Here is a 121,896-nt window from a genome sequence, read left to right as displayed (position 1 = left end):
GTGAGATAACAATTGTAAAGCACTCAGCACAGAGCCTGGCACATAGTAAACGCTATAAATGTTAGCTATCATTTTTATTATTATTCTATTTAAGTGAGAAATGAAATTCCTTGAGAGTCCTTTTAAGAGAAGAGTTGCACAATGACTAACACATCTGATACTCAGCTACCATTCAGCCCAAAGCAGGTGACTGGAGAACAATAAGCCAGCCAGTGTTTAGACTCTCCCTTAGATACAAGGGAGAGATTTTGTTTTATTTCTTACTTAGTAGCAGGACCAGAAGAGGAAAAAAAGAGATAAGTGGGACATGCTTTGGGAAATAGAGTTGGAATCAGCTTCTCACTAATATGCTGGCCCCTGGGATCAGCAGTGAGCTAAGAAACATGCAGGAAACAGTCTGTCTCCTTGTCCTGCTGGGGATGGTATCTGGTAAGAACTCAGTGTTATTGTTCATTTTACATTGGATGCACTGTACGATCTATTCCAGGTTGTTGAAAGAGTTGTTTGGTCTCATAATGTCTTCAGGGATTAAATTGCATGGAGTTGAAAGTCAACAGCTTAAAAGAACATCATGAGTTGCTCTGTTAAGCTAGAAATGGCTTTGACATTGAATTAGCTGGTTTGGAGCTTGAGACTGTTTCAGGAACTAGGAACAGGGACAAAGAGAATAATTTTTTAAAAATTTTCTTCTGAACTTAGCAAACCTCAAATAAAACAGGCATTTCCAAATACACTGAAACTGTAAATCTCTATTATGCATAGTTTGCTTTTCTTTTTAAATTGATCCCAAATTCAATATGTAACTTTCAAAGTTGTACTGATTGTCTGTGATTCTTTCTGACTCCCATTCTGTCCTCTTTTGTGCATTTAACAATGCTTCAATGATCATTTTTCCTTCCTTCCTTCCTTCCTTCCTTCCTTCCTTCCTTCTTTCCTTCCTTCCTTCTTTCCTTCCTTCCTTCTTTCCTTCCTTGCTTCTTTCCTTCCTTCCTTCCTTCCTTCTTTCCTTCCTTCCTTCCTTCTTTCCTTCCTTCCTTCCTTCTTTCCTTCCTTCCTTCTTTTCTTCCTTCCTTCTTTCCTTCCTTCCTTCTTTCCTTCTCTTTCTTTCTTTTTTCCCTTGGGCTACACTTTCCATATTCCTCATCCCTCCCACTCACTTCTCCCAAACTGAAAGAAAAAAGTCTAGGTCTTCTCCAAGAAGCTACACTAATTTGTTGAGTTTGCTTCAGCTTTGCTTATATTTCTCCTACCATTTTCACTGGGCTGCAGGTGAAAGTCTTAAAAGGACTTTAGGGGAAAAACCCCATTTTGGGGGTTTTCGCTTGGGCATGTTGTCAAACAGGTTGAGAGCTCAGTTAGGGGTTGAACTAGATGACCTCTAAGGTCCTTTCTGTTTCTAAGTCTCTAAATCTACATTTCTTCACGGTTATGTAAGTCCGTTATTTCAGAAGATTCTGAAATTCTTCAACCCATTCAATTCAACAGATTCGGGAGAATCTGAGCTCCTCAGTAGGGGACTGTTCTTTTCTTTTATCTTTATATCCCCAGTGCTCAGTATGATGCCCTGTACAAAGTAAGTGTTTATTAACTATTTTCCGGATTGGAGTAGAGTATGTGAGAGGATTATGGTGTAGGGAATAGCATCTGGAATTTAGAAGTAGGAAGATCTTGGTCAAATAATAATGGCTAGCATTTATATAGGGCATCTAGGTGGCAAAGTAGATACAGTGCCAGCCTTGGAGTCAGGGGAACCTGAGTTCACGTTCTATCTCATATACTTACTAGCTGGACCAGTCACTTCACCCTGTTTGCCTCAGTTTCTTCATCTGTAAAATGAGCAGGAGAAGGAAATGGCAATCCACTCCAGTATCTTTGCCAAAAAAATCACAAATGGGGTCAGGAAGAGTCAGATACAATTAATCAGCTAAACAACAACAACAAAGCATTTATATAGTGTGTTAATGTTTGCAAAACCCTTTACAATAATATCTCGTTTTATTATTACAACCTGGGAGGTAAGTGCTTCTATCTCCCAACTTTACAGATAGGGAAACTGAGGTTAAGTGACTTGCCCAGGGTCACATAGCCATTAGATACCTGAGGCCATATTTGAATTCTATGACCTTGAGTGAAGCACATAACTATAAGCAGCTCTCTAAGAATATGTCTGCAATGGTGGATGGTGTTTCCTTATCTGGGTTCCCTATATTAGTGAAACCAGAAGTTCCGGCCCTAAACTTTAAAATTATGCCAGAAAAAGAAATTTTAAAAGGATGAGATAAAGGTAAAATATTTGATCCTACAGTCAATAAGGGATCTCTGGAGTTCCCAATGAAAGGAGTGACAATATCAGACAAGTGCTTAAGAAAAATCTCTTTGACAGCTGTGTGGAGGATGATTTGGAGAGAGAAGAGACTTGAGGCTGGGAGCCCCATTAAGAGGTTATTGCAAATAGTCCAGGGGAATTGTGGTTAAGGCTGGAGCTAGAGTGGTGTCTCTATGAATGGAAAGAAGGGTATGGATGTAAGAGGTGTAATGAAAGTAGAAATGAGAAGAGGCTATATGGGATAAGAGAGAGCAAGGAGTACAGGTTAAAACTAAGGTTGCAAATTCCTAGCCTGGAAGACTGGAAGGCTGATGGTACTCTCTACAATTATAAGAAAGTTTGGAAGAGGGATGGGTTTGGGGAGGGAGCAATTAATGAGGTCTGTTTTGGATATTTGAGTTTGAGATGTCTTTGGGACCCAAGGAGTGGATTTGGGAGAAAAGATAATGTAATGAGTTCTGCAATACAGATCCATGCCTTTTCATCCTGTGTGACTCCCTGTGCCCCACCCTGTAAAACAAAAAGGAGGAAACTGGTCAATGTGCTGAAGTCTGATCTCCAAGGAGTAGGTAGCTATGATAGCTACCAGGTGATCTGGGAGATAAGAAGTGGTTATTCTGGAAAGTGTGTGTGGGGAGGACTTTTCCCGTAACACTGGCACCGATGCTGTTGCAGGTGTCCTGGTAGTGCTTAGGTTTTTAACTGCCCTGGGGAGCTGATGTTGGCTCAGACCAAAGGAGGCTGGGATCTTGCAGGCGGGAAGCAGAAGGTGACTTGTGGTAGATGAGGATAAACAAGACAATGTTTGAGACAAGATATTTTGAGGAAGGCGTGACCCATCTTCCCACTCTCCCAAATGATTGATCATGAACCCTTTAGGATCAATTTACAGCCCTCTTAAGGTTAGGCCATGGCTTTCCAGAAGGCCTACTCCCCACTTTGAAGACCACTGATCTAGTCCATCCCTCTGTTGTGTTACTCTTTTGTTTCAAAGAGGATCAATGACGTAGCTGGTGATGTCTTGACTTGTATGTGAATTGGATTTAAGTGAGGCAGAGTTTTGCGCAAAGTCAACAGACTCACTTTTTCTTTCTATGTCACTGAAGTCCAGTGGCGGAACAAAAGTCAAGACGACTGTTGATGGCCCAGGATGCAGCAGATTACCTTGGTGTCTTCAATGTCTGACCAAGCTCTAAGCACTCCACAGTGCCTGCTTCAGCAGCCTTAATGGCCATTGGAACAAATTGTTCTCATCCATCCATTCTGTTGGGGAAAGTCTTCACATATTTGGGGTAGTGATCCCCCAACTCACTGACAGGTTTGAGGTCTCAACCTGGTTTAAACCATCTGCTGAGATGGTTTATTGGCGCATGGCCACTGCACATACTACAGCTTCTTAGAGCTGGTAAGACATAGTCCATCTCTCTATTTCCAGTAAAGAATAAGTTTTGACCCTCCATAAGTGTTTAATTGAATTTAAACACCTGCATTATGGGAGTCATGTAGATTAAACATTAGGTAGATGATATATGGACATATCCTTTCTCTGTGTTAGTTATTCTGCACCATGGCAACAAGAGTTTTAGGTAGAAGTTGTATATATAGGATACTGTAGTTCCTTAATTGTATTTTCCCCTGGAAAGTGTCTTTGAAAACATATGTTTAGTTTATTACTATGTTACCAGAGAAAGCTAATAAATACTTGGTGAGCTCCTCCTCTGAGCAGTACCGTATTAGTACTTGCGGTCAGAGCTAAAGGTTTTATCTTCTAAACCTACCAGTCAGAGAGGGGGAAAAAGATGTCATCATATATCTATGAAATCGTATCCCATGTCTGTAGTATATGGATGATAAGCATCCTAGTAAGAAAATTTGAAGAGAAACTTAAGGATGATTCCACAGCTGTGGCTATTAAGGCCTAATTTATTTCACAATGCTAGCTTTAAGTGAGATGTCCCTATTTGTAAATTACTGGAATAGCCCTGATAAAAGGGAAACAAGATAGACACATCATCCATCCAGATCTTAATCACAATTGAGGAGATGTTTCAGTGAGTCCAGTGACTGATAATAAATCTTTTGCATATTATTTCTTTTTTTTAGGGTATGCTTCAAGTAATTCTAATTTGAATCTTAATTAAGATGCATTTGTAAGTCAAATTCCATTAAAGTCTCCCTCTCTCTCTTGCTCTCTGTCTCACAGACCACCAAAGTTTGGGAGAACACTCTGTTAGGAAAGATGGTGGTATAGTGGAGACACATTGAGCTGAGAGTCAAGAGACCTCTGTTCCAGCCCATGTTCTGTTGCTAACTAGCTGTGTGTCCTTGGGGAACTCACTTCCCCACTGGGCTTCAGATTCACCATCTGTAAAAGGAGGGGGGGTTCACTAAATGATCTCTTGTAACAACAGTGCTGCTCGCAGCTGCTGTGGAGGTCTAAGACCAGTAACACCGGCAAACAGGGCTGCTAGCACAAGTCCTTTGATCTGCTTTTCTAAGGAAAACAACTTTAAGGGGTTTACAATCTCACTTTAATGAAACATACATGTATCATTCACTTAGTTCAGGGGAAAAAGTCAGCATCCTGAACTTCAGAGCAAATAAAAACAGAAATTACAGGCAGAAATTATATAAACAGAGCAAATAAACACAAATCAGCAGACAGGACTTCTATCTATCTGACGAAGACATTACATACATAGTTACCAGAGAGAGGGGCACCAACATCTGGGTTTTCAAAGCTGGGGGTGGGGCTCCTTAATGGCTACCCAGTGTCTCCACACCCACACTCTTCCAATGAGTGAGCCCCAAACAAAATGCTAAACTCAGAGTATATATACACTTCTTCAGGGTCAGAGTGCTTCACACCTCTCGAGGGTTTCATACCTCCTGAGGGTTTCACACTTCTTGTGGCCTAACTAGCAAATGAGTGTGAGCCTTCCTACAAAAAATGGCAAGGCTCAATCAAAGGCACTTGATTGCCCCAGTGCTGAGAAGCACTCCAAAACAAAAGACAACAAAAAGTCCCACTCTGCTTGCCCTTATGTCTCTAAGGTCACTTCCATTTTTAACATTCCACAATCAAGAAATTGGAGATCCCAAGACATGAGTATGAATATGGTGTATATGTGAACTAATCCTTTCATATATTCCATCCTGTCAAATCCATGCTCTCTATGGTGGAAGATGTTCACATATGTTGGTGGTTAGAGGCAATCAATAGGGCTCCAGGGGAGCAAGGGAATAAGCATTTATTTAGTGCCTATTACATGCCAGGCATTTTGCTACGCACTTTACAAATATTATCTCATTTGATTCTTAAAACAACACTACAAAGTAAGTGCTGTTAATATTTTCATTTTACAGTTGAGGAAACTGAGGCAAACAAGGTTAAGTGACTTGTGCAGTGTCACACAGCTAGTAAGTGTCTGATTTGAACTTTCCTGACTGCAGGCCAGCACTCTATCCACTGCACCACACAGCTCCCTCAAGGGAAATAACCCTGGTAAATGAAAGAGTGGTCCGAGTACTGAAGAAATAGAAAACAGAAGGCCTCATAGATCAAACCATAATGGGATAATTAAATCCAAAGGGCTTGCTACAAAGAAGGAAAGGGAGTTTAATAGCAGTATCCTAATACCGATGAAATCAGCATCAAGTCAGGAAGAAAATATGAGGAAGGATGACAATGGATTTCACTGAAATGATGGTTTGACTCATGGCTCCCTCTGCCTGTATTTTTTTATGATGGTGACATGCTAGCCATATCATATTTCCTTATGATGCTGTAGCTCTGAACCTGGACTACAAAACTCCCATTGTCGTCACTACATTTCCTCATTTCAAGCAAATGGAGAGTCTCAGAAGACAAAACTCGAATTTGTAAGACTGTAAGTCTGGAGGCCAGCTGTTGGTCTTTCAGTTTGGCTGACAACTTTGCACAATCCCGGATCACTTAAATCCAATTCACAGCCAAGTCAAGACATCCCCCATGATGTCCATGGTCCTCTTGGAAAATGAAGGAGGAACAACAACAGCTACTGAACATTTACATAGGTGACAAGGGAATTAATTGTCATCACACTTAATGATACTGCTTTGAGAGGAGGATTAGGATTTCTCTTGGCCCTTTGGGGGGTTGTGGCTAAGAGGGCCCCCTTTTCTCTTTCCTATTCAATGTCATTTTCTACCCCAAATGTTCACATGAACTGCATGTGCCGGATTTGCGGTAGAGCATTCTGAGCTTGTATTAGTCTGATCCGCCACAGTCAGACACACAGTACTTGCCTCCAACATAGTGATGCCATTTTGGTCCTCTTTTACAATGAAGGACAACAACCAACTAACCAACCAACCAACCAACCAACTCAATGTCATCCAGGGGTAGCTTTATGCACTGAATACTTTGACTTCGGAGAGAGGAAGAAGCATAGAAATAGTACTATTTGTGGGGAGAAATGAGGAGATAAGATGAGAGTTGAGGGCTCCTACCTATAAGACCTGCACCAAAGGACAGGGAGGGAGGAACTGCCTCCAAAATCTACCTTCCCTTCCTTTTCTTCCTTTCTACGTATCAGTTTGCCACTGCAGATCTCACCCTGGACCTCTTAAGGAGGTGAAAGGTGAGATCCAGGTTTGGGCAAGGTGGACTCCAGGCAAAAATGGAGTCAGCTATGGAAAAGGAGAAGGGGAATCATTAAGGCATAGAATCTTAGAAGCCACCATACAGATCAGTAGAAGTAGAGAGTAATCCTGAGAGGCGCATGCATCATGAAAGAAAGGAACTTCCTACAACCAACCACCTGGCTGTGCCAGCTGTTCTCAATGTAAGAAACATATGTGAATCAAGCATGAATAAGTCAAAGACTAGCTATAATTACAGTCTAATCCTCAAATAATCCCAAGGATTAAAGCATTTTCTTTGTGACAGAAGTGCTCATAAGCAGGACGGAAATCGACTCCTTTAAGCAACAGAAATACCAGGTAATTTGGAAGTTGTAATATGATAGGATCCAAGGATTTAAAGCTGGAAAGGACATTATTGATCATCTAGTTCAACCCCGATTTTATTTTAAAGTTTTATTGATAGCTTTTGTTCTTACGTTAAAGCCATTTCTGGAGATAACACCTACTCCCAGAGAGCATTCCATTTAAGCAAGAAAAACACTCGAGCATAACCAATGCAAGGATTGTATCTGACATTGCATGTGAAACTCTGTACCCATAGTCTCCCACTTCTACAAGGAAAAGAGGAAAGTTCACTTCTAAATCTCTTTTCCAGCCCTTTATCTTACAAATGAAGAAAGTTCGGCCCAGGAAAAGTGAAATGACTAGCCCCAAATTTATTTTTAAGTAGGTTTTTTTTTTGCCATTAAATGCCAAACAATTTTTACTATTCATTTTTACAAGATTTTGAGTTCCAGATTTTTCTCCTTCCCTTCCCCTCATCCTAAAATGGTAGGCAATTTGATATAGGTTGGACATGTGCTATCATGTAGAACATTTTCCATATTAGTCACAGTTGTGAAATAAGAAAAGTTCAAAAGGAAAAAAAACCGGACAAAGAATAAAGTCACTGAAAAAGTATGCTTCAATCTGCATTCAGAATCCATCAGTTCTTTAACTGGATGGGGATAGCATTTTCCTTCATGAGTCTTTTGTACTAGTCTTGGATTGTTGTGTTGTTAAAAAGAGTGAGTCATTCATAGTTGATCATCACACAATGTTAATGATACCGTGTACAATGTTTTCTTGGTTCTGCTCATTTCACTTTGCATCAGTTCATATAAGTCCTTCCAGGTTTTTCTGAAATCTGCCTGTTCATAATTTCTCATTGCACAATGGTATTTCACAATATTCATATATCACAGCTTGTTCAGCCATTCCCTAATTGATGGGCATCCCCTCCATTTCCAACATTTTGCCACCACAAAAAGGATAGCTATAAATATATTTGCACATGTAGGTCTTTTCTCTTTTCTTTATTATATCTTTGGGATACAGACCTAGTAGTGGTATTATTGGATCAAAGGGTATGTATGGACAGTTTGGCTGCCCTTTGGGCATAGTTCCAAACTGCTTTCCAGAACGGGTGGATCAGTTCACAAATCCACCAACAATGTATTAGTGGCCATCTTTTCAGAAACTATATTACTGCTTTTGACTTATTGTAGGAGGAATGAAAAGAAGGGAAAAAGAGCTGGAAGGGGTTTCAGCAGTCATGTAGCTAGTTCAACATCTTCATTTTATAGGTAAGGAAAACAAGGTCCAGAGAGATTTAATTACTTGTCCAAAGTCACACAGCCAGAAAGTGTCCTAAGTCAGAATTATGAAGAAGCAGTTCCTACCATAAAAACAATTTTGGGGGCACCAGAAAGTCTTAGCTTTTACTTCTCAGGACAGGGAAGATGACAAAATTTTAATCTGATCACAGCCCCAAGCCACTAGACTCTTAACAGAATGCTTAGTATTCTGAAGCAATATAACATAGTAACTAAAGTATTAAGGAGAGTAGTAGACTCAGGACAGGAAGTCCTATGTTCAAATGTGATTCTAGTGTATGATGTTACCATGGGCAAGTCACTTATTCCATAGTCACAACTTCCTTAGCTGGAAAATGAAGGGGTTGCACTAAATGGCCTCTAAGGCTCCTTCCAGCTCTGAATCTATGATACCATGATCCAAATCTTATCCCTGACACTAGCTATGTTACGCTGGGCAAGTCACTGGAGCCCTCAATTTCTTCATCTGTTAAACAGGGATGAAAATAACATTTCTAAGTACCTAATGGTTGTAAGTCTAAAATGAAGTCCTTTGCACACCACTTTAAAGCACTATATAAATGCTATTTATTATTTTTATATTTGTTCCCAATTTGTAGGGGGAGATTGTCTACAACTAAACCAGTTTCCAGCGAACTGCATTGTCCGAGAGAATGTTCCACCTGGCACTAGAGTCTACAGCTTTAACGTGACCTTATCACCATCAGCATCTCCTGTGAGCTTTGGGTTTCCTTTTATTGTAAATTCAAATCCTCTGTCTCAAGCATTCCGCATTAATGGATTATCAGAGAAAAGCTTTGAAGTAAGTGTCCTCAACTCCTCCAGCTCATCAAAGTGCAGGTGATTTGGTTTGGATTTCCTGTTGCACAGGAAAATTTGTTACCAATGACAGGAGTTGGAATGAATTCTCGATAAAGGAAAGTCTCTTCCTTTCATAACCCTTCTTATTACCCTTTCAGGCAGTATTTTTCTTCAGGTGGTCTAAGGAATTTTGTTTGAGGTCATAAGAATCTCTGGTGGAGATGCCACATTACATGTGCATCTAGAGCACTGTCCACCAGAGACTCTTATGACCACACATCTGATAGGGCTCTCTTTTTCCTAAATTCCACCCCTCTGAAGACCAACAACCAACCTGTTTGTCAGATATGACTTATTACTAATAGCATCTGACAAGGTGGAGTGGAAAGAATTTGGGTGTAGAGTCACAGGAACCAGAGCTGGAAGGAACTTCGAAAGATGTTGAGTTCACCTCCCTCATTTTAGAGTTGAAGAAACTGAGACCAAGGGAAGTTAAGTGATTTGCCCATGGTCACATGTGTCAAGATGTAGGATTTGAACCCAAATCCTCTTCAGAGCTGATGCTCATTCCATTGTAGCACACTGAATCTGGAGCCCTTGGTTAGATTCCTGAATCAATCACTTACTATGTGACCCTTGGCAAGACACAATATCTTTGAATCTCATTTTCCTTTTCTATATAACAGAGGTGATAATACTTTCACTATATAGCTTACATTGTAACTGGAAGAAAGTGCTCTGTAAACCATAAAGTGCTATAGAAGAGTTATTGTGATTATCCCTTGGGAGGTGTTAGGATAGGTAAGATGGTGGAATTACTTGCTATAGATAGTTTAGACCTTCCCGTAGCTCAGGTGATCACTCAAGGTCTCTGCCAGCTCTTATTCTGATTATGTGGTTCTTTTTTTCAATGTGACTTCATAAAGTGACAAAGACTTTTCTGTATTTTTGGAATTTTTATATTTTTAATTAACACCTATTTTTTCTTCGTCTTAGAATCTCAACCCTTCAATTAAAAAAAAAGCAAAAAGATCCTTATATATGTGTGTGTACATATACGTATATATGTATGTATATATGCATCTCCTTTATTTAGGCATGCATGTATACCTAGTCAAGCAAAACAAATTCCCTCATTGACCATGTCAAAAACTGTATATGTCATTCTATCTCTTGAGTCCTTCACTTCTCTATCAGGAGGTTGGTAGCTTGTTTCATCACCTGTTCTCTGGAATTATGGTCTGTCATTGCATTGATCAGAATTCTTTTGTCTTTTAAAGCTCTTTGTCTATATAATGTTGGTATTATTACATAAATTTTTCTCCTGGCACTGCTTGATTCTCTTGATATCAGTTCATACCAGGAAGACCTGTTTTCTATCAAAAGCACATGTCACTAATAACAAAATGCCACATCAAAGAACTCTAAACATATAGGCCCCTAGGTTCTTCTGACTGCATAAATATTTTCCCTTTAGAATAGATAAACCAAGTATAATAAACATTCGTTTTTAAGAGGAATGGTCACATCTTCTTAGAGTTATTTAGCTTTCCACTTCTTGAGTGATTCCCAAAGTTGCCATTTCCCTTTAAGCCAGGGTACTAGTCTGCTTTTTAAATTTCCAGCTGAAATAGAAAATGTGGTTCTACAGCAACTAATGTTTCTCATGGAGACAGATGTCAAAAATCTATAATGATAGGTTTGCTCTTTCTAGCTACAGCTCATTCTTATTCAGCAGTTTACAGTGTTTCCATCACAATAGCTCTGTGAGGTCAGTATTGAAAATAAAATCATCTGGATTTTCCAGATGAGGAAACTGAAGTTCCAAGACAGTCAGTGATGTCTCCAAGGTCACATGGTTAGCACATGTCAGGTCTAGGACTAGTGCCCGGGTCATCTGGTTCCAAATCTAGCATTTTAGCATTGTCTATCACCTAGTTCCTTGCCTGAGTCCCCAGGGTCTACCCTGCCATGGTATATGGAGTTTCTGGATATTTAGCATGGTGCAGGGCAAGCTCAAACCCAACATGCCTAAATCCAAACCAGGTACCTTCCTTCTGAAATCATCTCCCTTTCTCAACTTCTGCCTTTCTGCCATTTGCACCCCCTTCATTCCTCAGTTCTTCCAGGTGATAATCCTTGAGATCATCTTTGATTTCTCCTTTCACCGTTCTATATTCAGTCCTGTTGATGCCTTTGTGGGTAATATCTGTCAGAGCTGTTTCCTCTTACTTCCCAGTGCCATCATCCCTCATCACCTCCTCTTTGGACTGCTGCTGACCTTCTTGCCTCTAGCCTCATCTTCTCCAGATACCATGCAGACCATTTCTCGGTTGTTTACTATGTCATTTTTCTGTTTTTGTTGTTCAGTCTTTTTAGTCATTTCTGACTTTTTGTGATCCCTTTTCTGGGATTTTCTTGGCAAAGATACTGGAGTGGTTTGCCACTTCCTTCTCCTGCACAAATGAGGAAACTGAGGTAAACAAGGTTAAGTGACTTGCCCAAGGTCACACAGTTCATAAGTGCCTGAGGCAGTATTTTAACTTAGGTCTTCCTGATTCCAGGCCCAGTACTCTATCCACTGCACCACCCTGCTGCCCCAGAGTTCTCACTGGAGCTACATTACTGAACTTCTAACTGCTCTCAGATCGCCATCTAATTGCCCATTTGGAACATCAAACACCACATGCAGACCTGAACCCATCACCTCCACAAAACTTGTCCATCCCCTATCTTCCCTATTTCTTCCTTTTTCCCTCCTTCCCTCCCTCCTTCCCCACCTCTTTCTTTTTTCTTCCTTCTTTCCTTTCTCTCTATCTCCCTCTCTCCTTTCCTTACTCCTTTCTTTCTTTCTTTTTCTTCCTTCATTTCTTTCTTCCTCCTTTCCTACCTTCCTTTCATCTTCCCTTCCATCTTCCTACCTTCCCTTTTTTTTTAATTAAGACTGGGTCTCCCTATCTTTTCCAGGTGCTACTCATGAGCCTGATCCTACTCTGGTCAGCATGGGAGCTTTGATCTACTTTGTTTCTGACCTGAGGTGGTTTGCCCCTCCCTAACCAACCTAGTCACTCCCAGTTCCCGGAGGACTCAGCATACTAATACTGAACTTCACAGACTCCTGATCATTTTAGCCCACTGTAGCTCTGAATTCCTGAGCTCAGGAGAACTGCCAGTCTCAGTGTCGCTGATAGCTGGGATGACAGGCCTGCACCCCTGTGTCTAGCTATTTCTATTGAAATAGAGATCCTGATAGAATCACAAAGTTAGAACCATGGACCAAATCTGCTTAGATGAAATTTAATAGACAGCTGGGTAGCATAGATCAAATGCTAGACTTGGATTTAGGAAAGTCTATATTCAAATCTTGCCTCAGACACTCACTTAGCTGTATGGCCTTGGGCAAGTCACTTAATATTTCTGTGCTCTAGTCTCCTAAAATTAGGCCATTGAACTTGATCATCTCTAAGGTCCATTCAATATCTAAATCTATGATCCTATGAAATGTGAAGTCTTATATATGTCTAAAAACATATCAACCACATAAATTCAACTTAGGGGAGATATAGCTAGTTGATAGTTCACATGGGTAGGGGGAGCCCCTTGATTAGTGGATTCAAAGCTCAAAGTGAACACACAGTATCAAGTAACAGATAATAATTAATGTGATGCTGGACTGCCGTCATTGAAGCTCAGTGTACAGAAGGACAAACAACAACAACCAGAACAAGAGAGGTAAAAGCCTCTGCCCTGTCTGGTTGTCATCTGGGGTAGTGTGTTCAGTTCTGTGGGGGAGGGAACACAATTTAGGAACATTGACAAAGTGAGTGAGACTAGGAAATATGTCATACGGGCATTGGATGGAAGAAAGGGAGATGTTTGGCCTGGCCTAAATAGGAGTATAATACTGGCTTTCTCCCAATGGAAGTAGTCTCCACCCTTGGGCCCCTTCCTCTGATTTGCTGGTTCTTCCTGCAACCTCCATCTTAAGGAAAATGCCCAAGCCGGCCATGTCTTCATCCTTTTCAGGCTCCACTTCTGACTCTAGACTTTCTCTACCATGCCCCTGTACCGGTCCTCCCCCTCATCATCTTTCCAGCTCCGTTTTATGAGTTTTCTTCCTCCATTAGAAAGTAAGCTTCTTGAGGGCAGGAACTAGCTTTCTTTCTGCTTATATCTGCACTCCCAGTACTTAGCAGAGTGCCTGGCACATAGTAAGCACTTAACTTAAGCTCATTGACTTGACCAGACTTAAAAAAAAGAACGCTTAGGAGAGCCACAATACCTGTCTTGAAAGACTGCCATGTGGAAGACAGCTTAGGCTTGTTTTGCTCAGCCAGCATGTAGAACTAGGAATAGTGGGTGGATCGTTATTTGGCCTAATATGAGAAAAAACTTCCTAACAATCCGAGCTCTCAAAGAGGGGAATGAGCTGCTTCCCACTGGAGAGCTTCAAGCTGGATAACTACTTGTTAAGAATGCTGTAGAGGAAATTCTTAATTAGATAGGGTTTGGACTACATGACCTCAGAGGTTGTTTTGAATCCTAAGAACCTATTGGCTTCTTTCCACCCTCTCTCCATTCCAATCCGTCTTTCATCCCAATGCTAGAGTATTTTTCCTAATGCACTATCCTGATCACATCACCCTCTTGTTCTTCAATGTTTCTTTATTATCTTCTGAATAAAGTATATATTCATTAACCTAGTATTCAATGCCTTCTACAGTCTGCTTTGTGCCATCCTGTTTCCCCTTCTGATGAAATCAATGTGCTATCTAAATTGGACTATTTATGGGTTCCTTGTTCTCTTCTGCCCTCTCCTATTATTGTGGTTTTGCTCAGGCCAGTCTACCTCTGTGACAATTGAAAGCTTTTTCTTCCTTCAAGGAACAAATCGGATCCTGTTTTTTTCAGTTCAATATTTCAGTCCAATTAGTCCTTCCTCCCTAGCAATCCATGCTCATTTGTACCTCTGTACCTTAGCTCTTGCCTTCCCCTTCCTTCTCTCCTCTCATAGTGTTTCACTCATTTTAACCAAATCTTAAAGATGTTACACTTCTTTCAAAGCCAAGGTCAAGGTTCCCCTCCCCTATGAAGCCTTGACTGGCTAACCCCAGCTTACAGTGGACTTTTTTCTCTCTGAATTTTTATAGTCTTCTAGCCTATATCACTAGCAACTGGGGGCAGCTAGGGGATGAAATGGTTAGATCACTGCTCCTGGAGATGGGAAGACCTGGATTTAAATCCAGCCACAGACACTTCCTAGCTGTGTAACCCTGGGCAAGTCACTCAACCCATTTGTCTAGGAACAAAAAAAGCCCTTCCTGGATCATTGCCTTGTTGTGGTGGAGGGACGTGCATAGCTCAGTGAAACTATGAGCTAGCCACACAAGGTTACCCAAGATGGGTCATAATGGACAGCTCTGACCAAAAAAAAGGGCGATCCACATAAGAAGGAAAAGGCAAACTACTCCAGTATCTTTGCCAAGAAAACCTCATGGCAAAAATAGCGCAGAGGGCCTTGAAAAGTCTGACACGACTGTATAGCTGAACTATACCAACGACAAGTCTACGCGACACTCCTGGTTATGTGGTTCTTTATTTATTTCATGTAGGTATATTTTTCCTTCCCAAATAGAGTATAAGCTTCTCAAAGAGATGGGCCCTAGATCTGTTTCTTTTGTATTTCTGTATCATTTCTTGCAAATAGTCAATAATAATAATAATATGACATTTGTTTAGCTCTATGCTTTAAAAAAATGTTCTTCCCCATAGCCCCACCCTGAGACCACATACAGAGAAGCCAAGACTCACTGGATGTTTGGTGCATATCCTAGGTGTTAAGGCAAACTTCCCTTTGTTAACCATTCAATAACTTGTGAATGCCTCATATTTCTCCCAATATTAAACCTGACATTAGTGTCACCTATGAAGGAGCATCTTTAGATGGTTGAAAGTACTGTACTATTTTCCAGACATAATCCAGCCCTCTTTCCCCCTCTTCCTATTCAATTTTGTACCCATTTTAGTCTTATAGACAAGAAAATTGAGGTAATTTCAGGGAAGATAAATGACTTTTCCACAGTGTTTGAACTTACAACCTTTAGCTGTCTAGTGTGTTGCTTACTCTATGATGATATTTTTGGGGAGACAAAGAGGAATCATACCTGTGATTTCATTGGTATAGGAAAATCCCAGGGAGGAAGCTCCCTCTCCCAATGCACGTTAGCCCCTGCTCTGCAATTTTTAGTCTTAAAGAATTATCTAGGGTAAAGGGGATGGGAGAGAAACAAGCATTTATTAAGCTCTTGTTGTATACCAGGCACTATGCTAAGCGCTTTACAAATATTATCTCATTTGGTTCTCAAAACAACCCTGGGAGGCAGGTCCTATTGTTACCCCAATTTTACAGTTGAGGAAATTGAAACAGATAGAAGTTAAGTGATTTGTTCAGGCTAGAAGGTGTCGGAGGTCACATTTCAACTCAGATCTTCTAGACTGCAGGCCCGGTGTGCTATCCACTGAACCACTTAACTGCTTCTAAAGAGAGGTTGAACGATTTGCCTAGTGTTACACCTCTGTGTGGGACATGAGCCTCAGTCTTAACAGCAAGGCTGACTCTCTATCCACTCATCTTCTAGTCTGTAAGAGTCCCCCAAAGTTTACTTCACTATGTGCCTTTGTGGTCAGTCTATTCAAGTACTAATGTTCTTTGACTTAGGGCTCTTTGAAATGGATGATGCTAATTAAGTCTGGACCCTTTGACAGCCAAGGAAAAGATCATTCACAAGCCATTCATTATTGACTCCTTAAAAAGATCCCATGTCAAATCTATATCTAAATCTCCCTTCTTTTCTCAGTCCCACTAAGAACCTTTATTTTGTTTTTTTTTTTTTTCAGGTAGTCACCACTGGGAAGCCTCCACTTGATTTTGAAACAATGACAATGCCAAAGAGGTTTGAATTGCAGGTTTATGTTAAAGATGAAGCTGGTGCAATGGACGTGGGACTCTTGACTGTCCAATTAGAAGATGTTAATGAGCCTCCTCTGTTTCTAGACAACATGGCAAAAGGAAGTAAGATATGGTCTATCTGTGAGGTAGAACAAAGAACAGTGTTTGGGGTTCAGGGAGACAGATAAAAATGATTAAACAGGCAAGTGTTTTCAATGGAGAAGGCAGCTGCTGCACAGACAGAAAAAGGAACAACCACCTCTTTCCACTCATCAGTCCCTCCCTCCTTTCTTTACACTTGGGTGGTAAAAAAAAAAAACCCAAACAAAAAACAAATAACTGATCCACCCAAAGAAACAGTGGACAGAGTGTAGTAGTCAGGTCCAATTATGAAGTATTCCTTGAGCATCTTCCCCCTCAAAACTAACCATTTTTCCTATTTCCCAGGGCCCTTTTCCCACTGCAGACATGAGTTCAGACTCTTCCAGTCAACTGGCTCTTAGCTAATTCTTCTTACAAAGTTAAAAAAAAAAACCACAACTCATAAATTACCTGGAAAAAACCATTAAAGGTGTGAGAATTCCCAAGGGTATTTTTACATTTTAAAATAGGATTTTTGGAGATAGGAAAACCTCATACCAAATTGTTCCTAAGGGTGACTTTCTAGTGACTTTTACCTTCCCTCAGTCCTTGCTGGTAGACAGAATGAGAATTTAGTACACCAGCTCTGAAAGGCCTTCTGAGCCAGCACTGTATGATTCCCTATAATTTGTTTGAATGCACCCTGTAAATAGGCTGTTTCTTCATATGTCAACATTTTGTTGGTTTGGGAACTTGATCAACCGATGGATTTAGATCATTAATCCTTCTTCAATTTAGTAGAGTTGTCTGAGCACAGAAATTAAGGGAGATGCTCAAAGTCACACGGCAAAGGGAATTTAAATCCAGCTCCTCCTGACTCAAGATCCAGCCCACTAAGTCTGTCTGCCAATCTCCTTCTTTCTAATTGCATACTGATTCCTTAAGTTTGATAAATAGGCCAAACTTAAGAAACTTTGGTTTCTTACTTGTTTTTCTTACATGCACCAGAATTACATATTTACTTTATGTCTTTAAATATTATTATACTTTGAACTCCTATGTAGCTGTAGAGCTCTATGTTTTGGAAGGAACAAGCCCTGGAACCATTTACCAGATGGAGGCAGTCGATCCTGAGAATAAGCCCCTCAAGGTAAGTCTTATTAAAATGTAAATATTATTGGCCTGTTCTGGCTCTGATGTGTTATTGTGGGCCAGGATTTTCCCCTACACACACACACACACACACACACACACACACACACACACACACACACACACCCACCCCTCAGGTGGATTGATCTATGACCTATCTGTTGGTTCTTTGGGCAAGAAGAATATAAAAACAATTTTTAAGCCTTCAGTGGAAAGCTCTGGAGACCCCATGGGACCTACTTTGCCTTATATATTTTTATCTTTTACCTGAAGACATTGGAATATGTTTTTAGTATTAAAAAAAAGACTTTGAATTCTAGGGCTTTGAGTGATCCATTTTAGCACTTGGGAACCTGGACTGATACGCATATGAAGCTGACATTCAGCGTTTGTATAGGATGACTTTGGCCTTTGGAACTGGAGAAAATATACTTTATGTTTCAAAGTTGGGAGTTTAAAAAAAGAGATTAGAATCTGATCTCCTTCATTTTCAATACTGGGCTGAGCGAGGATGACCCCTGGTGAGATTTTGTAGCAAACCAAATGTGTCTTGGGACCCAGCTGTCTCTTTCTGCGCCCCTCTCTTATTTCCTGACATCATCTCCCCTGCTTATAAACTCATGGGTCTAGCTCTGGCAAGGATATTAGAGGTCGCCTGTGCTGAGTTCTTTGTGAGGAGACTGAGGCTTTGAGAGGTTAAACCACTTACCTGAGGTCACACAGGTAGAGTGCGACAGAACCCAATTCGAATTCATGTTTTCTGACTTTAAGGTCAGCTTTCTATTCAATGAGTTTTCCAGCTGTGTAGGGCTTCCAAATCCCTTCATTGTGTCTCACTCAGATTTCCTTTCTCTCCATGGTTTCCAAAACTGCCTTTTCTCTTTAGCACTACCAATCAAAACTCCTATTCCTTCAGTGAATCTAATCTCAGGTCCCCATTAGTAAAAAACGAAAGTCTGATCAAACTAATTCCTACTAATATGTAAGTGGTAGATACTTTCCTTAACTCTACCAGGAATATTAAAATGTCAAAACAAATCAATGTCTAATTGTTGAAATTTCAAGTCTTGGGATAGAAAGAGAGGGAGAGATAATATTAAATAAAATCTTTATGCTGTTGTTTTTGTTTAGTTGTTTTCAATATTGTCCAACTCTTCTTGACCCCATTTGGGGTTTTCTTGGCAAAGATACTGGAGTGGTTTGTCACTTCTTTCTTCATCTCATTTTACAGATGAGGAACTGAGGCAGACAGAGTTAAGTGACTTGCTAGTTACACAGCTAGTTAAGTATCTGAGTTCAGATCTTTATAGTATGCCTTGAATCATAAAGCAACAGATTGCTCTACCCACATGTAAGGATGGCTCTGAGATCAAGGCAATTTTTCCTTTCCTCTTCTCTCTGTGAAATGGGGCCTGGACCTCTGTTTTCATTGGTATAAGGAATTCCCAATGAGGGCAGTCCCTCTATCAATGCAGGCCAGCACTTTGTCTGCAATGTATGGTCTTAAAGAGTTGCCTAGAACAGTAAAAGATTGAGTGATGTTCCCAGGGCCATGAGACTACTGTATACATCAGAGGTTTCCCTGACCTGTAGGCCAATTCGGTATCCACTACTCCATACTGCCTCCTCCTCACATAAAAGGTACCAAATTGGAAACCAAAAAACTCCACATCCTTCTTTTGTTTTTCATTTTAATAAATTTTTATTGATATTCTTTATTTGTCTTAGCCTACATTTCCCCCTGTATCTCTTTCCCCGTGACCCCTCCCAGAGATACATAATGTACAACAAAGATTTTTTTTTCTTAAAGAGAAAGAAGAGGGGAAAACAATCTATAAAAACAATCGACACATCAAAGAAACCTGATGATGTTCCACACGCACAGATCCCTACCTCTGGTAAGGAGCAGGGAGGGTCCTCTCATATCTCTTCTTTAGGACCAAGCTTATCCTTTATAATTTCACAATATAAGTTTTGATTGTTTTGCAGTTGTTCTTCCCATTATATTGTTGTAGTCATTGTGTCCGTTTGCCTGGTTCTGCTTACTTCATTTTGGATCAGCTCATATAAGTCTTTCCATGCTTCTCCATATATACTGCGATCATCTTTTCTCATAGCACAGTAATTGCTGCATTACATTCATGTACCCCATTTTGTTTAGCTATTCCCCCAATCAATGGGCATCTACTTTGTTTTCAGTTTTTTGCTACTACAGAAAGTGCTATTTTAGTACACATGGAACTTTTCTTCTTGTCACTGGTCTTGAGGTATACGATAGTGGACTCTCTGGGTCAATTCCAAATTGTATTCCAGAACGGTCGTACCAATTTAGAGCTTCACTAACAAATGCATTAGTTTGACTGTCTTTCTACAAATCTCTTCAACATTTACTATTCTCATCTTTTTTCGTCTTTGCCAATTTGCTGGACATACAGTGAAACTTTTGGGTTTCTTCCATTTGTGGCTTTCTAATTATTGATGATTTGTTCTTTCATCTGATTGTTAATACTTTATTTACCATTCTACTTTAGAGAATTGGTTGTTCATATCCTTTGATCACACATCCAAAGTTGTATCCCTTGCCAAAACCATTTATGCAGATAACCAAGCTTGGACCCCCAAAGAGTTGAAAAAAAAATACACCTCTCTCCTTCTTTGCAGAGTGGGGGGGACTATGGGTGCAAATATTCTCTCAATACTTAGCTGATGTGTTGGTTTTGTTGAACCTTTTTTCAGCTAGAGTGTCCAGCCTGGAGTCAGGAAGCCCTCAATCCCAAACTGACCTCAGACACTCACTAGCTGTATGACCCTGGGGACAAGTCACATTAACCTCTCTTTGCCTCAGTTTTCTTATCTGTAATATGAGGATAATAACAGCTCCTACATCTCAGGTTGTTGCTAGGATCAAATAAGAAATATTTATAAAATGCTTAGCATAGTGCTTGGCACATAGGTGCTATTGTTATTATTTTCCTTTTTTCTTTGTCTTTTTTGATGTCTTTTTTATGCTTCATTTAGTATTTTATTTTTTCTCAGTTACATATAAAAACAACTAAACTTGGAGTTCCAAATTCACTCCTTTCCTCCCTCCCCACACACTCTCATTGAGAAGGCAAGCAATTTAATATAGGTTAGATGTGTGTAGTCATGCAAAACATAGACCAAAAAGAAAAAAACCTCAAGAAAAATAAAGAAAGAAAAAAAAAAGTATACTTCCATCTGTATTCAGACACCATCAGTTGTTTCTCTGGGGATGGATAGCGTTTTTCATCATAAGTCCTTCAGAGTTGTCTTGGATCATCGTACTGCTGAGAATAGCTACGTCATTCACAGCTGATCATCTTACAATATCACTGTTACTTTGTACACAGTACATTTCACTTTGCATCAGCCCATGTAATTCTTTCCAGGTTTTTCTGAGAGCATCCTGCTCATCCTTTCCTATAGTACAATAGTATTCCATACTCACATACCACAACTTGTTCAGCCATTCCCCAACTGATGGGCAACCCTCAATTTCTGATTATTTTCATTTTTTCAATCAGTTAATTGGTAAACATTTATTGTCTACTGTGTTTCAAGCACTGTGCTATGTATTTCAGACCCAAAAAGAAGAGGGCTTGTTGGGCGTGGGAGGGGGAGGACATTTTTAGAAATAAATGTGATGTAAAAACAAGACAAATAAATAAAGATAAGATTAAAAAAACTCATATATACATACAACAACCTTTGAACCCTACTACCATTGTCAAGGCAAAATGAGGTTTCTGCCTTTTCCCTCTTTCTACATATGTCCCTCAGGCTGCATGTTGCCTTTTTTGTGACTTTCCTCCATTCCCTTTCCAGGCAGGCTGATAGCAATTTCTCACTTTGTTTGCCACTATAAAATGGAGGGAGAAAGGAGGGAGAAGGAAGCACACCAGGTAGCTTGCCCTCAAATCCAATACCTAACTTGGTACAGCTCTGTGGGCTGAGTAACAGGATCAACTTCCAAATAAGAAGCCTTGTGTCAGGCTTCAGAACCTGTTCTAGCCCATAGCTTCCCCCACCTCCTACCTAGGGGATCAAAGTTTTATGAAATTTGTAAATGTGAAGAAATAAAGCATTGGCATAGAGGTTGTTTGGTTATGGTTTCCCAACACTGGCAACATTTTTGTCTGGTTATTGAATTGGCCCTGGATGTGAAACCTCTGAATTTTCCAAGATTCTGTGGCTCTCTGATTTCTACAGAAAAGCAGCTTCTGTTCCCCTTTTAGAGGGGGCCTGTACCTAAGGCTCCTAGGAAAAACAAAAGATGCTAGGCCAATTACAAAGAAATAACCAAGCATTGGGGCTAAATGGGAACCTTAGAGAGCATTTAGTCCAATGCCTTTACTTTTATAAAGAGGGAATTGAAAAATACCCTAAGTCCTTTTCCTCTTCTGCCGATAGCATTTCTGAACTATTCTCTGATCTATCTAGGTGGCTCCCCTAGAGTCTCACTCAGGGAACAGTGATGGGCAGAAGAGAAAAAAAAAAACAGCAGCCTAGATTTGGAGTCACAGAACCTGGGTTCAAATCTTGGCTTTACTACTTACTAATCATTCTCTGTAGGCCTTAGTATTCTAGTGCTTTCCCTCTATTATCTCCTATTTATCCTGTACCATAGCTTATTTGTACACAGCTTTTTGCATGTTGCCTCTTCCATTTGACTGTGAGTTCCTTGAGGGCAGGGTCTGTTTTATGCCTTTTTCTGTATCCTGCTTGGCACTTGGCATTTAATAGATGCTTATCAAGTGGCTGATTAAAAGGAGTGGGGAGGGATTGGACTAGATAGCCTCCAAGGGCTGCTGTCTATGATCCTGTCACCTTCTCTCTAATGCATTTGTCATGTAATGTCATGTATGACGTAATGTCATGTATAAAGTCTATGTTTGTATCTTATCCTCCCATTTAGACCCTAAGATGGATGGTATCAGAGACTGTGTCTTTGCCAGAATTTGTATCTTTCCAGCAAGTAGTATAGTATAGTATAGCATAGTTCAAACTTGTAGTTTCAAGGGTGTGGGGACTCCACCCAAGGGAGGAAACTCCATCTGTTAATGCATGCCAGGTTTTCCTTTGAAGTCTTAGAGAGCCACATGGAGCATTGTGAGGTGACATGACTCACCCAGGGTCACCTCGCTAGTGTGTGTCAGAGGTGGGATTGAACTAAGGTCTTTCTGGTTTCCAGGACATTGCATCCCTCTCTTCAGTTACACCAGGCTGCCCATCCCATAGTAGGTGCTAAATAAATGTTTGTAGTTAAACGTTTATTCCCCAGGGTCTAAGATAAACAGTTCTGAAATACAAATGCACACTAAGGCCTTGCTATCTCTAAAATACTATCACTCTCTGGAGATTCCTCTTTGAAATCCCAACAGATAGAAATAAATCATCTGCTTTGAGAAGCTCATGGCAGTTCACTCAGCCAGTTCAAAGCAAAGGAGGCTAAAGAACAAAGGGCTGCTTAGAATATAACTATGGTGCCTTAAGAATACACTAACAGACATAGCAAAACTTTGTTTTCCTACTCCGGACCCCCAAATTCCTTGAGATTACTCCCTCCATTCTGTTTTCCACCACTCCAACTTCTGTTAAAGAGGTCATCCTTCTCACCAAGACCAATCCCATTGACTTGTACTCTTGATCATATGATCCAGACCATTGCCATCTCCTTCTGGAAGATTTCCTCCATAATCATCTCCCCCTACCCCAAATCTTCAGTCTCTTTCCATTAACTGGTTCCTTTTCAGCTACCTGCAGACATTCCCAGGGCTCCCCCATTCTTAAAAATTCTTCTCTGGACCCTTCCATTCCCTTAAGCTATCGTTCTGTATCTTTCCTTCCTTTTGCAGCCAAACTTAGAAAAAGTTATTTGTACTCAGTGCCTCCACTTCCTCTCACTTCCACATTTCTCACAGCTTTGAAATCTGGCTTCTGACTTAACCACCTAATGGAAACTACTCACTCCAAAGTTATCAGTGAGCTCTTAATGGCCAAACCTGATGGCCCCTTCTCAGTCATCCTCCTACTTGAACTCTCTGCACCACTGCAACATGGTAGACCGCTCTCTCCTCCTTCCTATCTCTCCTTCCTGTCCTGAAAACTCTCATTTCAGGGATTTTGTTTTGCTCCCTCGTGGTTATCCTGCCTGTCTGACTGTTCCTTCTCAGTTTTGCTTGCTGTATCATCATTCATACCCTCACTCCCACAATTGTAGGTGTCAACCCCCAAGGTTCTGTCCTGAGCCGTTTTCTCTTCTCTTTCTCTCTCTCTCCCTCCTCTTTCGCTCCTCTCTCACTCTCTCTCTCTCTCTCTCTCTCTCTCTCTCTCTCTCTCTATGTCTCCGTCTCTCTTTGTCTCTGTCTTTGTCTATCTCTGTCTCTCTGTCTGTCTCTGTCTCTCTGTCTCTGTCTCTGTCTCTGTCTCTGTGTGTGTCTCTCTCTCTGCCTCTTTTTATCTCTGTCTCTCTGTCTCTCTCTCTTTCTTTCTCTTACCTTAGCTCCTTTGAGGTCAGATATAGACACCATCTTTACACAGGTGATTCCCAGATCTAACTATCCAGCCATTTCTTCTCAGCTCTTCCTACGTTGCCAGTTGTCCACTAGACATTTTAAACTGGATGTCCTATAGATATTGCAAGCTGAGCATTTCTAAAGTATTTTCTTCCTTGCTCTTCCCAACATCCCTGTTTCTGTAGATGGTACCACCATCCTTCCAGCCTTCCAGGTTTAGAACCTGGGCAATCTACCAGCGCCATATCAAGAAACTGAATCGCTTCCATTTGAATTGTCTTAGAAAGATTCTGAACATCACCTGGCAGGATAAGGTACCAGACACTGAGGTCCTTACTGGAACTAAAGTGCCAGGCATTCCAACTCTGCTGCAGAAGACAACTCTGATGGGCTGGCCACAGTGTTAGAATGCAAAATGTACGCTTCCCAAAAAGACTATTTTATGGGGAACTCACACAGGGCAAGCACTTACATGGTAGTCAGAAGAAGCGATACAAAGACACTCTCAAGTTCTCTCTTAAGAACTCTGGAATTGATTGTGTGACATGGGAGACATTGGCACAGGACCACTCAGTATGGCACGTCCACATCAGAGAAGGTGCTGTGCTCTGTGAGCAAAGGAGAATTGAAACAGCTCAAAGGTAACGCAGGATGCACAAATTTAGACTATCTACCCCAAATGTTCACATGGACTATTTGTGCCTGACCTGTGGTAGAGCATTCCAAGCTTGTATTGGTCTGATCAGCCACAGTTGGACACATTGAAACTTGACTCTAGTATAATGGTGTCATTTGGATCCTCTTCAAGAATGATGGACAACAACCCGGTTAACCCAGTTAACCAACCATGTATACTTTGTCTTGTCAGATAGAATGTAAGCCCTTTAAAGGCACTTCTTCCTTTGTTTCCCCAGCATCTAATGTAGTGCTGGCAAATAGCAGATATTTAATTAATGTTCTCTGACTGATTGATAATGTCTTCCTACCCTTTTTTCATAATAGAGGGGGAAGTATATGACCATTTGGTACCTACTAGTCAACCTTCGTAAACCTTCGATCTTCTCATCATGATGTAGGAGACAGAAGAATGGAGTGATAATTAGAAGGTCAGGGTTGTAATCTCAGTTCTACCACTAACTAACTAGCTATGTAACCTTAGTCTATATTTATATTTCTGGACACAAGTTTCCTCATTGATAAAATGAATATATGAATGAATGAATCAAAAAGCATTAATTAATCATTACCTTGTATCAAATACTATTGGGGCAGCTAGGTGACAGAGTAGATAGAACACTGGTCCTGGAGTCAGGAAGACCTGAGTTCAAATCCAGCCTGAGATACTTACTAGCTGCGTGACCCTGGGCAAATCACCTAACCCCGATTGACTCCTAAAAAAACCCCACTAGGCTAAGTATTAGGCATACAAATAAAAAAGAAACAAAGTCCCTAAATTAATTAAAGTTAATTAACTAAAAATTAAAAAGTCCCTAAATTAAGCCCAGAAAGGTTAAATGACTTGACAGTGGTCACATAACTGGTCAATATCAGAATCAGGACTAAAACATAAGTCTTCTGAATCTAAGAATGGTGAAGAACACTGACTCTGTCATAGGAAGCTTGGGTTAAAATCTCACTTTTAACATTTATTATATGTATGATCTTAGTAGGCAAATCACTTTGCCTCCCTAAATAAATATCATCATAGGTCATAGAGTTGAGAGGGTCATCAGTCCAACACTCTCCTTTTATTGTTGGGGTAACCAAGGCCCAGAAAGGGCTTCTTTCCCAAGGTCACATAGGTGAGTGGCAAAGGCAGGATTTGAACCCAGTTCCTCTGGCTCCAGAGATGATGTTCTTCTTCCTCAATCATAAAACGAAGGCTGATAACTAGAAGTCCTCCAAGTTCCCTTCAAACCCTAGATTTATTACTGGTGATAACAAAAACAAATTTCACTAGCAGAGTGGTCTAGCAAGTCAGAGGAGATCTGAGTTCGAATCTGACACTAACTAGCTGTGTGACCTAAGCAAGTCTCTCTGAACCACAGCTTCCTCACCTGTAAAATGAGAGAGTTGAACTAGGTAATTACACAAGTCTCTTCCACCTTTATGACTCTATATAATATGATTGAAAACTGGTCTTGACATTTTGATTTTCTTTTTCCTCTGAGTTTCAGGTATATGATTGAAATATCTTTGGCTGAAGGGAAGAAGGACCACTCATGGTTCACTGCCAGCTCAAGGGAAGTGAGAGGGAGGGAGGGAGACATAAAAACTGAAAAACAAACCAACAAAACAGTTGGACAAGGAAGCAAGAGTGGTTGCTTTTTTCCCCCTCTCTCTTTCTCCTTACGTCTCCTACCAGTCCAGCCAGTTCACAAGGCTCCTCTGACTTAATCCTCTCTCTGCAAGGGAGGACAATATCCATTTTACCATGTACAAAAGGTATTCATTCCCTAATGGAAGGATCCAATCTTAGCGGAAGAGAAAGCACTTTAATTGAAGAATTGCTGCAGTAAATCACTCTGTCTCCAGCTGTGAAACCGATTCATGTCTTCAAAGTCTCTTAGGAGCCTCTTCTGGCAGCCAGGACTGCTTTTTCAAAGAAGAAAAGAGAAAAAAAGGGGTAGAAGGGGGAAAAAATGAGAGGGGGAATTATGGGAAAGAATAGTTATTTTCTTGATCTTCCAAAAAAAGAGGAGAAAGTGGAGGTGGGAAGAAGGTGGAAGAAGGAAATAAATTAGCAAATAGAGTAATCAAGACTCAGTTATCCAAGTGGTGCACATGCAGATTATTTGTTTTCTGGATTACCCATATTACCAATATATTTTTAAAATAATATTTCATTTCTTTTTCTAATTATATGTCAAGACAATTTTTAGCATTCATTTTTACAAGATTTTGAGTTCCAGATTTTTCTCTGTCCCCTCCCCTATTCCTAAAATGGTAGGCAATTTGATATAGGTCGTACATGTTCTATCATGTAAAACATATTTCCATATTAGTCATGGTTGTCAAAGAAGAAACAGATCAAAAGGAAAAAACCATGCAAAAGAATAAAGTAACTGAAAAAGTATGCTTCAATCTGCATTCAGAGTCCATCAGTTCTTTAACTGAATATGGATAGCATTTTGCTTCATGAGTCCTTTTTACTTGTCCTGGATCATTGTGTTGCTGAGAAGAGCTGAGTCATTTATGGTTGATCATCATGGATTGTTGCTGACACTGTGTACAATGTTTTCCTGGTTCTGCTCATTTCACTTTGCATCAGTTCATATGAGTCTAGGTTTTTCTGAAATCTGACTGTTCATAATTTCTTATTGCACAATAGTATTCCATTACATTCATATACTACAGCTTGTTTAGCCATTCCCCAATTGATGGGCATCTCCTCAATTTCCAATATTTTGCCACTACAAAAAAGGCTGCTATAAATATATTTTCACATGTAGATCCTTTCTCGTTTTTTATGATCTCTTTGGGATATAGATCTAGCAGTGGTGTTGCTGGATCAAGGGGTATGGACAGTTTGCCCTTTGGGCATAGTTCCAAATTGTTCTCCAGAATGGTTGGATCAGTTCACAACTCAACCAACAGTGCATTAGTGTTTCAATTTTCCCACAGCCTCTCCATTTATCATTTTCCTTTTTTGTCATATTAGTCAATCTGATAGATGTTTGTTGTTTTAATTTGCATTTCTCTAATCAAAAGTGATTTAGAGCACTTTTTCATATGCCTATAAACAGTTTTGATTTCTTTATCTGAAAACTGCTTGTCCAGATCCTTTGACCATTTACCAGTTGGGGAATGGCTTGTATTCTTATAAATTCAGCTCTCTATGTATTTGAGAAATGAGGCCTTTATTAGAGACACTTGCTGTAAAGATTGTTTCCCCACTTTCTTCTTTCCTTCTAATCTTGATGGCATTGGTTTTGTTTCTGCAAAAGCTTTTGAATTTAATATAATCAAAATTATCTATTTTGCATTTCACAATGCTTTCTATCTCTTGTTTAGTCGTGAACCTGTAACTCACTTATCTTCTTTAAGAATTTGGATGCTATATCACTTGGTATGTATATGTTTAGTATTGATATTACTTCATTGTCTATGGTACCTTTTAGCAAGATGTCGTTTACTTCCTTATCTCTTTTAATTAGGTCTATTCTTGTTTTTGCTTTGTCTAAGATCTAGATTGCTACCCCTGCTTTTTTTTTTACTTCAGCTGAAGCATAATAGATTCTGCTCCAGCCCCTTACCATTACTCTGTGTGTGTCTCTCTGCTTCAAGTGGTTTCTTGTAAATAACATATTGTAGGATTCTGGTTTTTGATCCACTCTGCTATCCACTTTCACTTTATAGGAGAGTTTATCCCATTCACATCACAAGTTATGATTACTAACTGTGTATTGTCTTCCATCCTATTTTTCCTCATATTTGTCCTTTCTTTTCTTTCACTGTTTCCCTCCTCATCAGTGTTTTGCTTTTGTCTACCACATCCCCTGATCTGCCCTCCCTTCTGTCAGTCCCTCCCCCACCTTTATTTAATCTTCTCCACTCCTACTTCCCTGTTGGGTCAGATAGATTTCTTTACTCCACTGATTGTGTATATTATTCCCTCTTTGAGCCAATACTATTGAGAGTAAGGTTCAAACGATGCACATTGCCCACTTTCCATCTCTGCCACCAGTGTAATAGGTTTTTCACCCTTGTTAAATAATTTCCCCCATTTTACCTCTCCCCTTCCTTCTGTACCCAGTGTATTCTTCTTTCTTATCTGTTAATTATTTTTTATGTCATTTCCTCAAACTTACCTTATACCTGTACCCTTTATGCATATTCCTTCTAGCTGTACTATTAGTGGAACAATTCTTAAGAATTACAAGTATCTTCTTTCCATGTAGGGATGTAAACAGTTCAGCTCCATTGAATCCATCATGTTTTCTTTTCCCCTTTTCCCTTTTTAGTTTTCTCTTGGGTCTTGATATTGGAGATCAAATTTTTTGTTCAATTCTGGTCTTCTCCTTTTGAAAGCTTGAAATCCTTCTATTTCATTGAATGACCAATTTTTCCCCTTGGAGTGTTATGCTTCATTTCACTGGGTAGGTTATTCTTAGTTGTAATTCTAGCTCCTTTGCCTTCTGGAATATCATGTTCCATGACCTCCAGTTCTTTAATGTTGCAGCTGCTAAGTCCTGTGTAATCCTGATTGTGGCTCCCCAATATTCGAATTGTTTCTTTCTGGCCACTTGCAGTATTTTTCCCTTCACCTGATAGTTCTGTAATTTGTCTATAATGTTCCTTGGAGTGTTTATTTTGGGATCTCTTGCCCCAGGTGATTGGTGGATTCTTTCAAATGCCTTTTATATAGTTCAATGATTCTGACATTGTCTCTCCTGGAACTGTTTTCCAGATCAGTTGTTTTTCCAGTGGGGTATTTTACATTTTCTTCTATTTTTTCATTCTTTTGAATTTGTTTGATTGATTCTTGATGACTAATAGAGTCATTACCTTCCACTTGCCCAATTCTAACTTTTAAGGAGTTGTTTTCCTCAGTTAGCTTTTGTATTTCCCTTTTGGCCAATTGTACTTTTTTAGGGAGTTGTTTTCTTCAATGGATTTTTGTGTCTCTTTTTCCATTAAGCCAATTCTACTTTTTAAGTAGTTGTTTTCTTTTTCCAAGCTGTTGGCTCTTTTTTCATAGTTCTCTTGCATTGCTCCCATTTCTTTTCCCAACTTTTCTTCTACCTCCCATATGTGATTTTTAAGGTCCTTTCTGAGCCCTTGCATGAGTTCTTTCTGGTCTTAAGACCACTTCCTGTTTTTCTTTAGTGTTTTGCCCATAGCTGTTTTGACATTGTTGTCCTCTTCTGAGTTTGTGTCTTGATCTTTCCTGTCACCATAATAACCTTCTATGGTCAGATTCTTTTGTTTATTTGTTTGGTTTTTTGCTCATCTTTTTTTTTTACTTTTTCCTTTCTTTTAAATTTGAGCTCTGCTCCCAAAGTGGAAGGGGCACTGTCTCAGGCTTTTTGTGCCAGGAGTTACAGGCCCTGGCTGTTTGCCTAGTACTGCACTGATGTTGCCCTGAGGCCCATGGGGGACCCTCATGTCTGGTGCTGCTCTGAGGGGTTGGGATGGGGGATAGCTGGTGCTACTGGCTGCCATAGGGGTTTGGCAGCTTACCTGGTGCTGAATTGGGGTCCTAGTACTGGTGTCTGACATGTGCTGAGGCTGGTGGGGTGTTTCTATGTTTCCCCTGGTCTACACTGAAGCACGTCTGGCCACTGGTGGCTCCCTGTTTGCCTGGGGCTATGCTGAAGCACATGGACTTCTGGCTGCTGGACATTGCCTGTTGCCTGGGGCTACACTGAAATACTTGGTGGTTCTTGGAGCTGGAGTCTGCCTAGTCCTCAGCTATGCTGAGGCATGTGGGGGATCCTGGTGTTGGTGTTTGCCTGCTCCACCACTCAGGATACACTGGATATACTGACATACTCAGCAGCTCAGGATATACTGCTGGTTTGCTGAGGTGGGGCTTGTTCTTGGCTTGCTGGGATGCTTCCTGTCCTGGAATGTGCTGCCCTGATACCTAAGTGAGACAGACCTTTCTTGCAAATCTTCCAAGTTTCTTAGATCAAAAGTTTGTTTCACCCCATCTTTTTGTTGGTCCTACTGTCCCAGGTTTGTTTTAGGGTGCTGTTTTATGGTTGTTTGGAGGTGAAGATGGGAGAGTTACAGCAATTTACTGCTTACTCTGCCAACTTGGTTCCCAAAAGTCCAAGTGTCCAATATATTTTTAATCCTCCCTTATTCCTCCCCCCACCAACCCCTATCCATTATCCAAGCCGTGCCTCTCAGGGAATACAAGCCAATCTTATTAACCTAAAGTAATACCCATGAAAGTGCTACATGACTTCTGATTGGCCATATTTTGGTTTATCTATACCACTACTTTTCTCTGTCAGGATGCATAATTGGTCAGCTGGCTGCTATGTTTTATACAGGGTTGAATATATAGGGTATTTTCTAGAAATTTAAAAAATAATTCCTCCTAGGCACTCTGCCTTCACCTAAAGTAGCTGCAACCAGGAGACTGATTAGTAGTACCTCAATGGGATAACTAATCAACAGTAGTCAGGCAAAGATAATTGAGAAAACTCTGGCTATTCCACTTAATATACTAACGCAGGTCTTTTGGGGGGCAGAGCCAAGATGACGGCTGGAAAGCAGGGACTTGCATGAGCTCCCTGCCAGGTCCCTCCAAAAACCTATAAAAATGGCTCTGAACAAATTCTAGCACTGCAGAACCCACAAAATAGCAGAGGGAAGCAGGGTTCCAGCCCAGGACAGCCTGGGTGGTTGCTGGGTGAGGTCCATCATGCATGGAGCTGGGAGTGAGGGGAATGGAGCCCAGCATGGGTGGTGTGGCAGGACCAACCAGACCAGGAGCCAGGCAGAACAGGCCCTAGCACCCTGAATCAGTGAGCCGTGGCAGTTACCAGACTTCTCAACCCACAAACACCAAAGACAACAGAGAAGGTTAGTGGGAAAAGCTTCGGGGGACAGAGTGAAAGTTCACGGTTCGGCCACCACCCTGGGAGGCAGCGGGGATGGTGCAGCTACAGAACTACAGCTGCAGTTGCTTCCAGCCCCAGGCCCACCTGGTACGGGGAATTAAGTGGCTGATCAGAGCAGGAGTGCAGAGCCTGCTTAAGATCTAAGTCAGGTCCAGGTTGGTGGTTCTTGGGGGAGGAGGAGTGCTTGTGTAGCAGAGCTGGCTGTAGAGAAATAGCTCTGAAAACAACAGCACATCCCCTCAAGCTTGGAACAAAGTACTTTTTACAAGCAGTCATACCCCAACAAAAAACTCAAGGGTCAAGTAAGTTGGCTGGGAACATGGCCAGGCAGTGAAAATGCACTCAGATTCAGTCTCAGACTTTGGAATCTTTCTTTGGTGACAAAGAAGACCAAAACATACAGCCAGAAGAAGTTAACAAAGTCAAAGAGCCTACATCAAAAGCCTCCAAGAAAAACATGAACTGGTCTCAGGCCATGGAAGAGCTCAAAAAGGATTTGCAAAAGCAACTTAGAGAAGTAGAGGAAAAATTGGGACAAGAAATGAGAATGATGCAAGAAAACCATGAAAAACAAGTCAATGATTTGCTAAAGGAGACCCCCCAAAAATACTGAAAAAAGTACTGAAGAAAACAAAATCTTAAAAAATAGACTAACTCAAATGGCAAAAGAGCTCCAAAAAGCCAATGAGGAGAAGAATGCTTTGAAAGGCAGAATTAACCAAATGGAAAAGGAGGTCCAAAAGACCACTGAAGAAAATACTACCTTAAAAATGAGATTGTAGCAAGTGAAAGCTAATGACTTTATGAGAAATCAAGATATTATGAAACAGAACCAAAGGAATGAAAAAATGGAAGACAATGTGAAATATCTCATTGGAAAAACCACTGACCTAGAAAATAGATCCAGGAGAGATAATTTAAAAATTATTGGACTACCTGAAAGCCACGATCAAAAAAAGAGTCTAGATATTATCTTTCAAGAAATTATCAAGGAGAACTGCCCTGATATTCTAGAGCCAGAGGGTAAAATAGAAATTGAAAGAATCCACAGATCACCTCCTCAAAAAGATCCCAAAAAGAAAACTCCTAGGAATATTGTTGCCAAATTCCAGAGCTCCCAGATCAAGGAGAAAATACTGCAAGCAGCCAGAAAGAAACAATTTGAGTATTGTGGAAACGCAATCAGAATAACACAAGATCTAACAGCTTCTACTTTAAGAGATCGAAGGGCTTGGAATAGCATATTCCAGAGGTCAGTGGAGCTAGGATTAAAACCAAGAATCACCTACCCAGCAAAACTGAGTATCATGCTCCAAGGCAAAATATGGATTTTCAATAAAATAGAGGACTTTCAAGCTTTCTCAGTAAAAAGACCAGAGCTGAATAGAAAATTTGACTTTCAAACACAAGAATCAAGAGACGCATGAAAAAGTAAACAAGAAAGAGAAATCACAAGGGACTTACTAAAGTTGAACTGTTTTGTTTACATCCCTACATGGAAAGATGATGTGTGTGATTCATGAGACCTCAGTATTAGGGTAGCTGAAGGGAATATACATATATATGTGTGTGTGTGTGTGTGTGTATATATATGTATATATATGTGTGTATATATATATATATATATATATATATATATATATATATATACAGAGAGAGAGAGAGAGAGAGTTGAATATGAAGGGATGATATCTAAAAAAGTAAAATCAAATTAAGGGAAGAGAGAGGAATATATGGAGAGAGGGAGAAAGGGAGAGATAGAATGGGGTAAATGATCTCACAAAAAAGCAGTTCTGTTGGGAGGGAAGAGGGGGTGGGTGAGGGGGAATGAGTGAATCTTGCTCTCATCAGATTTGGCCTGAGGAGGGAATACCATACACACTCAATTGGGTAACTTACCCCACAGGAAAGAAGGAGGAAGAAGATTAAAAAGGGGGGACAATAGAAGGGAGGGCAGATAGGGGGAGGAGATAATCAAAAACAAACACTTTCGAAAAGGGACCAGGTCAAGGGAGAAAATTCAATAAAGGGGGATAGGTTAGGAAGGAGCAAAGTATAGTTAGTCTTTCACAACATGAGTATTGTGGAAGGGTTTTACATAAGGATACGCATGTGGCCTATGTTGAATTGCTTGCCTTCTTAGGAAGGGTGGGTGGGGAGGGAAGAGGGGAGAGAATTTGGAACTCAAAGTTTTAAAAACAGATGTTCAAAACCAAAAAAAAAGTTTTTGCATGCAACTAGAAAATAAGATACACAGGCAATGGGGCATAGAAATTTATCTTGCCCTACAAGAAAGTAAGGGAAAAGGGGATGGGAGGGGAGTGGGGTGACAGAAGGGAGGGCTGACTGGGGAATGGGGCAGCCAGAATATGTGCCATCTTTGAGTGAGTGGGAGGGTAGAAATGGGGAGAAAAATTCGTAATTGAAATTCTTGTGAAAATCAATGCTGAAAACTAAATATATTGAATAAATTAAGTAAATAAATTTAAAAAATATATACTAACTCAATATTTTTTTTCAATGAAGATGTCATTGTTGATTTAGACAATAGCACATGAATTAATTGACTACTTATGATTTGCAACTTACGCCATTTTAGGAAAGTATTGAAAGAAAAACAATTTCTAAGTACAAATGCTCTATCTTGTTGCTACCTTAAACTTTTAAAATCTATCTCAAAAAAAAAGAATTCCAGCAAGGAGTTTCTCTAGATGATAAGCACTAATTTCTAAGTACAAAAGATATACCTTGTTACTGACTTAAACTGCTTTCAAATCTATCTCTAAAAGGAAAGGATAGCAGCTAGGAGTTTCTCCAAATGATTATCACTATTTGTGGCAGGCTCTGTCTATTTTAATTTATAGGTTTGTTTGGAGGTGAAGATGGGAGAGTTATAGCAATTTACTGCTTACTGTCATCTTGGTTCCCTACAAATTACAGTAGCAGTGTTAAATACGTCAGTAGTACTTTTCTATTACTTTGATCATGAAATGCCTTTAATAAACTCTTAAATTACATCACCTTAAACCATTTCCCCAGTGCTCAGTTCCAAGCCTCCCTAGTAGCTCCCAAGGAAGTTGCTGTGGTAACGCAAAAAACAACAATATATTTAAAATCAGAGGATCAGCATTCGAATTCTGAGTCTGATCTATCAGTTTCATAACCTTATCAAAAGGGGAAAGTATGGTCTTTTAGCCTAGTCTGTTCTTAAGGAAGTGTATTATGAAGGCAGAATTTATGATTTCAAAGAGAATCATATATATGTCTGAAAGGTTCGGAACCGCAGGATATAAGGAATTCTCTAAGTAGAAGGCAGAAGAATTAGAGCATGTATTTAAGCTCCAAAGTAACAGACCCATGAACCAGCGTCCCCATATTTTGATGAAAAGCTTCCAGGCCCAATAAGTCTGCCTCACAAGAGTAACCAGGAGGCCACAGAGAAGCATGATGGTATAAAGCAAAATCATATACATGCTTCCCCTCTACGGTGAGAAGATTACTCATTGGCCTCAAGTCCTTGCTCAGCACTCCTCGGTCCACACGTGGGTCAGCTCTGCTACCAGCAGCTCCTGCTTCAGCTTTGGCTGTAGCTGTCTCTGGCTCCAACGGAAAAGGATCTTCAAGCTGTCTTCTCTCTTCTTATAGAGTTTTTGACATCATCAAGTGTCACCTGAATGACCAGAGCCCAGGCTCTGGTGATTGGTTCTTGAGTTGACCCCTCCCCTTAGGACCCTGGGAGGTTCACATCCACATAGATTAGGTTAACACCCAATAGGGCATGGCTCTGGAGTTAACACCTCCCCTTAGCCAGCCCCATGAATCGTCACAAAGAGGCGGACTTAAACCCATGTGGTCTAAAAGCCTCTGCTGTCCCAGACATGTAAACTAGGCCCTCCCCGGAGTTAGCCCTACCTTGGGCCCCACCTTAGTTGCCAATCCACACCCACTAAGGTTTTATACCTAATAGGGCTCTGGGCCTGGGGCCCAGCAGCTAGTAAGGCTTAATGAGATAAACTGAGTTACTCAAAGAATACAAAGGCCATTTTGCTTACCAACACAGGAAGCCATACTGATTCTTCTGATCACCACTCTGTTTTCTAGATCATTTATAAAACTAGAAGTTTGGATTCAGTGGTCCTTGAGGTCTCTTCCAGATCTAAAACTATTATCCTGAGATCTCATGTTCGTTAATTATCCCTTTAAAAATACATTCTAGTTGGAGTTTGGTTGTTGTTTTTTGTTTTTTTGCTTGCTAGGAATTAAAATTAATCTCACTGGCCTGTAGTTTGAAACTGCATTCTCTTCCCTTTTTTGAAAATGAGGACAAGTTGTTATCAGATCTTCTGTTTACCTTGACCTATGCCCTAGTACTTCAACCTTACCATGGCCTCCTGGGAGATGGTGTCCATTGAATCTTCCTCAGCTGTCACTTCAAGACCCCATCCTGTCTCCTCTTGTATTTCTTGAATTAACATGCTTGTGATAAATGAGACTAATTGTAAAAGCTAGCAAGGTTCTTTCTTTAAGAAAAAAAGAAGTCTTTTTCTATTCTGAATTCAATAAATGTCAAACAAAGTGAGCACCACCATATACAAAGCAGGGCTGGGAAAGAGGACTGCACATGGAACCATGGATCTTTACAGAGACAACATATTCAATGTGTAACTTTCAAAGATTTCCTACTTGTTGGTATTTTCTTCTGGCCTTCCTACTGATCTAGTCTATGTAATTAAAAAATTCTTTCTTCCTTCTTTTTTCCTTCTTTTTTCTTTGTTTCTCCCTTTCTTTCTTCTTTCCTTCCTTCATTCCTTCTTCCCTCCCCCATTTCTTCTTCTCTTTGTTCTTCCCTCTTCCCTTCCTTCTTCTCTTTCTTCCCTCCCTCTATTCCTCCTTCTCTTCCTTCTTTCATTCTTCCCTCCCTCCATTCCTTCTTCTCTTTCCTCTCTTCCACTATCCCTTTCTCTCTCTCCCTCCATTCTTCCCTTCCTTCATTCCTCCTCTTTTTCTCCCTCCCTTTGCTTCTCCTTCCCTTCTCTTCCTTCCTTCAATTTTCCCTCCCTTCCTCCAGCAACCTATCTCCTCTCTCCCTCCGACCTTCTCCTCCTGTATCCCCCAGGTTATTTCTAAATATTACAGAGCCCCATCCTGGAACCTGAGCAAACAATTGCCCTAGCCAGGGATGGGGAACCTATGGCCTTGAGGCCACACGTGGCCCTCTATGTCCTCAAGTGCAGCCCTTTGACTGAATCCAAACTTCACAGAACAAATCCCCTTAATAAAAAGATTTGTTCTGTAAAACTTGGACTCAGTCAGAAGGCTGCACCCAAGGACATAGAAAGCCACATGTGGCCTGGAGGTCCCAGATTCTCCGCTCCTGCTAGCCTCTTGCCCAAGGTAGCTAGGTAGAATAGTAGATAGAGCTATGAGCCTGGAGTCAAGAAAACCTGAGTTTAAATATGGCCTCTGTGTGACCCTGGACAAGACACTTAACCTCTGTTTGTCTCAGTTTCTTTATCTGTAAATTGGGGATAATTATTGGATCTACCTCTCAAAATTGTAGCAAGGCTCAATTGAGAGATTCATAAAGCACCTGGCACCTAGTAGGCATTTCATAAATGCTTGTTTCCTTCCTCTCTCTGCCCCCCCTCCCCATTTTGTTTATGATGCTTAAAACAGTTACTGTGCTATGTACATGTCCTTTGAAAATCTGAGCTGCTGCTGATCTCTCAATGAAAGTGCATTGGTCTTTTTAAGACACGTTTTCTTTCATATTAGTTATTCGTAATGAAGTCATCAGAATTTTTTTCTCCAGAGCCTTCTCTTCTTCTTGAGTTGACTTTCTTGTAGCATCTCAGGCCATGGCATCCTACTAATATTTTCACTGAAATCTTTGAAATTCACTCTCTCCAAATCTCTGGAACATGGAAAAAATATGCCCAGAATTATGGTATTCTGCCCTGCCCACAAGATTCTCCTTTGGTTTCATTTGTGGGGACTACTCAGGAAAGGTGGCTGTTGCAACATTTCCAAACTTTAACAACCTTATCTTGGAGAAGAAAAAAAAAGCTTTAAACAAAAGCAGTGTTCTGATTAAAGTGAGAAATAAAAAACAAGGGATTGGGGCATCCTATTTTAAAATGGAAACATGCAGTTGGAATACTAAGAAGGATCTGTTTGCTGTTTCGGGCCCAAACTTCAAGATAGAGAGAGCCTGGCTCCTCTGGGGATCCTGACATTTCAGGAAACTGGGGCACGCCTTTATCTCACCTCCCCTCTGAGACCAACTATCCAATAAGGGGTGATCAGGGCAGGAAATGCTAACTCTTTGTCTCCCAAACTGAAGCCTTTGAGTGGCTGAGTAAACCACATCTATAATAAAGGACTGCAAATGTAGAAACATTGGGTGGCTGGTAAAGTAATATTCCCAGCAGGGAAACTGGAGAGGCCATTTGACAAGAATTTGTTAACGGAATTGATCTGATTACTCAGCGACTTTCACAGCAACTGCAGTTAATGTACCAGGCAAAGAGGGGGGCTGGGATTGCTTTCCATTCTATTTAATTTCTGTTTTCGAAGAATGAATATCAGGGGAGCTGCTTTGGTTAAACAAGCCTTTAAAAATGGAGAATGCCAGAATGTTCAGAAAGCTGTACGGATTTACTGGCAAATGTCCATGCTGCACAATATTTTTAGTCTGGCTACTTCTCTTTCTGCCTTAGTACAAAGGGGGCCATTTCCATTGACGGGGCAAATAGATTCAAGGATGAAAAAAATAAGCCTGACCCTAAAATAAATTGCAATACAGGGAAAGCAGACAATAAAAAAAAATAACAAAAAGATCCTTAACTAACATTTTTCACTTAGGGCAAGCTTCATGATATAAGCCAGGACAAACAACATGTTGTGCATCCCCCAAGTCAACTTTTTAAGATAAAATCAGATGTAGGTGTGAAGGAAGGGTCAGGGAAGAGAGGTGGTAGAAACCCCAGGACATACTGAGGCTGGTTGGAGAAAATTCACCATGGATGTGGCAGCCAGGGGGGTGGAAGCATCTGGTAGCTTTATCTTTTAAGTAATTATTCTTGCTAACTTCATGCTAAACTCAGCTATTTCCACCTGCTGAAGAAGTGTAAGTGCTGTCAGAAACCTCTAAATTTCGGTGCCCTGGGGCAAAGCCCCAGTTAGTCCAGCCTAGTTACAGCTCTGAAAACAAAAATCGGCACCCTTAGCTCTCTTCCTCTAGGCTATCACTGCATGCACTTGCTAAATTTATTGTCAAGGGGAATTCATTAGTGGAGGTGAGACTGAAGAAAATTTCCTAGGCTAGTAAAACATCACTAAGAACAAATACACACACACACACACACACATATACATATATCATACATATACTGTGTATCCACACATACACAAGTAAAATTTATCTGCAAACAATTTGTGTTTTTCCTCTTCCCAAAAAGGAACTTTGAGGTCTTAAATACTAAAGCTATTCCAACATAGGGGTGTGTGTGTGTGTGTGTGTGTGTGTGTGTGTGTGTTTAGAAGGGAACAAAAAGGAAGACATTTGCCTTAACTTTGTGTATAGCCTGTATTCTATTCTATCTATTTAGTGTTTCTTGGTGCCCTGATCAATTCCCATATATTTAACTATCATTTCTATGAGATGATTCCTACGTCTATATATCCTAATCTCCTTCCTATTCCAGCCCTACTATCTGTTGGCTATTTTGAACTGAATTCTTTTAGGCATCTCCATCTCAAAATATCCAAAATGGAACTCAAACTAACCACTTTTCTGAACTTCATTATTTCTGTATTGGGCAGCCCATGCTTCCGGTCACTCAGATTTGCAACTTCAGAATCATCCTGGATTCTTTACTCTCCCTCACTGTGCATACCCAGTCAGTTGCCAAAGCTGGTCAATTATACCTTTATGACATCTCTCAAATCTGTTCCCTTTCTTCCACTCATACCATAACCATTCTAAATCAGAGCCTCATCACCTTCTGCCTGGTCTATTATAATAACATTCTAATTGGCCTCTGCATCTGGCCTCTCCCCTCTCCAATCCATCCTCCACACAGCTACTGAAGTGATATTACTAAATCATAGGTCTGCCCATGTCATTGCCCTGATTAGGAAATGCCAGGGATTTCCTACCAACTAGGATCAAATACAAACACCTCTGTTTGGCATTGCAAGTCCTTTACAATATGACTCAAACCTCACATTCTAGCTTTATTACACATTAATCTCCTTCATGCACTCTTTTTTCTAGCTAAACTGGTCATCTCATGGTTCTTCACATATGATAATACATATCCCATCTCCAGGCCATTACTCTGGCTGTGCCTCATACCTGGTATATAAACTCTTCTCACCTCTACCTCATAGAATCCTGAGTTACCTTCAGAGCTCATCTTAAATACCACTACCTACCCGAAGCCTTTCCTGATCCACCCAGTTGCTAGTGCCTGTCCCCAAAATGACCTTGCATATTGTGTGTATGTGTGTGAGTACATGTTGCTTTCCATTGATAGAATTTAAGTTTCTTCAGAGAAGAGACTGTTTCACTTTTATCTCTGTATCCTTCCCCAGCACTTAGCACAATGCCTGGCACAGAATACTTGCTTAATAAAGTCTTGTTGATTGATTTAGGCAGGACAAGCATTATCACACCACTTTACAAATGAAGAAACAAGATTGGAGAGGCTGTGACTTGTTTCACTTTCGTCCTTATATTGCCAGTGCTTAGTACCAAGTGCTTGGCACTTAATAAGTGCTTAATAAATGCTTCTTGATTGACTGATCCCCTGAAGTTGAAGAATTAATGAGTGGCCAATCTGGGACTCAAATTCAAGTCTTTTATCTACTGTCTGTCTGAAACACTGCCCGTTGTTTTATATTTATTCCATTGGAGTTTCCTCTCTAATCCAAGACACTACAGAGAGGAGCCTGATGTCTGATGGCCAAGGGCTTTGCAAAGTTTTCTCCAGGGTTTAAGTAAGAGGGTAGATTTCATCCAGACTGTTCTTGTAGTCATTATTTGCTTCTCAACTGTGTTTAGATTGTATTAGATGAAAGAAGGCGTAGGGAATGTATGGAAGAATTATGTATGTAAGGAACCTTCAAGGCAATTTCACACAGAGAAATAAGCAAGGGACATGGTACAGATTTTTTTTAATGGTCAGAGGACTAAAGTTGACATCCCAGTGCTGGTGTTTATTATCTATATTACTACAGGTAAAGAACATTTTTGGGTCTCAACTTTCTTAACTATCAAATGAAGGGGTTGGACTAGTTCAGATATTCTTAACCTTTTGTGTGTCTGTTATGGATCCCTTTGGCAGTCTGGCTGAAGCCTATGGTCCTCTTCTCATAATAATGTTTTTAAATGCATAGAATAAAATGCATAGGTTAACTAAGGAAACCAATTATATTGAATTACAGTTATCAAAGTGTTTTTTTTTTGAAAAACAAGTTCATGGACCTTGGGTTAGTAACCCTTGGACTAATTGAACTCCAAGGTCCCTCCTAGTTCTATAGCCTAGGATCTTTCATCTGTCTAGTCCTATCTACTGGAATTATTCTTTTTGGCATTATGAAGTATCTCTGTCAAAAACAGAGCTTAAGAACTTTAAGCTGACCTCAAAGGAACTTTTCACTCTATTTTTCTGTGCATTCTTTCTCTTTCCCACTGGACACTAAGTTGAGTAGTCCAGTAACTGCCCTAGAAACCCCTGGGTAATGAGTGGTGACTACAGCCAGAATCAGATTTTCTCATCTACATATTAAGGCCCTATCTGGACCTGTGGGTGAATTTTACTGAACACTGACAGATGGCAGGGCTTTGTATTTTCTTTGGATCAGTCCCTTGTGTACTGGCTCACAAGCCAGGGTATCCCTCTCATGCTGGGCTGTCCCTGAGATAGAGTAACAAGCTAGGCCTCATGAGGGCCAAAGTAGACAAATCAGAGCCAGGAAGCACACAGAAACCATAGATGAAGCCAAGTCAGTAAATGGAGGCAAAGCCAGGTATGTATGTAGGAAAACAGAAGTAGTCACAATGTGCCAGTAACAAGGGGACTTTTAATTGAAGCAAGGTCTCTCTCAAACTGGATACCTTTTATAGTCATCCTATTGCAAGAGCCAATGGCTTCCTTCCCAGGGCAGCACCTCAATGCGTTTGGCAGATCCTGACAGCTCCTAGCCAAGAAACTATTAAGTCTGAGAATTGCTATTTTGGGAGGTCATTCCAGAAAAACCAAGAGTATTCTATTGACCAAGACTATTTGTTCTGTCACTGGTTTACAGTGACTAAACAAATATGCCTTTGGTGAAAAGAGACACTGCCTCTCACTCATAGTCATTTTTTTTTTTAGTTTTCCTTGACCTCTCCCTCGAAGTACTTCAATGTCTCTACAAATGGCATCCTTTTCTCCACAACAACATTTGATTTTGAAGCAGGACACAACAGGTATGGACTGGCCAATGCCCTTTCTTTCAGAGTTGTTTGGATGCATTAGTGGGGATAGGCAGGAGCTCAAGGAGGAACAGTCACTGATAGAGGAAACATTATGAATAAAGACTTTCTAAGTGAGGAAGGCTTGTATAACCCTGAGTATTCTGTTTCCCTCCTGCACTCCACTCAGATAGTGTCTACACATGGAGAGCAAAGTTGAGGAAATTATCTGGATGATTCTGCCCAGTCTTCTTCTCCTATCACCCTTCCTCCCTCCACTCTGAAAAAAAAAGGAACTACCTTCACATTGACTCAATTATGATTTCTGGAAACATCCAAATAGCTCCAGTAAAAGTGATTGGGAAAGGGGAAGGTGGGGCTCTTGAATCAGCTGGATCTAACTTTAGGTCTTCACTCTACTTTGTCTGTGAATAGAGGAATAGCAACAAAGTACTAGTCAGATGACTGAAGGCAAGATTCCAGTGTACAGGTGAGTTCCTCAGGAATATAGAATAAGAGACAAGGAAGACAAATGGAGAAAGGGTCTTGGAGAGATGGAAAAAGAAAAGGATGACCATTATGTCACAATATTAAATGGGCAATTTCCTCTCTTGCCTGTACTTTAATCTGGGTTTTCTTGTTCAGATCTTACCCAAAAGCACTGAATCTATAGTCCTGGGATCTGAGTTTGAATGCCTCATTGCCATTTTCTATCTGTGTGACTTTGGGTGAATCCTCTTATTAGGATTATTTCCTCATCTGTAAAATGAGGGCTTTGGACTAGATGACTTAGAGCTCCGTTCTAATTTTACATCTATTATATTAACTATGCCACCATCTTAGCTTTTATTCTCATCTTTGGTGCTCTTTTGCTGTTATGAGGAAAAGCAACACTTGGCAATTGAGGGAAGGGAAGAGGATCATCTCTCACCATTCCCTCTCACCCCATTTTTCGCAATTATCCAAAACATGAAACCCTAACTTGGGTTTGTTTCTCCCCGATAGGTATGTGATTGATGTGGAAGTAGTGGACAGTGGGGAGCTTAAAGCCACCAGAACATTCCTAGTAAACATCATAAATGTTAATGATGAAAGTCCTTACTTTACCAGGTAAGCCCAAAGCTCACCCCTCCTCCTAGTCTGGTTCTTTGCAAAAGATCCCTCACTGAGGTGGGGAAGTGGACAAGCACAATTTCAAAGAGTTTCATGCTTGCTGATCTGTGACAAGACAAGACAAGAAAGCAATGGCTGATTTTTCAGTTTCTCTGTCTTTGTTTCTCTCTGTGTTTCTCTCTTGGACTCTGTCTTTTTCTGTGTCTCTGTCTCAGTGTCTGTTTTTCTATCTCTGACTATCTGTCTCTCTCATCAATTCATTCTGACTCTAGGCTTTTATATTTTTCATTTCCCTGCCTTTTTGGGAAAACAGATGTTGGGATGGTTCCCTGGGGTGAGGTAGGCCTGATATCTATTTTTGGGTAATGGGGAAAGGATATAATTTTATTTGATGGCTTAGCTCAGTGGGCATAGTCACCATTACATGCTCTGATCTTTCTTATTCCACCTTTGAAGTCCTACCCTAGTATATTTTTGTTATTTGGCTATAGAAGCAGAGTATCTTTTATTGCCTTTCTCTTTGGTCCCCAAAAACACATATAAGAGACCAGTCAGTCACTAGGAAAATGTGAAAAACAGCTGCTCAGTTTAATCACATTTACAGACATGAATAAAGCCAATGTAAGATGAAAGGCAGCCTGGTATAAGTGGATAGAGTGCTGGACTTAGAAGCAGGAAACTGAGAGACATGGTGGCATGATGGAAAGAGAATGAGCTTTGGAGTCAGGACCAGAGTATATAGACCCTGCTTCTGCCTCTTACTACCTGGGCAAGTTGGCCCTCAATCTCCAACTCCGTAAAATGAGGGTTTGGTCTAAATGACTGTCCACCTACTGACCTATTATCCTGAATCCCACCTCTGACACTTAATGGTTCTGTGATTATGGACAAAGTCACTTAACTTTGCTTACCCTGTTTCCTCATGTGTAAAATGGGGGTGACACTCATCTATAAAATGAGGATGTTGGACTGGAAAATCCCTTCAAGCTCTCTGCCTGTAACCCTGTGACCTCTACTTTAATGCTCTTGACACTTCCGTCCTCCACTTTAGCATACATAACTTAAATATGAAACTCCTGGATGCCTGGATGGTAAAAAAAATTTACCTGGTCTAAGCTTAGGTGGGACAATATCAAGCAAACTCCCATTTTATGCCTCCCAGAAGGAGCAAAACAACACATCAGTGCTGGTTCCCGGATGAAAGCTGTACAGATAGGGATGGGGATTTTAGTTGACATCCCACATCCCTGCACACACAGCACGGCCTATTTATAAATAGATTGTGACATCAAAGACTGGATGCAGGGTCGGAAACTGTCACCGTACATCACTGCTGACGCACAAACAACCCTTTAGCAAAAGGTGAAGTGTGACTTGAGTCGAGCACATTCTGCTGCACTACTCTAATCAGGGAGGTAGAAAATCAGGTTAACAGGATCTCAAAGGGGAAAGCGAGTTAGTTTTCAGGGTTCATAGGAGACAGAATCTGTAAAGGTGCTTGGCTCATACTAAATCGTCCCTAAGTCAAGCGATTGACTCACAGTACATTTCACAGATAGCAGCACCCTGGCTGGGTGTTTTCTCACCTTTGAGATCTCTCTGGAACCTTTTTCATTGCTTTGCTTTTAGGTTTAGGAAAAGAAACTAGCAGAGGTTTTCTTTAGATGACACCCAATCATCCAGATGGAAAATGACGAGGCTGTCAGTTGCCCAGATGCTCGTGCCCCCATGCACGAGCAAACATGTTTGTAAACAGCTGCATGTTTTGGCAGGGTCTATCAAGTCCTAAAAAGCAGAAATTCTTTAGGGTGTTGCTGTTGTTTATTTTATAAAGCAGTGCATTATCTAATTGAATTCCAACAGACATTTATTAAGGACTTATTATGTAAAAGCCTGTATTCCATTTGATATCAAATGGCTAACGGGGCACTGAGAAGTGACTCGGCCAGGATCACACAGCCAGGTATGAGTGAGAGGCAGGGCTTGAACCCAAGTCCCTCCAAACTCTGTTCTTCTTGTTTCTGCTCTTGCCCTACCCTCCTGAGGCCCTGCCAGAGAAGAGCTAAGCCACTCAGCTCTCTTTTCCCTGTAATCAGGAGTCCTCCTCTTCCCCTAGCTATTTTCTGCCTTGTTGAGTATATCAGCCCCATAAAGATCTCTTGATCTTTAGAACTGAGCCACCACCATTGCTTCTGGAAAGGATGCACTCATTGTGGACCACTCTATAGTTCTACTCACAATTTTTGTGACTTCCTAGAGCATACCTCATTCCCTTGGCTAATATTCCCCCTTATATGTTATATGTCTCCCATTGGAATGAAACTTATTGAACTCATTAATTTCAGTAAGTTTAATTAGCTCATTTGATGCTCACAACAACCTTGTGGAATATGTGTTATAATTACTTCCATTTTACCCACAAGGAAACTGAGGCACACATAAATGAAATTTTATTTGCCCAGGGCCATACAGTCAGTAACTATATGAGGCAGGATTTGAACTCTTTTCTTCCTTACTCCAAGTCCAGTCTGCTATGCATTAGACCACCTACTGCATAATAGAGCTGTACAAAACAGAGATCTGTAGATTCATGCACAATCCTCTGTTTCTGTTCTCTCTCTCTCTCTACACACACACACACACACACACACACACACACACACACACACACACACACACATTCCCATTCTCCCTCTTTAGTGTTTAATTTCAGAATAAAAGAAATTTTAAAATCCTCCAGGAGCTTCGAATGCAATAGAACCAAGGTACTACATAGAATTCCGAAGTGTGTTTATACTTCATGAGAATTTATATTTACAATCCAGATAAACTAGAGGTGATAATTTGTATTACCAAAACATTCCCTGCCTTGCAGGATTCGCTGTTGTTATCGCTATTTTTAAATAGGCTCCCTTTATTACGTTTAAAGTAGGACTTGTCTCACCACAACTGGATTTCAATTTCTCAGATGCAGCTAGGCAGTTATCTTGCTACAAGGATTGCGGCAGCATCCACAGCCCTTCTGGGTTGATACCTTTGGAAGAATTCCCTAGGAAATTCCAGAGAATCTGGCCAGAGATTGGGTGGAGGAGAGAGTATGAATACTTGCCTCACTTTCCCTCTACCTACTAATCTAGACTACTGCCACCCCCAGTCTTCCAATCACTGACTTGCTTCTCTACTCTATTTGTGTTTCAGCTCAGTAAGAGTTTATACAATTCCAGAGGAGCTGAGCCCTGAGACTATTGTGGCCAGCATCACAGCCAAGGATCCTGATGATGGAGACTCTATGGGCAGACTCCTCTATGAGCTCACCACCCCCAATGAGTATTTCATAATAAACCAGTGTAAGACATACACATGTTCGCGTGCACATACAGAGCCTACCATATGTATCCTTCCATTTGGTCGTTGAGGTAGCTTTTTTATACTTATTTGTCTTCTGGCCCTGGGCATGTTATTCTGAGACCATGAGCTACAAGGGCCATTTTGGATTTTTCTGTAAAATAGGAAAATAATAGCACCTGCCTAACAGATTTGTTGTGAGGAACAAATTTTATATTTGTGTGTATATGAATATGTGTGTATATCTGTCCATATATAGGCCTAGCATTTACCAGTGCTTTAAAGTTTGTAAAGCATGTTACAAATATCTCTTATCCTCATCACAACCTTGAGAGGTAAGTGCTATTCTTGTCTCCATTTTACAGATGAGGAAACTGAGGCAGACAAAAGTTAATTAACTTGGATCACAAAGCTAAAAGGTGACTAAGGTCAGATTTGAAATCAGATTTTTCTGACTCCAAGTCTTTCCACTTCCTCACCTAGGTGCCTCCAGCTGTATGTAAAGCCCCTGGCAAACCTTAGAGTACTAGATAAATGTGAGATATGATTATGATTATTCTCTGATAAACTTGGTCTGCCAGTTGTCTACACTTATTAGACATTCAGGCAGCCCCACCTGGTCCAGCCCAGCCCTATTACAGTCTCAATTCTCTGTAACAACTGATTTTAAAGTTTATAATATTAATTTGGACTCCCAAGGAACATCTGTTTATAACACTGTTGCTATGGAACTAATTGACCTCTGCAATATGGATTTTTGTTGTAGTAGTTGCCATCATTGTTGTGTTTTTCCCCCTACAATGTTAATTTACCTTTTTGAGGAACTGGTTAAAGATATTAGGTAGAGGTATGCCTGGACAAATGTGGGGTATTGTTAGAGATGAGTCAGTTTGATGTGAATAGCGCTCTCATCTCTTTGAAAGGAGTGCCATAAATCCAATGCTTTATTGGGTTCTGTTTTTCCCTTTACAAGAATATACCTTGGCCATGCTACTGGAAAGAGTTGAATAGAATGCTTCTGAATTGCAAAAAAGGCATTCTCTTCCAGACGACTTCTTTACATAAGCCTATAGGCTTATATATGGGCTACCCTAGTAGAACAATAAGGCATTTGTCCAGTAGTCTTTGGGGTTGTGTGCACTTTGGGTACTTTTCTGAAAGGGATAGGGGAGGCGGAAAGGGAGCAGGGGTGATTGCTCACCACTGGAAAACTGCTTAGTATGATGGAAATTTGTGGAGCTTTCTTAGAAGGGGCTGTACAACAGTTAAACTTGAACATATCCTTTAAACTTCTCAGAGAGCTAGGGTCGTTATTATTACATAGGATCACATTGACCAATAGGGAAATGGGTTCTTTTTTCTAATCAATTTCCTTTGTGGGAGCGAGCAGTCTTAGAATAAGAGGGAAAGCTCCTCTGGCCATATTTAATCAGGACTTCCCTCCCTCCATCCTTTTCCAGCCACTTCCTCCATACCACTATATTTGGCATAGTAGATAGGTAGCCAAGACCTGGGTTCAAGTTTGCCTCTGTCACATACTGGCTGTGTGACCCTGGGCAAGTCACTCACCTTCTTATTGTCCTAGGAAGGTCTCTAAGACTAGAAGTGGCAGGGAAGATGCCAATTTGTATTGGTAGAGGAAGCAGCAGGAATGGGGTGGTACTCTATCCATTGCCTCACCTAGGTGCCTCCAGCTGTATGTAAAGTCCTTGGCAAATCTTAGAGTGCTAGATACGTGTGAGATATGATTGTAATTATTCACTGACAACATGATATATCAGATGTCTATACTTAGATATTCAGGCAGCCCCATCCAGTCCAGCCCAGTCCTATTACAGTCTCAGTTCTCTGTAACAACTGATTTTAATGTTCTATAATACTAATTTGAGAGGGACAGCTAAGTGGCACAGTAAATAGAGTGCCAATCCTGGAGTCTAGAGGACCTGAGTTCAAATCCAGCTTCAGACACTTAGGACCTGTGTGACCCTGGATAAATCATTTAACCCCGTTTGCCTCAGTTGCTTCATCTGTAAAATGAGCTGGAGAAGGAAATGGCAAACCGCTCTAGTATCTTTGCCGAGAAAACCCCAAATGGGGTCATAAAGAAAATTATTGAACTCTACCATAATACTAACTTGGGCTCCCGAGGAACATGTCATCTATTTATCATACTGTGAGAAAAGCATTCGATTTGAATTCAAAAGACTTTAGTTTGAATCCTCTCCCTACTGCTAGCTCTCTGTTGTGAGCCTGGACTAATAACTTACTACTCTAGGTCTCAGATTCCTTATCCATAAAACGAAGGACCTTTCTAGTCTGTGTTTCTACAAGCTTCTAAAATTGATGAAATCCAATCCAATCCCACCATAGGTCACCCTTATACAAGGATATCTTATTCCTATTTTTCCTGAGCTTTTAAGCTCTAGATAATTACCTGCACAACCATTCTTCCTTCCTCTTCCAGAGGTCAAGTTCTTACCTTTGTCTTCTGTCTGCTTAGTGACTGGTACCATTCAAATAGCCAGTAGGCTAAATCGAGATGCTGGTAAATTGAAACAGAATCCAAAAATCCTTCTGGAAGTTCTTGTGAAGGATAGACCCAAAGGGGGTCAGGAGAACCGCACTCAGATAACCTTCATCATTGAAGACATTAATGACAATCCTTCTGCATGCAATTCATTTACCTTCAGGTACTCAAGTCTTTGCCTCTTTTGCTTTACATAATTTCCCTAATGTGACTCCAGACTAGCCTTCTGCTTTCTCTGAAACACTTTCAGTGAACTTTTGAGGGAAGCAAAGGAGATTTTAAGAATAGCTCTTTAAAGAATTAAAGACCATCTGTGGTATTTCACCTCCATCAAAGGTTCTACTCCTCTGCCTTGTCAAAACCTGCTAATGACCCTGGGATCTCAGAGGCTAAATAGTAAAGGACTACAAGTTTCAGAAAGTGCTATCAAGATAGGAAGGAGGATAGAATTGGTAATGAACTAGATGCTTATCGTCTGAGGATCACCCTAGCTAAGTGCTAAGAGGCACCAGAAGGTTGGTTCCCTGGTGATGAATTTATTTTTGACCATAAGAATTTATAAAGACATCTAACGTATAAAGAGAAGGGTCAGCATAGAGAGTGCCCACACTGATTAAATCACAGATCTTTCAAAGTATTAAAGAAGTGCTATTTTGGCAGGTTTTATTTTTCTTTATCCTATTTTCTTCTCCTCCATTGTTATCCCCATCCCCCCTCTCCCCTCCTATTTTTCTTTTTTTTTCTAATTTATTTATGATATACCCTTTTATATCTATCATGTATCCATTTGATGATTTTTGTGGCACATAGTGTGAGATGTTGACCTGAGCCTAATTTCTCCTTGAATTATTTTCCAGTTTTCCTAGCTGTTTTTGTCAAATTGTGAGTCCTTAGACTTCGGATTCACTGAGGTATAATACGGTTCGTTTGTGTATTCCCCGTATTGTGTATTTATATTGTGTATATTGTATTTGTGTATTCTCTGTATAGCCAGTGTTCTCTGCCCTCACTCATCCCTGAGGGCTTGGGTAACTCCTGCTAATGCCATCAGTGCAAACCCCAATTCCAGTCTGTTCTCCTTACTATTAGCCACCATTGACTACAGTTATCCTGTCCACATTGTGACTTTCTCATCACTGTTTCAATCTATCGCAGGTCACCATAAGAAATTAAATGGGAATTTGGGGGGAGTTTTGCGGAAGCTGCAGACTACACAGGAAGGCTAGCAGACAACAGAACCTATGACCAAATACTTAACCCAAATTTTACAATAAGGTACTATAAACACCCCATAAAAGAAAAAGAAAAAAATCAGACTTCTCTGGTATGAAGAGAGAGCGAAAAAATTTTCCTCAGATTTTTCAGATCACGAGGGTAGAGTCCCCCTAACCCCTGAGATGTGTAAGGCCTAACTGTAGTAACCTTGCTCTACTTAACCAAGCAACTTACTTCAACAAAGGAACATTTACTTTCAATACATAGAAAAAACAAAAAGACAGACATTTTCCCCAACCTCCCGGAGTGACTCTCCCCTATACCACCTCAGTGCCTGGGAAAAGTGGGCTCTGATTTAACACCATTATTTGATAGTGTTGGTTCCATTAAGTATGGATCCAAATGGATCCCGGCATCAGCTACTACTCTTTCTCCCCAGGGCTTCAGTGCCAGGCTAGCTGCAAAATCTGACATGGACTTCACTCCTGGATTCCCTCACTTTTGGTGGTTTGCTTTCTTGACCTTTTCATACTTATAATTTCATACTTATAATTAGCCATTGTCAGTATCCTTCATTTAAAATGGAAGGGCAGACACTGAGACAGTACTGAGATCTATGTTTTTTAATAGTATTTTCCCCCCAGGTACATGGTCAAGAAAATTTTTAGCATTCATTTTTGTTTTGGTTTTTTTTTTTTTGGCTGGGCAGTTGGGGTTAAGTGACTTGCCCAAGGCCACACAGCTAGTACATGTGTCAAGTGTCTGAGGCTGGATTTGAACTCAGGTCCTTCTGACTCCAGGGCTGGTGCTCTACTCACTGTGCCACCTAGCATTCATTTTCACAAGATTTTGAGCTCCAAATTTTTTTCCCTCCCCTCTTCTGAAAATGGTAGGAAGTTTGATATAGTTTATATATGTACTATCACAGTTGTGAAAGAAGAAATAGATTTTTAAAAACCATGAGAAAGAATAAAAAGAAAGTGAAAAAATGCTTCAATCCACATTTGAAGTTCATCAGTTCTTTATCTGGATATGGATAGCATTTTGCTTCATGAGTCCTTTGCACTTGGATCATTGTGTTGCTGAGAAGAGCTGATTCATTCATAGTTGATCATCACACAATGTTGCTGATACTGTGTACAATGTTTTCCTGGTTCTTTTCATTTCAGTTCGCATCAGTTCATACAATTCTTTCCAGGTTTTTCTGAAATCATTTCTTATTGCACACTAGTAATTCTATTACATTCACATACCACAGCCGGTTCAGCCATTCCCCAATTGATGGGCATCCCTTCAATTTCCAGTATTTTGCCACCATTAATAGGCAGGACTGCTATAAATACTTTTGTACGTGTAGATTCTTTCCCCTTTTTTGTGATCTCTTTGGGATACAGTATTGAGGTCTATGTTGACATGCACATGCCAGCCTAAGTTGGGGAGGACACAAGGCTTCTCACTTTACAGCATTATTTCTCTCCTTTCACTAGATGTCCCACTGCAGTTAAAATATAACGGTCCACACCAAGAGAAGGGGCAAGGCTGATAAGTGCATTTTGAATACCTTCCCCACTCAGTTTTGGCTACATAGTTCATTGGAAGACTGGAAAGGTAGGAAGGGACCAGGTTATAAAGGGCTTTAAAAGTCAGAGAATTTTATATTTGATCTTTTAATATGATTTGTATTTGATATCAATTTTATAATTGGAGGGTGGTGACATCATCACATTTGTACTTTAGGAATGTCAATTTGGGTAGCTATGAGCTCTCCTACCCAGCATACACCTGCCTTCCCCACCATTTCCTCTCTCTCTTAAAGGTTTAAACTTGCCATTTCAAAGTTTGTCAGGGAGGATGATATTGCTGCCTTCCTTGTTGACAATGGCTTCTGAATGTGCAAAGCCTCTTGGGTGTGATGGTGGGTGTTGGCCAGAAAGACAATTACATGGGCAGCAAGGCCCAGGGTAAGAGAGATATTCTGACCCTTAAGTACCTTGTTGAATATGGTATTGTCACCAACTGGAATGACATGGAGAAGATTTGGCATCATACTTTCTACAGTGAGCTCTGTGTGGTCCCTGAAGAGCACCTTGTACTGCTCATAGAAGTCCTGCTGAACTCCAAAGCCAAGAGAGACATAATGAGAAGATGATGAGTTCAATTTGGGATATATTAAGTAAAAGATGTCTGTAAGACATCCACACTGAGATGGCTAATAGGCAGTCAGAGATGTGAAACTGGAGGTCAGCAGAATTGGACAAATAGAAATCAGTCTTCTATTACATGTAATTCTATATGTTATATACCTAATCTATTCCACTGATTGGCTTCTCTTCTCTTTAACCAGTTCCAAATAGTTTTAATGAATGCTAGTTTGTAGTATAGTTTTAAATCTGTTACTGCTAGGCCCCTTTTCTTTCTACTTTTTTCATTATCTCCCTTGAGATTCTTGACTTTTTTCCTCTAGTTAAATTTTATTTGTATTTTCCCAAGATTTATAAAGTAATCTTTTGGGAGTTTACTTGTTATGACACTGAAAAAGAAAATTTATTTAGGTAATATTGTCATTTTTTATTATATTTTGGTGTGCCCTAATTATAAACAATTAGTATTTCTCCAATTATTTAGGTCTGTCTTTATTTTTGTAAAGAGTATTTCATAGTTGCGTTGAGCTATGTGTGTGATTTGGAAGGTAGCATCCCAAATATTTTATACATTCTGCAATTATTTTGAATAATATTTATCTTTCTATCTCTTCCTTTTTAGTTTTGTTGCTAGTGTATTGAAAGTCACAAAGTCAAGAACTCTTTGGGCAAGCAGCTTCTGCAGGATTTCAAAATAGTGAGACTTCTGATATTTTGAAAAAAATTTCTACCAGAAGCAAAATCTTTTAGAAAAAAAGTCCCTTCTATGATTCTTGTTGAAGCAATCCTGTTCTTGCTATCTGTTGTTTCCCTATAAGTCAAGAAAAGAGGGCATTTTTTTCTTTTGATCTGTGAAAATCTATGAGATAAACTATGGAGAGAGACTAATAAAAATGGTACCTGGAGAGAAACTGAGGAGATTGTTTCTTGTCATAACTAGAGAGAAGCTAGATAAGAAAGAGAAAAAGGAGGTGGAGAAATCCTTTTTGATCAGGCTATTTCACCTTTATCTGATGAAAAGGATTTTTTGGGGGGTGGGGAGGCAATCAGGGTTAAGTGACTTGTCCAGGGTCACACAGCTAGTAAGTGTCAAGTGTGTTTGGGGCTGGATTTGAATTCAGGTCCTCATGATTCTAGGGCCAGTGCTCTATCTGCTGTGCTACCAAGCTGCCCCATGAAGAGGATTTTTAAAAGAAGATTTTACTTGGCATCTTTAAAGAAACTAAATGGTGTGAGATTTCATTTTCACAAATGAAGAGAAGCAAATTGCTGATTTAGTGAGAGTTTGAGGTGACTCTGGATGTGACATATCTTATAGCCAAAATATTGCAAATGATTATATATTTATGCTATCATGTATTTCCTTTGTCAATAAATTGTATATTTTAAATAACTTTAATATTTATGAAATTATAGGAAATTAATGGACTTAACTATATAGAGAAATAAGAGGAATTACTATTGGGAAAGGAGGGCTCTCCAGTTTATTAAATAAATAATGCTTAAGAGAGTGAAGTAGGAGGCCAAGCTAATTAATTACTGAGAAAGAGGTCACAATTTTTATTAATTTCTTCATATCTAATATTGCTTACATATTTTTAAACTGAAAGGTGCAATTTAAAATAGGGGATTTAGTGTATAAGATTAAAACAGTGGCATTTTTTTGTGTAACTTATGTCAAAATATTTCTACTATCAGTAAAGGAGTAGTTATACTTTGGGGACTTCCCATGTCTCTATTCATTGCCCTCATAAAGGTATAACTGGGAGACTTTAGTATCTGGCTTTTTTCAAGATTAATCATTGGCTCCCTTTCTATGCTTTCAAATTTGAGAGAAGGATCGCTGTTGTCACTGTCTGTAACTGAAGTTGCTCTGAAGTTGCTGCCAGTGAGATTTTAAGTAAGAGGTGATTGGCGAGTAAGTACCCAATCCTTATTAGCATGTGCAGTTTGCTCTCCCTGAAGCAATCTCCATCATGGATTTTGGAACATGACTGATTCCTATCCTTACTCTGTGGCAAAGAGAGGTTTTTTGATCAGCTACTAAGCTGGAACTGGGTATGGCCTTAGGCATTTTGGTCCCCACCCAGTCCATCATCCACAATAAGCACACAAGCCTGGTGTTGCTTCTATCTTTGTTGTGTCAATATTTTCCTGCTTTTAGTTGAAGGAATACTGGAGATAGCTATGACCTTCTGAACTTTGGAGGGCCAGATGAACAAGCTTCCATCAAATCCAGAAGGTGGAGTCCATAGTAGAGTATGCCAACAGCTGAACCCAGTGAGGTACCAGCATAATTTTGAGAGTAAACCATCTTAACCCATCACAGCAGTAAATCATCCTAGTAGCCAAGATGCTATACTCTGCAGCAAGGAAACAATTCATCCAATGGCTATTCTGCATTTAGAAATGAGCTTAGCATGAAATTAATTAAATTAGATAAGTTAAATTAATAAATTAAATTTTAAAAATTAAGTAGATTAAATAAATTAGAAATTAAATTAGCAAATGCTTTGTAGCAAACACTGGTTTGAGCTCACTTTTCTCAGGGACAAAGGTGATAATAGGGGAGAGCATGTCCCTATATAGGGGAGCTCTCCTCATAGAGGAAAGAGCAGGTAGAGGTTTTATATTTCTTATCTTGCCATACATTTTCAGCAAATATATCTCTGTAAAGGATAATTGGTGTTACTGGTTACTTGATATTACAACATTAATCACTGGTTCAATCAATGACATAATGGTGATAGTAGCTGTAACTGGTGATATTGGGGACAACACTAAACGGGGGCTTGAGTGAATGACATTAGGAAAGTATCCCAACTTCCACTTGCACTGGCAACCCAGGTCTCTAGACCACCCCCAGAATCTATATGAAGACTCTACATAGAACATGAGATTTCATTCCAATACTCTCATTTAATTAAAAAAATTACTCTATCCATGTGCTCAACAGACTACAGAACGTGAATTATAAGAGAACAACAGAGGTATTACAACTTATCCTTAGACCATTTCTTTATGGACTCCACTAACAAAGATAAGAAAGAGACAATCAACAAACATTTATTAAGCATTTATTCTGTGCTAGGCACTATGCAAAATACTAGAGAAACAAAGACAAAGTTTAGTAGTTTCATAGTCTCTGTCCAGATATAATCTACTTTCCACCATAATTGACAAATCCAGTGGCATATACCATTTGTCAGCCACAAATGAGATAACATATATACAGCACTTTGTAAACCTTGAAGTGCTAAACACTATCTATTATTCTTATCATAAATGCTCTCTGAAGTGAGGTCTATTTATTTCAAAAGTAGTTCTGTAAATTTTAAACTGTTAATTGTGTGATCTGAGAACATTTATCAATCCTCTTCCTTCTTTTTTTTTTTAAACTAGGAAGTACTAATCTTTCCATAGTTGAATAATGTCTTGCCTGGAGAAAACCAAAGTATTTTTCAGTATCTCTGTATTCAAATATTCAGTCTTTACTCTTCCTTTACACACATTGAGAAGGTATAGATTATAATCCAAATGACATTTTGCTCTCAGTGGAGAAAGTTTCCATAAAATGAAGTAGCTGTTTAACGTGTTTTCAGTAGAACCATATAACTTGTTGTTCAGTCATTTTTCAGCCAGGACAGACTCCTGATGACCCCTGTTGGGGTTTTCTTGCCAAAGATACTAGAGTAGATAGTCATTTTCTTCTCCAGTTCATTTTACAGATGAGGAAACTGAGGCAAACATTTAAGTGATTTGCCTGGGGTCACACAGCTAGTAAGTGGCTGACATCAGATTAAAACTTAGGAAGATGAGACTTCTTGACTCCCAGCCCAGCACTCTATTCACCACACTACCTAACTGCCCCCATATAACTTGACATCATACATATAGATCAAGTAATTAAAATAATGCTTCGTTATGACTTTCTTTTTGACTTGGAAGCCATACTTAGTTCTGTTCCTGAACAATGGTAAAAGGTTTCAGGCTAAGCTGAATTGTAACAGGCTTAAACTATATCTCTGGAAGAGGCCAACTTTTATTTCAATTTTTCTTGACACTATTGTGTTGCAAGTATGTTTTGATTAGCGAACAGTTTTCTATATGGACATCAGATCTTCCAGCTTTCTTTCAATTCTCTGATCTATTTTATATGTTTGGTTGTTGTCCTTCGTTCTCAAAGAGGACCAAAATGACATTGTTAGGTTGGAGTCAAGGTACAATTTGTCCAACTGTGGCTGATCGGATCAATATGAGCTTGGAACACTCTACCACAGGTTGGGCACAAATAGTCCATGTGAACATTTTATATATTTACAATGCATGGCAAAGCTACGGATGAAGAACTGAACTAAAGGCTTTGTGAAAATAAGGAGGGTATAAATGTTAGAGCAGCTTTGAGTGGCTTGATCTATAATCATCATGTTAATAATGAATTGCTCTTTATATCCATGAGACTTCTTGGCATAGCCTTGTTGCTTCTCAACTGATATGTTGTTTTCTTGTAAGTGTTTTTTTTAGTTACATATATAAACATTTAGTGTGAAGTGTATGAACAAGTAGATGGCTGATATTTGGGGAGGTCACTGGTGTGTTCTCGTTACCTAGAGATAAATAAGTGATGCTTTCTGTTAAGAAAGATGAGATCAGGCTTGCATTAAAGATGAAGTAAAGTAGAACACTTTGCTAGGAATTCATATGCTGCCATGAAGCATTTCAGTCAATGGATATACCACTTTCCAATTTTGCAGGGAAGTTAAAATTACCTCCCTTTACATTACTCGTTATTTTACTATAGTACACAAGATTTATGTGCTACACCTATTCAAACTTTCTTTGTTTGTTGTGTTGGATTTCTTTCAACCCTCTGACTGACCAGAAATATTCTACATCTTCCTTTCTAGGGGCTCTTCTTGTTCTCTGATTTCTTTGCTTCTCAGGCCTCTATTTTATAGTTTTTGATTGCTGTTGAATTGTTTATTTTGAGTTTTTCATGCTACTTTGACTTCTTCTATTGCCTTACCCTCTTGGCTTTTACTTTTGGTTGTCAATTAATGGTATTAATAATTTCTGACATACTTTTATTTTCCAGATTCTATCTGCAAGTTTCTTTTTAGTTCAGGCAATATGGTGTTCAAGTCTGTGACGGCTTTACAGGCTAGATACGATGGAATCTTTCAATGTCATTTCACAGATCTTTGCTGGTTCATGGTAACATATCAGCCACGGTAGTATGTAACATCAGTCCTTAGGGGTATCACTAGCTAGTTCTATCTTTCTTCCTATGGTCTTTACCTGTAGTAACGTGTAGTAGACTGTAGTACGTGAGTAATCTTGTGTACAGGTCTTGTACATGAACTGGTCTTGAAAAGTTTTTGTACCCTCAATCAAATGTTGCTTGTTCCTGATGGTACTAGCAGATATCAGCTTTTTTGAATTGCTTTCCTGTTATATAGTTGGGCTATTAATCATGTATCTGTCATCAATAGAAGAGGAGGAGGGAAGGGAATAAGGCTTTAATAGTGCCTACTATGTGCCAGGCAATGTGCTAAGTACTTTACAAATATTATCTTATTTGATCCTTACAACAACCCTGGGAGATAGGTCCTATTATAATCCCTATTTTATAGTTGAGGAAACTGAGGCAAATAAGTGACTTGCCCAGGGTCACACAGCTAGAAAGTGTCAGAGGCTGGATTTGTGCTCAGATCTTCCTGAATTCAAGCCCATCACTTCATTTGCAGTGTTACTTAGCTGCCTAGATATATGTCAGTCATATTCCTATTAACATAAACAAGCTTTTTGAAATTCCTGTCTAAATATGCACATCTCCTATTCAAAATAATTGGAGGCAGTGGCATTATTTTGTCCATCTGCTTCATTATTAGGTAGCACTTCTGGAGTTTTTGTAAAGGGCAGATTTTCAGTGCTTCACATTCTTCAGCTTTTCTTGCTTCAGACTTAGGTAATGCTCTAATTTCCTCTCTTATTTTATCTAATCTGGGATTAAGAAGGGAATTGCTTCTTCAGTTAGTTGTTTTGCTACTCAGAGCTGAAGATACCAGTTACAAAAAGCTACATGGAGCCCATGCTTATAAGTGGTACTATCTGTTTCCAGTGTTGTCATAATCTAACACTGGCACATAACGAAAACATTCACATCTTCAGTAGATTTCACTCACACCTGCTTTGCCTGCTTTATCAGTGCCATCTGCACCAAGGCATTTCCAGCAGATGGGGTATTGGTGTTACTGAGCTTTTCCAACCTACCTGCCCTACTTGTGGTTCCGGGACTTGAAGAAGCATCACTTGTTCCACTGTCCTCTGCATCAAGGCAGCTCTAGGTAGCCTAGTGAGTGTTGGACTTGGAGTCAGGAAGACCTGAGTTCAAATCCTGCCTCAGATACTTCCTTAGCTGTGTGACCCTGTGCAAGTTACTTCACCTCTCTCAGCCTCAGTTTCTTCATCTGCAAAGTGGGTGTAAAAATAATACCATACCTCATGGTTATGAGGATGAAATGAGAGAATGTTTGCAAAGCATTTTGCAAACCTTAAAGTACTATATAAATTCTATTATAATAATAACAACAGTATTATTATTATTATTATTGTAATGAATCAAGCTGATCATCACAATGATTCCAAGGAAGGCCAGCTTGCAACCCGCTAGCTCCCCTTCTATTTCTTAGATTCACAGGAGCAGTTACATTGCATCAACCAGGTTGATAACTCAATCAGTGGGATCACCAGAGCCTAACTGGCTAATGTTTCACAATTCCTTCTAGGCTGTCATAGTCACTGTAGACATCTCCGAGCACAAGCAGTCCCTGCTATATATCATATACCTATACTTTGATATTGCCCTCCCCCTCACCCCTGGCATGGATGATGGGTTGGGCTTTGAAGGAGCTGTTACTATCCTCGTCGCCATCATTACAGTTTTCATTACTACTAGTAGTAGATGGCACAGTGGATAGAATGTTGGACTTAGAGTCAGAAAGCCCTGAGTTCAAATCCTGTCTCAGTCACTGACTAGCTATGTGACCCTTGTCAAGTTACTTTTCTCAGCCTCGGTTTCCTCATCTGTAAAATGGGGATAATAACAGCCCCTACTTCCTTGTGATGATCAAATGGGATAACCTATATAAAGCACTTTGCAAATCTTAAAGTGCTATGTCAACGCTAGGTATTATTGTTGTTGCTACTACCACTAGTACTATCTGCCTACTATGTGAAAGGCACCGTGCTAGGCCCTGGAGTCCAAAGACAAAGCAAAAACAGTCTTCGCCCTCGTAGAATTTAAAGGATTTTCAAATGCAGTCTCTTCCAGAATATGTAACCAGGAGGGAAGTGATTGTCATCTAGGTGAAGGCGACAGCAAAATGAGGCTTTTTTTCCATTATGGTTGGAGTGAAATCTTTCACATTAAACAAGAGAAGGCAGAGAGTGTAAGGAATGTGTCCAGGGGTACCCAGCCAGTGACTGGAAGTCAGGATTTGAAACTGGGCTTTGCAACTTTTGATATAAGACTATCTCCACTCTTGTCCATATTACATATAAGTTGTTAGCAGATCTGAAATGTTAAGAAAACCAGGAGTGTGCTGGAGTGAGCTTGAAGCGGCTTTTGAGAGCTGATTGTTAAATTTTCAGTGTGAGCATTTATACCGTGAAAATTGACTAATGCTACAATTTAGGGCCTAATTTATTGATTTTTAATGTCTCAATTAAAGAAAGTATAATGAAGAAAATGTTAATCCTTCCAATGACACTGAAAAGTGTGCCTGTGAATATTTTTTTCCAAAGATCTGGTTATCAAACATTTACCAGCACATCCCTGGTATTGCCTCACATTTCTCCCACCCTTGCTGCCTCCTGCATTCCTACCATTATTTATATTCAAGTTGCAAGTCTTATTTATTTGTTTGAGTAAAAAAAGGGTCACAGTGGGAATATTTAAAAACAAACTCCCCTTCCACAAGTTCTTGGATGAATCTTGGCCCTTAAATATTTATTCCTCTATCATGAGACCAGAGAAATGTCCTTCTTCTGAGAGAGTGTTCAAGAGCTGGCAGAATGGCAAGTGAGACGTGAAATCAAGCCCAGCGAGAGCAGCTGGGATTGTCGAGGTCACACTGTCTCTGTGCCAGAGAATCAGGAAGCTCCCATCGATAAGAGAAGAAGAGCATGAACCTCATTCTGTTATCAGCCACTTGCTTCAAGCTCTCGGGAAGGTCTCCAGAGTTTGACAGCTCTTATCCATGACAGAGGGTCTGCTCCTGTGCCTAACAGGTGATGAACAAGCATTACTGGTTGGAGGCATCAAAGGCTCTGCCTGACAGCTCATGTTCTGGTCGTAAATTGTCAGGCATTTGGCTGAGAGCACATCACAAGCTGTTTGTGAGCAAGAGCAGAAACTAATGACAGCCCATTCTGCAACACAGCCTGGCTCTTTCACCTTTGGATGGCAAATAAACCAAGGTCATGTTTGCAAGGTAGCCAAAGCAGCTGCTTTCGGTGGCAGGTGACATGATGGATGGGGACAATGTGGTTTTAAATAATGCCAGTTTGGGATTAAAAGTAATGCGTGGCAGGGAAGAAACCAAAAGCCGCCCCCAGCATGGCCCTGAAGGACAATATGACAGGTCTCCTCTCCATGTCCCTGAACTTTTGGCTCTCAAACTTGTGGGTCTTCAAATGCTGCAGCCTCAAACCTCTCTCAGATCTGCAAGAGTGGCATACCTCCCTTGACTCCCAAATGAGGTCTTGTACTGCTCAGTCTCCAGCTTTGTTTTTCTAAACAGAGAACTGTTTGGGTTTTTGTGTTGTTGGTTTTTTAAAAAAAAATTAGAAAAGAGCCTGCTGCAGCTCATAAATCAGCTAAAACCACAACAGTGTAGATTCTCAGCCCAGGACTCAAAGTGCATGGATACCAGTTTATAAAGAAGCACAAAGGCATTTTGGCTGAATAAGGCATGAGGCAACCTCAGTTACCCATGCTAGTGTGACTTCTTTCCAGAAAGTAAAACCTATCTCTTCTCAGCAGCCAACAGCCATCCTTGCTGTCAGACTTTGCTCAGCTTCTGGCGAGCTATTTCCAGGCTTATCGGGGAAGACTGTGGAGATGGTAAAAGAGAAATCTTTGGCCCCAGAAGTAAAAGAAACAGGGATGGCCTAAAGATCCTCCATGATCCTCCATTTTAGAGAAACAGAAACTCACCTTGACATAACAGTAGTATTTCTCATTGTTTCCATCATATTCTTTCCGGCTTGTTGATCCACGTTCCATTTTGAGGGTTCACCTCAAACAGTGACTTTGGACAAAGCTATACTCATTGTATTTCTCTAACAATAATAGCTCCCTTTTATATAAGCATTTTTCAAAATACTTCCTATGCATAACTCTCGTGGGTCCTTTTGACACGAAGGGTCCAGGTATACCTTGAGAGATATCTCATTTCTCTGGCTTCTTGCCCCCACCAAGATGATCTTGGAACTGTGGTATCTGATAGCATTTCCTCCCAAGGAGATTCACTGGCTCCCTTTACAAGCACATAAGATCAAAAGATCAAAACAAATAATTTGACTGAGAACGTAACAGATCTGGAAACAGACAAGACATTTTTGAGCCCAGGGAAAGCAATGAGCAAGTCTCCCCTCAGAGACCTGCACCATTATTTGTGACTTATAGTACTACCCTGTGTAGGATTCTAGCAAGGAAGTGGCTAAGATATTATTATCTTCTGCATAATTGCTCCCCTCTATCTCTGCTTGCTTCAGATTGATCACTTCCTGCCACTCATCACTATTCCCTGTGGCCCTCTTCCCTCTGCCGTTCTGTGTCGCTCTCCTCAGTTCTCAGCAAGTGGTGGTTGCTTCACCACCAGCCCCTCTTCACTATCTTCTGTGATTCCTGTTTCCCGAAAATTCTCAGCAGCTCCTCTGAGCCTCATTCACTTTCCTCCATGGTTAGTTTTGTCATTCTCCTCTGGCTCCAAGAGGCATCATTCATTGTATTCTTCAAGGAACAAACTCTCTAACAACTAGTGTTTATGGGAAGAACCTACAGTTATGACTACAATTCAGAAAAAATACATTATTTTTAAATCTTGTTCAAAACTTGGAACAGAAAGCGCACTCCTGATAATATATCATGGGGTCAGGAGGCACTTCTTGAAACACACCAACACCATCAAAGTTGAGCTTGATATAGTGAAGAAAGTGCTAGATTTGGAATTAGAGAATCTAGGTTTGAATCTACTTACTTCCTGTTTGACATCAGGCAGATTTATTCTCTCTGGGCTTCGCTTTTCTGATGTGTAAAATGATGGAGTTGGACTCGCTCTAAGGATCCTATGAAGCCAGATCATACCAATGATAAACAGGGTCACTGCAAATCTCCCTAACAGGCAAGAACTCTGTCTGAGCACAGACTATGCTTAATAAACGTGTTTCCTCCTCCCTCCTCTTTTCTACCCTTCCTCCCTCCTTTCCTTCCTTCCCTCCCCTCCCCTCCTCTCCCCTCCCCTCCCTTCCCCTCCTTTCCCCTCCCCTCCCTTCCCCTCCCCTTTTTCCCTTCTCTTCCCCATACTACCTAGCACACTCCTGGGTCCACAGTAGATACTTAATAAATGCCTGTTAAATATAAACAAATTGAAGTTGAAATACCCCACACATGGCTAGTGGCAGGTGCTTAGCAGCCATTTGTGGATTGGGAAAAACATTGAACCAGATCTTTTCAACAGCTTCTCCGTGCGTGAACGAATCAAAAAAATGCTGCTTCTGGATCTGGTGGAACATTGCTTTGATAATGATGCCGAAGCACCAAACAACCAATTCAGTTTCACTGATCTATCTGGAGTAGGAAGCATTGGAAAATTTTTTCAGGATTCATCTGGCTCTGGGAAAATTTGGGTAAGCTAATGGTCTCTGTGTCATTAAAGGGGAATCTTGGGAATGTTGCTATAGATTGTAGGGGATGTTGACTACCCCCAGGAAAGACGTATATGAGCTAACTCCTACAGCAAGAGAACGTGGCTGATATGGCTCATTTTGAAAGACTTCTGACGTTTTCTCAGGATTTTAGCAGGATATGGGAACAATTTGTTGCATGCAACAATGCTGAAGCTCTGAGGACTTATATAATACGCTATTTTTAAAAATTTGTGACTCCATGGTCATAGTAACATGTAGTAGGTTTAAGAACTTCCATTTTTTTCAAAAGCCTTGATATGAAGCATAGAAGTGTGAGGGGAGAACAGATTTAAAAGCACTAGAAGGTGACTTCAGAGGTCATCTAGCCCAAGTTCCTCATTTTACAAGTGAGGAAACTGAGACTCAGAGAGTCTGCCCAAGATCACAGTAGAAGAGTCAGAATTTGAACTCTGGTCCTCTGACTCTAAATCCAGTGTTCTTTCCTTTGTTTCATGCTATTTCCTAATGGTACAAGACGCTAGTGTATTTTTGTAAGATAAGCATATGAAGCAGTGGAAACTCTACTGAAAACAATGGGAAGATGAAGTACGGGCATTCCCACTCCTCACCTAATGAGCAGGCAAAGTCAAAGAGAATAAGCCCAACCAGAAACAATATATGCAATGACTGGGAAAAAAGTGAGTGGAAAAACATTAACAGAAATGAAACTGAATGCTGTTTTTGTTGTAAGGATCAAGTTTGGCCCAGAAGAAGAGATGAGAAAGTGTGGATACTTCTTCTTGTTAGAATGGTAGAGTCTATGGGTCTGGAACATGGAAAATATTATCTGACTCAGTTAATTTGTTCATTAATTCTGCTGAACTGCTTCTCCCCACCCCACTCCATTTTTTGTACTTTGTTTAAAAAATCGCTCTTTATGAAGGCATGAGGTTGGAAATGAAGATGATGTGGAAACAAAATATATGCATACAAAAAATTTATTTGAAGAGTGAGCAGTAGAGTGTCAACATCCCATTTTGGACTGTTAACCTGGTTTGGGATGGGGGAAAAAGAGTTAAATCAGTGTTTGAACTTTCTTGAGCCATTCATAACTACTCATAGCTTAAACTGAATGAGAGCCTGGAAAGGAAATAAATAGGAAGAGGTGGGGGAAGATAAAGAAAAAGGAGGAGGGATAAAAAGAAAAGAAGGTGGGAAGGAGGAGGATTGAGTCTGATGGAAAGGAATAGCATAGCCAATGAGAATATGAGACTTGGAGTCAGGAAATCCTGGGTTCTAAATCTACCCTTACAGAGTACTATGGGCAAGTCACCTAATGCCTCTCAGTCTTAGTTTCCTCATCTGCAAAATATAGATAATAATATCTATAGTAGCTAGCTCACAGTGTTGCCGTGAGGCTCACATGAGACAGTGTATGTAGGGTGTCCCAACAGCTTTGATAGTTTAAAATAGTGCTAAAAGTTTTGGGGCATCCTGCATATAAGACATTTTGTAAACTTGAAAGTGCGATATATGATTTGGAAGAGGTCTCTTTGTCTTCTTCCCCATTCACCATCATCCTACCCTTACCACCTCAATTTTTTGAAAGGAAGGATAATGTTGCTAATGTTATTTACAGTGTGTGAGTTTCTCCCAGTATGACCTCAGATCTGTTGGTTTTTCATCTAGCTGATAGGTGATCTGGACTATGAAGATTCAAATAATCTAGCAACTGGGAATAAATATGCTTTAACAATCCAGGTGCAGGACACTGCAGCTCCTTACTATAAAAGTAAGTGTGCCCTTGACTTTTTGCCTAACAGATGTTTTGCCATGAGAGCAGAAATAAATAAGTTAGTTGACACACAAGTGTTCAAAAGAAGATGCCAGAAGAGAACTTTGAAATTTCACAATATTCTCTCTGCTCCTTTTTCAGGTACTATCTACATTTATATCCAAACAATTCCAGAAAATGAACATCCTCTACATTTCGATAATGCATCCTATGTATTTGAAGTTTTAGAATTGAAGTCAGGTGAGTAAAGCAGATAGGTAATAAAATGATGGCAGTTAGGTGGCAAAGTGGATAGAGCACTGGTCTGGAAACCAGGAAGACTCATCTTCCTGAGTTCAAATCTGGCCTCAGACACTTACTAGCTATGTGACCCTGGGCAAGTCACTTAACTATTTGCCTCAGTGTCCATATTTGCAAAATGAGCTAGAGAAGGAATGGCAAACATTCCAGTATCTTTGCCAAGAAAACCCTCAACTGGGTCATGAAGAGTTGGACACGACTGAACAACAACAACAAAATAAAATGATAGTGCTAGTGATAGAAATCTAGAGCCAAATGATGTATTCTTTTGGGGGTAAGGGAAGGGAACAAGCACCTAGTATGTGCCAGGCATTGTGCTATTATCTCATTAGGAATCATAGACCTAGTGCTGGGGGGAACCTGAGAAGCCATCTAGTGGATTTTATAGAGGAGGTCCCTAGAGGCTATCTGACTTGCCCAAGGTCACACACGCAATAAACATCAGAGATGGGATTCCCACCAAGATCTTCTCAGTCCAGAGTTAATGCTTTTTCCACTATGTCCTAAGAGAGAGCAGCCACTGCTAAGTGCATAGGTCTCATTCTACACAGTTACTCACAGTTGGGAAATGCATGTTGTACCTCTTAGTTTCAAAAATGGACACAGCTGCCCAAGCGTCATTTACTGAAGAAAATCTCATTTCTCTCACCTGTTATTTACCTAAAAAAACATGAGATTCCATTTTCTGCCTATTTGCCTTTTTGTACCCCAAGCTCCCCTGCCATCTTTACTGTCTACTCCTCAGATTTTTACCTGGCTCCTCTTTTTAAAAAGAAAAAGAGTCTTCTTTCATAACTTTCCTCCGATATAGGATATAACCTCCTTGAAGGCAGGGACTGTCTTTGCATTTGTGGTTGTATTCCTAGCACTTGGTCCGTAGTAAACAATAAGTGTATTTTTCTTCTTTCCTTCATTCATAAGGAAACTTCTCTTCCTTCCTGTTCATCTTTCTTGAAGTTTCTTAAATCCTCTGCTTAGCAACAATCTGATTTATACGATCTCTCTCATTTTAAGAATGAATTCTCCGGTTAGTGTTCTGATTGATTTCTTCCCATCTCTCCTAGTTCAAAAGTTAATTTACACAAATAACCCTTGAATAACAACTTCAATCTTAGTTACAAGAGCAGCTCTTTCCTTAGGTTTCTACCATCTCTCTCTATGTTGGACCTCAAACAACACAAACAACTTACAACATAGTCCTCTCCATTTCATTTTCTCTCCCTGCAGACTCTCTTTCTCTGATATTCAGCTTACATGAAGAAAGGAAAACAAAATCTTTTCCAATCTCTATGCCTTAGCTTCAGGGAGTCAATAGGGTGTGTCTAGAAGTTTTTTGGATAAATTGTATTTTATGCCATTTAGAGATGGAAGGAGGAAGCTGTAATATTCTGTGTTCTGTCCAGCCCCTCTCACCCTCCTCCAGCTAACTTGTCTGACCTTCCATTTGAATTGTATATATCTTATATGTAGATGGTTGTCTGCATATTGTCTCCCCCTATTAGACTATAAGCTCTGTCAGGGCAGGGATGATCTGTTTGTCTTTCTTTGTATCCCCAGCACTCTAACATAGTGCCTGGCACCTAGTAGGCACTTAAATGTTTGTCGACTGACTCACTGACTGACTTGGGAACTGGTCTAGTTTGCTTTGTGAAGGTTATTTTAAAAATATACTCCCAAAGATTGTCATAATAAATGAATAATATAGTGTGACTGCTTTTTAAAAGAGTATAAAGGCAGCTAGGTGGCATAGTGGATAGAGCACAAGTTCTAGAGTCAGAGTGGATAGAATTCTGGTCCTGAAGTCAGGAAGCCTCATCTTCCTGAGTTCAAACCTGGCCTCAGACCCTTACTAGCTGTGTGACTCTAGGCAAGTCACTTAAACTTGTTTGCTTCAGTTTCCTTATCTGTAAAATGAGCTAGAGAAGGAAATGGCAAACCACTCTAGTATCTTTGCCAAGAAAAACTCAAATGGGGTTACGAAGAGTTAGATATGATTGAAATGACTTAAGAACAACAACAGAAACTCTGGGCAAATCACTTTTATCTCAATGAGATTCAGTTTTCTCATCTGTGTAATATAGATGTGGATTCTTCCACATGATATAAAATGGCTGGCCTACAGGTGGCACGGGTATACAGATATCTGATCTGAGACCTGGCCCACCCCTTTTTAAGGGAGACAGACTAGGATTTCTGCCTTTGTGGGGAGCAGAAGGAAGAATGTGGCTGAATGATCAGTCCTTCACTCTTCTCTTTCCAGGAGGAAATTAGGCTCAAATTGTGTCTGTCTACCACACATCAAATATTTGTAGTCCAGGAGTCTGATTCTTTTGAAGTTCAAGATAAACACCACTTTCCCTGATCACTCTCAAGAGGAGAGTAACACTTGGCTTCCTCCTGGCCACCTACAGAGTTAACTCACTCTTCCTGCTGATTCCACACAAAACAGTCTCAGATATCAAGCAAACACATTTATCTAAGCAAACAGTAAGCAGAAACCAGAGGTAGTTATACAGATTAGTGCAGAAGAAAGAAGACAAATGAGTAGATGAGCTCTTTGGCTAGGAGTAAAGTAAAATCCCACCTCCACCAAGGGGAGAATGATCTCATCAGGAAAGTCCATTCTTAGCTTCTCTCATGTTTTAGCTTATATCAGCCTCTAGTATTGCATGTGCAAGGAGTCAAGGTACACGCTAGCTTCCCACACATCTGTGGCTCCAGAGAGATCTCCCATCTGAAATTCAAAAGTTTGCTGTCTGTTTCCTTTCCTAAGTCTTTCTATCTTAAGTGGTCTCTCAGCCAATCAGGAGGCAAATCCTCCCTTCTGTGATATAGTGTCACAAGTTTGTCCTTATGGGAATCACCCCAGGCTTGGGAAGGATGAAGGTTACATTGTGGTGGAGTGTAGGTTACATTATATAGCGTAGTGGATAGATTATTAGACAGTCAGAAGACTTGAGTTCAAGTTCCAGAGGTTACATTCCTTCTCTGGGGCAAAATTTTTGTAGTCCCTTAAAAAAAATTCAGGGTAAGGTTGAAACTAGTAAACTATACAAAGTGAAGTGAAGAAAATACTATAAGGAAAGAGCTAAAGTCATCAAAGATGCTGCAGAGTATCCTTTGAGGTCAATAAATGGCAGTGATAAGGCTTAGGACTCTAGTGCCCCATGCATCGTAAAAGGAAGGCCCTGAAATCTTTAACCCTACAGTGACAATACTAATGAACATCCTTATTTTGCTAAGAAATTTGCAAAGTAAGTTAGATACATTGTGTCATTGGAGCCTTGTAACAACCCTAATGAGGTCAGTACTACAGGATCATATTTAGTTCACCAATGGGAAAAGTGAGGATCAGAACAGTTATGTGACTGGCCCAGGGTCACAACGCTGGTAAATTCCAGAGTCAGGATTTAAACTCAGGTAGAACACTGGACTTGTAATCAGGAAGACCTGAGTTCAAATCCAGCCTTAGCCACAGTGCTCTGTGGCCCTGGCTGGGCGAGTCACTTAACCTCTGTTTGCTTTAATCCACTGGAGAAGGAAATGGCAAATCACTCCAGTATCTTTGATAAGAAAACCTCACATAGTGATCGTGAGGGTCATGAAGAGTCAGACATGACAACAGTTGAACAACTACCTAATTCTAGCGATCTAGCCACGGTTACAATAATTCCTCCCTGTGGTGATTGGAGGCATCTATTCCAACATATGTTCTTTCCCTCTGCCCTCCCCTCTGCAAAAAACAACAACAAAAATCTCATCTGAAATGCTTTCTTCCTTTCAGTTCAATCACGCATTGGGCAGGTTCACGCAAGGGATGAAGATTACCCACAAAGTGATATCACCTATTCCATTCTCACTGGGGGCTCCACCGTCCAGTACATGGGCCTATTTTGGATCAACCCTAAAACAGGGGTGCTCCAGCTGGTGACTGAGGCCGACTTTGAATCTGACCCACAGCACGTCCTCACTGTGCAGGCTACCAACAAAGAGGAGAGCAGCACAGCCACTGTGAGTAAGGAGAGCCTGCCTGTTGAATTTTCCTTAAGCTTTTCAGACATCATGGGCTGAAAAAAGTTAGGGGCAAAATCTCTGAGCTCTGCAGGAAGTCGTGTGAATGGCTAAACATAACCTGTAGCTCTTGGATTGAGTACGGTTTTGAGGAATCAATACATTTCCCAAGCCATTGCAGTGTTTCCAAGAAAATGAGAGTAGCCTGCAGCAAGCATCCCTGTCACATGGTAGAAATGGAAAAAAATTAAAGTCTCTATGCCCAAGGGCACACCTTGAGTCAAGATAAGGGCTAGGATCAATGGGCAGACTGCATAATTCCCAAGCTACTGCTTTCATCCATTAATAAATTCTAATGCACAACATACATTCCCATGCACAGTGAGCCTGGCTACATTTCCAAAATGCTGTGAAACCAAAAAAAGTGACAGGTATAGTCACCCACCTGAGATCTAATAACTAGACATTTTTCCACCTAGGGCAAAAACAGCTGAGTGAGCAAAGTAGGAAAGTATTGTGGATATAGTTGTTGCAAGAGAGGAGGTAGTCTGTCCTTTCCTCCCCCTTGTCCCCCTCCACTGCCCCAGGAGTTGGGTGGAAAAGTGGACCCAGAAAAGAGGTGCCTCTAGGATAGGACCCAGTGGAGTGGCGGTGGGGAGACATGACTATGTTGCACTGCAGTTCAGGTGATAGTACTCTGGGGTGGTGGCCATGCCACGTGGCAAATTTGGTGATAAACCTAGGGGTGTCCTTTCAGGAAGGGAGTACACTCCACTCTCTCCCTAATCATGCCAATCCAATCCAATCCGATTCAGTCAGCATTTACTAAGTTCCTACTATGTGCCAGGCACAATCGTGCTAAATGCTGGGGATGCAATGAATAAAAACAAAGACAATCCCTGCCCTCAAGGAGATTATAATCTAAAGGGGGAGACAATACACAAAAGGAGGCAGGGCATTGGGGTGGGAAGAAACTAGGAGGTAAATGGTGAAGAAAGAATTGAAACCAGACAGGGCAGCAGGTACAAAGTGGAGTGATTAGCTGAGAGTTCCATTTCTGACCTTTATAAAGGAAGGCATTGGGAGTTTAGTGCTGAAGCCTCCAATCAGAGGGAGATGAGGCTGAGAGAGGTGGTGTCAGTCGAGGATTGAATTAGCAGCCAGGTAGAGTTTAAAAGCGATGAGCTTTTCCAGGGAGGGGTATCCGGTTCCATGGAGTTGAAACCAGGCAAGGCAACAGATGCAGAGTAGAGGGTGAACCCTGGGACAAGACCCTTTTTGTTCTCTGCCGGCTGCAGCTCTGCCGTCAGCAATACACAGTTTCACAATTCTCACTCTTATTGTTTAGATGCTGCAGCAGAATATATTCTATCTGGAGGTATGTCTGGAAAAGAGGGCAGCCGCTGGATCAATTGCACTGTCAGCAATTAAAAGTAGTTGAAGATAATGGGATGACTACTTACAGGGAACCATTTTTCCCCCTATTCTATCAGCAAACCCAGTGAAGTGTGAAAGAAACATAAACTGAACTAATGGGTAGTCTGGTCAAGTGGAGAGAACTGTTGGGAAGAAGTCAAGAAACTGAGTTCCGTTCTCAGCTTTCTTCCTAATTTTCCATGGCATTTTGAGCAATATGGAATTCTCCTTATTTCAGTACCTACTAAGCAGACATTAAAATTATAGCTAAAAGCCAACAAAGTCCAGTCCCAGGAGCAACTTGTTTTGAATCAATGAGTTTTAAGGGTTTTTTTTTAATAAAACCAAGGGCTCAGAATTGCTGGCTTGGCTGGAGAGAGACAGTATTAAATCAGAGACTAACTGGGGATCGTGTAGAGTTCTCTAAAAAATCAATAGATTCCTGATTGGGGGACTAAGTAAGCTAAAATTTGATTTCAATCCTAAATTCAGAAATAATTGAATTGCCTAAATTCCAAAGTTAGACTAAATTTGTCCACATTTTGAAAATGGATGTAGGTACTAGTGGGTCAAGGTGGAAACTGACCTGAATGATGTGCCAGGCTATACTCCAGTTTACCAGCCCTAGAAGAAAGCAGGGAAAGATCAGACTATGACCACCTCTGAGGCTGCCTAGCTTAGATGGTCAGAGTCTCAAGATAATGAAATTAAAGTCCTGGATTTGATCTCAGTGGGATCAGTTGTGTCCAGTCTGCTGTGACCACATACACCAGGGCTGTCTAAAATACGGCCCACGGGCCGCATGTGGCCTGCAGTATGATTTTATGTGGCTCGCCTAAAAGCATAGAAATTGACATAAATGCTTTAGTGAATGAAGCTGAGCTACGCAGAGCTCTCACTAAAATGGCAAATCAAAGTATATTGTCTATCGTTTCAATAAAAACTTTGAAAAGTACCATGACTTTTTGTAGGGCTTGCTAAACCTAAGGTAAGACTACAAATTAACTATTATATTAGTGTACTGTATTTTTTATTCTGGGTGCGGCCCTCAAATAATTATTTTATTTTAATGCAGCCCTAAGATAACCTAAGGTTGGACAGCCCTGGCACGGACCATAACCCTAACTTGGGCTTCTCACTGGCCACACACAGCAGCAGGGAAGAAAGTAGTATGGGCAATCTGCAACCATTCCTGAGGAAAAAAATCTGCCATCATTTTGGTATATCTAGAATTTAAAGAGTACTTGGAGGTTTGCAAAGTGGTTTTTTTTACCAATATCATCAAATTTTATTTTCACAACAACCCTGGAAGGTATATGCTATTATTATGGTCATTTTATATATGAAGATACTGGGGCTGACAGATGTTAACTGACTTACCCAGGATCAGACAGCTAGTAAGTTTCTGAAGTGGGATTTGAATTCAGTGTACCACCTTGCTGTTTCATGTATATGTGTGTGTGTGTGTATATATATATACATATGTGTGTATGTATGTATATATACACATATATGTGTATGTGTGTATATACATGTGTGCATGTATATATACATATATGTGTATGCATGTGTGTATGTGTGTATATATATGTGTATATATACATATGAGGGTATGTGTGGGTATGTGTGTGTATATAGATATGTATGTATATATACATAAATGTGTACGTGTATATATATGTATGTATATATACATGTGTGTATGTGTGTATATACATATGTGTGTATATATGTGTATGTATGTGTGTATGTGTGTGTGTATACGTGTGTGTGTGTGTGTGTGTGTCATGTCTAATTATTATGGCAAAGGAAGATAGTTCTGTGGAGGAGATTGGGAATCCGTCATCTGACCGGTGGTTTCTCCTTTCTCTAGGTGACTGTGAACATTCTTGATGAAAACGATGAAAAACCAACGTGTGAACCAAATTTCTATTTCCTGACAATCCCGGTGGACCTAAGAGTTGGCACAAACATTCGGAATTTCAAACTGACGTGCACTGACAAAGATTCCAGCCCCAGATCTTTTCGTTACTTTGTTGGTGAAGGTAGAGCGTTTGACTCAGAATCACAGAATCTCAGTCAGGACCTCACAGGCTATCTGGTCCCACTCAAATAAGAATTGACTCCATAATGTACCCAACAAGTTGTCCTTGTCTGCTTGAAACCCTCTAGTTAGGAGGAATATACTTTCTTCAGAGTTATTGGGATTGGCCTAATGGATAGGAAGTATTTCCCTGCATCAAGACTAAATCTGTATCTCTGCAATTTGCACTTTTTGTTCCTAATTCTGTCCTCTGGGGTTGAGGAGAGCAAATTGGAGCCTTCTTCTACTTAATAGTCCTTCAAATATTAAAAAACAGCTATCATGCCTTCCTTAAGTTTTCCTTTTCTTGGCTAGACTTATTAATTTCCACCATATAGTGTTTCAATGGCAAAACTCAGAGTCCTTCCCCATTCTAGCTGGTCTCTCTAGATACGCTCTGGTTTATCCATGTCCTACCTGCAATCAAACATAATAGTCTGACAAGGTAGCATAAAGTAGTAGCGTCACCTTCCTGCTCCTGACTACCATGCTTCTCTTAATGTAGATAAACATCACATTAACTTAGCTGCCATACTGATTAATCATGTATTCCATTAAAATTCCCAGATCCTTTTCGGATGAATTGCTGTCTTGCCATGATTCTCTGATTTTGTATTTGCATCATTGGGTTTTTGAACCGAAATGTAATACTTTATATATATACACACCTATTAAATTTCATATTATTCTATTCAGCCTGATATTCTGGCCTATCCAGATGTTTTTGAATCTTGATGTTGTCATCTTGCAAGTTAGCTGCCCTTCCTACTTTTGTGTCATCTGCAAATCTGATCTAAATTAGTATGCAACTAATATATGGTTTCATACAAATTAGCATATAGCCTGTTTGCCTCAGTTCCTCATCTGTAAAACGAGCTGGAGAAGGAAATGGCAAACCACTCCAGTATCTTTGCCAAAAAAACAAACAAACAAATGGGGTCATGAAGAGTCAGATGCAACTGAAAATGACTGAACAAGAAATATGTACGAGAGAGAGAGAGAGAGAGAGAGAGAGAGAGAGAGAGAGAGAAGAAGAAGAAGAAGAAGAAGAAGAAGAAGAAGAAGAAGAAGAAGAAGAAGAAGAAGGAGGAGGAGGAGGAGGAGGAGGAGGAGAGGAGGAGGAGGAGGAGGAGGAGGAGGAGGAGGAGGAGGAGGAGGAGGAGGAGAGAGGAGGAGGAGGGAGGAGGAGGAGGAGGAAGAGAAGGAGGAAGAGGAGGAGGAGGAGGAGGAAGAGGAGGAGGTGGAGGAGGAGGCAGCAATTGGCAGCACAGTGGATAGAGTGCTGAGCCTGGAATCAGGAAGATGTGAATTCAAATCTGACCTCAAACACTTACTAGCTGTGAGACCCTGGGCAAGTCACTTCACCTCACTTTGGCTCAGTTTCCTCAACTATAAAACAGTGGTAATAATAGCACCTACCTTGCAGGATTATTGTGAGGATCAAATGAAAAAATTTATAAAAAGCACTTAGCACAGTGCCTAGTACACAGTAAGAGCTATATAAATACTTATTCCCCCTTCCTTCCATTTCACTAGTATAATAAATTAATACATATATAGAAATTCATGTATATATATACATATACACTAAGTTGTATACAAATGAGCATATATCCGTATATATATACTCCCTATATTTTTATTAAAATATACGCATATATACACACATTAGTATATATCTAATATATGGTTTCCTATGGCCCCAAAACTGTGCCCCCCAAAATAATTATAGTTTGAGGTCTTAGCCATTTTGGAAGGTCAGGAAGATGTGCACAGCACAGTGCCTTTGGACATAAAAGCACTCACTAAATATGGAATGAATGAGTGACTGTGCTTATGGACTGATCTAGGTTATGGGCTTGGGAAAATTAGATACTAAGTGAGGCCAGAAGGGTTTGTGAAGGGAAAATGAGATTTGCCTGGTGCTGTCATGGTCCTGTTTCTGCTCCGTCTTGTTCCCCTTTCTCTTCTTGTGACCCCCTGGCCACAGTTTGCCTAAGGTAGGGAGTAAGTAGGTGGGATGTCTATGTCATTGATGGTGATCTTTTGACCCAGCGCACAGACCATTCCCAAGATTCCAGAATCCATATTAGTTTCATTGTGTTTTCATTTTAGACTAACTCCCTGAGCACTTCCTTTTGTAAGGACTTATAATGGTTTTCAGGGAATCAGAGTCATCTGTCAGGGTAATAATGGATTAAGTGCATTTTGAGAAATTTGCCCTCTGGGATTCTCCTATGCCTCATTCATTTTCTTTCCTTTAAAAATGTACCACCATGGAAAAAGGAAAAAGAAAGAATACCTCTCAATGGAAATTAGACCAAAAGTAACTTCACTAATGAAATGTTAAAGGCCAGGGATTTAAGCCCAAACAAGTAAAACAGTTCCAAGTAAAAGAAGAAAATCTATTCTTTGCCCCCTGCTGAACTCTGGAGTGGCAGGATCCCAAAGCAGTGGGGGCTCTCACCAAGCGTGTGCGTCACAAAACCCAGAGGTGAAAACTGCCTCCAGATTGGAAGTCTTCTAAGATGAAAATAATCTATACTCAGCAAGACCCCAAAGGCCTTTTGGTGAGCCCTGCTGCGAAAAGAGAGAAAATTGCATCATCCCCTGCTCCATTTACTAGTTTTCACTCAGTAACAAGTCTAGAGCCACTGGAGAAATGAGCTGAATATAACGGATGAGGGTAATATGACCAAACCTCATATGCCTCACTCAGACAAGAGTGACTGAAATGAATGAAAAATCATTGAAAAAGTCAGGCACGCTGCAGAGCGCTGAAAGTACAGACACAAACAAGCAAGGTAGTCCCTGCCCTCAAGGAACTTACTTTCTAATGGGGAGACACAACATATAAAGGGGAGATAGAATAGTGGGAGGATATTTCAGCATGATTTGGAAGTACAGGGAGTGATGTGGAGACATGGTTCTAGGTGGGATGAAAAAACTCACCATCATCATCATCGTCATCATCATCGTAACCAACATATAGTGCTTACTCTGTGCCAGGCACTGGGCTAAACACTTTATAGTGGTTATCTCATCTGATCCTCACAACAACCTCCGGGAGGTGGGTGTTGCTATTATGTTTATTTTACAGATAAGGAAACTGAGGCAAACAGAGGTTAAAGTGACTTGCCTGGGCTCACATAGCTAGTAAGTTTCTGAGACTGGATTTGAACTCAGGTTTTCTTGCCTCTAGGCCTGGCACTTTGCAGCCCAAAGTCTTAGGGGCTGAGTCTAGGATTCGGTGGAAGGGAAATGAAGAAGATGACATAAGCCTGGGCAGGGATGGGAAGCAGATGGGAAGATTCTGGGAATGCTTAATAGCATGAGGAAGGGCCCCAGCAATGTCTGGTAAATCTTTTCTTTCTAGAGGTACCAGAAACCTCTCCTCGTTGACTAGCTATGGGCTCTAGTTGAGGAGGGACAGCTAGGGGGCACAGTAGTATTGGGCCTGGAGTCAGAAAGATTCATCTTTGTGAGTTCAAATCCAGCCTCAGATACTTAATAGCTGTGTGATCCTAGGTAAGTCACTCAACCCTGTTTGCCTCAGTTTCTTCATCTGTAAAATGAGCTGGAGAAGGAAATGGCAAACTACTGTAGTATCTTTGCCAAGAAAACCCCAAATGGGGTCAAAAAGAACTAGACGAGACTGAAACAAGTGAACAACTGGTCCTGTGGGTGTTATACCCTGTATCATGAAGCAGCACAGAGCAGCATGGCCCTTACCTCTTGACCTTAACCATGGACTATTGGGTACTTAGGGTCACTATAACGTGGACACAACTTCCTTAAGAGGATTGTAGTTCTGTTCATTTGCAGAGTCATAAGGGAATGTCCTGGAATCCTCTTCATTCCCTTCCCACTAGCTCCTTGACTGTGCCCTGAGACTCTGGGCTCTGCTAGTAAGTTTTCCATTTATCTTGCCTGGAAAATTCAAAGGGGTGGGACTATCTTGATGCCTGTATTTTTATCCTCCTCAAGTAAATGCTTATTATGATAAAGATAAAAATCACTGAAGAGCCTTCATGGAGGTAATTTAGTTCATATCTAAAAATCATCACGGTGATGCTATATAGCACATGTCCTTTTTTCTCCTTATTTTGATCCTTAACAAAATTGAATATCCTGAAAGTTCGTTGCTGTTTCTAAACACATGTTGAGCCCAGGGATGTCACTAATGGAATAGACACATTGTTCACCAAAAATGTAGGATTGTTTTGGGGTTTTTTTTTTGGAAGGGTGAAGGAGGAGGCCTGGGAGGTAGGAAAAGGCAAACTCTCTAGTAATTAGAGCTGTCCTAGCATGGAAAGGGCTTCCTTGTGAGGTAATGAATTCCCTTTCACCAACAGTCTTCAGGAGGCCACAGGATGGTCACTTGTCAGGGCTATTGCAGAAAGCTCCTAATTGGTCTCCTTTTCTTGAGTCTCTCCCCTGTCCAATCCATCCTGTACCCAGTTCCCAAAGTGATTTTCCTTAAATGTGGGTCTGACCATATTACTCCTTTACTTCATTAATGCCAAAGACTACCTATCGATTCTTGGATCACATATAAACTCCTGTGGTTTTTAAAATCCTTCACAGCCTGGCCCCGACTTACCTTCCTTATCTCATTACTCATTATTCCTCTTTCCATATCACTGGCCTTGTCAAACTAACCTTCCTGCTGTTTCTTACACATCACACTCTACGTTCCCCCTCAATGCCTTTCCATTGGCCATCCCTCATTCCGGGAATGCTCTCTCCAGTCACCTTCCTCATAGAATCCCTTACTTCCTTCAAAATTCAGCTCAGTCAGTACCTTCTATGTGAAGCCCTTCCTGATCCCTCCAGTTACTACTGTCTACCCTCCCTGAGCCACCTTGTATCGATTTCATATTTATTCTGGACATATGCATACACAACCACACACATGTTGTCTGCCTTAATAAACCATAAACCTTTTGAGAGTGGGGACTGCTCTATTTCTATCTTCCTACTTCTATAGTAGGTGCTTAAGAAATGCTTGTTGATTGATTGCTAGATCATATGATTTTTTACTCAGGTATGAATTAGACTAGATGACTTCTGAAGTCTTTTAAAATATATTACTGTTTGTCTGATCGTCTCCTTTTTCTCTCCCGCCTCCATGATCTTGTTCTAAAAACCTATTTAGGGAACAAGAACAATCATTTTGCTTTCTCCCCCAATGCTGGATCAAATATCACAAGCCTCCTGCTCGCAACCCCTTTCGATTATTCCAGCGGTTTTGATAAAGCCTGGGACTACAAGCTGCTCATTTACATAACAGATGACAACCTGCTGACCAGCAGGAAGAAAGCGGAGGCTTTTGTTCAAACAGGAACAGTGACATTGAATATCCGAGTCGTGCCTCGCCCAACCACGGCCATCACCACCACCTCCACGGTAAGGGCCTTTGCCTCCAACCACATTCTTAGAGCTCTTTGACCCTGGAGGAAATACTACAGACTTGAGAAGACCTCAATGGCTAGGAGGTGTGTTAGGGGATTGAATCTTGTGTGTGTTAGAGCGCAGGGGAGCAGGCCTCATGCTCAGATGGAAATGTACATGGCTGCTCCATTCATAAAAGCCAACAAGAAATTTAACTTCTCGTGCTGTGGTCATGTGGCTTGGAGCAACAACTTGTTTTTTCTTAACCAACCATTGATAAGCCATAGCTTGGCTGATGGGCTGATTTTTATTGTCCAGCTGATACTACTACAGCCACTACCAAGCACCCACCAGGCTGACGAGCATTGTCTTCCCCACCCCACCTTACAGAAGAATCTCACAGGATTATAAGCAGAGGGAAATCCAGTCACTGTTTGGCTCTCACCCAGCTCACTCGCTAACCTCAAAGTGATAATACAGAGCTGAAGGAAACTAAGAGTAACTACTCTTGAGACGATTGAAAGATACTTGAGCGGTGTTGTGCCTTTTCAGTGAAATACTTGTTGCCGAGGCAGACTCGAGCATGCATGTGTTGGCAAGAGCTAATGGGATCTGGGGGCTTGGCTCTTTGGGGAGGTGTGCGGTATAGTGTATACACAGCTAGCCTTGGACTTAGGAAAGCCCATATTCAAAACCTGTTCTCATACACATAAGCTGTCCGTGTCCCAGGCAATTCTCCAAGGTGTTAAGTTGCAGAAAAGTCATAAATTTGCATTGGTAGAGGGAATTTTCTCATTAGAAGTTTCCTCAACCAATATAATCATATGTATGTATATATATATATGTATGTATATATATACATACATACATAATATACTTACATACATGTGTAGGTATACATGTAGGTACACACAGATAGCATTGCACATAAATGTATGTGTGCGCATATATGTATATGTTTATGTTTGCATATGCATAGTATATGTTACTCATGTATACCTGCCGATACTTATTTATGAATGTGTGTATATCTCTAGCCAGATTGGGATAAAGTTTGAAGTAGGGACTGCCAGCCCTCACATATTCCTTAACTCTTTCAGATTTTGAATTAATGGATACTTGGGAATATATATATTTTATACCAGAGCACAGGATGAGATAAAAATGAATAGAAGCAGAAAGAGTCCCAGACATACCACTATCCAATTTCTAAAATAAAATTCATGAGTAGAAATGGAAATGAAACATCATGAGTAGAAAATATAAGTTCTAATTTATACTAAGACCCTATCACCACCACCGCCCTCCCCCTTTCTCTCTTCTTTTCAAGCCCAGAATCACATACCTGATTCAGAGGAAAAATGTTTATTCTTCATCAGCTTGGTATGTACCATTCATTATTACTGTGGGCTCCATGCTACTCTTGGGTCTCCTGGGATACCAGTTCTTCCTACTGGTGAAATTCATCCGAAGATACTGCTCCTTCAAGACCAAGGAAGATAAAGAATCCTCGTAAGTCGCTCCATGAGCCTGATCCTTTTTACGACCTAGGGGAACCGATTCCAGTTATACCAACTCATAGGAAAAAGATAACCTTTTCCTGCGTAGCCTGAGGCCCCCAGGGAGAAGGGAAGGGGCAGGGAGATGGCAAACAAGTAGATGCTTTCCACAGGCTCAAAAACACCAAGTACTTACTCGCATTGAGAAACCATTCCTTCTCTTTCCCTGGTAAAATGATCTGTGCTGATGTGGCAGGAACTTTATGGAATTAGGCCTTCCAATCTTTTGTCCCTCTGCCATTGTCTCTAATTACTGAGAAGTACCATCTTGAATAGTAATAAAAAAGCATATTTACTCACTTATTTTCTGTTTGGAAAAGGACTAGAAAGGCAGTGTGGTATAGTGGCTAGAGAGCTAGCCTTGGAGTCAGGAAAGCTGGGTTCAAATTCCGCATCTGACTCACACTATGTGACCTCCCAACAAGTCTCTGAACCTTTTAGTGGCCCAGACAATTCATTAAGACTATAAGTTGCAAAGCAGGTGCTGATCTACAATGGTAAAAGGAGTTTCCTGATTTTTAGATCCATGTAATGATTAAATTACAGCTCCAGGCCAAAAAAAATTTTTTTTAAAATAGGGGCCAATAGAGATGGAATTGGAGAAAGCCACAAGGTCTAATAAGATGCTGCCTCCAGAGGCAGCTAGGTGGTGTAGTGGAGAGAGCTCAGTCTCTAAGGTCAGGAGGTCCTGAGTTCAAATCTAGCCTCAGACATTGATTGAGTGTCACTTGACTGGACTTATGCTGGGACTTGGATTGGACTTGACATTTGGTGATCCTAGGCAAGTTACTTAACCCTGATTTCCTCACCAAAAAGGCCTATGATTTCAATGGTATAGGGGATCTCCAGTGTGAAGAGTTTTTCCACTGATGTAATTTATAAACTACTGATGTAGTTTATAAATTACTCATCTGTAACTTATAGATTTAGAGTTGCCCAATGTGTAACCTGAGGGGTAAAGTGACTAGCCTAAGGTCACCCAGCTACTATGTGTCAGGTGCAGGACTTGAACCTAAGTCTCACCGATTATAGCACAGCTTTCTTTTCCTCTACTACACCATAAACATATCTCATTGCCATCTTCCCTATGGAAAAAAAGAAACTAAGATATGTAAAATACCCACAAAGTTCATGTTGAATAGAATTGACTACTCTAATGCCTTAGTATAGCATACTGGTCTCTCCCCCATCCCCAACACACATTACAGTAGAATAGAAGTTCCCTGAGGGCCAGTATAGTTTTATTTTTGTCTTTATAACCCCAGCCCTTGGGTAGCTAGGTGGTGCAGTGGATAGAGCAGCAGCCCTGGAGTCAGGAGGACCTGAGTTCAAATCCGGCCTCAGACACTTGACACTTACTAGTTGTGTGACCCTGGGCAAGTCACTTAACCCCCATTGCTTTGCCAAAAAAAAAAGAATGTAATCCCAGCCACTAACAGAGTGATGTATCAACAATTTGGCTAGCAGTTGCTATGGGGGTGAAAAACCAACACAAGCCCAAAAGCAAGAACACTACAAGCCCAGGCTCTTTTGATCTGCTTTACTAAGGAAAGCAATGTTAAGGGTTTAACAATCTTATTTAATCCAGCATACAAATATCATTCACTTAGTTCAGGGGAAAAAGCCAGCACCCTGAACTTCAGAGCAAATACAAATTACAAACATTGGCAGACAGACCAAATACAATTCATAGTTACCAACATCTGAGTTCAACCTGGGAGCTCATAACAATGGCTGGCCCAGCTGGGTCAGAGCTCTGAAAAAAGAAAGCCGACCCCTGGTTTTAAATCTTTTTCAGGGTCAAGGGTGAGTCATGCATGTGACTCACCCATGTGACCTAAAATCGTCACAAAAATGCGACTTAAACCCATGTGGTCTAAAAGCCTCTGATGTCACAAACATTTCACTCAAACCCATGTAAACTAGGCTTTCCCTTGAGGCAAGGAGGTCATCAAGGACTCCTAATTTGATCAAGGAAACAAAGGCCAAACTCTTCGAGGGCACTTGGTTGAATTAAGTGCTAAGAGCCCATTTTGATTGCCGATACAAGTGACCGGCACATGGTAGGTATGGAATAAATGCTTCATTGACAGTTTAACCTGTGCTCCCAAAGAGTGTGTCAGCAAAGTCCAGGCTTAAAAAGTTTGGGCTCAGGAAGATCCTGCCAAGCTGGGAATGTTTCAAGGATTGATGTAGTGATGGACTATATATTCACCATCTGAGGGCTAGTTTAATTAAGTTTGGAAAGGGTTAGATGCCAGGTGATTTTTTTTTGTCCCATAGCAATTCATGAAGACTCTTTACTATTATGTAGAGAAGTTGATGACCTGTGTTGGTAGAGTGCATTACAACATTATTAAAACCACAGATCCTTAACACAAGGAAGAAGAGCCCTTTTCTGACTGTCTTTGCCCTCCTATGCTGAATTCTAAAATAAGGCAGCCTGGCAGCCTTGGGCACTGATTTCTGGTATATCCAGAGCTCTGGGTTTTAATCTTAATTCTATTCAAAATGAACTTCGTGGGTGTTTTATATGTCTTAGTTTCTTTTTTTTCCATAGGGAAGATGGCAATGAGATATGTTTATGGTATAGCAGAGGAAAGGAAAGCTATGCTATAATCAGTGAGACTTAGTTTCAAGTCCTGCACCTGACACATAGTAGCTGGGTGACCTTAGGCTAGTCACTTTACCCTCTCGGGTTACCCATCAGGTAACTCTATAAATCTATAAATTGCAGATGAGTTGGACCAAAAAAATGAAATTATAATAACCACTTGTTTCACAGAAATATTCTGAAGATTCTCTAGTATTTTTCAAATGGTTTGAAATCAATGGAAGAATGACTAGACCATGAAAAGCATGAGGATTTGGCATGAGTTGTCCCTTCCATCACCATCCTATACTGGGGAAATTACTTCCACTGGTAGTATTAGCTTCATGATAGAACGGAGGGAAATGGTTGTTAGGCTGACAAACATGGCAGTGATCCAGGGTGGGGGGAGCGGGCTTAGATACAGTAAATGTTTCAGGCTAGGGGTGGGGAGGAGCTGCATGCAATGCCTGGTCTCATGTCAAATGTGCAAATGAATCTGGCCATTTTAACACGAACTCCCAAAGCTAATCATTTCTAATATGGTTTATTTAATAAAAGGAAACCTGCAAGAAATTCTGAACTAAGCCTGATCTGTCTGAAAATGAGTTGTAATGTGATAAGACAGGCAGCATTTATCAAATGAAATTGCCAGAGGAAGAAATATTATATTTCTGAAGGAAGCTCCCCAAAGAAGCCCGTCTGGTTATGTGTGTGGTGATGTGCAATAGTCTCTTGGTAATTAATGTCAATCTTTTATTTTGTCGTAGGGTGAAAAAAGGAGGTACGTATGCTGTCTGTTCTGCTGGCTTCTGGGACTTGGTGGGTGTACATGGAAGGAATTCTGCTCAGTGGAGGATAAAAGAGCAATGCGTATTCTCACGGTGCCTGGTATTGAGGAGATGCTTGATAAGTACTTACTGAACTGATTTGAATTGAATTGAACTATGTAATCAGCATCTGGAGGAAAGCAAGAGTCAGGATGTAGCATGAGAGTAGTGCTTATTAAACCTTAAGGCACAATAGAAAGGAGGAGGAGGATGAGGAAAAAGAGAAGAGGAAAAAGAAGAAGATGATGATGATGTCATGATGATGACGATGATGATGATGAGGAGGAGGCCGTGGTGGTACAGTGAATGGAGTGCTGAATTTGGAGTCAGGAGAACTTGAGTTTGAATCCAGCCTCAGACACTTATTAACGGTGTGACGCTGCACAAGTCACTTAACCTATATTTACTTTAGTATCTTCATCTGTAAAAAGTAGCACCTACCTCCCAGGATTGTTGTGAGCACCAAATGAGATAATATCTGTAAAGTGCTTAGTACGGTACCTAGCACATAAGCATCATTCAACAAAGACTTTATTTATTACCTTCTGTGTGCAAGGCACTGTGCTAGGTGCTAGGGATGGAAAAATGATGGCATCTCCAACTTTACAAAGTTTACATTTTACCAGGAGTTACAACATACATACAAGTAAGTGAAATACTATGTATCAGTTTCAAGAGTGAGAGACAGCTAAAACCAGGGGCGTTCAGGCAAGATGTCCAGAGGATGTGGCACCCGAGCTGGGCTTTGAGGGACATAGGGGTTTCTATCTTCCAGGCTGAGGGGAGGCAGGAGTGCATTCTAGACGGAGGGGACCATTTGCGCAAAACAAAAATGAACCAGTGTTGCTAAGCAGCTAGGACTCCTTCAATTGGATGTGTCTTTTAGGCTTAGGGCACCTGCAGGATTTCATCTGAGCACCTAGAAGGCAATCCCTTGCAGAGTAATGAAAGCTGGTGTAATGAATTAGAAATGTGTTTTAACTGAACTGCGTACTTGGGGCAGAACATGAAGGAGGCTAGCTCCTACCCTCCTTTGATAACTGAAAGTGTGAACTAGCTTTTTAAGGAAGAAAAATTCATCTGAATAAGACTGTGATCAAAAGGTAATTGTCAGGGTAGAATGGAAAAGTGCTGGATTTAGAGTCAAAGGACCTGAATTCAAATCCTAGCACCATCGCATATTACTTTGTGACCTTGGGGATGTCACTTTACCTCTAATGGGCTTTGGTTTACTCAACCACATAATAAGGGGGTTGGATTAGATGTCCTTAAAGATTCCTCCTGTCTCCCAATCTATGATCAGGTGAGTTCAGTGGGGATAATATTTTGACTTTATAGCTTCCACCTTGATAGGGTATGTTCAGTATGGTTCCAACTTATGTCTGACCTGAACTGTTGAATAATGGTGGGAGGAAGAATGGAGGTACAGAATGGAGAAACATTTTCAAATGTTTGAAGGAGATACTTTAATCAATCAAAACAATAAATATCATATTTATGGAGCATCTTGTGTTCCCTTTACCGATTGAGCATCCAATAGTGCAATATGCTGGGGAAGATGTCCCTTAAAGAAGAGTACAGGATCATAAACTGAGAGTTAGAAGGTACCTTAGAGGTGCATAGTTCAACCCCTCATTTTTAACTCAGGCCCAGAGAGGTTAGAAAATTTGCCCTGTATCACAGAGATCATAAGTAACAGAGCTGGAATGTGAACCAGCCTCCTCTGAGTCTGAAGCCTCCCTCTTTCCATACCTCCTGTGCACTTGAAAACAAATTCTCTTCTCTCTTCCCATCTCTTTTTGATGAGTTATACATAGACAGTGTACTTGGGGGCTGAGTTTGAAGGAGGATAGCTCCTACTCTCCTTATGTAACTCAAAATAAAAAATAATTTTGAGGGAAAATGACTTCTTAAGATCTGTTAGTAGGTAAGAAGTAAATAAGAAGGCAAATTAAAACAGTGTTCTGTATTCAACTTTTCAATTTCCCCATTAGAGCCCTCTCTTTCTCTGGCTCATCATTCTTCTCTCTCCTTCCCCGTATATTTCTAGGGGATTCTCATCCATAGAGGACTAGGCCTGTTGAAAATGGGTACAGAAAAGCAGGTCAAAGGGCAAAGGATACAGGGTGGGGAGAGAGAGAGAGAGAGAGAGAGAGAGAGAGAGAGAGAGAGAGAGAGAGAGAGAGAATTTAGTCAGAAAACCCAAGTTTGAGTCTTGGCTCTGCTGCTCAATGACTCTATGACCGTGGGCACAGTCCTTTCTCTGCCTCATCTTCCTAACCCATAAAATGATGAAGTAGGACTCCATAGCCTCTGAGATCCATTTGATCTCTAAACCTAGGATTTTTATAGTCTAAGATTTCATACTTCTTTGCTTTATGAGACGAAGATCAGAAGCGTGTGGTAAGAAAAATAGCATAGATTTAAGGACATTAGGGATCATCCAATCCAACCCCATCATTTTATAGATAAGGAAACAGAGGCCCAGTGAAGTGACTTGCGGAGTCACAGAATAAGCAAATATCTGAGGTGAGATTCAAACTCAGTTCTTGCTGACCCCAAGTCCAGCCCATTATCCACTGTATCAAGATTCCAGGATGACTGGAGAATTCACTAGACCGATTCATCCTTCTTAGTTTTGACCCATTAAAAAGCCTTGTAAATAATCCGAACACCCACTTCCCTCCGCCCCACAATTGGTACTGCCAGTGTGCCAGACAGAATAAGGGAAAAATATGGATTTCATTTCCAGGAAGGATGGCAGGCTGCTAAAACATTTCCATGAGCTGATAAATTCTTTGCTATGTTTGCAACACTGAGCTGGAAGCCTGCTTAAGGGAACCCCACTGTGGGAGGTGGGATTTTAAATGGAGGCAGGTGCAGACAACTTGACTTTCATCTGTCTTCTTCCCTGCAGAAACCAAGAAGGCAAAGAGAGAAGTTGTGCTGGTAAGTGCGGCCAGTCATGGAACGAATCCCGGTCGAGGATGTTGTTGTTTTCTCCCCAAACCAGCCTTTCTGCATTATCCTCTGGGGGTGTTTGTTATTCAGTGAGATGCTTGTACTTGGCCACTGGAACAGATTGCTGTGTGACGAGCTCTTGATAGAATTGGTTCCCTCCACTGAACATGTCTTGTGATATATTTGCGGAAGAACTGGATTTCATAAATATTGAATAGTGGTGTTTATTATCTCCATCAGCCCTCCAGGAGAGTAAGTGGGATGGGGGAATGATGCTTAAAGATCAGAACTCCACTTCAGCACTTCCAAAGACTCTATTTCTCTGCTCTCCCAGAACATTATAGAAAGGGAATGTGGGAAGGGTATGGGGCTAGAAGTCAGGAGACCTGAATTCTAGTCCCAGCTCCGGCCATGAACTTAGCCTCTCAGGGCCTGTTTCCTCATCTGCAAAATGGGCAGAGGTCAAAAGAAGTAGGGCTAGAGGGCTGGTCTTTGAGTTAGGAATGTATTCAATGAATTCCAAGCACAGCTCTGCCACTAAAAAGTTGTGTAACTTTGGACGGATAGTGCACTTAGCTCTCCATTTCCTCAACTGTACAAGGAGAGTAATAACACTTATACAGTTGTTGTAAGAATGTGATGATAGACTGCAAATGAAAGAGGCTTTGGAAAGTTTAAACGGTGGGGTGGGAGGGAGAGAAAATCAATTTCATTAATTGAAAAATAAAATAAAATTTAAAAAGGAAAAGTTTAGAGGATTATGAGAATAAGGGATCATGGAAGAGTTATGTTTACCTTTTCCTGGATTAAATTCCCCAAATGAGAAGTGAGGGATTAAAATGTGGTAATAATGAAATATCTTGTCTTGATCCTTACCTCTTGTTTAGGAAGGCAAACAGGACATATTTATTCTGATCCAGGAGCCATGAAATCTTTGGGTAAAATGCACACTTAACAGAGTCCAAAGCACTGTCACCAAGTATCCTGCATATTTTACCATCCCTAACATAATTTTTTGTCAGAACCTACAATTTTATGCATGCAGAGAACTCCTTGTATGGGAACTCCTTCCACCAATGCAAATCAACAACTCCTCTAACTTATAGTTAGAAAATGACCTGGGCACTGAGCAGTTCTGTGATTTGCCTAAGGTTACAGAGGTGGGATGTGTTGGAGACAGTATTTGAACCTTCACTTTCCTGACTCCAAGTCCAATCCTCTATACCATCCTGTATGTCCTAGGCCTCTATATAGCATAATCCAAAAGAATTTATCAAAAATATATGGCCCCTGCTCTCTAAGAATTTAAAGTCTAAGGCATTTTGCTGATGCCAAAAGAAAACTGGCTTTAGTCATTGAATACATTCCCAGGCATATGGGAAATTGAAAATTTATCCTTCTGACCAATTGATTAAAATTTAAATGTTCACAGCCTATCCCCCCTGAGCCCATGGCCAGTGTTAGCTCAAAGGGTGGGTAGAGTAGTTGGTCACCTCTCTGGTAAAATCTGACCTCTCTAAGGTCCTAATAAGGGCCATACCTACCTACCCATCAATTTGCTATAGAACATAATATTCCTGCCATTGTCTCCTCCATCAGACTATGAGCTCTTGAGAACAGGAACTGGGTTTGTTTTTTCTTTTCTTTTGCTTTTATGTCTTTCTTTGTAGTCCCAGTGGCTGGGACATTTTTGGTTGTTCAGTTGTTTCAGTCATGACTCTTCATGACCCTATTTGGGGTTTTCTTGGCAAAGATACTGGAGTGGTTTGTCATTTCCTTCTCCAGCTCATTTTACAGATGAGGAAACTGAGGCAAACAGGGTTAAATGTTTTGTCCAGGATCACACAGCTAGCAAGTATCTGAGGCTGAATTTTGAACTCAGGTCTTCCTGACTCTCTGCTTAGTGCTCTATCCGCTGTGCCACCTAGCTGCCCCACCTGACACATAGTTAAATGCTTAATAAATGCTAGTTGACTGACTGACTGGTTATTACTTCAGAAAGAAGGGATCAGAGCCTTCAGGGGCATGGGGCAGGAAGTTTTTAAAGGGTATGGGGAAGGTATGAACACAGGAATAATGAAGGGAAAACAAGTCCATGGAGAAGTACCTTCTGAGAACCTGAGAGGCTGCATGAGAACACTGAGTGCTTGATACAAGGAGAGGCCAGGAGGAGTGATGGGAGCCTGTGGAAATCAATCTTAGCCTCCACTCTCTTGCCTGAAGTAATCTCTGTCTAGGAGAGATAGGAAGGAAGGAAGGAAGGAAGGAAGGAAGGAAGGAAGGAAGGAAGGAAGGAAGGAAGGAAGGAAGGAAGGAAGGAAAGGAGGGAGGGAGGATAGGAGGAAGGGAGGGAGGGAGGAAAGGAGATAGGAAGGGAGGGATGGAGTTATGAAAGGAGGAAGGGAAGGAGGGGGAGGGAGGGAAGGAAGAGGGAGGCAGGAGGGAAGGAAGGGAAAGAGGGAGAAAAGGAAAGGAGGGAGGGAAAGAGGAAGGAAGGAAAAGAAGGGAGGAAGGAAGGAAGAAAAGGGACAGAGGGAGGGAGGAAAGAAGGAAGGAAACTGTAGAGTGAGCAATTATTAAGAATTTACTATATGCCGGGCACTGTGCTAAGCTCTGGGTATCCAAATACAAGCAAGACACGATCTTCATTGCATGTAGGAAAAAAAAATGTGAGGACAAGGTGTAGTATACAGAATGGAGTCAGTTACTCTAGGGTGCTCTTTCCTGTCCAGATTGTGGTCCGTTCTGGGTACTATATTTCAGGAAAGACATTGACAATCTAGAATTCATCGGAATAGGTGGGCAGGTGGGATGGCGAGAATGCTGAAAGCTATGCGGTGCCCAGATCAGTAGAAGGAACTCGAGATGCAGACCTTAGAGAAGAGCAGTCTGGGGGCGGGAGATGGGGAGCGGGGCGGCATAATCAGCATCCTCCAGAATCTGAAGGGCTGTCACATTGAGGGATTAGAACGCTCTGCTCGGCCCCAGAGAACAGAACTAGGAGCAAAGGGCAGGCGGTGGGTGGGGGGTGGGATCAGTTGTCATGAGGCAGAATTAAGCTGCATGTAAGGAAATACTTCCCCCCACCAAAATCAGCAATCCCAAAGTGGAATGAGCTATTTCAGGAAAGAGTCCGTTTCCCTTCCCTAATAGTCTTCAAGCAGAGGCTGGTTGACCATTGCCAGGAAAGCTGTAAAGGGGCTTGGGGCCCAGGTCCCTTCCAGTTCTGAGCTTTTGTGATCTCAGTGAAGGCTGCGGAGCAGTGGGGGTGGCGGAAGCACAGCCACTGTGTCCCTGCTCGTCTTTCACGGTTGGGTTGACTATGTCACAGTAACTCTGAGAAAGAAGGGCTGGGAGATAAATGAAACGGGGAATGGCAGCGCAAAGGCTGAGGAGGCAGATGGGTGGCAGCTGCCTCAGTGTGCATGCCTAAGCAGTCAGACTGGCCAGAGGGGTGAGCCAGCTGCTGCCCACCTGGCTGTCTCTGTGTGCAGCAAAGGGCAGAAGAATTGTAGAACACACAGAGGGTCCCCTCTGACTCCGCTGCGCCGAAGGGGCACTTAGTACCCACATCAGCCTGGCTGAAACCTGAGGATCTGGCAGGATACTGACCAGGGACCTGGCAGTTAGTGACGTCAAGGAACAGGAGAAGTAAATATATAATCCTTACTAATAGTGGTATTAACAATAATGATGACAGACAGTGTTTGCACAGTGCTTTGAGGTTTGCAAAGCATTTTACCTATATTATCTCATTTGATCCTCACAATCACCTGGTGAAATAGGTGCTATTGCTAACCCCACTTTACAGATGAGGAAACTGAGGCTGAGAGAGGTTAAGAGACTTGCCCAGGGTCTGAGGCAGGCTTTGAACTCAGATCCGTTTAAACTCAACCCTATCCGCTTATACCACGTTCTGTGTGGAAGAAGCAGTGAGGAAACGCTGGGGATCCCAAGGGAAGGAGAAACAGGATTCTATCATTTTACCTATAAGGAAACATGGTTGCAGGAGTAGGGCATGTTGGAGGAAGGTTTTTTTGGGTAGCCCAAGGACCTTTCTGTGGGCTGCCAGACTGTCTTCAAGAGAGAATAGGTATTTAAAACAAAGGCTGACTGACTCTATTTCTGCCAGACTTCTTTATCTAGTGCTATTGAAGGAATAAAGGCCAATTCCAGGAGGTTTCAACTCCAACATTGACTTGGTGACCTCGAGCCAGTTGTTTCACCTGTTTGGGGTTGTGGTCCCTTTATGGTAACCTAGCAAAATGGGCGGCCTCTAAACGTCCCGTCTAACTCTGATCTTCTGAGGCCCTGTGTTCTTAGGATCATCTACTGAAGACCTGGAAGGGACCTCAGAGGTCATTAAGTCCACCCCCTGCCCATTTTACAGATGAGCAAACTGAGGCCCAGGGACATTAAATGACGCAGCCAGGATCACACAGATCAAAACTGAAGGAGGCGGGATCGGAACCCAGGCCCCTAGACTCCAAATCAAGGGTTCATTCTACCATACAAAGCTGCCTCCTGACTGTTGAAAGCCCATCAGCTATTGATTATCTATTAGAGTCTAATCAACAAGGCTCCATTTCCCATGACCAGCTGACAAGTGGGACATCATTTTGGCTCTTTCTTCTATGACCAGTCCTAGAAGATAAACCATCTAGGCTCTTTTTACATAGGCATCCAGAGTAAAGGCCATGGAATCAGGTTCAAATTCTGGTACAACTACTCCTGGGCAGCTAGGTGGTCCTTTAGGGTAGAGTCAGGAAGACTCATCTTCCCGAGTTCCAATCTGGCCTCAGACACTTACTAGCTGTGTGACCCTGGGCAAGTCACTTCACCCTGTTTGCCTCAGTTTCCTCATCTGTAAAATGGGCTGATGAAGGAAATGGCAAACGTCTCCAGTATCTTTGCCAAGAAAACCCCAGAGGGGGTCGCCAAGAGTCAGATACAACTGAAACAACTTAACAACAACACTACTACTGTACCCTACCACTGCACACTCTGTTACTCATTAGTTGTGTATTCCTCATCCCCACCTCTTTCCAACAAGTCATTTCACCTATCTGGGACTCAGTTTCCCCTACTGTAAAATGTCAACAATAATACTTGAGCTACCTACTTCACAAGGTTGTGGGAAGGAAAGCGCTTCGAAAACCTTAAAATGCTGTACAAATAGTTGTTATTCTTGGCCTTTGGCATGAATTAGCATCTAGCACAACCCCCTACCATGCAGAACCCTTTCTCCAATATCCGGAAAGCGTGGTTGTTCAGCCTCTGCTTGAATGACTCCAGGGATGGATAACTCATTGCTTCACGAAGCAATCTGTTCCATTTTCTGGTCAGCTCTAATTATTAAGAATTCCTCCTTTATGTTGAGCCAAAAATCTGTCTCTGGCTTCTACTTTTTGAACCTTCTTCTCTCTGCTAGAACTGAGCAGGATAAATGTAATCCCTCATTCACCAGGGAGCTCTTCAAAATGTGGAAGGCAGCCCTTTTGTCTCCCCCGAGTCTTCTCCAGGCCAACCATCTCTACCTCCACAGTTCCCTCCTCATGTGACATTGTCAATCAGTCAGTCAATAAACATTTATTAAATCTCTACTATGCACCAGGCACAGTGCTAAGTGATAGGGATGCACTCATCCAGGGATGAGAACTCCTGTTCTCAAGGAGTTGTCTAATGTTGTTTTGAAACCCGCCTCTGAATGCGCCTCGGCTTGTCAAAGTGCCCAGAATTGAATGCATTATTCCGGGCATGGTCTGACCAGTGAAAATACAGTAGGTTTATTGTTTCTCTTGATCTGAATACTTCTTTTCCAAACCCTGAAAGCTGGGACTAGACAGCTTCCTTCTGCCTAGGCCTTCTTAAATCTTAGCCAGCTGTGGGGCCATATGGAATGTGCAGAGGGTGGCACGCGCCGCAGGCCGGGGCCCCTGGAGAGGATTGTTGCTATTGGTTTAAGTGGTATTAAATGGGATAGAAAGTTCATTGAATTCTTTTGTCAGGAGAAACTTGATAGCTGTGTAATGTTGGGGAAGTCACTTAACATCTCTGGGCTTCAGTATGTTAAAAAGAAAAAAAGGTGGTGGGGGCGAATTGAACTAGATGCTTTCAATGTTCCTTCCAGCTTAATAGGCTAGTTATTCTTCAAGCACAGCCCTGCTTGGCATCAGATGTCTGAGAACTGCTTTTTCTTCCCTTGTAGACTATTAGGCACCCCTCCTCAGTTATTCTACCCACCTCCCAACAGGGAGCTCCTAGGCCCTTTGCCCAGAGGAGGTGACCCTCTCTGATTGCCTATTCGAAGTCACTTAGTCTGTCAGACGTGATTAGTTTTCCCTCGAGCATCAGGCAGGCCCGCAGAAATCTCTGTGGCTTTTTCCTGATTGAGCTCTGTTGCTGAGCATTCAGTAGGCGGAGGTACCATGTGGCTTGGCTGCCAAACTCACCCAGGTTTGAATTTCTCAAAGTAATGACAGCCTTCTCTTGGGTCAGTGCCTAGCTTTATTTCACATTGTGTCTCTCTGTCTCCTTAGGAAATGACCAAGATTAACACTGTCTTTGATGGAGAAGCCCTAGACCCAGGTAATAAAAATGGAAAATACCATTTTAAAAGGAGATAGTACCACTATTGCTAAATGAGTTGGAAGTACGACAAGCCTTCATTTTTTCCGCACATCATTTGTTGTTCTTGACTCGCTGTTTTCAAAGAGAATATTTGATTTTCCAAGTGGGTCGCATTTGGCTGATTTGTGAAATAGAGGGCAGTGTGGCAAATAGCACATTGAACATGTATCTTAAGAGTCATAAGACCCGAGTTCAAATCTCAGATTCAACACTTGCTACCTGTTTGGTGCTAAGCAAGTGACTTTATCCCTCCGGGCTGCAATTTCTGGACCTCATCTTTAAAATGGGAAATAATAATACTGCCTACCTCATAGGGTAACGGTGAGAAAAACACTTTGCAAGCCTTAATACATTATAATAATAGCCAACATTTGCAAAGTACTTTAAGGATTTGGCAAATTATGACTCATTTGGAAGCCATGGAGATGGCCTAGTGATCAGACTAACTTCTAGGCTTGAAGTTAGGAAGACCTGAGTTCAAATACAATCTCAGCCGCTCCCTAGCTCTGAGATCCTACACTCTGTCTCCATTTTCTCAGTTTTAAAATAGGAATAATAGCAGCACCTACCTCATAGGTAGGATCAAATAGGATAATCAAATTGATCATGGGGATCAAATATTTGTAAAGTATTTAGTACATTGCCTGGTCATAGTGTGCACTATATTAATGCTTATTCTCTCTCTCTCTCCGTTTCTCTGTTTCTCTCTGTCTCTGTCTCTCTCTCTTCCTCTCTCCCTCCCTCTCTGTCTCAAAGGTATTGTAGATCAGGATAAGATAAGGTATACGTGATGTCCCAAAAGTCTTAGTTCAGTTTAAAGTTAATGGCTTAAGTTCTTTCTAATTTTTATTTATTTACTTCATTTTAAAAGCCATTTTTAATAGCTTAAGCTATTAAAGCTTAAAACTGTACTAACACTTTTGTAACATCCTGTATAAAATTTTCCAAGGCATTCCATGCCCATATAGGCCCAATACTAAGGTGATGATGGTGTCCCCATAAAACAGTAGGATTTACAACTTGAAATTCAATTTGACATTTATTAAGCGCTTGTTTCTTTCAAGGGAGGCGCTATTTTGAGGTACTTGAGATAAAGACCAAAGTGAAACTAGCTCTGTCTTAAGGGAACTCAATTCATTGAAATTGCAGGATGAAAAGAGCTCCTAAAACCTGGGAATCTGGAAAGGCTTCATACAGGAAGTGGCACTTAGGCCATTAAGTTGAAAGGCAGAGAGAAGGGAGGACTGCACGCTGAATTCAGGGGAGCAGCTCATAGATTATTTCGGCTGGAATGTAGACTATATGAAGGGGAGTAATAAGTCTGGAAAGGGAGGTGGTAAGACAGAATGTGCATGACTTTAAATGCCAGGTTGAAAAGTCTGTTCTCCTCCTAAAGGCAGTAGAGAATTATTGGGGGGAAAAACCCCAAAACCCGCTTTAGGAATATTAATTTGGCAGTTGTGTGAATGATCAATAGGAGAGGAGAACAATCTGAGGGCTATTGCAGTAGTCCAGACCAGGGGAGGGGAACCTGCAGCCTTGAGGCCACATGTGGCCCTTTAGGTCTTCAAGTACAGCCCTTTGACTGAATCCAATTCAGGGACACACTTGAGGACCTAGAGGGCCACATGTGGCCTTGAGACCGAAGGTTCTCCACTCCTGGTCCAGACAGAACCTTGGCAGTCACTAGTCCAACCCTCCGCCCACCCCATGGCCTCATACCACCACCATTTTACTGATGATGAAATTTAGACTCAGGTTAAAGAAGTGACTTGCCCATAGTCACTCAGCTACAGCATCTTGGCTAGTTTTCAGATGAGCTTTGCCAATAGAATGTAAGGTCCTTGAGGCTGGGAACTGTTTCTTTTTTTTCTCTTTGCCTAAGGCAGTGCTTGGCACATAGTAGGAACTTTGTAAATGCTTGCTTGCTTGATAAAGTGAGAAAAAAACCCCATTTTTTCTCACTTCTTCTCCTAAGAAATAAATCACCGACCTAGGATGGTATCCCCTGAGAACATATTTTTTCCCCATACGGTTACAGAATGAAGCCATTTTCCCCGTTGGGTAGACGGTTGAGCTATAGGTGAAATGCAGTGTTCAATGTATGAGAGTTTCCAGATAGCACAGCCCAGAATCCCTTTGGCTGGGAAAGATAAATGGAAGGTAAAGCCAGTCTCCCTGAGCTCACATAACCTCCCTGAAGTCAGCCACCAGATTTAGCTCCTTTACACACATTCCTGCCACTTACAAAGGCTCAATTATAGACGGGAATAAAAGGGAAGGAAACCAAATTCAGGAGGCAAGTGTTTTGGCTCCTGGCCACCTTCATATGCAAAATGCTTCAGTCCTTCTCTGAAGGAGAATGGCTTCTCTCCAGCAAGAGGCTGCAGTTGGAATTAAATTTCCCTCTATTATTAGGTACTTGTTACCATAATGTGCCCACATTAGCATAAGCGCTGGAGGAATCCAGAGCAGACAGCCTCAGAGGTTTCAGGGAAATGACACTAGCAAAGTCTCCCCTGACCCTACTGTTTCCCTAGAGAGACACCTGGTCAAGGAAATAGACATATTCAGGGTGGAGACCTGTGTGCCCTGTGTGTAGATTTATCTAGTCTGGGAGCCAGCTGGAATACTGAGAGCAAACAAACCTTTGGGGAAGGGGGCGCATAAAGACAATGTCGATCCGATGACTTTAGGGTTCAGAGAGGTCATGTGGTCTAGCTTTCAAGAAGAAACCGAGGTTCAGAGGATGTGACTTGCCCAGAGGCGTTAAACAAGGAAGACAGAATTCAAACCTGGTCCCCTGGCACTAAAACCAGCGTTCCTGCCATCGTACCTTAGAAATAAGATCTCAACTTTTATCACATCCTCACACCCGGGTTTAGAGTGTTCTGTGCAATGCTTACATACACACACACACACACACACACACACACACACACACACACACTATTTAGAGTCAAGGGGCCTGTACTTAAATCCTGCCTCAGTCATTTGCTCTCTGGGTATCCTTAGGCGAGGCTCCTCTGAGACTCAGTTTCCCCAGCTGTAAAATGAGAAAGTTGGACTACATGGCCTTTAAGGCCCCTTCCATCTCCCAATTTATGATCACGAGCCCATAAATATGTTGTCGATGTTCTTCAATCATTTTTCAGTCATGTCTGACTCTTCATGACCCCATTTGGGTTTTCTTGGCAGAGATACTGGAGCAGTTTGCCATTTCCTTCTACAGATTATTTTACAGATGAGGAAACCCGAGGCAAACAGGATTAAGTGACTTGCCCGAGGTCACACAGCTAGGAAGTATCTGAGGCCAGATTTGAACTCAGGAAGATGAATATTCCTGACTCTAGGCCTGGTAGTCTATCCACTGTGCCGCCTAGCTGCCCTCATAGACATGCACACACACATATAACAAAAATTCATTTACTTGGTACTTTCTTCTTCATGCCAGTGATGAAGACCCTCTCTCTTAAAAAAATCAAACAAAACTGGGAAGTAATAGGGTTCCCACTAAAAATGGGATCTGAATTATCCCAAGTTCATATTAAATTCAAGATTTCAAACACTCTTTTCACTACCTAAGCAAGATGGCATAGAGCAAGAAGTTTTAACTTGGACTCCATGGATCCCCAAGGGATCTAGGGATAGACTGCAGGGGTCAGAGTGGGTGTGCTGGAGCTGGCTCAGACTGGTTCAGGAGAGTTGATTGTTAAATTTTCAATATGAGCATTTACACCTCGGAAATTGGCAAATGTAAACATAGGCAAATTGGAAATAAAGGAATATTGGAATATTCCTATTGGAATCTTGGAATAATAGAATTGGATATTCCAATAATAATTGGAATAATGGAAAACATAGGAAATTGGCAAATATAAATTAGGGCTTGATTTATTTCTTTTTAAATCTAGATTTAAGAAAGTAACGGAGAAAATGTTAATAATAGAGTAAATTTAAAAGGGTCACGCATTTTTGGAGAGCTGGTTGTTAAACATTTACCAGCACTCCCCTTGTGGAGAATCTGTGAACTTGGATGGGGAAAAAAATTATGTCTGTGTTTTTTCAGTGTTGGTTTCCTTTGTAATCCTGTGTCTTTTGTTTTATGCATTTAAAAACAATGTGATGAGAAAGTGGCCATAGGCTTTGTCAAACTGTCAAAGGGGTCCTTGTCACAAAAAAAGATTAAGAACCTCCAACCTAGAGCCTCAAAATCAAGTCACAAACTGTGACCTGTTCACACAGCCAGTGACTATAAATTATAGGCTATTCATTTCATTTCTTTTACTGCCTGTATTGTCTAAGATGTGTAATCTTTGGAAGGGACAGGTTAACTAGACTTTTATAGGCCAGTAAATGGCCTTTGCTTATCTGCAAGGCTGTTTTATATCATTTAGTCATTCAGAGCTTCTGGTTTGCTTCTTTTGAGAAGAAATAGGCTTAACTGTTGCTCTCTTTTTCTTCTAGTTACTGGCAAAATATACGAATTCAACTCAAAATCTGGTGCCAGGAGGTGGAAAAACCCATCACTTCACATATGGTCAGAAGAGAAAGACTTGAGTGAACAAGGAGCTGTTTGGACTGTGGCAAATGATGGTGAAGGGATGAACCCCTTGGAAGGGACCAACAAGGGAGTAGAAGGGAAGACTAGGAAAATGGAAGCTGATGACATCAGTGTGGGGTTCAAGAGTGACGAAGGGAAGATGGAATCATCACAAAGTCTAGGTACTCCTAGAGTTCAGAAATCCAGAGAAGGAATAATGGGACAGGGGTCTTCCCCAGTCCTCCTGGGCAGGGCTTCCCCCAAAATTTACCCCCATTCTCCAGTGAAAACCACTGGGAAGTAAGTAGCATTATGGCATTTGTGGCTATAGTAACCAAGCATCTCAGATTTTCTGAGGTAGCCTCCAACTTCCAAAAGAACCATAACCCCCCAATATAGAAAAAAAACTCAGTGTATTTAATGAAACTTTGCAAAAGGAATATACTTTGTCAGACCATGTGTTCCAGGATGGGGGGGGAGGGTTGGAAAAATCACCCACGGTATTTAGGGCTTACAGAATAGGAAACTGACCTTAGCTGATCCTGCTCAGAGGGATAGTTCCTTATCCAAAAACTTTGGCTAAGGGAGAAAAAGTGGTGGGATGGAGCATCTTGGAGTCCCCAACAAGATGTTTTCCCTTCTCCTAAAACAAATAGATATGTGCCTGTGTAGAGACAGCTCCGTAGGAAGTCCAACTCAACTCAACAAATATTTATTAAGCAGTAAGGCAGATAGATAGGGATACAGCACTAGACTTGGTGTCAGGAAGGTCTGAATTCAAATCCAGCCTTGCACATTTATCAGGTGTGCATCCCTGGGTAAGTCACTTAACCTCTGTTTGCCTCAGTTTCTTCATCTGCAAAACAGAAATAGTAATAGCACTTAACCTTCCAGGGCTGTGGTGAGCATTGAATGAGATAATATTTGTAAAATGCTTAGCATAGTGCCTGGCACAGGATAAGCTCTATGTAAATGTTAGCTAGCAGTAGTAGCAGCAGTAGTAGTCGTAGTAGTCATAGTAGTCGTAGTATGTGCAATGTGCAGTTATGTAGCACAGTGAATAGAGTACCAGGCCTAGACTCAGGAAAACTCATCTTCCTGAGTTCAAATCTGGCATCAGATACTTACTAGCTGAATGACCCTGGGCAAGAGACTTAACCCTGTTTGCCTCAGTTTGTCATCTATAAAATGAACCGGAGAAGGAAATGGCAAACCGCTCCATTGTCTTTGCCAAGAAAACCCCAAATGGGGTCACAAAGAGTTGCACACAACCACGCAACAAATTCTGTGCAAAGGAAGATACTGTATTAGGCACTGTGAATACAAGGGACAAAAATAAAACAGTCCCTGCCTTCAAGAAGCTTATTAGGGGACATAGGTACACTAAACAAATTTAAATTATGCTCAAAATAATTTTGAAAAATAGAGATCACTAACCATTTTGGGGAATAGAGAATGGCCTCATTTAGGAGGAGGTAGTGTTTGAGCTGCACTTTGATGGAAAATAGGGATTCTAAGAGGTGAGGTGGGGGGAGGAGATAGCCTGGACAAAAGAATGGAGCAGGAGAGAGATTGTCAAGTACCCCTCTCTATACTTAACAACAACAAGAAGGGTTTTTTAACCTCACCAGATTTCATCTAGCCAATCTGTTCTTTTCCTCTGCAACTCTTTGTTTCATTGGGAACATCGGAGCGCTGACTCAAGGCACAGTATGAAACCCACCTCAGCCAGCTAACACAGACTTTCACCTGTCAATCTGAGTGATGAACCAAAAATAAACAGCCTAAGAATGAAAGGGAGATGAAGCTTTAAAATGTGCAATCAGACGAGGCCTCATACAAGCCCTGAGTATGCCCCCTCTTCTCTCCCTCCTCCTAACCCCCATTATCCATAGTTAGAGACAGATAACTAACTGAAGGAACAAGGTCCGACCCTATAAAATCCACAGCCTCTCCTGCGGGCCTCAGTCAGGGTAACGTCACCAGAATGTCTGACCCACGTGCCTGAAATAGGAGAATGGATTTTGACTTTTAAAGGTGGAGACAGTATCTATCTCTTCATCAAAGTGAAATTCTTTGAAAATCTCTCTGTGCATGTACATGTTTCTCCCAGGAGAATGTGAACTCCTTGAAGGCAGGGGCTGTTTCATGTTTGTCTTTGTATCACCAGTGCCTGACATGGAATAGTTGCCTGATAAATGCTTTTTGGATTGATTGACTCACCGATGGATTCGTTCCTTCATTCTCTGACCCAGGCCAGGAGTGGTTTATTGAATTCAGGTGATAGTCAGGACACTTCCCTCCCATTCATTAAGATTTTACAAAAGAAAGCAAACTGACTCATCTGTCTAGGTTAAAGTGGGCAGTTGGACGATCAGGGTGGCTGATTACCCATTTGGGATTCCTGCTATTTCTCTGTGTCCTTGTGACTGAAATGCTTTGCTCCGAAGCTCTCAGCCTCCATTTAAATAAAATAAGACTAAGAGAAAGATGAAGGGTGACTTAATAACTGTTTGTAAACCCATTAAGGATTATTAAACAGAGGACAGTGAGCAGCTGTTCCTCCATCACCACGGATGACAGCACAAGAGGGAGCTGTGTTTAATGATCACTGAAGAGATTTAGTTAGACTTAGGGAGGAGCTTCCTGATGGGCAAGATAGACACTCAAATCTGTGAAGGGATCACCTTCTTTGATGATCTTTAATGGTGTCTTGGGGCAGCCAGCTGACACAGTGGATAGAGCATTAGGCCTGGATTCAGGAAGACTCATCTTCATGAGTTCAAATCCAGTCTCAGACACTTACTAGCTATGTGGCCCTGGGCAAGTCACTTAACCCTGTTTGCCTCAGTTTCCTCATCTGTAAAAATGAGCTGGAGAAGGAAATAGCAAACTGCTCTAGTATCTTTGCCAAGAAAACCCCAAATAGGGTCACAAAGGTCAGATACAACTGAAAAATGACTCAACAACAATAATAAAGGTATCTTGGAAATCCTGAGCTTTGATGAAGCTGCACTCTTGAGGGAATCTGAGAAGTCAAGTTAGTAAGTCAACAAACGGATAACAACTGGAAAGAAGAGTCTCTTTTTTTTGGTGTATTTAGGTCAGAATACCTCAAAGTGGGACATAAGGGATAGAGAACAAGCCTTGGAGTTATAGGATTATAGATTCGGAGCTGAAAGAAACCATAAAGGCCATCTCATCCAATCCATACTGGGACCCAGAGAAATTCAGCGACTTGCCCAAGGACACATGGAGAGCAAGTGACAGGGCAGGATTTAAATACAGGCCCTCTGACCCCAAATCCAGTGCTATTCTGTAGCACTGTACCAGACCTGGGTTCAAGTCCTATCTCTGACACATATTGACTGTGTGACCCTCAGTAAATCACTTAGCCTTTCAGTTAATTTTTTTAAAAATCCATTTAATTTTCAGGTCTTGTCCACCAATATCCTGTCTCCTCCTTACTGCCCTTCTCCCTGAATCTCCTGATTGGCGCTAGAAAGGTGATCTTTTCTCTTTTCCACCCATTTTAGACAAAGACTCTCTCCTGTCTTACGACCTTGGACTTGGGGCTGGAAAGTGGGGTATCTTTGCCTCATCCCTGTTAGCCCAACCTTGAAACAGACCCTATAGGACCATAGATCTGGATACCTCGGAGGTTATCTATTCCAACCTTCTCATTTTACAGGTGAAGAAACTGAGGCTCATTTCCCCAAGTCATCCAGGTAGTAACCATCAGAAGAAGAATTTGAATCCAGTTCCTCTGATTCCAGAGTCAATGCTCTTTCCATTGCTGTCTCTTTCTTCTTCCTAGGCTACCATCCAGTCGAGGGGTAGCATTGTCTGTCACAATCATAGCAAGCAATTCTGACACCCACAGAAAATGTCCCACAACATTCTACAGCAAGCTCAGTTGAGAAGAATTTGAGGAAAGACATTAAACTTTAGAACATGAGATGCAATGATACTCCATGGAGGTTGAGAGAGATCCAGGAATACCAAGAGACCATCCCTGGGCAAGAAGCCCTGGGAGGGGGGAATCAGATTATCTGGAATAGGGTTGCTGGGGGTGGGGTGGGGGGGGTGGAAATGGAAGGTTGGCAAATAGAGAAAGCATACCATTTCCTATTGTAGTTCCCTGTTTTCAGTAATTATTCTTGCTAAGCTCAGGAAAAAGAGAACAAATGTTGTCAGCACCTTCCAAATTTTAGTGCTCAGGGAAAAGCCTTAATTGTCACAGACTGGTTGTGGCTCTGCTCTCCATATCAATAGACCAAAAAGCCCAGCCTCGGCCTTGAAAACTTGGGTCTGGGTAGGCTTGGTATGGCTAAGCCCAGGGTATCTGAAGCCCCAGCCTGACCCCTAGTGGCTATTTCCCTGTTCTCTACAGTTTCTATAGAAGTCCTCGAGATCCTGAACCTATGACCAATAACACTGACAGGCCAGACGATACCGGGTTCGATGCTGAAAGCCAAGATCATACCATGTCCTGTATTGCCAACATTAGGGTGCCTGCCCATGCTGGGTGATACCCAGCTACATAGATTTGTTTGTTTATTTTTCACCACTACCACCACCCCCATTAGATCTTTTGAGTCCAATACTCTCTCCCTCTTTTGATATTTTAGTTTATTTTCCACCTCGATTAGTATCCCAATAAGATCTGTCAGATCATCAGGTGGATTGTGATTGCTAGGTGGTCTTAGAATTTGCCATTGAACTTAAACCTTAAAGTCTCTGCCAAGGCCACCTCCTCTCAACTGAAGATAATTCTCAAATGTCTGAATTCATTCGTATGCTCTGGCATGGGCCTCATTTCCTGCCTAATGCTTTGGCATCAAAGCTTCAGCCTTCCTGCGAGTGTATGCAAGCTACTCTCAAAGTATTCCGTTTCAGCGAGCTGGTGGTTATCCATCAAAATGCTACCCCTTTCTACCAAGAGTATGGGGTCTGCTCCAATTTATGGGTAACACAAGCTACCTGGACCTGTTCAGTTGTAAATATGGGGAACTGTACCCAGAACACTGGTTGGCACTATCTCAGAAAGATCTCCTGTTGTCCCTGGAAAATGGGGAACATCAAGAGGGAGATAATTATTGGCTACTGTGGAGGTGCCAAGATTGGGGAATCACTCAGTGCAGGGGTGTGTTGGTAAATGTTTAACAACCATCCCTATAGAGGGGGAAAAATGTACCTACAACACACTTTTAAGTTTAATCTTCATTATTAATGCTTTTTTCCATCGCTTCCTTAACTCTACCAGGGGTGGGGAACCTGTAGCCTCAAGGCCACATGTGGCCTTCTAGGTCCTTGGGTGTGGCCTTTTGACTGAGTCCAACTTTTACAGAACAAATCCTTTTATTAAGGGAATTTGTTCTGTGAAGTTTGGATTCAGTCAAAGGGCTACACTTGAGGACCTAGAGGGCCATGTGCGACCTTGAGGCCACAGGTTCCCCACTCCTGCTCTAGACAACAGACAAAACAACAGATCAAGTCCTCATTTATAAATCAGCATTTACTGAGATTTCCAAGGTATAAATGCTGGCTCCAGCATACCCCTGATTATGTAATCTGTGCCAGGAAGTCTTGTTTCTCCCCTTACCTCCCCAACCCCTCCAATGCCTTCAAAAACCAAGATGGCAGATGAGAGAGTTACCTCCAAGTAGTGCTGTCACATTACTGTCATGCTTGCCTATGCCCTGGACCATCATGTGCACTCTACCCAGAAACCCACAGGCAATCTCATCTCACATTGACCTAGCAGATTATTACTGAGAATATCGCACTCAGACTTCCTCTTCCTATCCCAAATTACAATGACTGAAAACATGGTAATGCTCAGCTCCTCCCCAGCAGTACCACTGTCCTCTCACTCTCATTCTCTCAGATAACCAGAAAGTTCTCCTTTCATGTTTCCTTAATATCGATTCCCAGGCAGGGATTTCTGTTTCTAGTCCCTTAAACTCAGCCCAGATGCTACAGTTTGATTTTCTTAATTAAGGACTGAATCTGTGATTCCACTGATATAGACAAGCTCCAAATGAAGAAGCTCCCTCTACAAACTCAGGTCAGCATCCTTTGGGCAACTTGTAGTGACTTGTCCAGAGTCACCTCGCCAGTATGAATCAGAGACCAGAGTTGAACCCATGCATGTCTTTCTGGCTCCAGTACCAGCTCTCATTCCACCATGCCATGATATTAATGAGCCCTACACCATGCAGGCAGGTACATCCCATGCAACCTAGGCAACCACAGCTTATTCTCATTTTTTCCTTTTTGGTCACAACCTCCCCAGCTTCTGATAATAGGATTTAAATCCAGAAGGGACCTTAGAGATCATATAGTGCAACCCTTTCATTTTACAGATGAGGAAACCGAGGAGCTGAGAATTTGTTTAAAGTCATGCAGTCTTAGTATCAGAGACAGGATTCAGTCATAGGTCTCCTGGCTGAAAGTTTAGCTCTTTTCCAAATACAGCACATTCTATTGGATGTGAGAGAATCCGGGGGTTCAGTGACCAAGTCTAAGATTCATCAGCTTTGGAGGGGGAAGGTGGAGGTTATCTGGGTAAGGTGAAGTCAATATCGAAGTCATTCCCTAGCAAGAGATTTTCCCACATTTCTCTACTCAAGGCCTTAGTTGTACTGGACTTTATCATAGATTCTGTTTATTCCCCAGATTCATTACTATCTCGAAATTGGGGCAACTTGCTTAGGGAAAAGGAAGGGGGAGGGGAGTGTGTATTAGGTACTATTTATGAACAGTTTTAACCTTGACAATGAAATCTGAAGTGTAAGCTGTATATAGTGCCAATAGGAAGGAGGATACAAGTATTATTCAACATTGCCAAAAATACTTGTGATTCACAAATAAAGCTGGGCAAATATCACCTTAGGTCCTCGACAACTCATCCCTTTCTCATCTGTGGCTCTGCTGTTTGCCTTTTGGAATTATTTAATACATTGTATGACAGCAAGATCAGGAAAGCCTGAACACCTTCACTATTGAACGTCAACATTTCCGAGGTGCGAGCTCATTCTCTAAAGCAGCTGGCAGGAGAGCCGCAATTAGTGGCTCACCAGCTCTCCCCCCTGCCAAGTGGACTCTTGGTTTTACGGCCTCACTGACCCTGGCAAGTCAGTCAATTTCTTAGTCCGCACCTCAGTCAAATTCTCGATTCTTCATGTTCTCTCTCTCTCTCTCTCTCTCTCTCTCTGAAAAATGGGCTAATACAACTTGGAATGTCCTTCCTAGAGAACAGGATAGTCACTTATGGCTGTGAAGTATAATACCCTTCCCGGAGGCAGGGGGATGGACTGGATGGCAGGTAGAAAGCCCTTCTAGAGCTGATGACTTTTCCCACAATAAGTGCTGATTGACAAATAGGAAGTTATCGAGGCTAATTAGTACTTGTAGCTTAGAAAGTGCAAAGTTTTAGGCTATTAATAATTTGAATTGGTATCGCACCTTTCATCCCGAGACCTTCAGTAGACTTTCCAAACAAGGGCCTTCAGGCCCAGGAACATTCAGTGGAGAGGGTGAGGTTGTCTGCACTGAGTGCTGCATTGAGAGCATGACTAGGGAGGAGGATGGCAGGGGGAGAAGAATACTGAAAGATATTGGAGATTTCTTTACATTTCTGGAATACTTTATGGCCAAAAAGCCATTGAACACAGCGTCCACTTAACAAATGCTAATTGATTAACTGACTAAAGCCATACATTACTACACTGGCCTTTCCCAACAACCCAATGAGGTAGGTAGTGCAAGTGTGATCATCCCCATTCTACAGATGAGAAAACTGAGACTTGGGGAGCTTAAATCACTTTCCCTGAGTCACACAGCTAATAAGTGGTAGAGCCAGCATTTGGACTCTTTCCCACCCCTCACACTGACTCTTTTATACCATAACAAGGGTTGAAAAGAGATCTGTCTGGAAGCTAAGAATGACCATTGATAGTTGAGGTTCCTGTTAATGAGACAAAGAAAGAACTTCTGGTCAATTGAAGTTATTAGACACTAGGGAAGGTTGTGCAATTATCTTCTCTAGCGATCTTTAAAAACAGGTAGGAATGAAAGGTAGGAAAAAAAGGTGAAGATATTTTAAGAATTTTGTTGTTGTTGTTCAGATGTTTCAGTCGTGTCTGACTCTTCATGACCCCATTTGGGGTTTTCTTGGCAAAGATACCGGAGTGGTTTGCCATTTCCTTCTCCAGTTCATTTTACAGATGGCGAAACTGAGGCAAACAGGGTCAAGTGACTTGCCCAGGGTCACACAGCTAGTAAGTGTCTGAGGCCAGATTTGAACTCAGGAAAAGAGGTCTTTCCGACTCCAGACCTGGCATCCTATCCACTGGGCCACCCAGCTGCATTTTAACAACAATAAAAACAACACTTATACAGTGCTTACTATGTGCCAGACGCCATGCTAAGTGCTTTACAAATATTACCTCATTTGATCCTCAAAACAACTCTGCTAAATAGGTGGTATGATTATCCTCATTTTACAGATGTAGGCAGACAGGGTTAAGTGACTCGTCCAGGGTCACACAATCTAGTAAGTGTCTGGGACCATATCTGAATCCAGATCTTCCTGATTCTAGGCCCAGCCCTCCATCTACTGCACCACCTGAATAAAACGTGCTTCCAGTGCCGGGGTCCTATAATTCATAGGATTTAGAGGAAGAAAGGACCTTAGAGATTGTCCTGATTTTACAGATGAAAAACCTGAGGCCCAGAGAAATCTCAGGATCAAAAGATCATAGGCTTTGAGCTAGAAGGCATTTTAAAAGGACATCACCTTCATTAGACAGCTGAGGGCACTGAGAGTCAGGGATATAACTTGTCCACGCTACCATGTCATAGCCAGGATTAAACTCATCCTCTTCCTCCAGGTCTAGTCTACCATACTGCCTCTAACCAGTATCAGTCTGTCCCTGAGGACCCTGAAATTAGTAATTTAACCAATCTCCCCCTAGTTTCCTTGAAAGATCAAATGGAATCAACAGGCTCCCAAGATGAAGCCATGCAAAAATGGCCCACCAGGGGAAGAAGTCTTTTGAAGGGAAAGGCATTCAAATTTGGGTCGGTATAACCCATGGGTCCCTTTCTGGTGCTGATGAAATGAAAGAAATGAGCCTGCCTAGAAACATAACTTGGGTGGGGTGACTGGAGCATTGCAAAGTTATGACTTTGGAGGGTTTGCGGCATGCATGTCCTTCCTGAAGTGTCTAGGCATTGCCATCTCCAAACCTTGTGGTCCTTCATTAGGCAGAACCATACTTCTTCCTTCTCTCTCTAGGTGGTCATTCTTAAGGTCCCACCACTGTGGTGCCATTCTTACTCGGTCTGACTTCTGCTACAATCCCCAGAGATTCATCTTCCTGAGTTCAAATCTGGCCTCAGACATTTACTAGCTGTATGACCCTCGGCAAGTCACTTGACCCTGTTTGCCTCAGTTTCCTCATCTGTAAAATGAGCTGGAGAAGGAAATGGCAAACAACTCTAGTCTCTCTGGGGAGATAGACAGCCCCATCACCCAGTATAAATTCCCCCAAGCTCATTTTGCTCTTTGTGTTATTATTCGGCTCACCCATCTTAACTCTCTTCCCTGACATCAACTGATTTTTCCCCAGGTGAAAGAATTCCTAGTTATGGATTTGGCCCAACCAGGCTCAGACTTTGTCTAGAGGAAGCAGCCAAATGCAATTGCTGGGCCAAAGACAGGCCCTTCCCAAGGCAGATGCACCATGGGTTTGTTTGTGGTTCCTCCCGCTGCTTGTGGGTGGGTTAATGTAAACAGAACCCCAGAGTGTTTCTGCCCCACTAGCTTCCTGGCAAGATTGAAGTGCCTGTGCCATGGTAACAGGGCAAGCATTGTTCCTTTGCTCCCAGCTTCTGCTGGCTCCATTGCAAAGATGGCTGCAAGCCCCCATTCCACTTCCAAGGCAAGTCAGAGTGGGAGCCAGAAGAATTCGGCCCCTGACACCTTTGATTAGGAGAAGGAGCTTTATGTATATTGGGGGTGGGGTGGAGGAGAAGGAGGAAGCAGGGAGGGTTGGTTTCCAGGGGGTCCCAAAGAGTGTTGGGCTCTATGTTGTTTCCGGTGAAGAGGGAGGAGAGGTTGGGGGGCCACAAGGCTTATCAAATTACCACCTGTTTCCCAGTCTTCTCATCTAATGCTCATGTCACTGAGGTGGGCTGAGAGCTTGGAGGCTCAGGTGGCTGCTGCCAAAAGGTCCCGCTCTGTGTTCCTCCACACACACAGAAGCCTTTATTTGTCCACAATATGTGGAAAATGTCTGCTTGCAAGGTCGCTCCTGCAGGATTGGACCTGTCTGCTTGAGGGCCGGGAGGGGGGGGGGGAGGTGGTTTATCTGATTTATCTGTGGAACTCATAAAGAGTCTGCATCCCCTGTCCTGCCAACTTCATTTGTTCATCCCTGTCAATGGCGCTTCCCAGATGGCCAGCTAACTGGCCTTTAAAGCAGAAAATATGAGGGGCAGCTTGGTCCTACAGTGCTCATGTTCTCAGAACAGTTGCCTGACCCAGGATCTCTTCACAGGAAACATCCTGCACATGTTTCTGCTGTCAACACTGGAAAACCCTTCTCCCTTTTGGCCAAAGGAAAGGACCCTGGCTGTGGTCTGGGTCTGTTGGCTTTAGGATTATGGTTTTCCCAGGTTCAAAAATCATGATGGTGAAAAAAAACACAACCCAGCTCTCCTCTCAACAATCCAAAGGGCTTTGTAAATGTGGTCTTGAAGACTCTGGCAAGTAGCACTCATTTACACTTCTGTTCAGATGGGAAAAGGTGGAACATGGACAATGTTACCTAATAATAGAGAGTGTTCTTTCTCTCTGTGTCTGTCTTTCTCTCTCTCTCTGCTCTGTCTTTCTGTCTCTCTCTGTCTTTGTCTCTGTCTCTTCTTCCCTCCCTCCCTCTCTTCTCCCCTTCCCCCTGGTTTTCTCCTGGACCTCTTGGAAATAGGGGGATATATGTTAATTTTCTAGATAGTGAAGAAATCAAGGCTTTCTCTAGATTGCAGAAATCAGTTTGAAAGACACAGATGTCAACACAGGTTTCTGGCTGAGACAGTAGCTTCCACATGCTGGTTGGTTTGGGTTTAGATCTGAAGCAGCCTCACAAACTGACTTCCGCTTAACAATCAAGCTGCCCACATGCCCTGGACATGAGGCTTTAGGCTGTATGACTTAGTCATGACGAGAAGGAATCATCGTTCATTTTCCCACCCACAGAATCACAGAATTTCCAAATCTGAAGGGACCTCAGCAGCCATCTGGTCTAACCCTCATCTGAAAAAGACTCGTCACTACAAGTTCATTCAGCTTCTGCTTAAAGAACCCCAGTGAGCTCTCTCTCTCTCTCTCTCTCTCTCTCTCTCTCTCTCTCTCTCTCTGTGTCTCTCTCTCCCCTTCCTCCCCTCCCCTCTTTCCATCTTCCTATCTTTCTCCCATCTCCTTTCTCTCTCCCTCCCTATTCTCTTCCCCCCAACTCTGCCCCCCATTTTTCTCTCTTTCCTCTCTCTTTTTCTATTTCTCTTTCTCTCTCTGTTTTTCTCTTCTCTTCTCTTCTCTTCTCTTCTCTTCTCTTCTCTTCTCTTCTCTTCTATTCTAGTCTCTCTCTCTCTCTCTCTCTCTCTCTCTCTATCTCTCTCTCTCTCTCCCTCTCTCTCTCCCCCCCCTTCTTTTTCCTTTCCCTCTCTACTTTATCACTCAAGTAATCACTCAAAGGGAATAGCATTTCCCTCCCTTGGCTCTTAAGTCATTCAAGCAGCTCCTAAAAGACATATAAACAAAAATCCAGCTAGCCCCTAATAGCCTCTTCTTCTAAAAGGAGTTTAATAGAAAGCAGAAAGCTATCTGGCAGCACTGTTATGAATTTTTATGCTTACATAGATAGAGATGTTTTAAAGCTCCATTCATTTGAGAGTTGCCTTAAACATGGATAGAGTGCCAGGCCATGAGTCAGGAAGACTCATTTTCCTGAGTTTAAATCTGGCCTCAGGCACTGACTAGCTGTATGACCTTGGGTAAGTCACTTAACCCTTTGCCTCAGTTTCCCCACCTGTAAAATGAGCCGGAGAAGGAAATGGCAAACCACTCCAATATATTGGCCGTGAAAACCCCAAATGGGGTCATGAAGAGTCAGACACAACTGAACTGAGTTAACAACAACAAAACTTTTTAGGAAGTTTTTCTTGTTCTCAAGCTTAACTTTTCTTCTTTGTAGCTTCCACCCAATGTTTCCTGTTCTTCCCTCTGGGGGCAAGCAGAACAAGCCTGATCTCCCTTCCCCATGAGAGACCTTCAAACACTCACCAGCTATCCTATCCCCCTCCCCCATTTTCTCTTCTCTGGGTAAAATCTCTCCATTTTCTGCAGCCAGTCCTTACATGGCACGTTCTCCACTCCTCTCACCATCTTGGTTACCCTCTTTCGGAAAAGCTTCCACTTATCAATTGTTTTTGCTGACGTGTTGCACCCAGATCTAAATCCAGTACTCACTTACTTACTTACTCAAAGTCACAAGCCTAATGACTAGAACCCAGGTTTCTTTCTCCAATACACTATTCATGCAATAGTTTCTGACACTGAACAGTCAAAGGAATAGTGCTTATACATTTAGAAAATAGTGGATGTACTAAATTTGGGATTTCTCAGGCATATTATACCTTAAAAGGCACCCAACCCACTTTAAGCCATCACTTCTAAGACTGAACTATATCTGAAATTAGTGGCTCTCATACAGTGTGACAGCTAAGGACAGATAAGTAGCACAGTGGCTAGCTAGAGTGATGGTGAGTCAGGAAGACTTGAGTTCAAATCTTGTGATTCCAGAGAAATCACTTAATCTTTTTCTGCCTCAGTTTCCTCATCTGTCAAATGGAGATGATAACAGTACCTTCCTCCCAGAGTTATTGTGAGGATAAAATAAGATAATATTTGTGAGGCATTGTATAAACCTTAAAAAGTATTATTATTATTATTATTATTATTAATGTTCCCCCACATTTAGGAAGAGCTGCTTTACTTTGGCACTAAGTTGGATGGCTGTGTAACTACTTGGGGTATTTTTTCTGTGAAAGCCATGAGGTGGTCCTTTCAACTTGAGCCACCAGTTCAAACACCTGGGTGTGCAAAACCATCCTTGGTGTCCTCGGCCCTGAGCCATCAGCTTACTTACTCAGCCCATGTGGAAGCAGAGGACCATCCCTCTCCCTTGGCCTTTCTTCTCAGTAACTTGCAAGATTTCTCTCTCATCCAGGGGTATGGATATCCTCAACAATAATTCACAGCTTATAAAATGTCTCTAGCCCTAATCACCATAGGATCTTAATCTACTTTCTGGTTTAGAGTGATCTTGAAAGGAGTACTCCCTGACACACACTTGAACTAAGTACAGAAGCAAAAGCAAGATAAGTAAAGCTTTTAAAAAAAACTCTGTTTATTTTACAATATTTAATTTTGATTGTTTTGGGGTGGTTCCATTTATAGAAAACAAACTTGTCCTCCAAGAAGAGATATGAAAAGACACCTCCCTCTGCTCCTTTGTAAACGTAGGGGCTCCACAGGTATGGAGCACTGCATAAAACATCAGATTTAAAAAAAAATGTATTGGTCCATTTTGATGATTTCTTTCCTTTTCCTCTTTTTCTTTCTTATTATTTTTTTTCCTATAAGGAATGACTCTCAGGAAGGGAGATGGAGAGAGATACTGGGGAAAATAAAAACAAAAGATAATCTTTAAAGGACTCTGAGCCAGGGTAATCCTTTGGTCCCTCCAAAAAACCACTCTCACCCTCTTTTGTGACATGCCTATTTTCTCTCAAAAGGAAGAGGAAGGAATCACAAATAGAGAGTGCTTGATAGAGAAGTACCTCCAAACATCCTTGATACCAAATTCACAAGAAAGGAGTAGAACATTATCTCACCATGCTCTCCCTCTCCTGGCCAGCAAGCCAGGCTAAAATTCCTCAGTTCAAGGTCTAGCTAGAAGACCCTTCTAGCTTTTAGTAGATACTCTTCAACTGCTAGGCAAGTCTGCCATTGGGCAACTCATCCAGATGCCTAAGGGAAGAACAACCAGTATCTTTGTTCATGTTTCTTCATGAAGTGTCACAGGTACCACCTGGAAATCCCAATCATGGATTGTGAATGCTCAAAGGGCGTCTACTCCTTTATGCCTCCATGAGGTAGCTGGTCAGTTTTCTTCTCTTCAGCCATCAGGCTGCAAGTGTGATCACCCATTTGCAAGTGTGAATGCTGTCAGTTTGGACCCCTTGGAAGCTTGAGAGCAAGAGTGGCCAGGTCAAGAGAGAGTCCTCAAAATAAGGAATGGGAAGTATCCTTTTAAAAGTCCCCTAGTTATAGGACACCTAGTGCCACCCCCTCCCCACCCCATCTCTCTGTCTCTCTCTTTCTTTCTCTCTGTCTCTCTTTGTGTTTTTTTCTCTCTGTGTCTCTCTTTCTCTGTTTCTCTCTCTCTCTTTCTGTCTCTTTCTCCCCCTGTCTCCCTCTGTCTCTCCGCTCCCCCCCCCATCATTTGACACCCCTGTCATTCTGGTTACTATAATCCCCTGAGACTACTCAGTCCCATGCTTCCCATTTCTTTGGAGCCTCAATATGTGGACAATGAAGGGGATTTTAAAGATGGGTGCCTACAGCTTGAGAAGGCCTGGACAAAAGGTGCTACCAGTATAATCTGCTTTGGCGGAACACAGGGAGCTCAGTACAGAAAAGGCCTGCTTAACAGATTGTCTTTGAACTTGGGCAGCTAACAGGTTTCACTTTCGTTCCCCTATACTGCAAAAATAGTCCTGCCTGAGTGACTTTTTCCACTGATTTCAATAGGAAGAGGGATTAAGAGTCAACTGTTGTACCTGACACTTCTCAATACACATCCTAGAGTTTTTATCTTCCAGGCCAAACCACCTTACTCTATGTTGAAGATAGGTAAGGGCCCTGAATTCCACAAATGTATTAGAAAGGAGAGTATTTACAATAAAAAAAGATAAGCTCTAGAATTTTCAGCAGGCTGTCTCCCAACAGGCAAGGAGGCACCCTAGGAAGGTCTGAACATTGGCCTTGCTAAAAGGTTCCCCACCACTACAGTATTTGAAAATTGAACCCTGCCTCTCCCACAATGGGCTACTGTCCACTGTAGGCCTTGGGCCACCTTGGCTCCATGAATCACAAAACAAATATAGCATAATGGAAAGATCACTGGCTTTAGAGTCAGAGATCTCAGAGGAGATCCCACCCTTGACAATCACTACTCGGGGGACTACCTGGGGATCAAATCACTTTGCCTTCCTGGGACTCAGTTTCCTAATCTATAAGATAAGGGAGCTGGACTAGATGGCCTCTGAGGTCACTTCTAGCTCTAGATTTATGATCTTCCCTTCCTATGCTTTATATAATATGGAGAATGGGATTTCCTGTCATCGGAAGATAAGGGCATTTATAAAAAGTAATATTAAAAAGTGTGCCTTGTTTCATGTCATCCTCTTCACCCCTACCTGCATCTGGCCCAGCAGGCAGCTGCCTACCTTGTTTGTTTTCCTCTAGTACTGCCTCTGCATTTCAGCTTACTCCCTTTTGGCCTCATATTCACCTTCAAATAATCTTGCAACAGGTCTGTGGTAGTTAGAGGTGTCTGAGACAGAGGAGAAAACAAAAGAAAGATTTGGTGAAATATTTTTCATACCAAAAGGTACAATCAGTTTGAAGCAACCTTTTCCTTTGAACAGAAGCAATTCAGTTTGACAAGGACTTAGCAAGCACCTACTATGTGCCCACGTCCCATGTTCCATGCCAAGAATACAAAGATAAAAGATGAAGCAGCCCCTGCCTTCAAGCAACTTATATCTGAGTGGTGTTTCCATGAGGCAGAGGGGCAGAGAACACCCATAGCTGGGTGGGATGTGGGGCCAGACTATAGGAGGAGACTTGAGTTGAGCTTTGAAGATTATAAGAGGCAGAGGTGAGGAGGGATCACATTCCAAGGGGGTGGGGTAGGTGATTGGATGGGGATGGGGTAATGAGTGAGAAGATGGAATATCATGAAAAGGGAACAGCAGATAGTCCAGTTTGGCTGAGATGTAGAGAAGGGAGGTTGGGGAGAAGGAGGATGCTAATGTGAAATCATAGTCTGGAAACATAGTTTGGAAAGTCTGAGTTAATTTAAGAAGAGTGTCAGAAAACTGTCTAGCAACTCAAAGTGAAGGCCAGGTGTGCCATTGCATAGCAGAGGAGAAGGAAAATGGAAAGAGGAAGGTGAGGAGGGAGGCGGGGTAGAGAGACAGATGGAGAGAAGGGGAAAGGGGGAGAGAAAGAAGGAGGGGGAGAGAGAGGGAGGGAGAAGATGGAAGAAGGAAGGAAGGAATGAGGAAAGAGGGAAGAGGAAGAAGGGGAAGGAGAAGAGGGAGAACGGGTGGGAGGGAGAAAAGGAAGATGGGGGAGGGGAGAAGGAAGGGGAGAAAGAGAGGGAAGGAGAAGGGAGAAGGGGAGGGAAGCAAGAGAGGGGAAGGGAGGGGGAGGAAGAAAGGAAGGATGTGGGAAGGAAAAGAGATGGAGAAGGGGAGGGGAAGGGAGAGGCAGGGGAAGGGGAGGGAAAACAGAAAAGAAGAAAGTGGAGGGGAGGGACAAGGGGAGGGAGGGAGAGGAGAAAAGAGGGAGAGAAACTGTCCTCCTTAGGGTACTGATGCTATAAGCTGGCTGACTACCCTGTCAAGGGGATAGAAAGGGAGTGAACAATTTTCTTCATTTCCAACAGAGCAAACCAAGATCCTCTGAGTCACAAGATTTCTCAAGAAATAAGAATTCCTTGCACATTCCCAGTGACTGTGGGGACAGAAATGACAATGTGTTGATCGAAAACAGACCAACCAAATCTTGCCCTTTATAACACCTCACTGTCACAGGTCAACAGTGACACCCAGTGGTTCATGAGATTAAATACATGTCAAAAATATCCCAGAATGGACAGATCCAAATCTAAAGGAAATTGTCAAAATGAAATAAACTCCCTTGGGGCTCAAGAGAAGGAGATGCAGGCAATTGCTTAGTCCATGGTCACTGTGAGGATCCTAAGCCAGTACCACCACCTTTTCTGTGTAGAAATTTGCTGAGGGCATCTACAGAGAAAGAAAGGTTCATTCACTGATAAAACAAGCAATTAAACAAGTAAGTCCTTACTATTCACCAAGCACTGTGATAAGTAATTGGGCTACAAAGACAAAAATCGAACAGTCCCTACACTCAGAGAGCATATATTCTATTAAATGGGAATACCATGTACAAATATAAGAAAACACAAAATATGTGAAAGTTAATACAAAGTACAACTGCCTGCAAAATAAAGGGATTGGAGCAGATGGCATCTAAGGTCCTGTCCAGCTCTGAGATCTATGATCCTGAGATCCCAACTTTGTGGGGACAGAAGTCACTAGCAAATGGGGGAATTAGGATAGACCTTTTATAGGAGATGGAATTTGGTCTCAACCATAAAGGAAGCTAGGGATTCTAAGGCAGTGATGAGAAGGCAGAGCATTTTAGGCTTGAGAGATAGACCATGCAAAAACAAGGAGAGAGGAAATGGATTGTCATGCAGTCTGTCTATTTAAAGTAGGTCAGTTGGACAGGAACATGGAGCACATGAGAGGGGTAATGTAGAATAAATCTGAAAGGGTAGAATGGAGCTAGATTGCAAAGAGTCTTAAGTGCAAAATAGCAGAGTATTTATTTTATCCTAAAGGAAATGAGGACTCGTTAAAGACGACAGAACAGGAAAGTGACCTGATGGGACCCGTGCTCAACAATATCATTTGGCAGCTGTGTAGACGGTGAACGAGAGAAGGGAGAAACCTGAGGGAGACAAATCAAGAGGCTTCCAACAGTCTAGCTGAGAGGAGATAAAGACCTGAACCAAGATTAATGGAGAGGGAAGATGGGAGAGATGTTGTGAAGGAAGAATCTGCAAGCTTTGACAACTGATTAGATATGGGAGCTGGTAAGAGTTGAGAAGGACTTCAAGGCTGAAAAGCTGACTGAAGAAATAGAGGTTGGGAAGGTTTTATTATTGGGTAAAGATCTCTGGACTTGGTGGAGAGGTGAATTCAATTCAGGAGGAACAGCATGTTGTCTCCGATTAAATTATAACCTACTAGAGGGCAGGGGCTGTCTTTTGACTCTTTTTTAAAATTCCCCAGTGCTTAGCACAGTGCCTGGTGCATAGTAGGCATTTATTAAGTGTTTGATTGATTCACGAGGTCACCAATTGAAGGAATGTAAAGAGAAGAGAAGGTCCAGGACAGATCTGTGAGGTACACTCCCAGTTAGGGTGGATGATATGGATGAAGAACTAGCAAAGGAGACCAAGAAGGAAACGTGAAACAGGAAGGAGAACCATAAGTGAATGGTATCATGAGAGTAAGCAACAGGTGGTCAACAGTGTCAAACATGGTGGAAAGGGGAAAAATGAGGACTCAAAAAATGTCATTAGATTTGTCATTTAAGAGATCATTGGTCACTTTGGAGAGAACAGTTTTAGTTAAGTAAGGTCAGGAGCCAGATTGCAAATGACTGAGAAATGAGTAAGAAAAGCTGAAATTCTCCTTTTCCACAGATTTTGTCTTTTTACATGCTGTGGCTCCAGTAGGATGTAAGCTCCTTGAGGACCAGAACTGTTATTCAATTTGTTATTCAAACCTAGCATGGGGCATTGTTTCAATTGTTTCAATTCGGCTAGCATGGGGCATTGTTTCAATTGTTTCAATTCGGCTAGCAGCTGCTGTGAGAGTGAAAGACCAACACAAGCCCAACAACAAGAATGCTGCAAGCACAGGTTCCTTGATCTGCTTTACTCAGGAAAGCAACATTAAGGGGTTAACAATCTTATTTCAATCCAAGATATAAATATCATTCACTTAGTTCAGGGGAAAAAGCCAGCACTCTGAACTTCAGAGCAAATACAAACAAATTACAAACATACATTATAAACAGACCAAATACAATTCATAGTTACCAAGAAACCATCAACATCTGGGTGAGCCAGGAGGCTCTTAGAGGGACTGCCCAGAGTCCTGCGCCTCCAGGAGTGAAAGCTTCAAGCAAATAGCTCTGTTCTCTCTTTTTATACACTCTTTAGCCGTCATCAAATGTCATCTGAGTGACTAGAACTCAGGCTTCTACTATTGGCTCTGGTCTTAGCAACTTCCCTTTAGGACCCTGAGGGCTTCACACCCACATAGGCTTAGCATCTCGCAGATAAGGGTTTGGGCCTGGGGCTTTGCACTTAGTAAGGCTCAATCAAAGACACTTAATTTATCATTCTAAAACAGTAAAAAAAAAAAAAAGTCCCAACTTAATTGATATTACATGCATATATTAGGCACATAGTTATGGATTGGATTGAATTAACTTCTTTTTCTAACTAGCAATTTATTTCCTGCACATTACACACCTGTTAGAGTGTGTTGTATTTGTATGTTCTTAGGTGTTATTTCGAAAATTTTTCATTCTTGTGCAAGATGAAATAGGCCACAACCTTTGAATAATAGCATTTGAAATCATACTGAATGCCTTCCTTCCACAGGTAGAGGTAAAAATTGATGAAGAATAATGACTTTTCTATACCAGAGCTTGAGTTGGTAAAGAATATTGAACTAAAATGATAAACCTGATATTTGTTTAATTTTTGCTTTTGCTAAATGTAATCTGTTTAATGGGTTTTTAATGAATGCTGTGGGTAGTCTAGGATGGGCAGCCCGAACTGGCCCATATCAGCCTGATCTCTAAGCAGCCTCCAGAGTGAGGAGGCTGAACCACCAGCAGTGGGCATCAACAGCCACTCCCTCAGAGGACAACATTACAATGGTGTATCTTCAGTCCAGGCTAGCAATCCCAGAAGCCATAATAGCTTTATATCAGCTGTTCGGTCTCAAAGAACAGCTGGTGCTGGGGCCTGGAATCAGGAAGATCCAGAGTTCAAATGTAGCCTTGGATAATTACTAGCCTGAGCAAGTCACTTAACCTCTATTTACCTCAGTTTCCTCATCGGTAAAACGGAATAATAATAGCACCTACCTCCCAGAGCTGTTTTGAACATCAAATGACTTAATAATTGTAAAGCACTTAACATAGTATCAGGCACATAATAGGTGCTTTATCAATGTTAGCTGTTGTTATTATTTTTATGCTTAGCAAAGGGCCTGGCACACAGTAAGTGCTATAAAGTGTTAGCTATTATCATCATGGGCCAGCTAGATAGCACAGTATATAGAGTACTGGGCCTGGAGTCAGGAAGATCCTTCTTCCTGAGTTCAAATCTGGCCTTAGACATTTATTAGCTCTGTGACCCTGGGCGAGTCACTTAACCCTGTTTCCCTCAGCTTCCTCATCTGTAAAATAAACTACAGAAGGAAATGATAAACCACTCCAGTGCCTTTGCCAAGAAAAGCCAAACTGGGGTCACAAGGAGTTGGATGTGACTGAACAAAACCACCATCATTATTATTACACAAGAAGGAAAAATGTATCTCTTGTTCTGGCTCCGCATAGCCTCATCCTTCATATGGGGTTAAAGGTTTTGCCCACTGATCTTCTTCCAGGATAGGGATTGCTTCTGCGTGTTCATTCAAGAAGCAGAGCCTGATAGAGCCCCGAGAAGTCACAGGCATCCACTCTGGTCTCCAACCAGGTTCTTGGTTAGTGCCACTGAAGCATTCTAGCCTGTCTCCATTTTGATTTCTATGTGCTGGCCTGAAAAAGTTTTCTGATACTAAAAAATTGCAATGAGAGTCAACCCTCCAGAGAACACAGCCATTGATCTGCATTTGGGGAGTATGTTTAGGGCAGGGGAGGGAATGGAGGACATCAGCAGGACTCCATTCCCTATATGCTCGAGGCTCATTTTTCCTTGACTGAGAGCGTGGTTCATTGGGAAAAATTCCCTGGACTACATTTCCCATAAGACTGTGTGCCTTGTTTAAGACTGTGTTAAGGACTCATTAACGGAAAGTCTACCAGGAAATAAGAGGTTTAAAAAGCAGACCTTCTGGAGGTGTTTGTGAGCTGAAACAGAGCCTTAGGCTGTGGACGGAACAGGGAGGCAGAAGGGGTGCAGATGGAGTAATAAGCAATGATTATCCTGATCATCCTGATTATCCTGGAGCCAAGTGACCAGGCTTTAGCAATTGTCTGTTTATCCCAAGAGGCTTCAGCAGATGGCCAGATTCCCCGCGAGACTTTCTTCCTTTTTTCCCTGAGGCAGAGCACAATTAAGCTTAAGATATATTTACCAGAAGGTGGTGAATTTAGTTACTCCCCTAAACTTCTGGTGTGAAAATTAAGGGGGCAATTAGATTATATTCTTCCTGGAGCCTATAAGGGTGTATGGACCGGAGAAGGATTCTGTTACTTATAATGCTTTTCTGTCTTCATGGAATGCTTTTGCTATTGGATTTGTGCCTTAATGGTCTTAGAATAGAGTGTCTCATCAGTGGAGGCTTGGGCTGCGGCTCTGCACATTTACAATTGAACCCACAGTGTCCTTGGGAAAAGTAATGGGTGGCTCCAAAGTCTCAGTTCTCAGAAAGATTTCAGGTGCCCCATGTTACACACGTGAAAAAGCTTCTTAGGAGTTAAAAAGTGTGGGGGGGGGGGAACAGGGGGAAAGGTTGAAAAGTCATATAACAATGATGTGATTGGGTGAGCCCAGGTGACCAATCTGTCCTGTGCTATTGCACCAACACTCCTTCTTGGTAAAATGGTGCACTTGGTCAAGATGATTTCTGATGAGCCTCTGGGCTCTAAACCTATGATTCTCTAATTCATAGGATAACATAACATCTTCAGCTTTAAACCAGAGTGTTTTCAGAATAACAACCTGGTCCCAGACTTGTGGTTATTTCTAAATCAAGCCATCTATTTGGGTATATTGAAGATTGTAAGAGAAAGGAAGCACTTGTCATTCTGGAACTAGAACTAAATACCTCAATTAAAAACAATTATTCTAAGGATCTGGGCAGCTAGGTGGTGCAGTGAATAGAGCACAGGACCTGGAATCAGGAGGACCTGAGTTCACAAATCTGACCTCAGAGTACTAGCTGTGTGACCCTGGGTAAGTCACTTAACCCTATTTGCCTCAGTTTCTTCATCTGTAAAATGAGCTGGAGAAGGAAATGGAAAACCACTCCAGCATCTTTGATAAGAAAACCCAGATGAGGTCATGAAGAATTGGACACAACTGAACAACAACAAAAAGGATCGAACTGAGGTAGATGCAAGACGATCAGGTTGGGAAAATAACATGTGATTCATTTTCCAGTGTCATCAAATTTGGGTAGCTTCCCCTGGAAGGGGTTTTAAAACCATAGGAAACCTAGGTGGAGTTCTGAGCAGCCGTGAATTAGGCGGAATGATTAGAGGTCATATGTGCAGAGTTCCAAAAAAAAAAAAAAAAAAAAGGAGACTCCCTGACTCCTAAAGCTTATTATAATTTATTTATAGGTCAGTTATTTTAGATCTTGAATCATAACCTATACAACTGTCAATTTGGTTAATGGTGCATCTTCACCAGGAATAGCTTTCTGGGTAGAACAAATAGATGGCTGCCATAGTGACATTATTTGAGGGACACAAGAAAAGCTTTCTTATCTCAAAGGGCTCCACCTCTGACCTGTCACAACTTGAAATTCCACCATTAAAGAGTCATTCCTTCAGACATTTCTTGTTGTTCAGTTGTGTCTGACTCTTCATGACCACATTTGGGGTTATGTTGGGAGAGATACTGGAATGGTTTGCCATTTCCTTCTCCAGCTCATTTTACAGATGAGGAAACTAAGGCAAACAGGGTGAAGTGACTTGCCCAGGGTCACATAGCTAGGAAGTGCCTGAGGCCAGATTTGAACTCAGGAGGATGAGTCTTCCTGATGCCCCATCCAGATGCTCTGTCCACTGTGCCACCTAGCTGCTCTTTTTAAGGGTTCTCTATCAAAAAGATACAAATTACTCTGGGTGAGTGCTATCAGCTGACATTTTTGCAAGGATGAGTGCATAGTCAGGTGTGCGTGTGTTAAGCATAGAGCAGTTAAGGGATGGGAAGAGGGGAGAAGAATTGTAAAGGAGAAGTCAGAGTAAAATAAAGACAAATTTCATCTACTGAAGTTTTGCTAACGGATGGCCCCACTTTTGAGGTTTCCCGTTATCTGATACGTCCTTTGATGGGGAACTGGGTAATTTCCCCCACTGCATCAATAGTGGCATTGAATATGATCATTTGTTTGCTGGATAGGATTCCTTCAGAAGGTAAGTAGGTACTTTCCTGGAGCCCTATGAGGCTGGTAAATCACACTTTTATGTGTGGAAGGGGGCAGCAGCTTTGTGACTCAACAACAGAGAATGTGTCTGGCCTAAACTAATCCTCTTCTACCTTCCTAGAGCCCAGAGGCCAGAAATTAGAGTACTGTTGTCAGTGCTGCAGGTTCTTGAGCTGAAGCCTGAGACCAGAAGCTTCTCAGAATGGGGAAGTTTCAGCTGTGGGCAACCCCAAAGGCGGACAGGATAACCGCTGCGCTAAGTGGGCTTGGTCAGAACCATCTCGTCGGTTTTCTTCTGTTTGGGGTTTTTCTTTCTGGTTTGTGGTTTTCTAGACGAGCAACAGGTCTTGTAGATCCAGCATGAAAGAGAAAGGAACAGCTCCAGCTGCCGGCTCATCCCCCGCAGGGAATGGGGATTGTCTCTGAGTGTTGGCTCTGTCTCTGACAAAGATGCTCAATGGGGTGAGAAGAGAAGCCCGGGGGCGCAGGGAGCTGCAACCCCATGGGGTCACTAACCTCGGGAAAAGTCACTTAACTTGGGAACTAGCACAACCCGTTAAAAAAACAGTCTGTCAACAATAGGTTTGACATTCTTGCACGTATGGAACCTATTATTAAATTGTTTACTGTTTTAGGGAAGGGGAGGGAAGACAGGAAGGGAGAAAATTTGGAACCCGAAATTTTATTTAAGAAAATGAACGTTAAAAATTGTCTTTAAGTGTAACTGGAAAAAATACTATTAAAAAAAAGAAAAGTCTGTCCACAGCAGGGATTTTACTCAAAGACTAACATAGGATATTCTCTGTGTTTAGCTGGAAGGGCTTTTGCATGAAGCATTTTGTTGCTTAGTAGCTGTATCTGGGCTGCTGAATGCCCCATCAGTACCTCTGGTGACCAGTGAAACTTCGGGGTTGCTCCCTAGAGGCATCTAGGGTGGCATCAGTTCTTAGTTCAATCAATAAACATTTATTAAGCACCTACTCTGTGCCAGTTCCAGATCCTTCCCAGTGATCTCCAT

The 121,896-nt window shown here is 41.5% G+C and overlaps 1 protein-coding gene across 1 annotated transcript; it reads left to right on the top strand.

Moving 5' to 3' along the window:
- The first annotated feature begins 371 nt into the window (after nt 1–371).
- CDHR3 (cadherin related family member 3) lies at nt 372–97,836 on the top strand. The gene is made up of 20 exons (XM_036762032.1): nt 372–429; nt 9,207–9,409; nt 16,306–16,480; nt 17,503–17,588; nt 26,697–26,708; nt 42,086–42,180; nt 43,171–43,275; nt 46,477–46,625; nt 49,124–49,313; nt 63,252–63,420; nt 65,110–65,212; nt 65,357–65,455; nt 69,300–69,526; nt 72,816–72,987; nt 78,184–78,434; nt 79,750–79,931; nt 83,339–83,352; nt 86,316–86,347; nt 92,899–92,947; nt 97,457–97,836. Exons 1-20 carry the CDS (start codon nt 384–386, stop codon nt 97,834–97,836), a joined length of 2,739 nt encoding a protein of 912 aa, XP_036617927.1. The 5' UTR covers nt 372–383.
- The last annotated feature ends 24,060 nt before the right edge of the window (nt 97,837–121,896 follow it).

The sequence above is a fragment of the Trichosurus vulpecula genome, chromosome 5 (genome assembly GCF_011100635.1).
Source record: "Trichosurus vulpecula isolate mTriVul1 chromosome 5, mTriVul1.pri, whole genome shotgun sequence".
In the NCBI taxonomy this organism is placed as follows: Eukaryota; Metazoa; Chordata; class Mammalia; order Diprotodontia; family Phalangeridae; genus Trichosurus; species Trichosurus vulpecula.
The sequence above is the reverse complement of the archived record's forward strand: the minus strand, read 5'-3'. Positions and strand labels throughout refer to the sequence as shown.

Coding starts and splice junctions, on each gene's coding strand:
- CDHR3 (XM_036762032.1), top strand. CDS start 384: ATGCAGGAAACAGTCTGTCTCCTTGTCCTGCTGGGGATGGTATCTG. Junction 65,456..69,299: donor AGTTTTAGAATTGAAGTCAG/GTGAGTAAAGCA, acceptor TCTTCCTTTCAG/TTCAATCACGCATTGGGCAG. Junction 86,348..92,898: donor CAAAGAGAGAAGTTGTGCTG/GTAAGTGCGGCC, acceptor CTGTCTCCTTAG/GAAATGACCAAGATTAACAC.